This window comes from Xenopus laevis, chromosome 2L, assembly GCF_017654675.1.
Source record: "Xenopus laevis strain J_2021 chromosome 2L, Xenopus_laevis_v10.1, whole genome shotgun sequence".
NCBI lineage: Eukaryota > Metazoa > Chordata > Amphibia > Anura > Pipidae > Xenopus > Xenopus laevis.
Genome location: NC_054373.1, coordinates 52,344,015 through 52,472,392, shown reverse-complemented (window position 1 = coordinate 52,472,392; position 128,378 = coordinate 52,344,015). Strand labels below are relative to the sequence as shown.

General features: G+C 39.1%; 1 protein-coding gene and 1 pseudogene across 2 annotated transcripts; one reads left to right on the top strand and one right to left on the bottom strand.

Moving 5' to 3' along the window:
- Nucleotides 1-13,584: 13,584 nt before the first annotated feature.
- Nucleotides 13,585-68,478, top strand: camk1g.L (calcium/calmodulin-dependent protein kinase IG L homeolog). Of its 2 annotated transcripts, none has more exons than XM_041581874.1 (15): nucleotides 13,585-13,603; nucleotides 27,959-28,032; nucleotides 33,045-33,103; nucleotides 35,130-35,247; nucleotides 46,489-46,617; nucleotides 47,495-47,569; nucleotides 48,140-48,278; nucleotides 50,113-50,236; nucleotides 50,643-50,718; nucleotides 53,655-53,767; nucleotides 54,280-54,358; nucleotides 55,308-55,395; nucleotides 57,778-58,940; nucleotides 61,704-61,832; nucleotides 66,023-68,478. In XM_041581874.1, exons 3-14 carry the CDS (start codon nucleotides 33,067-33,069, stop codon nucleotides 61,792-61,794), a joined length of 2,232 nt encoding a protein of 743 aa, XP_041437808.1. In that variant the 5' UTR covers nucleotides 13,585-13,603; nucleotides 27,959-28,032; nucleotides 33,045-33,066; the 3' UTR covers nucleotides 61,795-61,832; nucleotides 66,023-68,478. The 2 variants fall into 2 exon arrangements, with proteins under 2 accessions (XP_041437808.1, XP_018101824.1); XM_018246335.2 differs by lacking the exon at nucleotides 13,585-13,603 and adding an exon at nucleotides 17,522-17,645.
- Nucleotides 68,479-70,948: 2,470 nt separating this feature from the next.
- On the bottom strand, nucleotides 70,949-127,201 carry LOC108707460 (annotated as a pseudogene).
- Nucleotides 127,202-128,378: the final 1,177 nt, after the last annotated feature.

The following is a 128,378-nucleotide window of genomic DNA, read 5'->3' as shown; positions in this document are numbered from 1 at the left end:
GTTGCAGAAAGCTACTGTTTGAAACAATGAGGAAATTCCATCCTTATTATTATTATAAAGCACCAATAGAAGGTGTGTATTGATAACTAGACAAATATTACAGGTAACAAAATGCAAGAGATGTTAACTGTGTCACAAAATTAACTTTAACATATATGCTCAATATTCTTGATGATCGTAGAAAACCACAAATACACACTGATTAACAGATCTGCTCATTTGGCAAAGTCGGCAAATGAGCAGATCTTTTGCAATACGGAGGGCCCCTGACCACCAGGTTTTTTTTAACTTGTAGGGGTCCCTGGCCACCAGTGGGTTTTTAGCATTAATGTTTTAATGCCCATGTTTGTTTAGCCTTTTAACTGTGGTATAGGGATGTGTGGGGTCAGGGGCAGAGCCTGTGGTGGGCAGTGCCCATAAAATGTTGTATGGGGCCACGTGATTTCTGATGGTGTCTCTGCTTGACTTATTGTTCTGCTGTCTCTATTAATCTACCCTTTTAGGGACACTGGAGAATGCAGTGTTGAGCTTCCTATTGACAAAGCAAATAATCAGGAATAGGACCTATAATCTGGAATGCTTGGGACCTGGGATTTTCTAGATAAGGGATCTTTCTATAATTTGGATCAGCATACCTTAATAATCATTTACACATTAAATCAGGAGTGCCCATACTTTACTACTGTGGGGTCTACTTTTAGTGATGTTGTCCCATTATCAATTACATCCCTAATAGCAATTTATATTGTGTAAATATTATATTGATTTCTGGGAAAAGTTATATTAAGAATATTTAAGAAGTTTGTTTTTTATTATGTATTATAATATTATGATATTATTGTATTGTTATTATTATAATAATCATTTATTATTTTTAACTATATATTATGTAACCTTAACAGAATAAATATCTGAATTAAACAGAAGGGTGATTTAAGATGGCCATAGATGTTGAGATTTTTAAAAGATCAGATACTGATCGTGAGACCACGATCTTCTCAGAACGATCGTACGATCCTACGAATTGACCATCAACTAAAAAGACCAATTTGCCAGGAAAACAAAGGGGAGCTGCCTGCTTGGCCCTGCAAACATAGATAGATTGCACTGGGACCGACAAAGATTTTTTGACCTGGCCGATCAATTTCCCAACAGATGTCGGCCGAAAAATCGTAAGATGTACGATCGTTCAAATATCACTAACCGCACGATAATTTCGAAGGATTGGTCGGGCTTCCCTAAAATCGGTCGTTTGGCAAGAAGAATCGTCGCGTCTATGGGGAGCTTTAGACAAGCTGTAGATGTCAAGACTAGACAGTGCCTTGAGATCTACTGATCATCAGCTAAAGGTCTGCTGGTAGATCCTGATCTACCTTTTGGGCACCCCTGCATTAAATAAACAAATAGGATTGTTTTGCCACCAATATGGATTCATGCAGCTTAGTTACCATCAAGTACAAGGTACTCTTTATTATTACTAGGATAAAGGCAATCATTATTACAAATTAGAATTATTGGATTAAAATAGACTCTATGGAAGATGGCCTTTCTGTAATTGGGAGTCTTCTGGACAACAGGTTTCTGGATAAGGGACTCCATATCTGTATTTCCTTTCTATCGCTTTAGTTTACTCCAAGGCAAATCATAGCAACCATATGGTTTACATTAATTTTATTCTTATTGGCACCTGATTAATATGCAGCTGTATGTGGAATGCATATATAATTTATGTTGTAGTATTAGAGGCCATACGCCTCTCTAACAGCTTTAGCTGTCTAATCAGAATCTTTGCGCTGCTGTGACTGCATTGTACATATCCCAACTGTGCATAGAAATACCCCCGACTCAAACAAATTTACAGTACATTAGTCTCTCCTTTGTAAACCCACTTTGTAAACTCATCTTAAAGGGGTCCTTGGTCCAAAAAATGTTTTTGACAAAATAAGAAAATGTAATTCTAAGCAACTTTGTGTGTACATTCAAACATCCTAATGGTTTTAAAGCTATTTGTAAATGTATCTGCAGGTGAAAAATAGTGATGAGTGAATTTTTTCGGCAGGCATGGATTTGCTGAAAAATTGCTGCAATTTTTTTCGCCTGTTGACTTTAATGCATTTCTCTAATTTTTCTGCAGTTGCACACATTTATCAAGTGAAGCAAAACGGGACAGATTCGCTCATCGCTAGTTGAAAACAATGCCTGTATATCTCTTTCTGTTCTTTTGGGTCAAACTCTTAAAACAATGAAACAGGAGTCAGGTCTCCTCTAGTTCTTTTACTAAGCTGACTTCAACATTGTTTCAGGATTGGAGCCAGGAGTGCTGAGAAGGGAAACAGAGACAGACACTGCTTTAAAACAACTTAAATGTTGGCAAGTTACTCAGAATATTATTTCCTTTTCTATGCAAAAAAATATTTTTGGTGGAAGACTCCTTTAAGGCTAGGGCCACGCCGTATGATTCTCAGCCTGTGGGGAAATGCAGGCCAAGAATCCGTTGCCATGCTACTCCTCTTCTGCTGCACTGCCTGCACCCAGAATCATTATCTCCGCTTGGGTGCAAACAGAAGCGGGAGTTTCCGGAGCTAAAATGCAAGATTTTGCATTTTGTTCTGAAATCTGCTGCACCTGCCTGCACCTGAGCGGAGGCAAGGATTCTTGGCCTGTGTTTCTCTTTTGGTGCCCAGACATCACCCACCAAGTTTTGTATAGACGGTGATAAAGCAGATTGGAATGTATGAGATACTTTAAATCACTTGGATAATTCTTCAAGCTTTTAGAGCAATTATGTCTCTTTCCCCAGGCATTAACACAAATAGGAAACTAGGTAACCAGGAAATCTATTGAATACATTTGATAATAGCAATTGATGTGCTAATTTAACACCTCAAATGAATGCGCATAGTCTGCACACTACAAAAAGCTGAGGCAGAAAGTAGACAAACTGGATATTTGTCATTGTATGTACAGCATTTACATTTTCATAAAACACATATAGATTGACCTGTCCAGTCTTTTGAATGTACCTCTCCCAGTCTCCCAGAAAATAAAAGAAGAGCTTGTATTTAACTACATTCTTATTGTCTGTGCCTGTGATAGGCACCTGCCCTTACATACTTGCTGTAGTCAACATCAGTCAACATCCAGGTCTCACCTTTCAGAATGATCACATCACATCTGTGATCTTTGATAGATAGATAGATAGATAGATAGAAATCTAACTCCCAACTCCTGCATAAAAAGAGACTGAAGAAAGATGCTGAGAGAGACATATTGAAGAGTAAATACTGCTCCTAGGCTACATTCTTATTGTCTGTGCCTGTGATAGGCACCCTGCCCTTACATACTTGCTGTAGTCAACATCAGTCAACATCCAGGTCTCACCTTTCAGAATGATCACATCTGTGATCTTTGATCACATAGACAGACAGACAGACAGACAGACAGACAGACAGATAGATAGATAGATAGATATAAATCTAACTCCCAACTCCTGCATAAAAAGAGACTGAAGAAAGATGCTGAGAGAGACATATTGAAGAGTAATTACTGCTCCTAGGCAAACTTAGCACCTTTTATTACATATGGGGATAGTGTCTTATTTCAGTTTTGATGAAGCTTATATTAAATTTTCATTTTTGTGATAGTTCCCCTTTAAATAGTCTTGAAAGTAGCAGAAGCCACCCAGATTAGCCCTCACAATTTGAAAAACCCCTGCTATAAAGGAAATAGAACCTTTTTTATAAACACACAGAAAGGTACTACTGTATATTTAAAGAGCAAAAAATAATCACACAAGATTTGCTTTAGTGTAAAGATGTAAGCAGGTGTTAACTTGCTTATTTTTAACTAAGCACTATAGTGGCCTCTTCTAGCTTTAATGCTTTCACAAATCCTTAAACCTCTTCTTGCTAGTGATGTGGGTTGAGCAGAAATACATTGGAATATATTGGAATTTGAAGATATTCAATCCTATGATTAAGCCAGAAATAAAGTATAAACATACAAATTAATATCCATAAAAAGAGTATAATGGAATAATAATAGGACAATGCAGAGTATCACATGCAGGGGAGCACATGACCAGAGGTAAGTGGGGTGATTTCTACAATCTCTGTGCATAATTTCACTAAAGTTTTCCTTGTATTGGTTGCTTCATCATCTGTTATGGATTATTTCTACTTTTGTGAACTACTCATACCTTCTGTCCAATAACAGCAAGAGAGAGATTACTGGTGATATTACTGGAATGAGATGTGTTGTCTTAAAACCAATTTATAGGGAATTTTGACGTGTGTATTTTTTGTACAAGCAATTCTTATTTTTTTCTGTTAGGAATGGGCAGCTAGGCCTTGATAAATAACCATTAAGTTAATACATTACAGTGGTTTATGCTTACTTAATGTATCCAGGGCCAGATGCCCTAGGCAACCCGGATGGCCACTTTTTCCCCCAGCGGGCGTGCCCGACCACAAGAAAGGGGAGAATGAGGGAGAAGATTGTGACGGGGGAGGGGCGAGTAACAGAGGGGAGGCAAAGGAGAGCAACAGAGGGGAGGGTGACAGGAGGGAAGGCAGAATGATAGAGGGGAGAGGAAGGAGGGGGTGGAGAGAGATGGAGGGGAGAGAGACAGAGGGGAGGAGAGAGGAAAGGAGAGCGATGGAGGGGAGGGTGACAGGAGGGAGGGGAGAGTGACAGAGGGGATGGTAACAGGAGGGAGGGGAAAGCGATGTAGGGTAGAGGAAGGAGGGAGGGGAGAGTGATGGAGGGGAGGGTGGCAGGAGGGAGGGGAGAGCGTTGAAGGGGATGGTGACAGGAGGAAGGGGAGAGTGACGGAGGGGATGGTGACAGGAGGGAGGGGAAAGCGATGGAGGGGAGAGGAAGGAGGGAGGGGAGAGGGATGGAGGGGAGAGGAGGGAGGGGAGAGGAGGGATGGGAGAGCAACAAAGGTTTGGGTGAGAGAGGGAAGGAAGACTGAGGGGTGTGAACATGGACTAGGGGTAGGCAGAAGGCAATTTTAGAGGTAGTTGCACAGCGCCCCCTATCATTGCTGACAAGATGACACAAGGTGATGGAAATTAGAACATAGCATAAGAGCGTAGAAGTCAGCAGTTGATTGCGAGATAATTGCTAATAAAAGGAGAAGTTGGCAAAAGTAAGCAAGACCAGGGCCGGATTTCTAAAATGTGCGCCCCTAGGCCGCACACCTCCCCGCCCGGTCCGGATTGGGCTCACCCCCCACCTGCTCATCCTCCCGCCGCTCATCCGCCCACTGCCAGCCAGCTCACCCTGACCCGCTCACCTGCTTTGGAATTTTTCCAATAGCCGACACTGGGAGGGCGAGTTGACATGCGGCGGCAAGTGGGTTCAGTACAGGTGGGGACAGGTTCTGTTGCGGCCAGCGGGCGGCATGCCGCCCCCAGCATTTTGCCGCCCTAGGCCCGGGCCTATGCGGCCTGCCCACAAATCCGGGCCTGAGCAAGACTCCAACAAACACAAATATAAAGCAGAGGTAAACCCTCAATAATAAGTCCTCTTTCCACAACTGGGTCTTCAACTTGCAACACAATATTGATCAGCGCCCAAGACTAAGGGGACACCAACAAAAAAAAGGAATCTTGCACAAAAAGTTAATACATTTGTTTATCACTAATGTGTTTAAACCAAACTTTCTTTTAGTGTAACCAGAACCTCTGATGAAGCTGACATCAGGGAAAAGCATTAGGTAAACATCATTTTTGGGAGCTGAGACCTTTGAAACACAATGGTGGAATGCAAAAAGCGAGAGAAATGCCAGCAGAAGCCTCACCTTGTAGAGTTACCAATGTGCAGCTCAAGACATCCCATTAAAGCACCAGATGACAAACTATTCTTAAAGGGGTGGTTCACCTTAAAGTTAACTTTAAGTATGTTATAGAATGACCAGTTCTAAGCAACTTTTGAATTGGCCTTCATTATTATTTTTATAGTTTTTGAATTATTTGCCTTCTTTCCAGTTTTCAAATGGGGGTCACTGACCCCATCTAAAAAAAACAAATGCTCTGTAAGGCTACAAATGTATTGTTATTGCTTTTATGTATTACTCATCTTTCTCTTCTTTAAATCAATGCATGGTTGCTAGGGTAACTTGGGGACTAGCAACCATATTGCTGAAATTGCAAACGGGAGAGCTGCTGAATAAAAAGCTAAACTCAAAAACCACAAATAAAAAATTAGACCCAATTGCAAATTGACTCGGATTATCACGCTTTACATATAGTAAAATTTTACGCAAAGATCAAAAACCCCATTAATATGTGCATTGACGCCAGTGGCAGAGCATCCGTAGAGGCTGCGCGTGGTAAATATAGGAACTGTTGAGCAGGGACATTTGGCGGAAGGTGGATCTAGAGCGACCTCATCTGTAACCACTTCTCCACCTGCTCCATGGTGTCCCTCTTCTCTACCCTCTCTCTGTCCCACATCAGTCTGTTCCACTTCTTTCCCTACTCTGTCCTATTCCAGTCTGCCCCACTTCTCTGCCAGCTCCAGACCCCTTCTCTGACCCTCTCTATTCTGTCACGCTTCTCCCTTTGCTCTGTTACCCTCCAGTCTGTTTCTCTCAATGTCAAAAAAAGTTGTGGGGCATATCCAAAAGTGTATAATCTCACCAGTTTAGACGTGGGGTCTGGGTGCATAGACCCCAGACCTACAGCTCAAGGTGGAGGCATTAAACCATGTAACAGATGGCAGGCTCTCACAGATGCCACGAACAGGCACAAAATGCCTGTGTTTGTCTACTTTTTGCCTAAAATAAAGGCTACAGTTCATTTACATGTCCTGCTTCAAGTACTTTATAGCTCCTGAAGGGCTCACTTACCCCTTTTCATGTGCTGGTAATTTCGCAATAAGTAATCCTTATATGTAAATCTTAAAGCATAAGTACACCCGACCACAATGCAAAAGACTATATTTATTGCCGGACGCTTATGGTAAGAGAAAAGAGGTACAATAGTTTCATTTTCATAAATGGCAAAGACATTTCTGCACCAGGGCACAGACACATAATTCCCAAGCTAACGGTTTCCTGAGTACAATGGAGCAAACATTGTGGTCTATATCTGCCAATGGCAGGCAGGGAGTACATTCTGTTTTTTTTACAGTTCAGTCTCGTATTTCAGTTTAAAATAACCCCTTTCCTCTGGTAGCAGGGCCTTGAGTTATATGAACACAATTATATTACTAGACCACCATTTACTCTCTCCTGCCACCTGGCCTTAGATTTACCTTTTCTTGTGGAACTGGGAGCTCAGTTATTATTTTATATTATATTATATTGTATGTCCCTTTATGCAGACAGAACCGTCAACAGTGGGTGTTCTCCATCAATATATATATATATATAGGATTTTGTTTATACTGAGGGGTCCCCAGGTTATATATAATCCAAGGCATTATATATAAATCAAGTCTAAATTCCTATATCGGAGGTGCTTATAATAAAGTTTCAGTACTTAATAAAAGCTGTTTATAACGGTGCCATCCACAGTAAGACATATTTTAATACAATGATTGTTGAACATCGTGATCTTTAACTGCTTTTTGCAATTTTTTGCATGTTTTAAAAGAGGAATCCCTTCTGCAGTCAGAACTTTCAACATCTTATGAATTATTTCAATTAGATCATTTGTTTTGTGGAAAATATTATTATTAATTGTATATTTATGAATCCATGCAGATTCATATACTGTTGGATACCATGGTTACCATAGATAAAATACAAATAACTTTATATGAGAATCATTTTAATAATAGTTCCTTCCTGTGCATGACATTTGGTTATATATTTTAGGTATGGTATTCCAGATTTCAGCAAGACACTTTATCCATAAAACTCCTGGTTCCAAGCATTACGGATAAGAAGGCCCATAGAATTGTACAAATCTGATGTAAATGCAACATAGTGTGCCATTAAACGGCACTATTCAGTGTTACAGGCATGAGATCCATTATTGGAAACCTGTTGTCCAGAAAGTTCCGAATTATAGGAAGGCTGTCTCCCATAGAATCCAGTTTAATCAAATAATCCAATTTTTAAAAATAATTTCCTTTTTTTCTGTAAAAATAAAACAGCAGCTTGTACATCCCAAACTGAGATATAATTAATCCTTATTGGAAGCAAAACAATCCTATTGGGTATATTTAGGGGCCGATTCACTAACTTCGAGTGAAGGATTCGAAGTAAAAAAACTTTGAATTTCGAAGTGTTTTTTGGGCTACTTCGACCATCCAATGGGCTACTACGACCTTCGACTACGACTTCGAATCGAACTATTCAAACTATTCAAAGTACTGTCTCTTTAAGAAAAAACTTCGACCCCCTAGTTCGCCATCTAAAAGCTACCGAACTCAATGTTAGCCTATGGGGAAGGTCCCCATAGGCTTTCCTACGTTTTTTTGATCGAAGGATATTCCTTCGATCGTTAATTAACCCTCGATATTCGACCCTTTGTGAATCGGCCCCATAATGTTTAAATTATTTTCTAATAGACTCAAGATATGAAAACCCAAATTACAAAAAGATTCGGAATCCAGAAAAACCCCAAGTTCCGAACATTCTGGATAACAGGTCCCATGTCAGTATTCTTATGAGACACAGATAGCAGCAAGCATCAGAGCAGAGGCGGCATGACCCAAGCTCAGCATCATAGCAGCCAAAGGTCACTTTGATTTCCGCACATGCAAATATTTAAATAGACTATTGCTTTTTCTACATCCTGGTATGGGAATCATGCAAAGCAGTATATCTGCAGATTCCTGTTTGTTTACAGATATATTTGCTACTATCTGCATGCTCCGGTAGTTAAATTAGGTATAAAAAAACACTGATGCTGGAGTGAGGTAATATATTATTTATAAAAGCCATTTTCAGCATTTGAGATACTTGTAAAGCTTTTGATGTTATCTAGCCTGGAGATTTGTTCATCTCATTTGATATCAAGGAAGATGTGTTCTATTATTAATGTTTTGCCATTTGATTTAAACATCTTGATGAAGACACTCACTGATGATGGGTAAGATCTATTGGAGTTACCTCCCCAATAGTTGCCCCTGTTTTTGTGTTCTCTAATAAAGACAGCTTAGGGTTGGGGCAAACGGGCAGATCCGGAGAGATTTAGTCGCCTGGAGACTAATCGCCTCTTCTGAGGGACGACAATCTCCCCAAATTGCCTTCCGTCTACCTGCTTGAATGAAGAATCACCTGCACTAATGCACTCGCGGCACTTCAATTTCAGAAGTGGCCCAAAGTTGCCTCACGAGGAAACTTCGGCCAACTTCGGAAATCTAAGCACCGCGAGTGTATTAGCGCAGGTGATTTTCACGCAGAAGAGGCGATTAGTCGCCAGGCATCTAAATCTCCCTGAATCTGCCCGTCTGCCCCAACCCTTAAGCAGGTGAGGAATGAGGTCACAGGGACATGCTAGAAGGCCAGTAGTTATCTTACATATCCCTGTAGAAGGAGACAGGACTGTACAGCGCCAAACCATCTCCCCCCTTCACTTGTAGCAAGTGTGATAAGACCATATGCTAGCTCAACAATACACAAGAAGCTATTTATTTAAGCAATTAAAACAAGTGTGACTAAGCAAAATTCAGGTATGGGATCAATTATACAGAAACCCGTTATTCAGAAAACTCCAAATTAAGGGAATGCCATCTCCCATAGATTTAATTTTATCCAAATAATTCACATCTTCAAAAATGATTTCCTTTTTCTCTGTAATAATAAAACAGTACCTTGTACTTGATCCAAACTAAGATATAATTCATTTATTCCTTATTGGATTCAAAATAATCCATTGGATTTATTACATTTTTAAATGAGTTTTTTTAGTAGACTTAAACAGTGTCGGACTGGCCCACCAGGATACCATGAAAACTCCCGGTGGGCCTTCCTGCTTCTAAGAAAAGACACATGAAGAATAGAGGTTGAGTGAGGTGAGGAAGAGGAGAAATAGTTTGAAGAATGGGCCCATGGACTAAGATTTTCTGGTGGGCCCTTGGCATCCCAGTCCGACACTGGGTATAAATATCTAAACTTTTCCTGATCCGGATAACCCCAGGTCCTAAGCATTCTGGATAACAAGTCTCATACCTGTATTACTATATGTCTGCATAAGAAAATATTTTTGCCTCTTATCAGCTTTGTTTCAAAGTTGTCACAACCTTTGGTCATAATCACCATAACCTCCGAGTCTTGTTCTATAATAAAGTTGTGGAAGGTAAAATGACCAACATGCTATAGTAAAAAAAAGTCCCCAGAATGCTGTTTTGAACTGGATTTGACATATAAATTAGTTTTTCTCTAATGGGGTGATGAATTAATAAGAGAATTTAAATATATCTATCTATATTTAAATAGCATTCGTTAGACCACAAAGCTTGCAAACTGTTGGACACAGGAAACATTTATTAGTGCAATTTTTTTGTTGTAATGCTTGCACCTACTGAGATGTAAGTACTTGGTACCTGACGTGGGGGGGGCAGGGACATAGAGAAGGGGCAGTGGGAGGGCCGGAGTGGGAATGGTATGGGAAGCGGAAGATCAGCAGACAGCAGCAATGGCGGAACTACCAGGGGAGCAGGGGGTGCGAGAGGGCCAGGGGCCGCACCCCTCAGGGCCCCCCCGGCAGCTTGCGTGCACTAAAATCCAGTGTGTACTGAGGGGGGAAGGGGCCCGGCTGCGTGTCACGCACCAGGGCCCCGCCCCCCTCTAGTTACGGCACTGGACAGCAGAGAGAAGTGACTACAAACTAGGGGTAGGCAGAAAAGGTACCTGTGCAGCTCCCCCCCCAATTCTGTGCCATAGTCAGGTGCCTCTTCTGCCTACCCCTAGTTCCAGCCCTGGATAGTCTGGTGATGGTATCACATTGGGTGCATGATCTGTGTATTATAAAATGACTCTCTCATTTGATTTTTTACATTGACACTCTCATGGACTGCACTCTAGCATCATGCCTCAGTCACAAACATTTTCAGGGTAAACACCTGAGGAGTGCCTAGTAATATGCCACAAGGTAGTTTAACTACGTCACAGAGATGCAAATACAGCGATTAGCATGTGTCTGTGTTTTCGGCGTGTGGTGCATTTCACACAGCTAGGACAGCAGTTAAACCCTGCCAATGCAGTTGTATTTTCTGATGCATAGACTTTGTACTCTAATCAGAGATAGTCAAGCCAACGGGACATCCTAGGCAACCCAGACCGGCCACCTTGCTCCCTTTCATATGATTGTGCTCTTTCATGTGGTGATGTCACGCATGCACCCGCTCAGTTGCCCAGTGATGTCACATGGGGGCTCCACAGATTGCAAATTCTATTTTGAATGTGAGGAAGAGGGCCTGGGCTAGGGGTAAGTAGGTGAAAGAGGTACGTGCCTGGTTCCCTCTCTACTTTTGTGCCCTAGGCACATACCTCTTTAGCCTACCCCTAGTTCTGGCCCTGACTCTAATAGAGAAAATCTAGAGCCTATTAGCTCATGGGGGTCACGTATCTGAGTTCTTATATATTAATCATTCTGATAACTCAGGCCTTTGTACAATCTATTTTGTTCATTTGAGCTGCAAAATGCACTCATTGTTATCATATGGGTCAAATCCAAAATTGGGTCCCCATGCTGTTCCCCATGATCCCTTTTGATACAGTGGTATTTCCTTCTGCAATAAACTATAGCAATAAAATGAAGAAATTAAAGGGGTGGATCACCTATAAGTGAGCTTTACGTATGTCATGAATGGGAAATTCTAAGCAACTTTGCATTTGGGCCCATGACTAAGTGCCCTTAGTGGTGCAAAATGCGTAGGGTAGATGGAGATGCTGATATACTTTTCATTTTTCTACAAATAAAATTATTTTTAAACTGAATTTCTTTGGTCCTGTGGATCCGATTGAGTGCCGGTCAGCTGTGTTTCCATATTCGTTGATGTACCGCTCCATAAAGCTGGGGGTCTGGGGCTGGTGCACCCGGACCACTTTCACTGTTCTCTGAGTCACTTTACATCTCATTCTGGAGCACCTTGTTCTCTTCTAACTATTTAAAAAAATGTGAACACTGTCATAAGCTTAGATAAGGTATTAAATTGATATGCAATTTGGAATTCTACCACTAGATGTTGCTCTCCAGTTATTTAAGAACTAGTACTAGAGATCTAGTGCTACATCATATATAAAAACATAATACATTTACTATGCCGAATTTAACAAGCTTTTCAAAATATATACATATATCTACCTGCAGAATGGGCCAATATTTTCTTAGCACTTTTTCTATTCACTTATTATGTTTAACATATTTTGAAATGAAAGGTATCCGATTATTTTTATTTAATTTTTCTCGTCCAAGTAATTTTGTCCCCCAAATTGAAAATAGTGCACTTAGTACTTCTGAGAAGGTAGTGCATATGGAAACAAAGAAAATATGGGATAAACAAATACACTCCAAATATAAATATAGACACGGTAGAAGTGTCAGAAAATAAGTTTAACTTTTTGTATGTGAATTTGATGATTAATAATGGGAGAATTATTACCAATTTATACAGGAAAGAAACAGAGAAAAATAGTTTATTGCATGCGAATAGTTTTCATAATCCAAGTACAATTAGAGCCATTCCAAAAGGACAATTTTTACGTGCCAAACGCATAACTTCATTGGACACGGATTATGAAAATTCTAGTCAAATTCTGTTTTTAGAACAAGGTTATTCGCCGTTAGAATTGTCTAAAACGAAGGAAGTTGCTAAGGTTAAAAGGGAGAACTTGCTAGATCAAAGGTCACCTGTAAAGAATAAAAATAATCGGATACCTTTCATTTCTAAATACGTTAAACATAATAAGAAAATAGAAAAAGTGCTAAGGAAATATTGGCCGATTCTGCAGGGAGATAGTCAGTATGGCAAATTGCTTTCAGAACCTATTATGTTCTGCTATAAGAAAGGCAAAAGTATTAGAGATCAATTATGTCCAGCAGTTAATATGAAGAGAAATCAATAAAGGTTTTTAGGGGCTCCTAAAAAAGGTACTTTTCCCTGCTTAAAACTGTGTGTGCTGTGCTTCAATTATAAATGGAGACAATATTGACCATCCAACTCAGGGAACTAAAGTCAAACTTAATGATTATGTCACCTATGATTCTAAAGGTGTTATCTATATGCTCAAATGTCCATGTGGGTTAATATATGTGGACCAAACTAGAAGGGATGTTAAAACTAGAATTAAAGAATACAAGAATGATATACGTAATTTTAAACCAGGTACATATACAGATATATCTGTGGCCCATCATTTTAATGCTGCTAAACATACACATGGTCAACTAAGGTGGGCAGTTTTGGAAATAGTACAACCATTAAATAGAGGGGGTGACTTTAAACATAAAATGCTCCAGAGAGAAGTTAACTGGATTTTGAAATTAAATGCGCTAACCCCCAAAGGTTTAAATGAAGCTTGGAGTGTGAAGTGTTTTTTATAATCATTTATAACCTTTATTAATGTATACAATTTTCCTCCCTTCAGACTCCTTTGATTTCGACTCCCTTTACTAGAAAGTACTGATCTAATGTTTGGGTACGGTAAGACATTTATTTACTGACTCTAATATACTTGCCTTGATAGAATATACTTGACCATATGATAGAACTGTATTGTTAAGTAAATGAATATTGTCAAAAGTTGACAAAAGTGAATGTAAATGTTCCTGTAAGTGACGCAGTTTTGGATTGAATGGTATGTAGACTCCAGAGAGAGTAGAACCTACGTTTTGAAGTATTTAATAAGCTATTTTGCTACTGTTTTTAAATTTTGCAACATATGTTACAACCAGATTATGTATGTGTATATTTAATTGTTGCAATCTTTTTAATGTTACAGTGTTTAATGTTGGGAATATTACATCGCTACTAAAAAGATAAAACACTTAGCGAATTGGTGGATACGTTTATGGAATTAGGGGTTCATTGCACCTTTGCACTTGGACTAAGGAAATACTTTCCTAATATTTCAGGACCAGTTGAAGAGTCTGTGATGTCACTTAAGAAGGAGTTTCTTGGTTGTGCTCTGTGTTAAAACGTTTCTGTGGTTATTTGTATTTTATACTTGAAAAAGGATCCATGTAGATCCAAAACATGTCGTGTTATTAAATATTTTGCAGCAAAGTCTGCTGAATTGCGTGCTCCATCCTATCCTTTCTCTACATATTATGTGGAAAACCCCAGGTCCCGAGTATTCTGGATAACAGGTCCTCTACATGTACTATGTAGTAATTATATGCAACAAACTAATAGAACTCATCACAGATGATAAAGACCTTTCTGGGAAAAAATGTCCATGTTGATGGTTTATGTCAATCAATGGAAAAAGACAGAAGATGGGAATTCTAATTGCGGATACAGTGTGATGGGCAGTATTTATGCATAAGTCCCAAGCGCATGTAAATTATATAGTTAAACATAGGAACAAACAGAGTGAGTTTGTTTAGTATTAGCCTCTCTGTAAGTAAGTATTAAGAAACAGAGAGGGCAGAAAATGTGTTTAATGAAAGCATACATAGTTAAATCTGGTTAAAAAAAAAAAAAGTCCATCAAGTTTAACCCCTCCAAATGAAAACCCAGCATCCATACACACTCCCCTCCATACCTTCACATAAATTCTATATACTCATACCTATACTAACTATAGAGTTTAGTATCATAATAGCCTTTGATATTATGTCTGCCAAAAAATCTTCCAAGCCATTCTTAAAGGCATTAACTGAATCAGCCATCACAACATCACCCGGCAGTGCATTCCACAACCTCACTGTCCTGACTGTGAAGAACCCCCTACGTTGCTTCAAATGAAAGTTCTTTTCTTCTAGTCTGAAGGGGTGACCTCTGGTACGGTGATCCACTTTATGGGTAAAAAGGTCCCCTGCTATTTGTCTATAAAGTCCTCTAATGTACTTGTAAAGAAGCAAGTTGACCAAGCTGTGATTATATGTGTGAGACACGGCTAAATATGCCCCACACAGATTAATAGCACAAATTGGGTTTGTTTAAAAGATATTCAAACGGTATCTAATTATTAGAACAGAATTTACTATATTTTTCTATATTGCGTATGCAGGTGTAACCATAGTGATGTTTGAATGCCATACATGATCAGCTTGAAAACAATACTGACCCTGCTGTCAAATGATATCTCAGAGGAAGGCAAGTGGCATTGACTGAATTATATCTATAGTGACAGCAAGACTGGATAACACAAATACCATGTCTGAATGCATAAATATCAGTAAACAACACTGAATGTGATAACTAGTGATGGGCGAATTTTGACTCCGGCAACAATTTCCGACACTGGCAACAATTCTGACGCCCATTAAAGTCAATGGGCGCCTAGAATTGTCGCCGGCGCCAACAATATTTGGGGCGATTTTTTGCCAGTGAATTTCCACTAATAATTTGCGAATTTATCCGCCGGTGGCGAAACGTGGAAATTCGCCGCTAATTCATGCCTGACCAATAAATTCGCCCATCACTAGAGATAACAAAGAAGCAAACTAACTAAACTATGATTTTTAGTATTGTGCTATTGTAAAAGGGTTGCCTCATTAAAAGTCGATGGATCTTAAAAGACATCTTCTATAAAAAAAATGTTTTACTACTTTCCTACAATCCCCTGCAACCTTTACATAAACTGTAAATAAAATACCAAATCTTTTCCTATCACAATATTCAATCCCAAATTCCCTTTCTAGTCTCATTCTCAAGATCCCGTCCAATCATAGTACCTAGTCCCAAGGTCCCTTCCTATCATAGAATAGTGATCAGACCCAAGCTCCAGTCCTAGCAATTAACTCAATCTCAAGGTTCCTTCCTATCCTTGTACCTAGTCCCAAGGACCCTTCCCATCACAGAACTCATTTCTACATTCCCTTCCTATCAAAGAACTCTTTGTCAAGGTCCCTTCCTATCACAGTACTCAGTCCCAAGTTCTCTTCTTAGTATAGAACTAAATCTTGAGGTTCCTTCCTAGTAAGGAACTCAATCTCAAGGTTCCTTCCAGTCATAGTACATTTTCTCAAGCACTGTTCCTATCATAGACCTCAATCCCAAGGTTCCTTCCTATCATAGAACTCAATCACAAGTCCCTTTCTATGATAGTACTCAGCCCCCAGGTAACAACCTTTCATCTTACTCATAGAACATTACCATTCAAGGGATTCATTCTGCATCTGGATTTTTTCTATTTTTACACATATTTCTTTATTATCTAGCATCACATGGAAAAGGAAACATGGCATGTCTGTAGTATGACCCTGACAATAACAGGACTATTACAGTTTATCCTTGGATATTAATTATTAAAATTCTTTTACATGACCGTGAAGGATATAACAAGCAATAGACCTATCTGTCCCAAGGCCATTCTGTTTAGGGTAAAGGAACAGGATCATGTTTTTATGTCGGACTGGGCAGGTGACGTCCTGGGGGTGTGACATTAGGGGCAGGGTTATAATGTGACAATCACCAACTGGATTATCGCGTGCCTTTCATTTTAAAGACCTCTGCAGACTTCCTAATTTGGAAATCTAGGCAGACAGTTTTCACCCGGACAGCCTTCCCACAAACCAGGCTGTTGGGTTAAAAACCAGGCAGGTGGCAACCCTATGTCATATCTACATTCTGCATGTAGATTTAGTATGTATTCCCGTGTTTAAATAATAAGATGTCAACCACAAAAGGATAAAGAATTATTTTTGAGAATATTTTAGCAGGAACAACCTATAGGATTGATTCCTAAATGTGGTAGCTCAGGTGTATTGTTGCAGACAGTTTCTGTTACATACTGTATATTGCAGGGGGACTAATTGATATTGACAAGTAAGAGGGAAAATGTCAGTTCAGTTTCTGTTCGAATTCCTTTGGTGGTCTAAATATTAGTCTGAATTAATAGCAGCTTATGGAAAGTTTAAATTCTAGGATACAACCATTGCATGGAATTCATCAAAGCTGGTTTTAACAGTGCATTAATGCCAGGGGCAATTTTCAAAGAGTGAGTGCAGGAGTGTAAGTGTTTTTCTCCTTGCTATTTCATTCATAAATGAGCCCTATAGTGTACATCAATAGATGCAGAAATAAATCAGACAGTTATTACAGCTGTGTTGCACTAGCTGCAGACATACACATATACAGCAATCAACACTAATGCACAGTATAAAATGCTTCATTCACACAGAGAGGTATACAAAGGGCTGTATAATGAAAATGAAGCATGCACTGGGACCCAAATTTGCAGAGATTTAATCTGTATGATGTTTTAGCATTGCTAGCAGTGGCCATCTGAATTCTTCCCCTTTTTCCAATTGATCCCTCCTTTGAATGCAAATAGAGATGGCTACAGCAACTAGTGAATCAGTAGTGTATGGTATGTGTCACTGCGTCCTCCTCTCTAAGGCTGCTTAGTTACCATCCACTAGGAAGAAATCATTTCTCCTCCCCTCTAATTTCTGATTCTTGGAAGCAGAGCACCAGCTTTACTGGCATAGGTTCTTCTCAAAGCAAACGTTTCAGCAGTTCCCCCTGATCTTCCTAAAACCAAGAGGCTGAACTCCGCATCTGATCTCTTGGTAAGTATATTTACAGCAGCATTGCGTTCTGATACTATATCTCTATGCACTGTTGTAACGAGTCTGCATGTGTATCACCCTGACATATTCTGTGTGGCTTTGGTGCATGCTTGTAATTGTATCTCATGCTCAAATGTGTATGAAACCTCATTTTGTGTAAGTTTAGTGCGGGATTATTGAAAACTGGAGCTGCGTGTTTGTGTTTCTCTGCAGTAATCTGCCTCACGTGTGCATTCTCATTCATAGAATCACATTCTTGCCTTGTATTATTGACAGCTATAGCAATTGTTATATTATAACCAGGAGTTGTTTCCAAGTTCTCTGTATAATTAGGCTATTATTCTGTATTTGCTATAGTGATCCTCTGTTTCAGAAAAACTACAGTATAAGGCATTGCAGAACTCAGTTTGCAATGTGAAAATGGATCCTGCGTCCACTTATATTAGCTACAAAAGAATTGCATTTGTCTTACTCAAGATGCAGCATCTACTCTTTGGGTGGTATTATCTGAGACTCTTGAGTAAACTATACACATGCACACACAGTCACTATACACACACATATATACAGTACTGTATATACATACAATGAAATGAGGCATAAGTCATCTGTGCTTTTTTTTATGAGCACAATGATCACTGAAATGCAGATCATATGCTGAGCGCCTGTAATTTTAAATGCTTTGAATATTAGAGCAAGTGAGCTGTAACCGTACCATGTACAAATACTGGTGTGTTGCTTCATACCCCAAGGCCAAATTAATTTGGTTGTGAAATGGCCAACCTTGGAAAAGTATCTTGATATAAAAAAAGTGTTCTTCATTATAATACATTGATATGCTGTTTTTCAGTGATTCATTTCAATGAAAGCTGTATTTTTTTTTGGATTGCTCAAGGCAAAAGAAACGAACGTGCTTAGTTACACCAGCTCAGACAGATGAGCCATCACTTACACATTACACTAAATGTTGGCTAATAGCATTTAGGAGCTACATATATTTATATATGTAGCTAATATATTTATATATATATATATATATATATATATATTTATATATATATATTTATATATATATATATATATATATATATATATATATATATATATATATATACATATATATATATATATATATATATATTGACCTTGTGACCTTTTGTTCTTTTTTCCATTATGAGTATTTTTCTCAATTTTCATATTCTTATTGTGGTTTCAGTTGGTTTGGTAGTGTTATGGGACCTGTTATCCAGAATGCTCGGGACCTGGGGTTTTCCAGATAACAGATCTTTCCATAATTTGAATCTTCATAGGCCTAATAGGCTGGATTTGCTTCCAACAAGGATTAATTATATTTTAGTTTGGATCGAATACAAGGTATTGTTTTATTATTACACATAAAAAGCAAATCATTTTTAAAAGTTTGGCTTATTTGGATAAAATGGAGTTTAGGATATGACCTTTCCATAATTCAGAGCTTTCTGTATAATGGATTTCCAGATGACACCATTCCCAAACTAACCTAATTTTTATACCCCAAATACATTTTAAACCACTTATTCTCATATATTACTATTTAGAGGGAGTGGACAATTTCAAAATAAAACATATCAAGGAGAAATACCAGCCTTCCTTAATTATAAGGCTTTTCCTTATTAATAACATTGGCATCAAGCATAATTTTTTAAATACTGACCAGGTAGCAAATCCACTAATTTCCACCCATGTTAAATCCAAACGTTCAATCAACAGCAGAAAAAAGGTTAAGCAACCCCACCCTACGTTCAGAAATTCCACCACAAAGCAGATGTGTCAAATCAAAAAATATTACATTGCTGTGTTTTTTCTAGGTTTTTATTTTTGTTCTTCTGTTTGACAAACAATGTATCTGCAATTTGGATTTTTCATTGGATTTTTTGTTGAAATAAGCCAAGGTCAGGAGGGCCTCCCCTTTTCTTTAATTGTGACTCATGCTATCTTCAAATTGAAATAGCCTTGTCCTTTGTAAACCATGTTACAACAGCAGACAAGGGCCTTTCTTCATCCTCTGCTATTACAGATGGTCCCTATTGAAAAGAAGAGAATTTCAACTTACAGTTAAACTTAGTTTCAATTGAGTTATAGAGAATACCACTCAAACCCTTGTCCTTGATTATTCAGTTGTGATCAATGTAAGCAAAGAGGACTATTTCTGACAAACTCGTGGTGGTGGGATTTTGATTGTGGGCGCATTTCTACAGGCAAGAGTCTAATGTCAGGATTTTTATAGTGTCGTTTATTTCTAAATTACACTGTTTACTTTGCAAATAATTCACTCTACCATATAAAATTTTATTCCTGAGCCAATAAGTATATATTTTTTAAGTTGTAATATTGGTGTGTGGGCAGCCAGCTCAGATCATTTTGCCTGGCATGTGCTTTTTTAGAAAAAGTCAGCATTTCATGATGGAACTACTTTCAGACAGCCTATTGTTTCTCCTACTCAATATAAGTTTACGAGTTGTCGTAGGACTTGGATTGGGCATCTTGTTCCCATTGTTCTGCTGATGGGCTGCTGGGGGGAAAGGGAGATGGGTGACATCAGTCCAACTTGCAATGCAGCAGTAAAGAGGGACTGAAGTTTATCAGAGCATAGGTCACATGTCTGGGCGCACCTGGGAAACTAACATTTCTAGACTGGAACTATTAACTGATGCATTTTGAAAAAAACATGTTTTCCCATGACAGAATTTATAAGCAAGGGAAAATGTATTCAATGGTTAGTTTATCTTGAAAACACAAAAGTAATAAATTATCCATTTTTTCTATGAATTCAAACTTCCATTATTCCTATTTTTATATATTTTTTCTAGTTATTAAACACCCTTACACTATACAACCACCTGTTCCAGCATCTTACCCATAAGTCTAGCCTATGCCCAACACACTCAGCAGTAACTGCATTCACCAAAGTAACCAATGATCTTCTCATGGCAAAGTCTAAAGGTCACTTTTCCATACTTAACCTTCTAGTTCTCTCCGCAGACTTGACCCAGGTAACCACCCACTCTGAGATTTGTGACTCTGCTCTTTCTTGGTTTAAATCTTGTCTTGTTCTTTAAAGTGGCTTTTTATAACTCTACTTCCATTCCATTTCTGTTGAAGTTCCTCAAGGCTTTGCCTCTATTCTACATCTCTAGGAAAGCATATTCAGCCATTTGAACTTCAGCACCACCTTTATACTGATGACACCCAAGTCTACTTGTCTACTTCTGACCTCTCTCCTTCTGTCCTATCCTAAGTTACAGATTGCCTTTCTCCTCCTGGGTTTCGCTGTCCAACTTAAACTGAATCTCTCTGAATTCATTATATTTCCCCCAACATCTCCCCCTGTTCCTCAGATGTCACTCATAGTCATTAACATCACCTTTCAATCAACCACACCACTGCCTAGCAATTATCTTAGTCTCTTATCTGTCTAAACATTTTGAGTGACAGTTTGTCGCTATATTTACACATAGGGTTTTAAAAAATGTTAGCATTGCCTTGTTGTTGATTTGAAATAGTTTATACATTGATAATAAATAAATTAATTCATAGGTATAAGCCCAGAATAATCTTTATTGTGATTTTGTTGGTTCTTTAACAGGGTTTTACATGTTCATTTTTATAAATGTACTGGTTAATGCACTGCTAGGCACCATTTCAACTCAGTCTTGTAGATCATCTCAGTTCCACTTTGAAGGCCCTGATTCCCATAAAAACCTTAAATATTAATATTTCACACAGGCTGCCAGAGATAAATTTTGCCACTCTTTATTCACTTGTACAGACATTTTAGGGGCATATTTATAAAAATGTTAGCTTCTTCTTTTATTTTTCACCCTTTGGTAATTATGTCTTGAATAGAGAGTGGCAGAGTTTCCTTCTGTAGACCTGTGAGGAGGTCTGTGTCATCTTTTTAATCAATGTGTTCCCACATGTGTCTGATTAAAGCGACAGCTAGGTAAGATCAAAGCAGTGGTTCAAAAACCTATGCATTTCATCTCACTACACCGCATTTTACAGAGAATAAAGGTTTTCGACCTTAACTAATGGATTACTTATACCATGGAATAAGTACTTTAAAAAATGGCTTTTTAGATTCCATTTGAGGTTTGAGTTTCCGAGTTTTTTCCCCAATTACTTTCAGTTGAGTTTTTTTTACATTCAGATTTTTTCATAAGTAAGCAAACATTCAAGTTGTGAGTTAATTCGAGTTAGAAAAACCTCACGAACTTGACGTTATATAAATAAGCTAAATAAATAACCCCTTAAAAGTTAATACTGCATGAACAATAAATGACGAATGCTGCATTTCATGCTTAATTAGAGCTAGCAAATCACAGCTGGGCAGATCATTTACAATTTGATGCTTAAGCTCTACCTAATAAAACAATGTTAACATGTTTAACTCAATTTGAAGTGAAAAATCTATTTTCGGCACAAAAATGTTTCTTGCAGGGATCGTGCAATTAACTGGGACTGGGCTTGCTAAATTGAAAAATGAAAAAAGCTTCTTAGGAGTTGTATTGTAAAGAAAAGGGTAATTAAAAATTAATTAGTATGGTAGTTAGCGGGCTGTAAATGGGCCTGATATACAGAGAACGATGTGGCCAGATCAGACATGCGCTGGTGAGTCTGAAATCATACAGGTTGCAGAAGTAAGTGGGAGGAAATTCTAATTTAGTTCCTGGTTATATTGTGTGTGAACAATAAATATAAATTAAATCAAAAACATTTTTCTGCATAAAGTAGCCGTAAACCTCTAAATATCAGTATTTTTTTTATATATTAAATGACTTTACATTCTACAACTGTGTATGCTTCAATCTGATTCACTTAACCTGGCCGATTGCAATTGCCCATTGTCTCCCACAGACTCATTTTATCCAAGTCAATCAAGATTTTTAAAAATGATTTCCTTGTGTATTGGAAGCTCATCCATGATCCTGCCCCTGCTCGCATGCTTCTGCTCAACGATTGCTGACATGGAGACATGGAGACTGTGACAGGACAATATGTGGTCAAATATCATAGCCTCAAACCCCACTGTACAGAATTATTTGTCAAAAGGTATAAGGGCCCAGTTTATTATTTGGCAGTTGGGGTGATAAAGTTAGGGAGAAGGCAATGACGACTGTGTAGAAAACAGTAAAAAGCCAATGGTAGATTCATTCCCCTTTAATGTTTGATAACAATATGTGTCCATCTGAATAGCTTCATTTGTAGTTGTTCCATATTTCGTTTAACTGATCTTTCTTTTCCATATTGCAGAAATGGGATAAGGGCTTAATTTACCAAGATAGCTGTAAACAAATGTTTGCAGACATTTAAATAACTATACACTAAGGAACTCAACAGTACCCACCTTGTTCAGGACTTATGGAGTTTCTAGGGTAGTAGCAGGCCGAACTGGCAATCTATGAGTTCTGGCAAATGCCAGAAGGGCTGCTGTAAGATGCCATAGGGGACTGGTTGGGCCTCTTGTGCATTTGAAATGCCAGGGCCTATTTTGAGTCCCAGTCCAGACCTGGGTTTCAAAATACCTTTATTGTTGTGAGATCAGGAGTTAATTTATAGCCATAACATGTACTCATTTGTGGATCCTTGTCCAATTTTCCCACCCTCACCACATGCCGGGACAAATCTTGCTTATCCGATTGTTTGGTTTCCTGACCAAAGATTTGATTAAAAATAGTTGCAGAGTCGTTAGGGATATTTAAACCTGCTTGACTAATATCTGGCCAACAATTGGTCAAATATTGGGTGGTTAGACCTTCAGTTTGTTTTTTCATGATCTAGTATATAACTGGCTGAGAGCAGGTGTAGTTTCATCCAGGAGTATTCAGCTACTTTGGATGAATAACATGTTCCAATTGTGATTTTCAGATTCTTGGGGCATATTTATTAATAGTGAAAGAAAGAGTGAAAGAAATAAGGAAAGAAAAGCCATATTTCCCTAAAGGAAAAGTCTGTTTACTTTTATAGAATTTCTTGAGGTTGTATTGGGGAATATTAATTTATATTACACAATTGTTATAACAATCTAAGATTACAGCTATATTTTTTGTTAATAATGGATAATCTTCCCATTAAAAACAAACAGTGCTATGCAGTAAAGGGTAAAAAAAAATATTTTCTAACTGCTCTGTTTTTTATTGTTTGTTCATTTATAAAATGTTAGCCAGACGATTCCTTAAAAAATGAAGAAATTAAATATACTGTATTAAATCCTGTAAGGGCAGGAGTTAAAGCCAATGATGGACTGGCCCAATAGGATACCAGGAAAACTCCCGGTGGGCCCAGGTGTCAGTGGGCCCTCATGCTGCTAAACATTTGCCCTATTTAATAACCATTCCCTATTTCAATGAGAACTAAGAGCTTAAATACATTAAATAATAGATTATAGTATGTAAACAAAAGAGAGTAAGAGAACAGAGGTTGAGTGAGGAGAGGAAGAATAATAGTACTGAGAGTGGGCCCCTGGTCTAAGGTATTTTGGTGGGCCCCTGGTGTCCCAGTCCGACGCTGGTAAAGGCTACCAGCAGGCTTTTATTTTACAGTCCAAGCAAGTTAAAATAATACTTTGTGCTAATGTTAACTGGGAAGTAAGATAAAAGGAAAAGGTCTGGTATTGGATTCCCTTAATTCATATTTTGATTCATATTTCTAAAGGGGCCAGATTTACATAGTGGGCGCCACTAGGCCCCTCGCCTATCATTGCCCCTGTCCCCTCCCCTTTATTTGAACAAATTTTCATCATTGGGACCAAAGCGTTGGGGATTTTTGCATGGAAATCATATCTCCTGCATATCCCTAGTGATTCTGAACCAATGTGGGTGTGGTTGGGCAGCATGCTGCCCCTATAATCCTGCCACCTTAGGCCCGGGGCCTTGGTGGCCTTTCCACAAATCCGGGCCAGATCGCAAAATAAATAGTAGATGGGGAATTTTGACTAATAGACTAATAGAAACAAGCAGAGGAAAGTAATGGAAGTATTAAGAGTAGTTTGCTGGTTTCACTGTTGATCTATAGTAGAAAGTTGAATCCTTTAATCCTTTATTCAGTAGTAGTTTTGGTTTTGGTTATTCATACTGTACCTCTAAAATTCTGGCACAAACTTTTGTACCAGTGGGTAAATGGCAAACAATTTGCACCAACAACTAAATGGGTACCATGCAGATGAGCCATGGCAGTATATTTTGACAACAATACATTGCATGTGATTTTGTGTGCACTTGGGTACAATAATCAAACAGAGAACTGTATTCAGTAATATGGAAACATACCCAGAGTTTTCTGTACTCTGATTGGTGGAGTGTCTGTTTTCTCTCCTCTTCTGTGATCGTGGACTTATACATAGGTTTGTTTGCTTTTCTAAGCAATGGATTAATCTTGCACCCTGAGTCAGCACAAAAACAGCTTTTATTATCTCTTTGTGAGTTTATTTAAGCAGCTTTCCATTTCCTCTTCAGTGCACGTGTACAAACAAGATGCTGAGAGTGAGATCAGACACATGATGCGCAGATCATAATAGTATATTTATATTGGCAGCTCTGCTGGGATTTCATAGTTCTGAGTATACTGTGTCATCTCTAATTTCAGCATATTGATGCTGTAATGACTACAATACAAGTTTCTTCTTTTTATTCCGATACATTGAAACAGCAAACAGCAAGACATACATTTGCATTTCTGTTTCTTATACATACATTTGTCTGAGCACAACTTTTATTATTTATACAGGACCATTGAACCATCAGTTCTTTAAAATCCCCCTGGTGTGTTCTCTTGTGTCTACAGCATAATGAAAATTTTTGGTCAGTAGAATCTTCATTGTTCAATTTTCATATACATGTTATTGTAAACTTCTATAGAGAACTAGGGGTGCAGTTTGAAAGCTTTATGGTTGTGGTTTAACCTTCCAAACATTTTTTTCAGTTCAGTTGTTTTCAGATTGTTCAGCAGAAATAAAGACTTTTTTCCAATAGCTTTCCATTTTTTATCTTTTTCCCGTTTTTTCAAACTTAAAGTTTAAAGTGTCTCTGGTGTTTCAGTCTGGCAGCTCAGTAATTCAGGTGCAGATTCTAAATTATTTCAATTTGCTCCATTAATTGATACATTTCTCAGCAGCATCTCTGGGTTTTAGCAACTATTATATCAATTCTAACAGCTGCCTTTCAAGGAGTTGTTCATCTTTGAGTTAACATTAAGGGGTTTATTTACTAAAATCTGAATTTATCTCATATTTTATTTTAAAAAAACCATGGCCAAACTCCCATGTCCAATTATGGTGAGATCTCACCATAAATAAAAGAAACAAACTTGGAGTTTTTGCAGAAGCATTGAAGTGAGTGTGCCTTTGTTCCTATTTTTGCATGTCCGATTTTAGCTTATTTATTAATAAAAAGCCTGATTGAATTGGATTGCGGAAAAGCTACATAAAACCGAGCAAAAACCCAAATTTCTTTAATTTTTCAGGCTGAATTGCTTAATTCCTCGAGTTTATGTCCAAAAACCCTGAAAAACTCGGATTTTCGGGCTAAAACCAATGCAGACAATGAAAACTTCAAATTGAGATAGGTGCCTCTCCCATTAACTTATACAGTAGCTCGACGGGTTTCAGATGGCAGATTTTCGGATTCAGGCTTTTTGCAGCATCGAGGTATAATAAATCAAAAAATTCAAGTTTTATAGTGAAAAAAACTCTAATTTTTTTGAGATTTTACAACTCAGACTTTAATAAATAACCCCCTTAGTGCAATGTAGAGAGTGATATTCTGAGACAATTTCCAATTTGTTTTAATTTTATTATTTGTGGTTTTCGTGTTATTAGCTTTTTATTCATCAGCTGTTCAGTTTGCAATTTCAGCAATCTGGATTCTAGGGTCCAAATTACCCTAGCAACCATGCATTGATTTGAATAAGTGACTGGAATATGAATAGGAGAGGGTCTTAATAGTAATACAGGTGTTGGACCTGTTAGTCATGCTTGGGACCTGGGGTTTTCCTGGATCTTTTTGTAATTTGGACCTTCATACCTTAAGTCTAATGAAAAATCCTTTTAACATTAAATAAACCCAATAGGCTGGTTTTGCTTCCAATAAGGATTAATTATTAGGGATGCACTGAATCCAGGATCGGTTCTGGTTTCGGCCAGGATTCAGCCTTTTTCAGCAGGATTCGGATTCGGCCGAATCCTTCTGCCTGGCCGAACCGAATCTGAATCTTAATTTGCATATGCAAATTAGGGGCGGGAGGGGAATGGTGTGACTTTTTGTCACAAAACAAGGAAGTAAAAATATTTTCCCCTTCCCACCCCTAATTTACATATGTAAATTAGGATTTGAAATTGGTTCGGTCTTCGGCCGAATCTTTGGCAAAGGATTTGGGGGTTCGGCCGAATCCAAAATAGTGGATTCCGTGCATCCCTATTAATTATATCTTAGTTGGGATCAAGTACAAGGTACTGTTTTTTTATTACAGAGAGAAAGAAAATCATTTTAAAAAATGTAAGTCTATGGAGTCTATGGGAGACGGCCTTTCTGAGCTTTTTGGATCATAGGTTTCTGTATAACGGATCCCATACCTGTATAAGTAATAAAAAGTAACAATTACAATAAATTTGTAGCCTTACAGAGCATTTGTTGTCTAGATGGGGTTAATGACCCCCATTTGAAAGCTGGAAAGAGTCAGAAGAAGGCAAATAATTCAAAAAGTACATAAAAAAAGTTAACAAGCAGGTAGACTTATAGCTCAGCAGGGACAAACATAAGAAATGTATCAACTTATGTATCAATTTAGATACAACAAGTCAGTAACCCCCTCTTTCCAGAGCTCCTGACATTAGTAAAGTAATAAATGAAACCTTACACTTCAATATTAGAAAAAAACAACCTGAAAACAAATCAACTGGAAAAAAGTGTTAGAAGGTGAACAACCACTTTAAGCCATATATTGTCACCCATGTTAAATCTCGTCCAGAGCAAGCAACAAACATTTATTACCTAGAGCATTTGCTTTAAAGGGACCTCATTCCTTCCTACAATTTTCTTTCTTTCTTTGTTTTATTTTTTAAAACTATGCTTTGCTTTCTATCGTAAGTAAAGTAATAGGTTAATATTTCAGACCTGCAATGGGGACTGACCTTCTCCAGTGTCCCTTACACCTTTAATAGTCACATGTAAGGAGATTTGAAGTGTGCAGCTTTGTATCTTAAGATCACATGCTTGTCTCTTGTCCTGTGCTCATCTAGCTAATCTGACAACACTCTCTCCCCTCCTCTTTTCTAATAGGAAACTTTGCCCAAGCTTTGCCAAGCCAGGAACTGATCTGCAACCACAGACGAGCAGTTTGTCCCAGACGCCAGGTAAGCAAATGCCTGAGCTCCCATCATCTTTAAAACACGTATCTATTCTGTAGTGTGGATGAAGGCAACACATGTAGAAATAATACTGTTTTATAAAAGAAATGTTATTGCTGCAGAGAAGCTGCACTGTTGTTTATATCCTATTGTGCCGTGACATGTTTATAACCAGTGCTGCTGTTGTATATTTGTAATTTCTTACTGTAATACAAACCATAATATGAAGTAGTGATAGTAGAATTTATTCGGCAGGTGCAGATTCACGCGAATCTCTGCGTTTCGGCGAATAAATTTCCTGCAAAAATTTGTCTGCGTCAAAAAAATAACTTTTACGCCGGCGACGGTTCAGACGCTGCTGACAATTTTGACGCTGGCAACGATTAATGGACGCCCATTGATTTTAATGGGCATCCAATGTCACGTCGTCGAAGTTTGACGCTGGCAAATTTTTCACCCATTTTGTGAATTTCACGTGAAATTTCGGGACAAATTCGCCCATCACTAATATGAAGCATTGTACTACAGCAGCCATTCTTAACCATTTTCAGAGGGGACCAAGCTTTACTCTAGAGATATTGATGTGCCTCCTCCAAGGACTTGTCTGAAATGTTTTTGTGAGCCATAAAGTTAGATATATGGCAGGGGGAGTATAGGTTTGTGTTTGTAAAAAAAGAGAACTCAGTCTGTACATTTGCAGTGTTTAGAAGTATGCCTATATTCTCTCCTATAAATAACGCGATTAAAATCACCTTTAGTTAGAATACATTGTTTCACATAGAACAGCCTATGGTAAAATCAATTCTCCATGTTTTCATTTTCCCCTTACAAATACAGAAAACTTGTTTCAGTTGTACTGTGGTTCAGTTAGATTATTAATGTTCCAAGTCGTCTCCTCAGCACCTAATTTGAATATGTTCAGTGAGAATAATACATTACGTAGGAAATGTAATTTCAAATTAATTGCAGGGGGTTTTTTTCAGGGATGCACCCAATCCAGGATTTGGTTTTCAGATAAGTTTTGGCTTTTTTTTCAGCAGGGTTCAGATTTGGCTGAATCCAAATGCTTTGCCAAACCGAATCCGAAAAATCACGTGACTTTTTGTCAAATAAACAAGGAACTCAAATTTTTTTAGCCATGTGATGTACAGGCGGTTCTCTTTCCCCCTTTCCCACTTATTTACATATGCAATTAAGTGTTCAGATTTAGACGATTCTTTCACAAAGGAATCTTAAAATAGCACAGTCGCTGCATCCCTAGTTTTTTTTTGAAAGATGCAGGACTTATGTAGACAGACTGTTGATAAAAGTGAGAGAAATGGTTTAAGTTGATAATTTCTGCTATTATGGTGCACCACAGAATATTTACACTATTCCCAGCACAGGTGCACTGAAAGCCTTATGTTTAGATCTTCTAAAGAATTTACAACATAGCGCTACTTCTGAAGTGGAGGAGATGTCTTCACAGTGCATGGTATAATCTAGGTGGTCAAAGAGCATTCATAAATGTGTTAAAGGGACTGTTTACATTTAAATTAACTTTAAGGGGCAGATTAATCAAGGGTCGAATTTAAAACTCAAAGTAAAAACATTCGAATTTCAAGCTATTTTCTATTTCTGTTCGACTAGGGAATAGTCCAAATTCGATTTGAATTTGAAAAAAATTTGAAAATTCAAATATATTAATTTATGTACTGTTTCTTTAAAAGTTCGATGTCAACCATTTGCTATCTAAAACTTGCTGAATTTCTGGTTTAACCTATGGGGGACCTTCTAGAACCTAATTGGAGTCAATTGGTGGACTTTCATCTTACTTCGATTCGAACAATCAAATGCAGCCTATTCATCTGCAAAAAAAACGTCGATTTTTTTAATACATTTCGGTTGTTGTTTTTTTATTCGAATTTCGAAGTTATGGGAGTTCAAAATAAACTCCCATTACATCGAAATTCGACCCCTGATAAATCTGCCCGTTTTCCAGTATTTGTGGTTTTTGAGTTATTTAGCTTTTTATTCAGCAGCTCTCCAGTTTGCAATTTCGGCAATCTGGTTGCTAGGGTCCAAATTACCCTAGCAACCATGCATTGATTTGAATAAGAGATTAGCATTTGTATAAGAGATGGCCTGAATAGAAAGATTATCGACTATTTAAAAAGAACCAGCAATCTATATCTAGCTGTATTGATGGAATAACTACATGTTACAGGATCCTCTCCAAAGTCTCAAGAAACTTGGGCTTAAGACTGGTCTGTCTATATCTCCTGACCCCCCATTAAGCAGTTGAAGGGTCTGCTTCCTCTAGACATATTCCCTTTCTCTCTATATAATTATCTGCAACGTGCAGTAACTTTATTATGTGCTGAATTAGCACTAGTTTGTGTCAATAACCCACCCAATTCATCTATATATTCTTCTCAAAAAGTAAACTGTTGGCATTGCTTTTTATTTGGGAGGACTATTTAACAACAGTAATTACCCTTATTTATGATTACGGTTGCACATTTATGTTAACTAATAGTATATGACAAAAATCAATGACTTCAATGCAAGTTCTAACTTCAAAGAAAAGTATAAATAAAAATCAAAAGTTGACAATATACTAATATACTAATATCTATTCATTAATAATTTATTGATAAAATGCAGAGATTCATTTTGCCTAGTTCATTTGTTTTTTTGTCTGTACTAAAATACAAGGGTCAAGGCACGCAGGCAGATTTGGGGAGATTAGTCGCCAGGCGACAAATCTCCTCTTCTTCGGAGCGACTAATCTCCCCAAATAGCCGGTGGGATGGCACTCAGACCGATTCGTTTACCAAAGTCCCCGAAGTTTCCTCGTAAGACAATTTCAGACGACTTAGGAAAACAAATCACTTCGGGAAGATTAGTCGCCCTGCAGAAGAGGAGATTTGTCGCCGGGCAACTAATCTTCCCAAATCTGCCTGTGTGCCCTGACCCTTACTGTGAAACTGATGGAGTGAATGAGCCTTTAATGGCGTTATTTACATTTTAATGTCCCCCTGCCCTTCAGCTCTCACCCCATATGGTAGCTTTGTTACAGAAACATTTAATGACCGTTGTTTTGCATATAATTGCCTTGTAGCACAGTATGATGTTCTTTCTAGAGAGAGTTCTGCTAAACAGAATTTAAGGAAATCAATGTCATTTATTTCTCTCATGCATTGTGAAAATAACTTCTGCCTACACAGTCTTACGCTTTCTCATTCTACTGGAATAGATGAATGATTTGGTATAATACAAATTGCCTGTAATTTTCTCTGAATAAACACATGGGCATTAACGTGAAGTACAGAGAATTGCCAAACAGTTGACTAGGACTGGTCACTGCAGGATAAGTGAAGGCTTTGGGCAGTAAATCTCTTCTGGTCCCTAAAGGTTAAATTTGCTCATTGCTAAAGAGGATTATGGTCCTCTGTTGATTTCCTGTCTTGAAGGATAAGTGGAGCACAAATTAGCCATGTGCAGGATGGATACGTTTACAGATTAAGAGGGGTATTTTATATAATAAAGAGCTTTTCTGGTGATTTGCTGTATACTGAGCTGTTGATAACACTCTATAAGTGGTAAATAAATAGACCCAGTTTAGGGGTCTTCTCTATTTAAAGGCGCATGCGAGCTGGCGTCATGACGTTAGCACGAAATTGTGCGAAATTCAAATGTTTAAAAGGGATCTCTATGTGTAAAATCGTTGCCCGTTATAGGTTCCATTTTAGTGAGTTCCTGGGTGCTATTTTTGCCTTGATACCTGTTGTGACCCCAGCCTGTTTCTGACCATCCTGACTTCTGTAATTCTGACCCTGCCTGATAACCGACTCTTCTATATCTGTATCCCTCCTGATTGATCTCCTGGTTTGACCCTTGCCTGCCTGACTCCGCTTGTACTCTGTCTGCCCGGCCTGATTTGACTACACTTTCTGTCTACGCCTAGTACTGCGACCTTCTGCCCAAAAGACTTTTGCTTTAACGTTGTGCCCCTTTGCTCGTCCAGAACCCTTCGCTTTGCACCTCTCTTAATAAGACCTGATGGCATCCGATTAGCCGAGGGCTCCTCCCGAAGTGAAAGGCGGCTGTTAAAGGCAGAAGCAAGAGCCCAGAACAGGGTGCTTAGCATAGGTTCTGGATTTAGGGTGCTGACCATGACAGGATGCATGGTATTAACAGAAGAATTGGTAATTACACAATAGTATACTTCCGGAGAATGTTAGGGTATTACTGAAGAAATATGTGCAATGTACATAGTTAGTGTATGTTTTGGGTTGGGGAACAACCAGTGGCATAACTAGATGTTATTGGGCTCCACAGCAAATTCAGTGGCCCAAACATATCCAGAGGTTGTCCTGTTCTACCAATAAATGTTGAGATTGCTCATTTTTTAGGGGCCCCCTATACCTCCTGGGCCCCCTGCAACTGCAGAGTCTGCTTCCTCTGTAGTTAGGCCCCTGGGAGCAACACAGGCATGAAAAAAGTTCCTAGAGGTGACAGACATGGGCTGTGATTGGCTATTTGTTAGCCCTATGTGGACTGGCAACCTATAGGAGGCTCTCTTTGGCAGTACATCTGCAACTAAAACTTTCCTCCAAGCCATTAATTCAATAAAAAGCTCCTGCTATAAGGCCACTGAGTGCAACATCCAATGGGCTGGTGAGTAATGTGTTACTGGAGCCACTGGTTGGGGCTTACTGTTCTAAAGCAAATTGAATTATCACTCATGGAGAGAACCCTGATAATCTAGAAAAACGGATGCATGAGCAATCTACATCTTATCCTAATTTGCTTTCAAGCTGCCCCACCACCCACCCACCTCTTTAGCCCGCCTTGGAAGCAAGTCTCCCAATTTTGAGCCTATAAGGAATCTGTGAAAATGTTCAGAAATCACATTCATGCAGTGCTGTAAATGTACCTGTTTTTCTTCTTTCTCTATCATTAACCCAAACAGCTGTTCAAAATATATCATATAAATATAAGAACGTTTTCAATGTGGATTATGTTTCTTTCAGGTTGGCTCTGTCAGAAGCTGAAATGCCAAGTGCCAAGCTGACTGCATTTTCCCCAGTTGGTGAGTTCATTTTGTAAATAAAAATGCAGAAGAGCTAAAAGCACCGGCACATCTTGTGTTTAGTATGACTCATCTTAACTTAAGTGCTGACCCTGTAGAGTTAGGCCTTGAATGCATCATCTGCTCCAAGCCTTTTTTTAACTGATTCATTTCTTACGTTTGCTGGTTCAGTAACAGGCAGACTCATTTGCTCCATCTTCCCACTCAGTAATTGACACGAGAGACTGTTTTGCACTTCATTAAACCCCAATTGCTTCATGCTGATTTGCAACAACATACAGATGAATGAAATAGAAAAGCAGCCGTGCAGAACTGATGAAGGCATAAATATGACATACTTCTGTAGACAATCATTCTCTCCATAAATGAACAATTTCTAATAATGTTAGAAATTCAAATAAAGAAATTAGCAATCTACAAAATCCATCATTTTTGAATCAGGATGAATACTGAATAATGATGTGGATAAATAAAGAACTGAATTAAATTTCATTTGTACAATTAGAGGTCACATTTTAGTGGTTTTAGAGCTTTTTGAAACCACGAATAAACTCTATGGGTTTTATATAATAAAAGGCTCTAATTTTGTTCAGGTGCGATAAACTTTGGGTATCCTGGGCAAAGATTGTGCCTTTTATTACATTTGGGGGTGTTTCTCTTAATTCAAATGGTTAGAGGACGACAAGGTGCTCCAGAATTAGTTGTAAAGTTACTCCCAAACAGTAAAAGTGGTCCGGGTGCACCAGCCCCAGACCCCCAGCTTTAGGGAGCGTACAGCAGAAGATAAAGAATCAGGGCTGACTGGCACTCAAACGGATCCACAAGACCAGAGATATTCAGTTAAAAGATAAATTTATTGGTAGAAAAATTTAAAATTATAGCTTCATCTCTATCCACCCTACGCGTTTCACATGCGTTGAAAGATATTAAAAGTTCTGCATATAAAACGTCTCTAAAACCTCTAAAAATTCAAGTGTTTCAGACAATTAGAGGCCTATTTATCAAAGGTCGAATTTTTGTGTTTTTTTAAACTACGACTAAACTCACTTTTTATGAAACCTTGAATGAATTATTAAAAGATCCAAATAAAAAAAAGTATGAACAGAAAATAACCATCCAAAAAAAATCAGAATACCTCTAAAACCTCTAAAAATTCCGAGAGAAATAAAAATCTGAAAACCTCCAGTCCAAATTGATTTAAAAAGGTCCAATAGGATCAGCGCATCTCCCATTGACTTCTATAGGACCTTGACAACTTTTTTACCTGGAGAAGTTTTGTATTAAAGGTGTTTTGTGTATTTTACATCTTGAATTTTTAAAGCTTAAAAAGAAAATAGGAAAACCACAAATTTTTTAGATCTATGGAAAACAAACTAAATTCGATTACTAAATCAGCCCGAACTAGAAAAAAAAATCTGAAAACCTCTAAACGTCTGAATGGTTTAAACAAAAAAAAAAGGTCCAATAGGAGCAGCACATTTCCCATTGACTCCTATGGGATCTTGGGATCTTTATGGTTTTTTTTAGAGGTTTAGAGATATAAAAAAACAAGCATTTAGAGAAAAAATACGATTTGTAAAAAAAAAAAAAGGAAATCGCCCTATTTGTTTTGAGCATTTAAAAAAAAATCACCTGAATAAGAATTCGTTCTTACAGGTCTCATAATAATCACTGAAAATTTGTTTCTGCTGAATACTAAAAATGTTGAACACATTTTGCAAGCATGCATAAGCATGCGTAGACTTTAAACAACATCACTTGGCTGTAGAACTGTGGACTCACACTAACTTCTGATTTCTGGTCATGTCAGAATCCCAAAATCTTGATCCCATGTAGATGTCATCTCTATTGAAGAGAAGAACACTGTGCTGCAGAGATGGAGCACTAGATAAAAACACTAGCGTAGATGCAGGTTTCAAATAATTGGATAGAATGGAAAGGCCACCAGGCACATCACAATTATTTAGAAATTTATGAGTGTATGATGGGATGGTGCAAGCGACACATTTTAATTTCTCAACTGCAGAATTTACAGTATCCGCCCTGGATAAATCGGGACACAAAAAGGAGGAAGATGGAAGCATTTGGAAAAAGCAAACAAACAACATTCGTGAAACCTTTGTGTTCATGGAGGTATTAGGATCGTAAGTACAGTGATCTCTTTTTCTTATCTCTTATCTCTGGGTGTTTTCCCTGTGTCCTGCCGGGCCAGTTCGACCCTGTGTGGAGGCCAGTAATATCTAGTTACTCCACTGACCCACTGATGACAAATGTTGCTATCAGAAACACAAAATATTCAAAAGACAGGAAAGAATGACCCACAATTTGCACCACCCCATTAATCATTCAGTTAATCCCATGTCAGAAAGTGAAGCATAAAACTTAACCTTTATTAAATTACTTAAAAACGACCAAGGTTGAGAAATTCACAAACAATTAAAAATACAAAAAGGAGGAGCACATCCAATGCTTCATGTAGTCTCATATCACCAAGGCTCTAAGATGTGATCTCATCTAACCAATGGGGATCATATAGAGCAAATTATCAATGGGATAGACTAAATTAAATCCTGTGTGTAATAGGTAATGGCAACTACATTGGTATGAGATATCCAGAGGGTGACTACACTTATATGTGCAGAAATCGTTACGTGAGCAGAGATAGTGGGCAATGTTGCTATTGAACCCACATCATAGCCGCAACCACTCTATATGACAGAGATATAATAACATGAAATCTGTCTTTGAGGGTTATGTACTCGGCATTGCACCAGTCTAACCGCTGTAGTGTCTTAAGACTATACTTTCATCATGCACCCACAGAGTTCCTGGTGGGTCTGTGAAAGATTAATTAAATTGCGGCGCAAGTATCATTAGGCTATCTTTACTCGGTATACCCCCAGCATTCCTGGCGGGTCCGAGATAAGGTTGATTACGGCGCAAGTGTCATAAAGCTATCCCTACTTAGTGTACCCCCAGCATTACTGGCGGGTCCAAAGTAAGGTAAATTACGGCGCAAAAGGATTGTTGTTAAAGCTGATGTGCTACCTGCCTAATTGAACTAAAATAACAGATAGGCGCCTGACGCGCGTTTCACTCGCATTAGCGAGCTTTGTCAAAGGCAATCTGTGGCGCGAAGAGGAGTGCATCTACATATAGGTACGGACAGAGCCGTTACAATTCAAATTAGCCAATGCGCATTGGTCCAAGATACATCAGCCAATGCGTACGCTTACCGAGGCCATGGGGAGGAGCAAATACTGCTCGTTCTGTGTTCCTAATGTACCGCCTACTCGAAGCTACTGTGCTGCTGCGATACAAAGTATCTACTAGTATCCGCCAACTCAAGGCTACTATGCTGATACAATATAAAGTATCTGCTTACTTTGTCAGTATTTGAGGGAGATAAGCATTACAGACTTGACATATTATTTGTCACATTTGCTGTAGACACGATAACTAGTATCAGATGATGAGAGAATGATAACTAGTATCAAATAATGAGGGAATGGATATTTAAGAGAATAGGAATTTGGTTTATGGCTAGTCACAACCCATATTACATTATATCCACAATATCCCATGTCACATCATTATGGGGAACAGGAGACCATCATGGGTTATACGCTAGAGATAATGGCGATATCCTGAGTATTTTAAATAAAAATGTTCATAGTAATACTCTCATTCATACCATCGGGGCCCATGGCATGCATATTAAAAATCCATTCACTTTCTTTTGCCAAGAGTGATGACTCCAAATCACCTCCCCTAATTCCAAGGGATATTTTGGATAGACCAGTCACTTGAAGACCCTTGCTATTATGATTGTGACATTCCAAAAAATGTCTACTCACTGGTGGTAATTTCTTTTCTAATTTGATCCATTCCGGTGCCTTGTCAATGCTTGTCACATGTTCTAGTACTCTTTTCTTGAGAGCACGATTCGTTTTACCAATATATATTTTCTCACATGGACAGGTCAGCATATAAATCACGCAGTCAGTATTGCATGTAAAAAATTGAGTGATATTATGTTTTTTGCCGAACAGAGCTTGCAGAGCTTGCCAATATATGCATAACAAATCTTCGATTTTGGATAGGTTCGGCAAAAAACATAATATCACTCAATTTTTTACATGCAATACTGACTGCGTGATTTATATGCTGACCTGTCCATGTGAGAAAATATATATTGGTAAAACGAATCGTGCTCTCAAGAAAAGAGTACTAGAACATGTGACAAGCATTGACAAGGCACCGGAATGGATCAAATTAGAAAAGAAATTACCACCAGTGAGTAGACATTTTTTGGAATGTCACAATCATAATAGCAAGGGTCTTCAAGTGACTGGTCTATCCAAAATATCCCTTGGAATTAGGGGAGGTGATTTGGAGTCATCACTCTTGGCAAAAGAAAGTGAATGGATTTTTAATATGCATGCCATGGGCCCCGATGGTATGAATGAGAGTATTACTATGAACATTTTTATTTAAAATACTCAGGATATCGCCATTATCTCTAGCGTATAACCCATGATGGTCTCCTGTTCCCCATAATGATGTGACATGGGATATTGTGGATATAATGTAATATGGGTTGTGACTAGCCATAAACCAAATTCCTATTCTCTTAAATATCCATTCCCTCATTATTTGATACTAGTTATCATTCTCTCATCATCTGATACTAGTTATCGTGTCTACAGCAAATGTGACAAATAATATGTCAAGTCTGTAATGCTTATCTCCCTCAAATACTGACAAAGTAAGCAGATACTTTATATTGTATCAGCATAGTAGCCTTGAGTTGGCGGATACTAGTAGATACTTTGTATCGCAGCAGCACAGTAGCTTCGAGTAGGCGGTACATTAGGAACACAGAACGAGCAGTATTTGCTCCTCCCCATGGCCTCGGTAAGCGTACGCATTGGCTGATGTATCTTGGACCAATGCGCATTGGCTAATTTGAATTGTAACGGCTCTGTCCGTACCTATATGTAGATGCACTCCTCTTCGCGCCGCAGATTGCCTTTGACAAAGCTCGCTAATGCGAGTGAAACGCGCGTCAGGCGCCTATCTGTTATTTTAGTTCAATTAGGCAGGTAGCACATCAACTTTATCAACAATCCTTTTGCGCCGTAATTTACCTTACTTTGGACCCACCAGTAATGCTGGGGGTACACTAAGTAGGGATAGCTTTATGACACTTGCGCCGTAATCAACCTTATCTCGGACCCGCCAGGAATGCTGGGGGTATACCGAGTAAAGATAGCCTAATGATACTTGCGCCGCAATTTAATTAATCTTTCACAGACCCACCAGGAACTCTGTGGGTGCATGATGAAAGTATAGTCTTTAGACACTACAGCGGTTAGACTGGTGCAATGCCGAGTACATAACCCTCAAAGACAGATTTCATGTTATTATATCTCTGTCATATAGAGTGGTTGCGGCTATGATGTGGGTTCAATAGCAACATTGCCCACTATCTCTGCTCACGTAACGATTTCTGCACATATAAGTGTAGTCACCCTCTGGATATCTCATACCAATGTAGTTGCCATTACCTATTACACACAGGATTTAATTTAGTCTATCCCATTGATAATTTGCTCTATATGATCCCCATTGGTTAGATGAGATCACATCTTAGAGCCTTGGTGATATGAGACTACATGAAGCATTGGATGTGCTCCTCCTTTTTGTATTTTTAATTGTTTGTGAATTTCTCAACCTTGGTCGTTTTTAAGTAATTTAATAAAGGTTAAGTTTTATGCTTCACTTTCTGACATGGGATTAACTGAATGATTAATGGGGTGGTGCAAATTGTGGGTCATTCTTTCCTGTCTTTTGAATATTTACTATTAACCCTTGACCCTGCACACCATTTTCGTGCCCTTTTGTTTGGTGGAAGGTGCTATATACTCCAATCTTTGTATATTATCAGAAACACAATACGGCCATTTTATTTGACATTCTAAGTACCGCAGGTCACAGAATGGTGCAGTCCAATCGAATGACTAATAATTAATCAAGCTTTACCTTATCTAGAAGTTCATTGTCAGCACAATTGATAACAGGTGCACATTGGAGGTGAATAACAAGCATTTTCTTGCCATTGATTTTCTGTTTCTTGCGCTGTCTGAACAATTCAAGGAAATCTGTTTATGCTTCAGGATTATAATGAAATCACTTAGCCTTTAATGTGCTGTATGGCTGAACTCAGCTGGCATCTCCTTGCTGCCATCTTCTTGATAAGAATGCTAACAATCCCATTAGGCACTACAAAGTCATTTTATAACACAAACCTGCAGAAGATTCCTTGAAACATCGATAATGAAACAATAGCAATAACAGCTCAATTTTGTATATTAAAGAATTCTATTTATTTCAGTTAACCATGTATTTATGACGCCGGCGTCAGTTTTTTTGGATGCCGGCTCACATTCGCTGGCATTTTGCGAATTTATTCAATCACGCAAATTCGCTGTGAATTCGCGCCTGGCGAATAAATTCGTCCATCACTAGCCACCCCCTATGTGCTGTACAGGTTATAGCTACCCCTAAAAGCCAATTCATACTCTAGTGTCATACTCTTAGAGCAGTCATCCCCAACCAGTGGCTTGTGATCTACATGTTGCTCACCAAAACAAATGCTTATTTTTGAATTCCAGGCTTAGTGCCAAGTTTTGGTTGCAAAAAAAACAGATGTACTGCCAAACAGAGCCTCTTATAGGCTGCCAGCCCACATAGGGACTACCAAATAGTAAATCATAGACCTTATTTGTCACCCCCTAGACTCAAAGTTGGGGACCCCTGCCCTAGAGGTTCAAGGAAAACTATGCTTAGGAGTGTCAACGGCCTGCACCAACATAGTCAAAAATAGGGATCCTATGGGATAAAGCTGAAGTGCAGCTGTCTATTATGCCTACAAGTGGTGTGTGGGCCAGCCCTAAACCCAAGGATCGGGCAGGTTTGGGCAGGCTACTGCAAAAAATCTTTGGGTCACAGGCGGGTTTGGGTTGAGTGTAGCCTTCTGCTCTCCCCGCCCACGACCCACACTGGCACATCACTTTAAAGAATTGCACCTGCCCCAACCATGTCTAAAAATAGAGGGGACGGAGCGGCCCAGGTGCAGGTTGGGAGTGTACAGGTGTGGGGCGGGTGAGGGTCGAGGAAAACTCTACCGACTCATCACTAATGCCTACCCTTTATCACATCCCTGCTCTTACAACTTTATCTCAAACATCTTTATGAGTTGTTATGCTTACAATGTACAGCCTGGAATAAAATAATACTGTGGCTCTGAAGATGGGTTGCCTCAAATCAGTAAAAATGACTGACCCCTGTATCTAGTAACACAGCGAACCAATTTATTTCATTCACAGGGATATTAAGACTCATTGACTTACGATGACAATATGACAATATGTCATTAAAAAATGCTGCTGGTGACAATTCGGCCTTTAGTGAATCTGCCCCTTGGTCTTTCACCTTAGTAATAAGGCACAGAAAAAAACCTATGGGAGTAAATGACTATATACTTCATTCTGCTGCTGGACAGTAACACAGATGGTGATATAAAGAGTTCTGAATGCCTCATAAGTACTGTATATATTCACATTTATACTCCTGCTACAACCCAAGTACAGCCATTACATGCTAGGTTAGTCTCCAGGCCCAATGAGGAAATAGCTCTATCTATGCTAAATTCAGTGATCTGTTCAGTTAAATATAGGGGCACTGCAGGGAAAATCCAGTTTCTAAATACTATTCATGTGGTCCTCTTGCATAACCCTGCAGGTATAATTAGGATTCCAGCTTTGCCTTCAGAAACAGAAAAGTCACTGACTGTGGATTACTAAGAAATCTGGGGTTTAGCAGGTACATAAAATAGCACATGCCCTGTTAGGATAATCTGTGACCTTTGCTGATGTTAGATAACAATGCATCAACCTAGGCGGCCCCATACACTATTCAAAGCCATTCCCCCCCCACGCTAATAACATGTTGGAGCTGGAACATGAAAAATATTCCGTTTCCATGGTGAATCAGAGACCCATTCATCCATTCATGTTATTTACAGCAGAATAATATTTCATTTAAATTTTTTGCTGTCACTCCAATGTTTTTTATAAATACTTCACATTTGATAATTATTGTTTATGTGGCAATTTCTGTTTTACCTTAGGAATAAAAATATTCTGCCACCCAGAATCAGGGGACTAATAGGATACAGTTCGTCCATGTGTCACCAGTTGTAGAGTAACTGCTGCATAACCACAAAAAGATCATTCCAGATTGACAGCATATTTGCACCCATGTTAGTTTAAGAAAGCCATTCCTTATGGAAACAGAAAAACATTTTGTAGATTTTTTAAAAAAAATCAAGTTAACTCCTAGGATGTGGATATTTGTTACTCCACTCGACCTAACTTCAATTCTTTAAGCCTTTATTGCATCTGTTTTTTGGTACAGGAGACTTATGACCAATATTTTTATACTGTGTTGATCAGTTTGATGATTGGACCGGTTTGTACCATGTTGGTCAGTGTACGGTGCATTGGTGGATAAGCAAGATACAGATAAAAGAGGCCATAGCGGTTGTTCTCCTCAGTTAGGCTGTAGGGCTGAACAAACAGAACAATATAAAAAGCGAGTTTGCCATAAAGCGAGTTGAAAAACTTGGGCTCAGAACAGTAAATGCTGGGTGCAAGGTGAGGCTGCATTAGAAAGGGGGCCAGGACCCCTGGGACATTGTTGAGGAGGTAATACTGCATATGACTACATTTATAATATCTATATTAGATATCTTTACCCTTTTAATTAACCAGTAACCCTTCAGAAAAAGTCTGACGCCCTTTGGGAAAAGCTTAAACCAAAAGGGACTGTGGAACATTCTCATTGTATTGCACAAACAAAGCAAGAGTTTGTCATAGCCTTTAAACCCAGAAAAACAAATCACATTTTAGCTTTCAGTCTTCTGACAACTGTAGTCCATTAAGCACTAACTGCTTACTGAGGGTTTTATAGGTTACAGGAACAGGACAACCTTTGACTATATTCATGTATAATCTTCGTGCGCAGAACAAGGAGACAGCGCAGTCATTCTGCTTTTTTTAAAGCTTGTGTCATTTGTCCAACAAAGATATTGATTAATAAATGGAATTTAGAACTGAAATGTAAAGATGAGCTAATATGAGGAATGAGAAAAAAATTTATTTATAGCAAACATTCACTTAACAAGGAAAACTAAAATAAATAGGGGTGTGTTTCCATTTAGAAAAGGCTATTTGGAAACACCTAAAAAATTATATTGAGGACATTTAGGGGGTTATTTATCAAAGGTGGAGTGTTAGAGTTTTTTTTTTACCTCAAATGAATTTGAATAAACTGGTTTCTTATTTAAGAAAAAACTAGAATGTGAAACACCCGATTCTACCAGTTCGAGTCCCGTAACACGAAAACTCTAACTGATCAAGTTTTTGGTGAAAAAAAAAAATTGAATCGCTCGTATCATAGAGTTTTTGGGCAAAACCATCCGAAAAAATAACTTGAACATCAAGGAGGCTGTTAAACTCTTCCAATGGTTCACAGCACATCTGCCATTGACTTCTACATGGCCACAACTGGTTTTAGGAGGTGTATTTTCGGATTCAAGCTATTTCAAGGGATGGGGTATAATATATCTTAAATATTTCAAGTTTTTTTATCTTTAAAAAATACAACTCGAAAACTAGAATTTTTGTGGAAAAAACAACTCGAACCTTAATAAATCTGCCCCTAATCAGACTTCTTCAGTTCTTTAAATCTGACACTGTAAATGAAATTTTCCATAGTCTGTATAAAGAGATGTATTAACAGTATATGTATTAACTGCCCTGATTTTTGGAAAGTAGTCAATTGCCATTGTGCTGGAGGAGTCCAGGAAGGACAAAATTAGAGTTTTTTCCAGTTTATATCACACTTACATGGTCAAATATGTGGACAAATATGTTAGTGGTCTTGATTTATAGATGCTAGTGATTATAACATTATGCACTGTTGATGGTAAAGACATAGTTTAAGCCATAAATTAATTGAGGCTCATGCTTTAACCAATTTTACTATGCGTAAACTAAGTTTTTTTTTAATAATGTCTTTATTTGCACCAATTAAACATATCAACAAATAAACAAAATTCAATGAACAAACAAACAAAATTCAATGCCATATAGTATTGTCATTTTACATAGGGTTACAAATAAAAAGGAAGAAGACCTACACACAAGGGTTTCCCCCGGCCTACTCCCACATTCCTCAATATATGTTACAAAGTAAACCACCCTATCTCTGTTGATCAATATCATTTTTTCATTTTCCCCACAAGGTTAACTTTAAATGCATTTAAGATCCTATTAGGTATAAGGCCACCTGATCTGTCACCAATTCTGTCACCAATTCCATTACATTTAAGTTGTCATTATCGGGTTTCTCCCTGCCAATTCTTCGGACATGTACCATGTGGTGAAGCGAAAAACATAGGAAATTTCCTGTTGAAGTGTGGAGGGTAGTGTTTGTATATATTTTGACTAAGTGGTAAAAAAAGGCTGTAAATTGAGTTCCCTATTTATGGAGGCTAATCCATGCGGTAAACAAGGTCTAGCTTCGTAATAATCATCTCAAGTGGTGGGGTATGGTTTGCTATCCAACAATGTAATATTGCCTTTCTGCTAACTGCAGAGATTATGTTTGCTAATTTCTTGTCTGCCTTTGGGATATTAGTTGTGTCTCCAAAAATCGCCCATAAAGGTGTAAGGCGGACCTGAATGTGTAAGATCTGGATTTTGTTGTAGCCATTTTCCTATACATTTATCAAAGTCCTTGTCCGATACTGAAGGTTTTATAATTCTATATATAGGTGAGATGAAGGGCTGTATTGTAGAGGATCGAAACAAACAATCAATTGGGTTGTCAATATCTTGTGTAACTGTAAGTTTTTAATAACAGCTGATTGTGTATATAAATATGTGGCAGTATTTTTTGTAGCATACTTTATATAGCCTGGGCATAACAGACTTTTTGATATTATAGTATGATCATTTGTTCATTTAGTAGATACAAGGTCAAAGCCATCCTCAAGGAAATTTAAAGAAGCATAACTTGACCTGCCTGTCCATCATTAATGGGCTTCTGAAGGCAATGTCCTAATTTTAAAAAAAGCAGTTAAGTCACTTAAGGTCTTAAGGAGGATTAGTTGATGCTAATTGGGGAATTCAAGCAATGACACCAATAAATGGATCATGATTAACCAGTAAAGAGCTGGTATGAGCTTCAAATACATATATTTTAGTGTTTTTAGTTCTATTTAGGTTTCCATTTAGTATTTTAGGTTTCTATGAACCTAAAACAACAGTTCCCAACTGAGGGTTGAATGATTGAATCATAATGAAGGCCAATGCTGCAGGCTCATCAGGAGAGGGTTGGATGTGGTCCTAATCCCAAAGGGATTTTCAAACCTGCCCAATAGATATTTGGGTGATATTTGTAGCCAGATATCTGTAAGGGAGGAAGTCAAACCTTAAGTTATGAAGAGACAAACATTATTGGTTTATACCAACCAGAGGAGTCTGTAAATATTGAAAGCTGCACATTTTTGTTAAAGTGGTGTTCAGTAAGCCGTAATTCCATCATTTATTTGTTATTAGTCATTTGTTAGTCGTTTGTTAGTAGTTTGTTAGTCATTTGTTAGGTTTTGGATACGTTATCCAGAAACCCATTATCCAGCAATCTCCAAATTATGGAAAGGCCATCTCCCATAGACTTCATTTTCTCCAAATAATCCACATTTTTAAAAATGATTTCCTTTTTCTCTGTAAAAAAACAGTACCTTGTACTTAATCCAAACTAAGATATAATTAATCCTTATTGGAAGCAAAGCCAGCCTATTGCAGATTTAGGGGGTTATTTATCAAAGGTCGAGTTTGTGAGATTTGTGAGGTTTTTTCTACATAGAATTAACTCACAAATTGAATGTTTGCTTATTTATGAAAAAAACCTGAATGTTAAAAACTTGTTTGAATCAGGGGAAAAACTCAATACCTCGAACTGATTGAATTTTTTAGCACAAACCACTGAAAAAACCCATGAAGGCTAAAAACATCTTCAAATGGTTCAAGGGACCTTTGCTATTGACTTCTACTTGACCTCAACAGGTTTTAGCTGGATTATTTTCAGATTCTGGCTTTTTGCAGCCTCAGGGCATAATAAATGTCGAAAAATTTGAGTTTTTACTGAAATTACCCTCAAAAAATTGAATTTTTCAGGAAAAACAGAACTCAAACTTTAAAGGGGTTGTTCACCTTCCAAACACTTTTTCCAATTCAGTTGTTTTTAGATTGTTCCCCAGAAAATAAGACTTTTTTCAAATACTTTCCATTATTTATTGTTTACGTTTTTTCCAAAATCTAAATTTAAAGTTGAATGTCCCTGTCTCTGGTGTTTCAGTCTGGCAGCTCAGTAATTCAGGTGAAGACTCTAAACTGTTATTATTTTGCAACATTGGGTTGATACATTTCTCAGCAGCATCTCTGGAGTATTAGCAACAATTGTATCAATTCTAACAGCTGCCTTTAATGAAACCCAGAGATTCTGCTCAGCAGGGGACAAAGATAATAAATGTATCAACTAAATGTATCCATTTAGAACAGTTTACAGGATCGGCGACCCCCCCTCCCAGAGCTGCTTCAGAAGGAGAGAAATGACACTTTACCCTTCAATATTAGAAAAACCGTCACATATAGAAAATAGAAAGTCATTGGAAAAAGTTGTTATTTCTGGTGATCTATCTGAAACCAACTAGTTGTTTCAAGGTGGACAACCCCTTTAATAAATAACCTCCTTAATGTATGAAGATCCAAATCATGGAAAGTTCCAGGTCTCTAGCATTCTGGATAACAGGTCCGATACCAGTATTGTGGTCTTTTAGTAAATGAAAAGTTAAAGATTTATTTATTATTAGTCGTGACATTTGGTGGGTTTACACCAAAAAATTAAATATGACGTACAGTATGTTTCCTTAATAGTATTTGAAATCTGCTACATATATTTTTCATATTTCTATAATATTATTCATCCTGTACGTTAATACATTTTATGCAGCCCTTATTCCTCTTATGTTCCTATACCAGACTTCCACACAAACACACTTACCAGGGCCAGTTCCATTAGCCAATTAACCTACCAATATGTTCTTGAAATATCGGATGAATCAAGCCCATGAGCCCAGCTACAAAAGGCAACAATCATGATGTCTCAACGCCAAACTACTGCAATGCCCTTAAACTAAGGAGTTGCATAGACATTATTATAAGGTTGTGTGTTTCTTTTTTTCTCTTTTGCAGAGGGGCCTTTTCAGAGGTCTACCTTGTGAAGCATAGATCTACTGGTCAGCACTTTGCTTTGAAGTGTATTAAGAAAGTCAACAGTTCGCGAGACAAGAGCCTGGAGAATGAGATAGCAGTGCTGAAAAAGTGAGCAATACCAACACTAATATGTAAACAAGACACAGCAGCTAAAGGACAAGTTATCCTTAACATGGTGTATTGTACATATGCTCAAATAAATGTATCTAATATTTAGCAGTTTTAACTCAACATCACAGAATGCATCAGGCCACGGGGGAATCTGGACCATAGTAATCTGCCTTTCCTGCACTTTCTGCAGTTTAAACTGAATGGGCAGGGACTGAGGAAGGGCGCACACCAAACCCCCAAAGAATTTTTTTATTTGCAGAGGAGCTTGGCCTGTTATGTCTATTTTTTTTAAAAAATAAATAATTTTCTTTTACCCCTCTTTACCTTGTACTTGATCCTAATTAACATATCATTAATCCTTAGTGGAGGCAAAATAATCCCATTGGGGCTAATTAATGCTTAAATTATTTTTCATTAGACATACGGGGATGTAATAAAAGTCGGTAACGGAAAAACTATGTCCGACAATGGAGGACCGTTTGCGAATTTTAGAGTTTGCGTCAATGCGCAGTCAATGTAATAAAACTTCTTACTGAAAAAGTCGTTAATTATATTTGCTCCAAAAGATTACAACACCTTCAAGCACTTCTTAAGAGTGCGCAATTAAAATTCGCAATGCGCAATTACAATTTGCAATGCAATAACAGTTTAAGGAACAATATTACATTGCGAGATGTGGATTTTTAGTCTTATTGGTGTGGATTGTTTGACTCTTTGCGACTTTAATTACATTTCCCCCATAAAGTATAAATCCAAATAACGGAATTACCCCTGGAAAAATCCAGCATTCTGGAGAACAGATGCCATACCTATAGTTATCTTTGGGCTCATTGTAACGTAACTCATATTCCTATTCTGTTTCTTTAATCTTTAGGATTAAACATGAAAACATTGTGACACTTGAGGATATCTACGAGAGTTCTTCACATTTCTACCTTGTAATGCAGCTGTAAGTTTAACAGGTGTATACACACAAACACAGAACAATTGGGTCGTTAAATGGGTCTGTATAGGAAAAAGTTCCTAAAGGAAGACTGTAAAGCATACTAGGATAGGCAGCAATATTTGAGATGGAAGAGTTTATAAGTAAAGGCTCTCCATAAAATAGCAAAGCCATTATTTTAATCAGCAAGAAGCACTCAAAAACAGGAGCCTCTCAATTGTAGCATATAAAAAGAAAATCAGCATTTAGTAAAAAAAAATACCTCAAATTTAGTTTATTTTGGTATCAATAAAAAAAAATGACGGTTTACAAAAGAGGATGTAAATGAATTGTTTCCTGCAAGGTCAATTGTCTGATCGGGCATTTCTGCATTCAGGTGTCTATACAGGGAAGACATGAACCAATTATATAGTGCTGTGAAGTAGCTTAAAGAATTTGTTCTCGGTACCTGCCCTTAGAAATCTATAAGACCCTGTATAATGTTTCAGGCCACTGATTCCCACTTATTTCAGTCTCTATAAGTGAGTTATTTATGGCAGTCAGTTTTGTTTTTATACAAATACAACTTTTTTTTAGGGTCTCCGGGGGTGAATTGTTTGACCGTATTTTAGAACGAGGAGTTTACACTGAGAAAGATGCCAGCAATGTGATACGCCAAGTCCTTTCTGCTGTGAAATATCTTCATGACAATGGAATTGTACACAGAGATTTAAAAGTAAGAGGAAAACCTTTTATGATGTAGAAATTGCTGCTGAAAAATAGATTTCTTTTAGAGGGGAATATAAATAGAAAATATGCTCACAGTCATAAGCCACAGAACTATGTTTTTATTTGTCATAGAAGATTTATGTTCTGGAAATAATTGTAGTTTAGTGCTACTGTTAGTGAGACAAAGAACGCCCCCGCATGCAACAATTTCCATAGCCATTCTCTTTCATTGTTCAATGATTGCAAATTACTAGCTGCATTTGATGGCGAGGAGAGCTAAACAATAGATAAGTGTTTTTCCCCTACAAATATTGTGTTTACCTTTGGTTGACCATGTTGCTGAAAGCATTATAGAAGAGTGCCTGATAAGCTTTAAGGAAAACAAATCCATAAATGATCAGTGACACCAAAAACACATTTGATCCGACATATCAGTTATGTTCTGTAAATAGAAACTGTTTTATTTGCAGCAGAAGTGAAGTTTTTATTGTATCATTTCTGATCAACCATGTTTTTTTTCTCTTGTCTGAACAAATACATAAAAATATCACAATTTGTAGAAAAAGGTACAGAAATTGTCAACTGTACAGACCAACTGACCAATCAGTGTACATTTAGAACATTTTCCTGGTGTTATTGGACCTTTAGGTTGAAACCATCACTGTGACAATCAATAAAGAGGGGTTTGGATGATTTCTTGGACAAGCATAATATGCAACTCTATTGTGATACTATTATATACAATTAATATAGATACTGGTATATATATATATTATACATGAGTTTATAGATAGGTTGGTATATATAGAAGTATGTGTATATAACAGCACTGGGGTTTGTTTTTCAACACAAATCCATACCTGGCAAAATATTTCCCTCGTCACTACTAATATCAAGCAAATAGCACAGCTTGTTATTAACATGAAGGACATTAATTAAAATATAATCAAGTAATTAATCAAATAGGTGACAACAAAGATTTCCATTGTCAATTAAGCCCTTGATGAAGTTTTAGATGTATAAAGTTTATATCACTTATTGTTAGTGATGAGCGAATTTATTCGCCAGGCGCGAATTCCCGCGATTCTCCACCGGCGAATAAATTCATGAAACTGCCACAAAAAAAGGACACCGGCATCTGGCGAAGCGAAACGGCCCAAATTCGGCCATTTGCCCATAGTCATCTTGTAACTCTTCTGATTTCAGACTTTAACTGCATTGGAGATGAGTAACATAATGGGGGATATTTATTAAATCCAAATGTTGAAAACTCCAAAAAATCTAGTTTGTTTACTATAAAATCCAAATTTTTAGTGTGAAAAAACCCCTCAAACTTTTGAGGATTTATTAAAGCCCAATGGTGCAAAAAGTCAGAATCCGAAAATCCGGCATCTCAGACCTGCCGAGATTGTATAAGTAAGTGGGAGAGGTCTCCATTCTGTGGTCTGCAATGGAATTAGCCCGAAAATCCGTCTATTTCGGACTTTTCGGGCAAAAATACAAAAAATTCAGGCTTTTCAAGGAAAAAGCCCGGAAAAATCGTACAATTCGGGTTTAAGTTTGATTTTATAGAGTTTGTCCCCAATCCGTTTTTAATAACAAATAAGGTCCAATTGTGGATTCAATTTCTTGGTCAGACTTTTTTAATTTAAATTCTGATTTCTGTCTCTATTGCCAAGGAAATGTGACGTGTGTCTTAAACTGTTAGTGATTGTAATGCCAAATATAGATCTACTGCTTTGTCATCTTCACTGCCCCTGTAATAGTGACTTATTTTATATATTGAAAATAGTTTGCACCCTGTTTGAACCGGTGAAATAAGTCAACAATGTCATTTACAGCCTGAAAACCTACTGTATCTAACGCCTGATGACAATTCCAAGATAATGATAACAGATTTTGGCCTTTCTAAAATGGAAGAAAGTGGCATCATGTCTACCGCATGCGGCACTCCGGGATATGTGGGTGAGCCAAACCTAATGATGTGATTAACTTCAAACTGTGTTTTAAAAGACAGTAAATTGATTAGAAAACAGACACAAATGGCAATAACAGACATGCCAAGCTGAATGTTGCCAATGCAATCCTTTCAACTGTGAATTTAGTAGAAAGTGTTCTCCAAAGATACTTGCAAATCACTGTTGGGGGAGCAGAATAAAAATGGATAAATGAAAACATAGGATCAGTGCAAATTGTTGTATTTATTTCATTTTACAGCCCACAAATGTATTCATTCGTCCATTCTATATATATTTATTTGCATAATTTATAATCTGCACCAGTGCATGCAATAAAGAAGAATTCATTAGTCCCATTACTGTATGATTCCTGTGTATGATATATTCTGTTGTTTCTTTTGTGTGTTCCCCAGCACCGGAGGTTCTTGCTCAAAAGCCGTACAGTAAAGCAGTGGACTGCTGGTCTATTGGAGTTATTACCTATATTTTGTAAGTCCTTTTCTATCAGTTGCATTACCAAAGTTTATTATCAGAACAAGCATAGATTTTGCATAGATGTGTGTTTTCTTCATTGTTTACATTGAAGTAGTGAACTAAATTAGCAAAGAACAGAGGAACCAACACAGAGACACAGCAGCTATCTTGGTTGAATTTAAGTAATTGCTGAAGACGCCTCGCAGCTTTCATGCTCTTAAAGGAGACATATTAATTAAAAAAACAAGAATGTGCCACTGCATTAAACTCTATTAGATATAGAAGGAATGTGTTTTAGAAAGTCATATTTTTGGTTACTTTATTGAAAATTTCTGCAAAACTACTAGTCCCGCCCATCTGCTGCCTCCTTTCCCAGGCTGTGCAGGGGAGCCAGTGGCACCCAGCTCACTGCACTGCAGGATAGGAACCAATCAACAGCTAGGCTGATCTGATAGGGAACTGAAGCCTTTCTTTGCTTTTGTGACTGCAGGGCTGTGATTGGCTGTTCCCCTCTTACTGTGCTTCTGGCAGGAACAGCTAGGACATGACCACCCCTCATTTGAAACATTTACAGGGACTGTAGCAGATCTATAGGAAGCTCCTATAACGGGGCTTTTTTAAAGATAATATTAATGTTTGGCCACAAGTAAAACCAGCACCTTGCAGAATACATTATTGCCCAGAAAATAAGGGGGGTTTCATTTATCCAGGGCTGGTCCTATCAAATGTGGGGCCCAATTGGGACCATGTTGGCGGGGCCCCTAGACAAAGTGTTGCTGGCTACTGACACACCAAGTATTTAGGAAAATAAGGGCATACAGGCACAAAATAGTAAGGAAAGGGGCAGACAAGGTAAGAGAGTGAGAGGGATGAAATAGGGGCACATAATAGGGGCACACAGGGTAAGAGAGAGAGGGAGGAAATAGGAGAGTGGACTGGGCCAATTAGTTTGGGGCAGGCTGGGCCGATTCAGCTTGGGAGCAGGCTTGGTTGGATTGAGGGTAGGCAGGGCCTATCAAGGTTGGAGGAAAGATGGGCTTATGAGAGTTGGGGGCAGGCTAGACCTATGGAGTTGGGGGATAGGTTGGCTTATCAGAGTTGGGGGTGGGCTGGACCTATGGATTTGGGGATGGGCTGGACTCTCAAAGTTGGGGGCAGGCCAGGCAGCATCATGTGCTGGGGGAAATATTATCTGTGCTGCCCTCTGGTGCGGGGCCCCCAGAGGTGCGGGGCCCTATTGGGCCCAATTGGTCCAATAGGCCTAAGGCCGGCCCTGCATTTATCCTATATGTCTCCTTAAAAAAAGACACTCTTTTGGATAATGAATTCACAATGTGACCATCTGAACTTGATAAATGCATTTCCTATTAAAGGGGACATACTGTGTAAAAAGCAAGAATGTGCCATTGCTTTATACCACCCTAAATATAGAAGGAATGAGCTTAGAAAAGTTGTGTTTGTGCTGCTGTATTGAAAATATCCACAAAAATCCCATCTGCTCCACTTCTCGCTAGCTGCTTTTCCAGGTAGTGAACAGGAGCAGGCAGCGCTCAGGATTTTAGACTGTAGGATGCCAGCCAATCAACAATCAGGTGGACCTGGCAGGGAACTGCAGTCTATATTTGCCTTTGTTAATGCAGGGCTTTGATTGGCTATCCTCTTTCTTCTGTATTTTGGTAAGGGCTGTTTCATTTAAAAGTGTCTGGGGCCAGAGAGGATCTATAGGGAGCTCCAATAAATTCATTTTTAAAGATAATGATAGATAATGATAATTTTTAGCCCAGACTGAAACCAGCACCATTTATTATACCTTATTGCCTAAAGATAAGGGGATATTGACTTACACTACATGCCTCTGTTAATGAGATGGCCATTTTTGCTAAAACATTTAAAAATCAATCAAACTTTCTCAGATCCACACATTATGTATGTATATATATATATATATATATATATATATATATATATATATATATATATATATATATATATATATATATATATATATATATTTTTATATATATATATATATATATATATATATATATATATATATATATATATATATATATATATATATATATATATATATATATATATATATATTGGAGACAGAAACGTTGGCAGATTTTTTAAAATATGACAATAAAAATTTGAAATTGTATATTTATAACCAAATCCCAGTGTGCACCTATTCCTTGGACAAAGATATATATATATATATATATATATATATATATATATATATATATATATATATATATATATATATATATATATATATATATATATAGGACCAGAGAGTAGCACCCACACTGTATCTTCTTTGCTCCAAAGGATTTATTAGAATACAAAAAGCATTTTCATCGGATTTACATCGACTTTCCGGTTGTGCTCTACAACCTTTATCAAGATGTGTTACTTAATCAAGTAACACATCTTGATTAAGTAACACATCTTGATAAAGGTTGTAGAGCACAACCGAAACGTCGATGTAAATCCGATGTAAATGCTTTTTGTATTCTAATAAATCCTTTGGAGCAAAGAAGATACGGTGTGCGTACAACGTTCAACTACAGCACATCACCCGATACTTATTCAATACCAGATAGCGTGTGCGGATATTGGAGTCTTTTATCTTTTATTTATATATATATATATATATATATATATATATATATATATATATATATATATATATATATATATATATATATATATAGACACATGACATAGCAGTGTCTAGCAAAAATGGTGTAAAACCTCATTCCTTGAATGTTCCTTGGAATGTAAAAGCTTTATTGTGCCACATGATAGTTAAACTGCTTATATAGATCAGAACTTTTGATTTGATACATAACTCTGATATTAAATCTGTTGTGATCAGTTGTTCTACACCGCAGTCCCATGTCTTGTTGTATGATTCTCTGTGTGATATACTTCTTATATAGGCTATGTGGATACCCTCCATTTTATGAAGAAACAGAATCCAGACTTTTTGAGAAAATTAGAGAAGGAGCATATGAGTTTGAATCTCCATTTTGGGATGATATTTCCAGATCTGGTATGTATGAATGAAAAGAGACCTAACTATTGAGTCTATTTATCTTTACCAAGTTAAAAAAACAGGGGGAAGGAAATTGCATAAAAAATTGCTTTAAAATAGGGTGTCTCGGCTTATTTAATATCAATTGTACAGGCTGATACATTAGATAGCTTTAAAAAGGAGTTGGATGGCTTTTTAGCAAGTGAGGGAATACAGGGTTATGGAAGATAGCTCAGCATAATTTACTATTTTACTATACTGTATATAGAGACAAGTTCTTTTAAGGAGTAAGGAATAAGCATCCTTTAGCAATGTTCATAAGTTCTGGTGTTGGCTGCCCATGTTTATTTCCTTCCCCAATTTCATATACTGCTTTACCTTCACGTTCTATTTAATTGCCTGTCTACTCATAATAAGTGGCTTGTTCTGCCTGGCCATCGAACCTGAATGAAATATATTCTGCTCTGGACTGAAAAATGAGTAAGTAACACACACTGCCTGCCACTTACGTTATCTTTTATTTTCTTCAGCAAAAGACTTCATTAGCTGCCTCCTAGAAAAAGATACAAAGAAGAGGTATAACTGTGAGAAAGCCCTTAAGCACCCATGGTAAGAAACGTATGGGATCTCTAACAACAAGTAAACCATGCTGTGGGGAGGTTTGTTTTACTGCAAAGACTGAGAATTACATTAGTATGTAATCTGCAAAGCAAGAGGCACTTCACAAATCACTGCTGCACACCTCCCTGGTGCTATAAAATGTATTCTCAAAATAACAGGTGCATTTGTGTTTTTGGCTGCCCTGTTGATGCAAATAAGAACATTATAAGATCTGCTATTAACATAGTGTAGGTTGTATAATATTGTGGATAAATGCAAAGATAATATTACCGTTCTGCGCTTCACTAAAAAGTAATTGTATAACTCTTAATGGCTTCCCTTAACTGACATTTACACTGACCACAAATGGTTTAAAGGGAGAAGTAAAGTCTAAAATAGAATAAGGCTAGAAATGCTGTATTTTGTATACTAAACATAAACATGAACTTACTGCACCACAAGCCTAATCAAACAAATAATTTATACTTTCAAAGTTGGCTACAGCGGGTCACCATCTTGTAACTTTGTTAAACATCTTTGCAAGACTAAGACTGTGCACATGCTCAGTGTGGTCTGAGCTGCTTGAGTGTGGTCATAAACAAAGCTGCTTGAGTTCTGCATGGCTGGAAAGTAAGGCGAGGGCTCCCCCTGCTGTTCATAAGTAGGATTGTTTCCCTGCTCAGCAGTTAGGGACCATCTGACAATTCCTATCCACAGCAGTAAATGTACGGAGAATTGCACTGCATACAGGTTTTTAAAAAAAACTGTACACATTTTTTAATTGAAGTATATTGGAGATAGGTTTCTTTTTCATTAAAGAAAGTAAAAATTGGATTTAATTTTTTTGCCTTTACATGCCCTTTAATGCTATCTTAAATAGGAATGGGTTCTATGATCATCATATTATTTTTGCTAAGTATAATTTTCAGTTGATAAGAAAAACCCTTTTCTTCTGCAGGATTGCTGGGAACACTGCCCTCCACCGAGATATCTATCGCTCAGTGAGCATTCAAATCAAAAAGAACTTTGCTAAAAGCAAGTGGAAAGTAAGTTCTTTTTATGTTAATCCCTTACATTTACCTTGGAGGAGTTACCAAATCCACTGGTGGTTAACGGAGAAACAGTGATGAGCGAATCTGTCCCGTTTCGCTGAAAAATGTTCTAAATAGTGAAAAATTTGTAACCCACATTGAAGTCAATGGGCATCAATTTTTTTTCCATGTGACTTTTTTTCACACGCAAAATTTTTCTCACTCCAAATGCATTAAAAGCAATGGGAGTTTTTTCTTGCGGGAACTTATTTTGTCTCTGCAAATTTTGTTCAAATGCATTAAAGTTAATGGGCGTTTTTTTTCTTATGGCGAACTTTTTCTGCAGTTTTGTGAAAAAAATTGCAGATGGCGAAATTTGGAATTTCGCTGCAAATCCATGGCTGGCAAAAAACTTTGCTCATTACTACAGAGACATAAAGAATGCTGTTCTGCATGCAGTGTACTTACAGTGACAGCCCAAAGGCCCAGCAGGTCCATGACCAGTTTCAGAATTATCCATAAGAACACATGATTAGCACCCTATGGGGCAAATTTACCAAAGGGTGAAGTGACTAATGATGGCAAAAATTCGTCGTCATTTCGGTACTTTGCCGATTTACTGCGAAAGAGACTGACACTGGTGCTCATTTGCACTCAATTGGCAGGCGAAGTTGCACTCTGCGAAGGGACGTAACTGTGCAAATTCACTAAGATACTTTAATGAGCGTTACTTCTTGCGCCAGACTTGCCTTCGCCACCTCAGACCAGGAGAAGTGCATAGAGTAGATAGGACTTCCTAAAAATTTAGTCCCAAAAACGCTGGCGTCTTTTCCTTTTTTCAGGGTGATAGGCTTCAAAAGAGTGTACATTTTTTTTCGGATAACCGGCTTCCCCCCTATACTTACTTACATATGGCACATACTGTAAACTATACACTGGGCTCATGTGTAGGGCATTATAACCAGGGGCGATTCTTGCTACAATGCCGCCTGAGGCGGCCTTCTTTCGCCGCCCCCTTCCCTCCCCACGGCACTAACCTTTATAGCGCCGGAGAGGGCAGGGGCGGTCCGTGACGCTTAGTGCAGAGAGCGCAATAGCGCTCTCTGCACTAGAAGAGCCGAATTTCCGGTTTGAAAACCGGAAATTCGGCTCTTAGTTACCAGGAGCGGCATTTTTGCCGCCCCTGGCAACCAGGGGGGCGCTGCCGCCTGAGGCGAGTGTCTCAACTCGCCTCATTGGTGGAGCACCCCTGATTATAACAACTCTATTTTCTTTTATTAAGGTTCCCTGGGCTTGTGTAATGTAATGTATTTGCTGCAATATATAAGTCCATTCAACCTTAACTTCCCACAGTATGCAAATTAGCCAATGTTATCGCAACTTTGCTCTGCTTGCCGAATTAACACTAACGCAACTTCGCCAGCGTTCGACGCCCTGGACGCAACTTCGCATGTTAGTGAATTAGCGTTGTCTGAGCAAATATTCGCCTGGTGAAGTGTTGCGCTGCCAGCGAAGCCATCAATGGCGAATTTTCGCACTTAGTAAGTTTGTCCCTTTGTGGTTAGTATCTGAATTAAAGGAGAAGGAAACCTAGTCAGCGCAAAAACCCTCCCCTCCTCCCGTGTGTTGCCCACCCTCCCTCCTCCCCCCTGGCCTACCCGTCCCGCTGGACAAATGCCCCTTACTTGTTACTTACCCTTCTGCGCAGGTCCAGTCTACGGAGTTCACCGACACCATCTTCTTCCAAGCGATCTTCTTCCTGCTTTGACCGGCGCATGCGCAGTAGGAGCATTTCGCCGGTACGGATCACAAAGTGAAATCAGAAAACTTCGTGAATTTTGGTGCATGCACAGTAGATCCGTACCGGCGAAATGCTCCTACTGCGCATGCGCCAAAACGCCGGCTGGAAGAAGATCGCGTGGAAGAAGATGGTGCCTGTGAACTCCCTGGACTGGACCTGCACAGAAGGGTAAGTAACAAGTTAGGGGCATTTGCCCAGCGGGACGGGTAGGCCAGGGGGGAGGAGGGAGGGTGGGCAACACACTGGAGGGGGGAGGGTTTTTGCGCCGACTAGGTTTCCTTTTCCTTTAAGGTTAAGTTGAGTAGCAAAGCATCAAACTATCAACAGAAAGTGAGGTTATATCTGTCAAATAAATCTAAATGTAAACCCAAGTAAATAAAGGATCAATGTTTGATCAATTAATAATCTCAGATTAGCTTTACATTGGCTGTCAAGTTGTTCTTTAAAGACGTCACTTTCTTTGAATTGATATGACACTATAAATGTCATGGAATGTAAATAATCTGTACTGTACCAAAGAGTAAATATTAACATTTATTTAATATTAATAATGGTAATAATTGCTTCTAACTATTTATCCTTTTCCCTATTTCCAGCAAGCATTTAATGCTGCGACTGTGGTATATCACATGAAAAAACTTCACATGAATAACAGCCAGACTAGCACCGGCTTTCCTTCTGATTCCAAGAATCAGGTTCCCTCTATAAAAGTGTGTGACGACACAAGAGCAAACACTCCTAATGTCAACAGCACAGAGGAAAGGAACACGTCTGAATTATTAAAGCTGCATCCAGATGTATCATCAAGTGAAATGCCTGTAAGATCAGGTACAGCAATGTCTTGTGGTACCATCAATGTTGAAAAGAACTCCTGCCTGAGAACAGTATCAGTCCATGAACCATGTACTAGCAAGTCAAAAGATGCCATGCCTTCACATTGTGGGCAGCCTCAATCAGAGGAAAGCAAGAAAGCCTACAAGAATCAATCCCAGAATCATCCAACTGACTTGAATTCGTCCCACATGTTAAGTAGGGGGGTCCAAAGTAATAACCCAGGTTCTAGAAAAATGCTCAGTAAGAGTGCCACACAAAATTGTGCAACCCAAACCAGCCCAGATCACCGCATGCCTGCAGAAAAAAGTTCTGCGATGAAAGACGACCATTTGCAAAGAAAATCATCTTCTTCGACAAAGGGAAGTCAGGCGTCCGTGACTGTCGATGTAAATAAACCACAGCAAAAAGACAACAGTGCAAAGGAGCATAAGCAAAATATTATAAATACCAAGAATCTTTCTCACTCACTAGATCTCCCTTCACCCCCTGTCCATTACAGTGAATCTCCTAAAAGCTCATTCCGTAAAACTCCTTCAACAAATTCTCCTTCTAAGAAGTCAACGGTTCCTAAAAGTATTTTAATTAGTAGCTCCCAAAAACCTCCTCCTTCCCAAAAATCTCCTGTGCAAGTTCCTATTTCTCCAAAAATCCCTTCTGAAAGGTTCACCCCCCAAACCTCTGTTCAAGACCATTCAGACAGAAGGAACACGTCTCCAAAGAAATCTACTTTGGACTATAAGACGTTATGTGCAGATCTGCCTCAGTGCAGACCCCTGGACTTATCTAATGGACCCTTTAAGACTGATAAGATTTCAGCTTCTGCTAACGTATATGTAACAAATGGAATGTCAAGCGAGACCTACGAGAAAGGCAAGCCCATTTCTTGCACTGAATCAGGCCTGGTAAAGAAATCACACAAGAAGCAGTAAGTTCCCTTAAAAATAGTAACATGTTTGGAAATGTTACTCTAATTATCCTCCAGGTATCTTGTATTATAAATAATCATCTGTCTTATCATTACATCATAACTAACTAGATAGGCACATATGAGCAACATTTTGTATACACTCAGGCATGGAGCTAACATTGGTGCAGGAGACTCTCCAGGAAATTATAAGGACTGTGGTTGAGCAATGGATTGATGCAGACAAGTGAAATCAGGAACTCATTTGTAAATTAATCAATCCATTACTTGACCACAGATAGCTGAAGGTAAATAAATCCATCCTGGCACTGAGGAGTTGTCTGGCTGCTCTGACACTGAAAGAAGTGGGGAATGGCTTGATGAATAAAGACAAGTGAGAGAAAAAATAATAAGAGAAAGGTTTCAGAATTTATTTGAGGAGAGCAAGATAGTCAAGGGAAGAGCTGCTACAAATTTCCACCTTTGAATCCTAAGTATCTGTTCTCTAATGCTGCCAAATGTGTGAGTAAATGTTCTAAGAGTCCATAACCCCCTAGGTCAGTGATTTTTGTTAGACTTTTTGGGTCATGAATTTAAAAAAACCCTTCCCTCCGTTGCTTCACCCTGGGTATCTATCATAGAAAAATTACTTCTCATTAGGGATGCACCGAATCCACTATTTTTGATTCGGCCGAACCCCCGAATCCTTTGCGAAAGATTCGGCATAATACTGAACCGAATCTGAATTCTAATTTGCATATGCAAATTAGGGGAGGGAAGAGGAAACCATTTTTTACTTCCTTATTTTGTGGCAAAAAGTCACGTGATTTCCCTCACTGCCCCTAATTTGCATATGCAAATTAGTATTCGGATTCAGTTCGGCCAGGCAGAAAGATTGGGCCGAATCCGAATCCTGCTGAAAAAGTCCGAATCCTGGCCGAATCCCAAACCAAATCCTGGATTCGGTGCATCCCTACTTCTCATTAAACCTCACCCTAACTTTAGGCTGGGTGCCTAACTCTACACATTCTGGAGTGTCCAATAATTGAGGCACCACCCCCAAATTTGGGAACCACTGTGACTGCCCTAGGTTTTTAATTTGTCACAAACAACAACTGACAAAGTGAATGCTGTTTCTTATACCATCCTTCTCTTACAATGTTTGTCACAACACTTACACTAGATTTTTTTGTCCCTAGAACAAAATCAAGTTCAGAAACAAGAACATTATTATTATTAATAACATATATTTATAATTAAGGATGCTTCGAATCCAGGATTCGGTTCAGGATTTGGCCAAGATTCTGCCTTTTTCAGCAGGATTCGGATTTGGCCGAATCCAAGTGCCTGGCTGAACTGAATCCAAAATGAAAAAATCACGTGACTTTCGTCAAACCTTTTTTACTCTCTTTTGCCATTGTTTCCATCATTTACATATTCAAATAAGGGTTCTGATTTGGTTCAGTATTCATCAGAATCTTTCACAAAGAATCCTAAAATTGTGGATTTGGTGCATCCCTATTTATAATGTGCCAACATATCATGAGTGAATCTTGGTACTTTAATATGTAAAAAATCTGAATTATGGGGAAAAGGTATTGGTACTGGCCTCTCCCACCTCCAGTTGTAAATGCCTTGAAAAAATCAAATGCCAATACCTTAATCAAGTGAAGAAGGGCAGTTGATGTCCTGAAAAGTTTGATTGTGATCTGCGTGTCCTGAGCACTACAATAAATTTGTGAAGACCCCACTTTTGATTAAGTTATTGGCATTTCATTTTTTCAAAGCCTTGGTACTTTAAACCTTATTTATTTAATGTCTATTGATGTAACCTGTGGATGAAACCCTACAAGCTGGCAGTAATTCTGCAGTTTCTTTACATCAATACATTCACTTGCACTTAATTCAACAGAACAGATGGGGTGGGTACATTAGCAATGCTGCAAGTTGTACGGGCACAAGAATCTTTATGTGTAGTGTCAATGTGGCTGAATTGTGCATAGACTTTAAGGGGACCTGTTACCCTAAGGAATAATTCCAAATTCTTATCTATTGTTTTTGTAAAGCAAAATAAAGTTTTCTTACATTATATAAATAATTCAAATCTTTGTTGCCACTAGGGTTGCCACCTTTAAAAAAAAAATTATTGGGGGCGGAAAAGAAAGGGGCGGACGTGATGCAAAAAATGGGGCGGAGCTGATGAGGGGCACTGCAAAGGGGGCGTAGCCATGGGGAGTAGCATCACAAAAGGGACGGGCCACCGCCCGAAGCCGACGAAAATGTAAGTTTTCATCGTCGGGCAGGGGATTTTGTAAATGGTATTACAAATTACCGGCAGCTACATTGCCGGTAAATTTGTTATCCCGGCCCTAGGCCGGTAAAATACCGGCCGGGTGGCAACCATAGTGTCCACCTGCTTTGGAATTCACAACCACAACAAGCAGGCAGCAGTTTATTAAGATAAGCTTTGTAAAACCTTTAAAATCTTGTTTGTGTGCAAGAATGGGAAACTTGATGCTCATGCCTACTAGCTACACAATTATAGACTGTGAGCAGGGAGGGGCAATGTGAGGAGGGCAGTGATATGTAAGAAATGCAAAATGGAAAGTGAAAGTAATTGCCTGCCCCCGCCTCTATTCCCAAAAAAAAGAATTTGGTTTCATGTTTAATTTAAAAAGCCTGATACAAAAAAAACTTCTAAGGTAGATTTTGTGCAGTATTCTTCATGTGAGAAAATCATCTGTAAACGTACAACATTTTGATTTCCTTTGTATCTTGTATCAGGAATTTCATGAATGCTGTTACGGCTCCGATGAAAGGGACAAATTACACCCACTGTGGCAGCGGACAGACAGGTGTCTGTTCCGTTATGTGACCTGCATGGTTGTCACTGAAGTTGACGCATTTTTCATGGTAAGTAGAACGTTTGCAGATCCAAATGACTTTGCTGACCTGGCACACAGGCATATACAGCTGATGGGCCCAATGGCAGAATGAATTGATTTATGCAAAGTTTCTAAACCATTGGTTAAATGAGTGTATAACTATCTGGCCATGTCCAGCCTTCTCAGCAGTGACTAAAGGTTGCCATACACAGAGAGATCCGCTCGTTTGGCGATGTCGCCAAACGAGCGGATCTCTCCCCGATATGCCCACCTTGAGGTGGGCAATATCGGGCTGATCCGATTGTGGGCCCTAGGGCCCAACGGCCCAACGATCGGATCCTAACGAATAGTAATGGGCGGTCGGATCGCAGAACCTCATCAACTAGTAGATGCGGCTGCGATCCGACGGGATTTCTAGTCCCATCCGATCAAGATCTGGCCGACTTTCGGCCAAATCTCAATCGGGGAAGCCTGTCGGGGGGCCCCATACACGGGCCAATAAGCTGCTGACACGGTCTGTCGGCAGCTTTTATTGGCCCGTGTATGGCCACCTTAATGTAATGACTGACCAACCAGCTTTCAGCCAGTCTCAACACGGTTCCAACACATTTTAATAGGAATTAAAAGTGTAAATGTGGCCTGATACAGAGTGACTATAAGAGTCTTTGGGTGTTATGTAATAAAAGGCATTAAGTTTGCCATGGGGCAGTAACCCATAGCAACCAATCAGCAGGTAGAATTCACTGGCCATCTGTTTAAATGCAAACACCTTATTGGTTACTATGGGTTACTGTTCCTGGGCAAACCTAGTGCCTTATATTACATATGGGGGTTGTACTCTACACAAATCACTGTACTGATGGTGAGTTTCATTTAATTGAAAACATCTACTGTGTAAGGGATAATAGCTGTCAAAAAGGCAAAAATATGGAACACAGTCTCGTTGTATCTGTTACCCATCCCACGTAAAATAGTATACTGCCTCATATAGGAGGCCCTGCCAAAGATTCTATAAAATCCTGCTGCGCACTATCCAAGCTAATTTGATATTTGTATGATTAGTGCTGCTTTGCACATTCTCTCCTTTCACTTGTTTTATACTCCCTCAGTTATATGGCATAAATACCAATACTCTATAATATCATTAGTCTTCTTTTCAGACTTGTATGAGTCACTCTGCCTATGACAAAAGAAGATTATAAATAGGCTTTGCCTTGTTATAGACAAACAAATACTAAACAATATGTTTTAGTATTTCTCAATGAATGATTGTTTGTTACCAATGGCTGCAGTCATCTCAAACCATACTTTTGCTACCCCATTGCTACAAAATCTTACATTTTGCCACTCTTTATTTCTACTTTAAATATTAAAAAGTATTGTGTTGTAAGATCAAAGATTTCAGTACTCGCTCCCATGTATCTCATAATCAAGCATAATTGCAATAGTAAAGGACATAAACACATGGTTTTACCCAAAAATATGATTGGTATTTTAAAGGAGAACTAAACCCTACACCCCTTCCCTACATAGACCCCCTCCCTCCTCCCCCCAGCCTAGCTGCCCCCCGGGCAAATGCCCCTAAGTCGTTACATACCCCTCTGTGCATATTCGCGGAGTTCACGGCAGCCATCTTCTTCTCTTCGGTAATCTTCAGAATGAGACCGGCGTATTGGCGCATGCACAGTTGGAGCATTTTTCTGTTTTGCGACAACTGCGCACGCACTGAAACTCACGAAAATTGCCGAAGTGCCAATCTCATTCCGAAGATTACAGAAGCGGCTGAAGATGGTGCCTGTGAACTCCGCTAAAGACTTAGGGGCATTAGCTCGTGGTAGCAGCAAGGCTTGGGGGGAGGAGGGAAGGAGGTCTATATAGGGTAGGGGGGTAGGTTTTTTTTAACTTTAGGGTTTAGTTCTCCTTTAAGGAAAAAACCCAAAAGGAGTCCAAGAAAGTCTAAGGGGCCCATTAACTGACAATTGAATTTCTATTTTTTTCCACAAATATCTAAAAATGTGTCGTTTTTTTTTGAAAAAATCTAAAAATGTGATAAGAAAAAAGAAAAATGTGTAAAAACCACGAAAACCAATAATACAAAACTTTGCCAGGTAAAAATTATCGAGGTCCTATAGAGGTCAATGGGCACTGCGCTGATCTTATTGGACCATTTTAAATAGATTTGGACTTTTAGAGGCTTTTGGATTTTTTCCCACTAGAAATTGTCTGAAAAACTTGAATTTTCAGAGGTATTTGTATTTTTGAGCGCATCCTAATTTTCAGTTTTTGCTATATTTATTCAGAACGTTTAATACATTTCATGACATTCATAATTTTAGAGAAAGTGAGATTAGTTGTGATTTCAAAAACCTCTAAAACCACTTAAATCCGACCATAGATGATGAACAGGCCTCCACGGGTCCAAAGCAATTCCATTTTGTCGTTCGTGTGTTCTTGTCATTTAGCACTTGAATTTTCTTCAACTTGAAGACAGCTGTGAACATTTTTAAAGAATAGAGTTACATTGATTTAATGGAAAATCAAACTGAAGATGCTTGATAATGTGGAGTGAAAGAAAATAGTCATTCAAACATTCATTGATGTCGTGTCTGATTAAATGGGTCTCTGCTTAAATGGATGTTGGATCGATGGGGTGGGAAAATGTATCTGTGATAATATGCTATTTCTACACATACAGTACATTACAAAAAACACTTATATGGGGATGGAGGTATTGGTGCTGGCCTCTTCCCTTGCCAGTTAAGTATCCTATGAATAAAAATGATACCAATACCTGTAGTTGAAAAGTGGGGTGTTCAAGTGAAGAATGGCATATTATTGTCTCTAAACATTTGATCCTATCCTGTGTGTCCAGAGCACTATAATAAAACCAGGAACAACCCACTTTTGATCTACAGATATTAGTATCATTTTTATTCATAGGACACAACAGTATATACATTTATCACAGTTTTGTCGAAGTATGGGAATCACACGCTGTAGGCAGAATAACTGCATTTAAGTTTTATTAAATTTCCACACAACATGTTTCGGGCACCAAGGCCCTTTATCAAGTATATACATTTATACCTCTACAAATAATTCTATATATATGGTCAATATAGTTTTATTTTTGGACTATATAATACAAGGGATGCACCGAATCCCTATTTTTGGATTCGGCCAAACCCCCGAATACCGGGGGTTCAGCCAAATACCGAACTGAATCCTAATTTACATATGCGAGGGAGGGGAAACATTTTTTACTTCCTTGTTTTGTGACAAAAAGGCATGCGATTTCCCTCCCCACCCCTAATTTGCATATGCAAATTAGTATTCTGCTTCGATTTCGGCCGGGCAGAAGGAGTCATTCGAATCCTGCTGAAAAAGGCCAAATCCTGGCCGAATCCCGAACCGAATCCTGGATGACACCTGTTATCCAGAATTCTCAGGACCTGCGGCTTTCCATATACGGGATCTTTCTGTAGTTTGGATCTTCATACTTCCTTGTTTTGTGACAAAAAGTCATGTGATTTCCCTCCCCACCCCTAATTTGCATATGCAAATTAGGTTTCGAGTTCGATTCGGCCGGGCAAAAGGAGTCATCCGAATCCTGCTGAAAAAGGCCAAATCCTGGCCGAATCCCGAAAACCGAATCCTGGATGACACCTGTTATCCAGAATTCTCAGGACCTGTGGCTTTCCAGATAAGGGATTTTTCTGTAGTTTGGATCTTAAAGGTGGCCATACATGGAGAGATCCGATCCTTGAGGTGGGCAATATCGGGCTGATCCGATCGTGGGCCCTAGGGCCCAACGATCGGATCCTAGCGAACGCGAACGGGCGGTCGGATCGCGGGACCGCATCAACGAACAGATGCGGCCGCGATCCACGGGCCAATAAGCTGCCGACTCGGTCTGTCGGCAGCTTTTATCGGCCCGTGTATGGCCACCTTTAGTCTACTAAAAATAATTTAAACATTAAATAAACCCAATAGGATTGTTTGGCCTTCAATAAGGATGCATTATATCTTAATTGGGCTCAAGGTACTGTTTTATTATTACAGAGAAATACTACCAATTTTTAAAATTTGATTTACTTCAATGGGAGATGGCCTTCCTGTAATTTGGAGCTTTCTGGATAATGGATCCAATACCTGTATGTCTAGATCTCTAGAGCATTCCAGCTTCAAACCCATGTTATCTCTGCTTTGTTACTACAGAAGGGCAGCACTGGAACTGTGCATTGAAGCCTAACATTGATCACGCTTCAGAAGGGAGCAGAAGATATTCCTCTTCATTTCCTCTTTGGGAACATCGCCGGATTCATGTGGGAGAATTCTGAGGGACAAGGCAGTGATTTTTGTCAGACGATGGGCTGGACTGCTGAGCATATCATGCTCCATTGCTCCAGCACTTGTGGACATGTAATGGAAGACAAGTTTAGTTGCATATTAACCAACTGCACTGTAACTGGTGTTATGACTTTTATTTTACCTGTGTGTGAAGGTGTAGCATTGTGTAACTCTTATCTATACATCTGTAGTCTTTATAAAAATGTAAATATTGTGAATAAGTGAGAATGGACACTGTTTCGAAATGATATAATTATAAAAATGTATATTGACTGAGAAGCAGGAGTTATTAGGAGAAGTCTCACGCAGCTACTGAACTGAGGCGCGTTGATTTAGGATGCCGCCATGGTGTAAATAATTTAACAGTTTTTGCACAATTAGATGTTGAGCTTTCATTAAATGGATTGTTTATGTATCCTTAGAAAATGGCTTCGCTCTCTGCTGTTTAACCAGACAGCTGCTTTTAACATGGGTTTTGTTCATGCATGTAACTCTATTCAGTCTATATTCTTAAAGGAACTGTAACACCAAAAAAATAAAATGTTTTAAAGGAATGGCAATATAATAACTATTGCTCTACACTGGTAATATTGGTGGATTTGCTTCAGAAATACAACTATCGTTTATGTAAAGAAGCTGCTGTGTAGCCATGGGGGCAGCCATTCAATCACAGGATACACAATAGATAACAGATAAGTTCTGATGAATCCCATTATATACTGCAATGCTTATCTGCTGCATAATCCTTTTTCAGCTTTGAATGGCCGCCCTTTGTGGCTACACAGCAGCTTGTTTATATGAACTATATAAAACACTTTCATTATTTGGTATTACTGTTCCTTTAATGCTGATTAACAATCTCCCCTTTATATAAGACAGCAAAGACCAGACATACAAGGTATTTTACATGTCCATGGTTGTATGCAAGATAGTGATTAGCCACTGTGCATCTCTTGGCTGCTCCTGTTGGGATAAAACCCATATGCAATCACTATGTAATATTATTGTTTATGTTAGTGCTAGAAACTTCTGGCTGCAGTGGGTGGCACTTAGCTATCTATCCAGGAAACATTTTTAGGTATACATACTACCATCCCAAAAATTCCCTTATTTAAATATTTTCTATCATTTTTACAACTTCTAAGTAATTTGTGCTGTTTTTCTCTTTGTAAAATGAATGTAGTTTTAGAAAAAAAAATAACTATTATTATTAAAAATGGAAATATGCTGTTTGTCTTGCTGCTAATTGATACAGTTAAGGGCTCAAAATCCCACAATAAATGGGTAATTATAAATATAATATAGTATATAATAATATAGTATAAATATTAAATCCTTATATCAGTTCCTGTGCTGAATAAAAAAGTTCAGTACAAGGTGCAAAGCTCAGTTAGATGTGTCCTTATTGCCTGCCATAGGGGAAAGTATAGGGTGCCATTGCAACTGGCTTGTCTAAATGACACCCATGTAAAGGAATGGGTCCCTACATTGGGAACTAGGGTTGCCACCTTTTCCAGTGGGGAATTCTGGGCAGGGGATGCTACGAATGATGTCAGGGGCAGGGCGGGAGATGATTCAGGGCAGGTCTATTGCACCAAGGGGCAGGGTTATGACATGGCAGTTAGCAATTGGCTGATCTCCATGTTATTAATGTCAATGTCCTGCATGTAGTAAATGGCCACTTAGATTTCAGATAGGATCTCTGACCATTATGGGTGCAATACTCTCTTACAAAAACAGCTAGGAACTTAACCATAGAGCATGACAGCGCTTCTGCTCTGTAAGAGAAAGATGGTGACCATTTGATGATTCTCTTTCCCCAAAGATACTTTACCAAACATGACATATTGTATTCAAAGCACAATCCAATCTTTATTTTTGATGATAACGGCCTTCCAGTTACGTTCTGTTGCCTGTGGGCATTTTATAAACCGGACGCCAGCTGCTTCAGGTACTCATGGGATGCACAGTCCTATTTCATTTGCTGGAGACATTTTGAAAAAGAGAGCGATGGTTCTTTTTTTTAACTAATTACCAGGCTGTGTGTCTTTGATGCCAATTGTTGTTCTATGTGTTCCAATATGCTCAGGATTTAATATTTTACAAAATAGCGTGGGTTGATCTATAGCTTGGCGTGAATCAAACTCAGATGAACTCACCATGTTCCAAAGCCTGGTGTATTTATAGCGGCATATTATAAGATTTATTCAGCAGTGTTCCATATGCCTATGGAAATAATGTGCTGAACAGATGCAGCTTGTGTAATATGGCATTATGAAGTAACTAATAAATATCTATCTTTCTTTTTTTTTTAATTAAAAAGACTTCAGAAGTTTGAATCCAATTTCTTCACTTCCGAGGGGCGCGCAGATAATATTCGGCCTGAGCTGAAATGCTTTGGGCGTACAGAAATAAAATAGACACTCAGATTCGCTTCCATTAAACATTTACATTTTTAAGTGTTATTTTATGGTGAATAGAAAGTCGGTTTTATAAACGTATTTAGTATATATACCAAATAGCAGGAGGCATAGCAACCAGCAGTTTTCTGTTCATATGTGAGTGAGCTACAGAGGATTTCTTTGTGTGGCAGCCGCAGCTTCATTACAAGACTGTGTTGAAGGTTGTGTGCGTGGGAGACTAATGGCAGCAAATTGCCCCTAAGGTACATATAAGCTGCATATCAAACCAGCAGGAGGACATGGAAGCCAACACCGCTGAAAAGGTTTACATTTTAAGGTTCTTTTACTAACACAGGCCCAACAGCAAAGTGCTATAATGGAAAAACAGAGCTCTGCTTTAGTGAATAGTATCCGAATGTTTCCCAAATTGCCCTGCGGGGCTGACAGCAGTCTTTTGAACATTGTTAAAACGTTTTTTTGCGCAATTATTATAAAGCATTATAAAAACTTTTGTGGAGTTGGCAAACCACTAAAATGACTGAGCGGGATAATGTAATTCTGTAATCAAGAGACTAGTAATGTCAAAACTTTTTTATTTGGGCTTTTTGTGCCGGAGGAAAGTAGAGTGGGGATCATTTAAAGGGATACTGTCATGGTAAAAATTGTTTTTTTTTTTTTTTCAAAACACATCAGTTAATAGTGCTGCTCCAGCAGAATTCGGCACTGAAATCCATTTTTCAAAAGAGCAAACAGATTTTGTTATATTCAATTTTGAAATCTGACATGGGGCTAGACATATTGTCAATTTCCCAGCTGCCCCCAGTCATGTGACTTGTGCTCTGATAAACTTCAGTCACTCTTTACTGCTGTACTGTACCCCACCCCAGCAGTCTAATAACAGAACAATGGGAAGGTAACCAGATAGCAGCTCCCTAACACAAGATAACAGCTGCCTGGTAGATCTAAGATCAACACTCAATAGTAAAAGCCAAGTCCCACTGAGATAAGTCGTACAAGAAATATATATTTTATTATAATAACTTTCAGGGTTAAATAATAATGACATTTTGACTGATGGCAGTTTTGACTTGTTACTCAGTGCACTAATGGAAAGTTATGTAAATTCTTGCAAAGCACCCTAACTTGTTTCAAATTTGTCCCATCAGTATGTGATGCACACACTATTTACACAGGGCACTGATGCAGACCAGCTGCATCCATCTTGAAGTGCATGGCATAGCACTCATGTTTGCAAGGGAACAAAAGTATTTAGCCCCTGCCTTAAACATTCTTTATGTCCAGGACTAGAGAGTGTCTTGTGTTCCCTGGTTGTCCTTCCTTGTATCCTTTTAAGGAAGGAGCATGGAAGGGGAACACATGCAACAATTGGGTGAGCAGGTATATTTTGGACAAACAAAATTACAACTTTGCACCTTGGTTACTCCCTACCCATTATATTTTATTATGATAAATGGGCTTTAAAGAAGAACTAAAGCCTTACTAAAGAAGTAGCTAGAAATGTTGCACATTATGTTTTGGGCTTCTGTAACAGCTCAAGGCAACCACAGCCCTTTAGTAGTAAAGATCTGTGTCTCCAAAGATGCCCCAGTCGCTCCCCATCTTCTTTTCTGCTGATTCACTGCACATGCTCTGTGCTGCTGTCACTTACTGAGCTTAGGGACCCACTCACAATATACAGTATACATAGAATAGAAATGTCACAATATAAGGCTGATTAGTAATTAATACAGATAATTACTACATGGCAGCACAGAAAACAGTGCAACTAGCATCAGAATTTAATAATCAGCCTTGTAGCATCAGCTTAAATTACAGAAAAATCAAATTTTCTGCTTGATAATTTGCACAAACCCTAAGTTTAGCTTCTCAATAGCTGCTCAGAGCCCACTGAGCATGCGAGTGTCGCAGACACTTTCCAAGATGGTGACCCCCTGTGACAAGTTTAAAGTCCTGGATCATTGCTGCTATTGAGAAGTTGAAACTTTAGGCTGGTGCAATAAGTTCAGTATATAAAATATGGCAGTTTAAGCCATATTCATTTTTAGGGTTTAGTCTTCCTTTAATGTGCAAAGCTTTAATACAAAATTGGATTTATACATGTTTATACACATTTATATATTATAAATGTGTACAGCATTAATTGAACAAAACCTGTTAAAAATCTAGATTATTTGTTTGGAATCCAATAGTTATGATCTGGGTCTGGGAATAGTATCAATATATGATTTCTGTCTCTTCCCACTTATGGTTGCGGTGCAGATATATATATATATATATATATATATATATATATATATATATATATATATATATATATATATATATATGTAGTTCTTCCATAGGACACACATTAGAGAGTGGATGATGGAAAAGTACTTGCTGCTTGTGATGCTAGTCACATCTTGTAGCCGTGCAGCACTGATGTTGCTTTATTTGCAGGTTGCATAGAAGAGGGCCCTTTCACTGATGATATCTGGGATGAACCTGGCCTCTTCTTCCAAGCCCTCCAGTTGGGAGAATTTTATCAGCAGTGTTTGCCTTCCTTCTTGCAGCTCAGTCTTGATTCCTAAAGGGAAGAAATACAAGTCCTTAGAAAGAGCCGTGGGGCCATAGGCTAGCTGCTTCTATCAAAATTAGATAATCAGTGGAATTTATGCTAAACTGTTCTGGCAGATCAGTTAATATCATGAACACACACATCAGTCCTCATCTTACTGGAGTTTACAATCTAATTACCAACTAAAGAAACAAGCAGACAATAGGGCTGTCTACACTAATGCAAATTAACAGACAATAAATACCTTAAAGCAGAATTCAACCCTAAACTTAAAAAAAAAAACATACCCTCCTACCCTACATAGACCCCCTTCCCCCAGCCTAAGTGTTACCCCAGGCAAATGCCCCTAATGTTTTACAAACCTCTCAGTGCAGATTCAGGCAATGGAGTTCACGGGGGACATCTTCTTCTCTTCGGAAATCTTTGGAATGAGACCGGCATGTTGGCGCATGTGCAGTTGGAGCAATTTTCTGCTTTGCGACAACTGCGCATGCACTGAAATTCACGAAAATTGCCGAAGCACCAGTCACATTCCGAAGACTCCGAAGCGGCTGAAGATGGCGTCCGTGAACTCCGATGCCTGAATCTGCACCGAGTGGTAAGTAAAACGTTAGGGGCATTTGCCGGAGGTAACATTTAGGCTTGGGGGAGAGGGGGGGGTCTATGTAGGGTAGGGGTTTTTTAAGTTTAGGGTTGAATTCTCCTTTAAAGGGGTTGTTTTAACTTTCAATTAACGTTAAGTGTGATCTAGAGTGATATTCTGAGACAATCTGCAATTGGTTTTCATTTTTTTGTATTTTATTTTAAGATGGGTTCAGTGACCCCCATTTGAAAGCTGGAAAGAGTAAAAAAAATTAAAAAACTATAAACAACATAGTAACATAGTAAGTTAGGCTGAAAAAAGACACACCTCTATCAAGTTCAACCTTTGAAAGGGATACTATCATGGGAAAACATGGTTTTTTCAAAACACATCAGTTAATAGTGCTGCTCCAGCAGAATTCTGCACTGAAATCCATTTCTCAAAAGAGCAAACAGATTTTTTTATATTCAGTTTTGAAATCTGACATGGGGCTTGACATATTGGCAGTTTCCCAGCTGCCCCAGTCATGTGATTTGTGCCTGCACTTTAGGATGGAACTACTTTGTGGCAGGCTGTTTGTTGGGATCCAGAAGATCTGGCTCAAGCTGAGCCGACATCTCCCCAGGCCTGTGCTTCCACTCCGGCACTTGTTGCGGGGTCGAGCGCGTGTCCTGATGCGCGTGTGTTTAGACGCGGGCGCGCATTTACGTGATCGCGGGCGCGCATTTACGTTCGCGCGGGCGCGCATTTACGTGCGCGCGCGCGTTCTGACGCAGGCGCGCGTTCTGAGGTCACTCCGACCTAGGCCCAGTGCGAGTTGATCGTCTTACTGACACTAAGCGTATACTACTGATGTTTATTCTGATTTCGACCACGGCTTGTTCCTGACTACTCTTCTGATTATCCCTGGATTCCTGTATTTGCTCGTCTGATCTCGACCTTGGCTTTTCCGACTACTCTTCTGGATTTCCCTCAACTGGTACCTGCTTCTTGATCATTTCCTGTGTATGACCCGGCCTGTTCCAGACTTCGCTTCGTCTCCTGCAGATAAGTGCTGGCCCTTGTTACAAACTGTTATTTCTGTGGGCTCATCTAGCACTCCTGCTATTCCTTATCTGGGAACGTCCTGTCTCAACCCCCAGGGCGCAACTCAGTGGGAAGCGTGGGGGAGGCTCATACCTTCGGACTCGCCTCGACTCCTGACAGTATCACCTCGCCATGGAGTCCGAAGAACCGGCCCTTTCCCCTTTAGAAATTGTTGCTAAGCAATTAGCTGGCCTTACTCGGGCTGTTCGAGATTTACAAGGGGGCTATCAACAATTACAGACCCAGATGCAAGACATGACTGTTGCTGCCGCTCCTCCTCCTGGACCCCCAGTTTCGGTTGCTTTCCCGGGAGTAGCTTCTTCTTCCACACATCCGACGCCCGAGCCCAAGATACCACTTCCTGAACGCTTTTCGGGAGATCGAGCTAAATTCAGGGCTTTTGAAAATGACTGTCGACTCATGTTTTCCTTGAAAAGTCAATCTTATGCTACAGAACAAATCAGGGTGGGAGTGATTATGTCCCTATTGTCCGGAGAACCAAAGACTTGGGCTCATCGTCTGTTTGAAACCCAAAGTCCCCTATTGGCTAGTGTGGATATATTTTTTTCAGCTATGGCTCAGATCTATGACGATCCTAAGAGGTCCGACACTGCTGAAACTATGATCCGGACTCTATGTCAGGGCAAACGCCCAGTAGAAGATTATGTGACGGATTTCCGCACCTATGCCACTGACACCGAGTGGAATGACAAGGCCCTCAGACATCAATTCCGCTTGGGTTTGAGTCCTACTCTGAAGGATGAGTTAGCCAGAGTAGGAGTACCTAATTCATTGGAGTCTTTGATCGACCTTTGTGTACAGATTGATCGTCGTCTAAGGGAGAGACGTGCAGAGAGAGCTGCAACACCTTCTTTTGGAGCATCCTGGGTACTACCTAAAGCCCCTCTGTCTTCATACGTCTCTGCAACTTCGTCATCTATCTCCTCCCCTGCTTCTATAACAACTGCTCCTGAACCTATGCAGATTGGACTTATGAGAACAGCTATCTCTGCCCAGGAGAGGTCTTGCAGAAGAGAGAACAATTTATGCCTCTACTGCGGTCTGTCTGGTCATTTTTTGAGGAACTGTCCTACCCGACCAGGGGGTAAGCATATTCATCCGACTTATTTTCCATCCTCATCCTCCTCCTCTCGTGAATTACCTATGCTCATTATTCCTATTTCTCTACAGTGGCCCCAAGGGTTCCTAGAGAGTAAAGTCGTCATAGACTCGGGAGCCTGTGGTTGTTTTGTCGATAAAGAATTTATTAAAGCTCACAATATTCCGACCCGACCCAAGACTCAACCATTTCTGGTGAGGACAGCAGATGGCTCCCAACTTTCCTCTGGACCAGTGATGTTAGAGACCGCACCACTTATTGTTATCACTGACTATAATCATATTGAGACTTTATCTTTTCCCGTTAATTTTTGGGTTCCCATGGTTGAAATTACACAATCCTTCAATAAATTGGAGCACTGGGGTATTACAATTTTCGTCTGTGGCTTGTATTTCTCATTTCTTCATGCCCAAGACCACTTCTAAAGTATTTGCTTTGTGTTCACCTCAAGATCCTCGTTTACAGGCTATTCCTTCATTTCTTCAGGACTACATGGATGTTTTTGATCAAAAGGGAGCTGACACACTACCTCCTCATCGAATTTATGATTGTCCTATAGATTTGCTTCCTGGGGCTCCAATTCCTTTCGGACGTATCTACCCTCTGTCTGAGCCTGAACTGTTGGTCCTGAAAGATTATATCAACGAGAATTTGGAGAAAGGGTTTATTCGTCCTTCCACCTCACCTGCAGGGGTGGGTATTTTCTTTGTGGAGAAAAAGGACCATTCCTTACGGCCTTGCATTGATTACAGACACTTGAATCAGATCACTGTAAAAAATCGTTACCCGTTACCCCTAATTCCTGAATTATTCCAAAACCTTCGTGGGGCCAAGATTTTTTCTAAATTAGACTTGCGAGGGGCGTATAATTTGGTAAGGATTCGTCAAGGAGATGAGTGGAAGATGGCTTTTCGAACCCATTTTGGACATTATGAGTACCTCGTTATGCCATTTGGTTTGTGCAACGCTCCTGCTACTTTTCAGCATTTTGTTAATGATATTTTCAGAGATTTTTTGGATCAATTTTTGATTGTCTATCTAGACGATATCTTAATTTTTTCTTCCTCCGAACAGGACCATGAGGTGCAACTAAGGAAGGTTTGTAACCGTCTGCGAACTCATCGTTTGTATGCCAAACTGGAGAAGTGCGAATTTTGCAAATCTTCAGTGGAGTTCCTGGGGTTTGTGATCTCTTCTGACGGAGTTTGCATGGACAAGAAGAAGGTGTCCGCTATTCTAGATTGGCCTGTTCCTTCTTCTCGGAAAGCAGTACAAAGTTTCGTCGGGTTTGCGAATTTTTATAGAAAGTTTATTAAGAACTTTTCTAAGATCATCGCTCCTATCACAGATTTAACCAGTTCCACTAAACACTTTCAGTGGACTACACAAGCACAAGAAGCATTCGACCAATTAAAACATCTGTTTACGTCTGCTGCTGTCTTAAAGCATCCTAACCCTGTTCTGCCTTACATTCTAGAGGTTGACGCATCTGAAACTGCTATTGGTGCTATTTTATCCCAGAGGACCGGCGATAACAACGCTCTTCATCCTGTGGCTTTCTTTTCTAAGAAACTCTCCATTTCAGAGAAGAATTATGATGTTTCTGACCGAGAACTCTTGGCCATTAAAGCAGCATTTGAAGAATGGCGTCATTTGTTGGAAGGAGCATCACACCCGATCATTATTTTTTCAGACCATAAAAATCTTGAGTATTTACGAACCGCCAAACGTCTCAAACCAAGACAAGCCAGGTGGGCATTGTTTTTTTCTCGTTTTAATTTCCATATAACCTATAGGCCTGGCTCTAAGAACAAGAAAGCTGATGTTCTTTCACGGTTACACAGTCAGGAAGAGGATCCTTTTCCCCCGGATACGATACTTCATCCTCAGAATTTCTTTCTTCTTCAGAGTGAACTTTTTTCAAAGATCAAGGAGGCATCCTCTTCTTTATCTCCACACGGGAAGTTGCAAGCTTGTGATGGGTTATTTTTTTTGAAAGACAAAGTCTTCATTCCAGAAACACTTCGTTTAGAGACCCTAAAATTACTTCATGATCACCCATTGGCGGGTCATATGGGATATGTTAAGACTTTAGATCTTGCTCAAAGGTTTTTCTTCTGGCCTCACATGGCTAAGGACTGCAAGGATTATGTATCTTCTTGTGAGACTTGTGCTCGGTTTAAGGATTCACATGTTAAACCCCTGGGGTTGCTACGTCCCTTACCAGTGCCTACTCGATTGTGGGGTTCCATTTCCGTTGATTTCATTGTAGAGCTTCCTCCCTCGCAAGGATACAATACAATTTTTGTAATTGTGGATCGACTCTCCAAGATGGCACATTTTGTTCCCCTCTCCGGAGTACCTTCTGCACCTTCTACGGCTGAGGTGTTTATTAAAGAAGTCGTCAGACTCCATGGAGTTCCAGACGAGATTGTGTCGGATCGGGGAGTACAGTTTACATCTAAGTTCTGGAGGGCATTATGCAAAGCTCTGAAAATTGAGCTGGCTCTTTCCACGGCTTTTCATCCACAATCCAATGGGCAGACAGAGAGGACTAACCAAACGTTGGAGCAATATCTACGTTGTTTTTCGCCCTTCCTTCAGGACAATTGGAGTGAGCTGTTACCATTGGCTGAGTTCTCCTACAATAATGCTCTTCATTCCTCCATCAAGCAAACTCCTTTTTTCGCTAACTATGGTTTCCATCCGCACGTGCTTCCTAATCTTCCTAAAGGTATAGAGGTGCCCGCGGTTCAAGAAAGACTTTCTTTTCTTCTTGATAATACCCTAAGAATTCAACAAGCAATGGCCCAAGCACAGAACAATTTTAAGGATTTTGCTGATCGTAAGAGAAGGAAGGGTTCTGAGTTTCGAGTTGGAGACCTGGTGTGGTTGTCTACCCGGCACATCAAACTTCCGTGTCCTGTCTAAGAAGCTGGGTCAACGATTTTTGGGTCCCTTCCCCATTATTCGACGCGTGAACGAGGTAACTTTCAAACTTAAATTGCCTGAATTAATCCTGTTTTTCATGTAGCTTTATTGAAACCCGTGGTGAAGAACACTTTTTCGGGAAGAGACCACAGTCCCCCAGCTCCAGTAACTATTGAAGTTGTCGAGGAATTCGAAGTGGAGGCCGTCTTGGATTCTAGGTACCGGCGAGGTCGGCTTCAATATTTAATCCAGTGGAAAGGTTTTCCTCCAGAAGAGAATTCATGGGAACCCGTGAGTAATTTACATGCTCCTCAACTTATTGAGTTGTTTCATAGATCTCATCCTGACAGACCGGCTTCCACATGCACCCGGAGGTTGCATATTGAGGGGGGGCAATGTCGGGATCCAGAAGATCTGGCTCAAGCTGAGCCGACATCTCCCCAGGCCTGTGCTTCCACTCCGGCGCTTGTTGCGGGGTCGAGCGCGTGTCCTGATGTGCGCGTGTGTTTAGACGCGGGCGCGCATTTACGTGCACGCGCGCGTTCTGACACGGGCGCGCATTTACGGGCGCGCGCGCGTTCTGACGCAGGCGCGCGTTCTGACGCCAACATGCGTCCTGGGGTTAAAAGGTCACTCTGACCTAGGCCCAGTGCGAGGTGATCGTCTTACTGACACTAAGCGTATACTACTGATGTTTATTCTGATTTCGACCACGGCTTGTTCCTGACTACTCTTCTGATTATCCCTGGATTCCTGTATTTGCTCGTCTGATCTCGACCTTGGCTTTTCCGACTACTCTTCTGGATTTCCCTCAACTGGTACCTGCTTCTTGATCATTTCCTGTGTATGACCCGGCCTGTTCCAGACTTCGCTTCGTCTCCTGCAGATAAGTGCTGGCCCTTGTTACAAACTGTTATTTCTGTGGGCTCATCTAGCACTCCTGCTATTCCTTATCTGGGAACGTCCTGTCTCAACCCCCAGGGCGCAACTCAGTGGGAAGCGTGGGGGAGGCTCATACCTTCGGACTCGCCTCGACTCCTGACACTGTTATTTCTCCTACTTAATGTAACGGAATCAGTCTCAGTGTGACTTGGCTTTTACTATTGAGTGTTGTTTTTAGATCTACCAGGGAGCTGTTATATTGTCTTAGGGAGCTGCTATCTGGTTACCTTCCCATTGTTCTTTTGTTTGGCTGCTGAGGGGGGAGGGAGGGGGTGATATCACTCCAACTTGCAGTACAGCAATAAAGAGTGACTGAAGTTTATCAGACCACAAGTCACATATGTATAGCCCATGTCAGATTTCAAAATTTAATACAAAAAATCTGTTTGCTCGTTTGAAAAATGCCATGACAGTATCCATTTTACTCTATTTTTGAATCAGAGGAAGACAAACAACCCCACTTCAAGCCTCTCCAATTTGCCTCAGAGGGGGAAAAATTCCTTCCTGACTCCAAAATGGCAATCAGACCAGTCACTGGATCACTTGAAAAATGGAAATTAGCCATTCTAATATAACTAAAGTTAACTTAATTAACCACCTATTTTCATTTTCAGTTGGTATTCATTATTTAGAATTACAATTTTTGAATTATTTGCTTTCTTTGTCTGCCTCTTTCAAGCTTCCAAACGGGGGTCACCGACCCTGGCAACCAAAAAATCTGTTGCTGTGTGAGGCTACAGTTTTGATGCTATTGTTACTTTTTATTGCTTATTTTTCTAATCAGGCCTTCTTCTACTCATTCCTGTCTCTCATTTATACCACTTTCGGGTTGCTAGAGAACTTTAGACCACTATATTGCAGCTGAAATTCCAAACAGTGTTGTTGTTTGGACAGTTGCTAAACAAAAAAACAAATTAAAAAAAGACAAAAAACATTAAAAATGTAGACACTGTGCAAATTGTCTCAGAAAGGGGAACTTCAGTTTGGCTGAGTGTTTAGGATTTAATTGAATCTGACACCTGGAAAAAGAGTTTGCCAAACTGCTGCATCCCTCCATATTATCATTAACCCTGTAATGTGCTATTTCCACTGTCTAATCCAATGAATAAATACATCAGGACCCAGACCTGATGAAACCTCTCTCAAAGGTATACGATATTCTTCTCAATTCAGGTGAATATAAATTACCATCGTTTTGTCGCTCCTGGGAAAAAGAACTGGGAGTCAATATACCAGAACAAATGTGGGAGAATATTTTTAAGAAAGGAAACAAAAAAGCCAGGGCGTCAAAAATGAAAGAAGCAATCTATAAAATAATTACAAGGTGGCATCTAACCCCAGCAAGGCTAAATAAAATATACCCACAAAAGCATCACGGGTGCTGGAGATGCAACGATAAAGTTGGAAATCATTTACATATGTGGTTAACCTGCCCTAAACTGAAGGATTACTGGGAACAAATATTAGAAAGCGTAAAAAATATCACATCAGTCAAGGTACAGATGGAAGACCAAGTAACAATGTTACTAAATGTTAATTTGGAGAATCACAAGATACTAGATGATACACTTACCTTTTATCTAATTCAAGTAGCTAAATCCCTAATTCCAAAACATTGGAAATCCAAGGAACCGCCCTCATTTAACGAATGGATGAGATCAGTAGAAGAAATAAGACAGTTAGAGGAGTTAACGTATTTATATCATAATAACAGTGTAACTTATTGGAAGATTTGGACCCCGTGGTACAGATTTAGGGAATCATTAGATCAAAATTGAAAAACAAGAGGAGAATAAAGCAGCAGATAGCAAAAGAAAATATGTATGGAGAACATATACGGAACAAACGTCGAAGTGGTTATGAACAGTGGGATATATGACTAATACACCACCTCCCCAACGCCCCCTTGAATTTATTTTTTGTACCCTTTCCCCCCCTTATTTTGTGTATTGTTTAATTTGTTCTTCTTTTCTTTTTGTATGAAAAAAATAAAGAAAGAAATTTTAAAAAGGAAAATGTTTCCAGATGAGTATGAGATGTTTCCAACAGCTTTCAATCAAGACTAGTATCCATCTATTTAAGTCACTGGAGAATAACATTAATTTCTTAATTTAGTTAGGACTGTCCTATTGAATGGCCATATTATTATAATTCCCCCTTTACTGAAACTGTTTCACCTTCATAACTTTCCTGACAAGAACAGATATGGGACCTGTTATCCAGAATGCTTGGGAACTGTGGGTTTCTGTATAAGGGGTCTTTATGTCATTTGGATCTCTATACTTTGTCTGTTATAAATAAATTTGAATTAAATAAACCCAATAAATTGTTTTGCCTCCAACAAAGAGTAGTTATATTTTAGTTGGCATCCAGTACTGTTTTATTATTACAGAGGGAAAAAAATGTAATCATTTGGATAATAACAAATAAGCTAATGAATAGAAGAAGTAACTCATAGGAGCTTGTGACTGTTTCGGAAGGAACATACTGCTTATCTTCATATTGAAAAATTATGTGGGCATCTGGATAGTGATTAATATAAATCAATGTGTTTTCCTGTGAAAGACCGAGTGAGTGACCAAAATATACAAATAAAAGTAAAATACAAAATAGATTTTGCTAAATGGAGATTTGGGGATCTTAAGCCATAGACAACTTCATCTACATAGAGACTAATTATACTGTTGTTCTTAGTTTGTACATTGGGGAGTTTCAGATCCCAGCAGCCTTTAGAAACGTATATATTGTGGCTAGTTCATTTACATTCATGAAGGAAGGTTGGCTACATCTAGAATGACATACTCCTCAGAATTGGACCCAACAAGAATTATGCCTGTAAATGGCAAGATGCATCATGGGCAAAAAACATGGATAATAAACAAGCCCTTTGATTTTGAACGGGCTTTTCACCTTTGAATTCACTTTTAAGTATGATGTAGAGAGTGACATTCTGAGACAAATTGCAGTTGAGTTTAATGTTTTATTATTTGTGGGTTTTAAGTTATTTAGCTTTTCATTCGGCAGCAATTTCAGCAATCTGGTTGCTAGGGTCCAAATTCCCCTAGCAACATCCATTGATATGAATAAGAGCCTGGAATATGAATAGGAGAGGGCTTAAATAGAAAGATGAGTAATAAAAAGTAGCAACAATTATACATTTGTACCCGTAAGAAGCATTTGTTTTTAGATGGGGTCAGTGACCCCAATTTGAAAGCTGGCAAGAGTCAGAAGAAGAAGGGAAATTATTAAAAAAACTATAAAAAAAAAAAAAGAAAATGAGGGCCAATTGAAAAGTTGCTTAGAATTAGCCATTCTATAACATACTAAAAGTTAACTTAAAGGTAATCCACCCCTTTAACAGTCAGATTTCATGATCCATCTGCTCCACTATTAACTATTTAATGCTAATGCTGCTTTTGTAGAACAGAAACCCTACAACAAATCACCTAATTCATCCACCTGAATTTTGTAAGACGTCATTTACATGAGTATTTCTGTGCTACAAAGCCATATAAGAACCAGTTATACTAAATCTAGACCTGTTGGTTATATTTATACTGGAATAATGCCCTTATACTGAATCATTGTGCTTGGTCTTCATCTATTCCACACACAGGACTAGAATACATGCAGTAGTGTAACTACTATTACCTTTCATTTTATTCATCATTTGTATAGTCTCTTGGATGAAGCAATTTGCTTCCATCTTAATACAGGCTGTCTTCTCTCCTTGTTCTCCCAGGTTGGAGGATTGACCTAAGCGGCTCTTTAGCAGAGTGTATTTCATTTTCACCGTTTCTAGACCCTGCAGAAAATAAAAATATATTTACTTTATGGTACAGCCATCCTTTGATGGTTTGTTAAGAAGCAGAGGTGTTATCACCTGAAAGCGAATGCCCAATAACAATAAACTCCCCTGAAAGCTTCTCAGCTTGTCTATTTCTGCTTAAAGCTAGATACTGAAATGCATTTAGGTGTACATGGATAATGTAGAAGCACTGTGCAAGACATATTGTAGATGAAAGTGAATGGATACCTGTTGTGCTTCAAGAGCCTTCCCATTAGCTCCCTGGGTAGCCTGGTGGGCTTCATTTGCCAAACGCTGGTTCTCTGCTGTTTTTTCATGCAGTTTCTCCCCTTGTGCTGTGAACTGCTGAACCTGATCATGAACGTCTGTCAGTCCTCTCTCAGCAGGGCCTAAAATATCCTCAATCTGAATGAACAAAGAACCATGCATTTTATGATAGGCAGTATACAAGGAATACATTATTTATTTTTCCTGAATCCAATCTGAACCCTAATATGCACATGTAATTGAAAGCATAAAGTTGCTAAAAAGAACTGCATGCACAGGGGGTAGAAAAAAAATCAGCGATTTCCATTTTAGCACGACCATAAGTCACATGATTTAAAGGGTTCGGATCAAGTTCAGCCAGAAATTGAAATTTGTCTGAATCCAAGTCCTTCTTTAAAAGGCTCGTATTTGGTTGAATCCCAAACTGAATCCTTAATTCAGTGCATCCCTGGTTACCACACAAGGATAAAACAATGAATTAAATTATACTTTATTCATGTTGGCACCAAAGACAAATAAAACAATCAAACAAGGCAATGAACTTGGACGGGCCCCTCTGCCAGTTTGAATATATGTAACTTATACACTTGCCAAAAAACATCAAAGGAGTAGAAGTAATATGTACACATTGGGGCAGATTTACTAAAGGGCGAAGTGGCTGTTGCTAGCGAAAATTTGCCAGAAATCCAATAGGCAGAGACATCTGCAATTTACTAACAGGCATAGCGGGCAATTCGTTAGCAAAAGAGTACTTCGCTAACGAAGTTTCTCGCCCTATTGCCAGGCGGATTTTCGATCAAGGGGGACGATCATTACACCGCAAATTACCCCCTTTTACCAGAGTTTCTTTTCACCAGTTTAGACCTGGTAAACTGATAATATGAAGCTACATCCTCCTCAATCTTATGTCAGTGACATCATATCCTGTATGCCGAAAAGTTATAAAAATGAAAAAAAAAAAAAAAAAGCTGGTGTTTTTTCATATTTTAAAGTGGGATTGTATTGAAAAGTTGTACATTTTTGTTTTAACTTTGTTTTTAACCATCTCAGGGCCATGCCACATTTGTTTTAGGGTTGGCTCATGTCTAGGGCGATAGAGGATCTTTATTTTGCTTCCTTGAACATTTTTAATAAAATCACCTCAAGCAATTTCACCAACATCACTGATAAAGACATATAAATACAACCTATATGTACCCGCTCTATTCAAACTGACCTAAGAGTAAGTATGTAGGAATGAACGTTAGCGACAGTTCGCTATGAAATGCTCACACTGACGAATTTACTCTAGCGAAACATTCGCCAGCGTTCGGAGCAAAGATGCAACTTCGCGTTTCAGTGAATAGTGGTAGCGAATTTGCTCCTAGTAAAGTGCTCGAAGTGTGGAGAAGCCATCGCAGGTGAAAATTTGCCCTTTAGTGAATTGGCCCCATGACTAAATAAAAGGAAAAGAGAGCAGCTTGTATGAGGAACACTTATCTCACCTCTTGTATGCGGTTCTGGATCTGTTGTAAGGATGAACTAGACCCATGAATCTTGTCCTCAGCTTCCTGAAGTGCTGTCTTTGCTTGACTAAGGTTCATGATAGCCCCATCCACCCCATCTTCTACATCTTTGGCTTTGTTCCTATGCACATACAGATATTTACATGTTACATTAGTACATTGAACTGTAAGAACATTTTTTTATGTGTGCTGTGATAACATTCCTTTACTAGACACAGAAACTGAAATATACAACATGAAGGTTTATTTTGACCTGCGATAGACAATTACCACTAGGGATGTAGCGAACTGTTCGCCGGCGAACTAGTTCGCGCGAACTTCGACTGTTCGCGTCCGCCGAATGTTCGCGAACGTCGCGCGACGTTCGCCAATAGGCGTTCGCGTCAAAAATTGTTCGACCATTCGACCATTCGATCGAAGGATTTTCGTTCGAATCGAACGATCGAAGCCATTGGATTGAATGAAATCATTCGATCGAATGGCTTCGATCGTTCGATTCGAACGAAAATCGTTCGATCGAACGATTAAAATCCTTCGATCGTTCGAATCGAACGATTTTCGGATGTTCGAAGTTCGCGAACAGTTCGCGAACTGTTCGCATTTTTTGCCGGTGTTCGCGAACGGCGTTCGCGAACACATAAACGGCAGTTCGCTACATCCCTAATTACCACATATTCTTTACAAACATATCAGTAAACTACATATCACCTTCTTTCATCCTGCAGAATTTCACTGATATTTAATTATTAATTGTTTAAGGCACAGCACCTTCTGTGACATTGACAATGCATATAAAACAGTTAATGGTGCTCTTTATATGTGGCCCATTCATTGCCAGTTACCACTAAATGATGTGCCATTTGTGGAGCACTTTATGCAACTGTGAATGCATACACTAGTGTTTTTCCTGAATAGCAGTGGGCCCTATAGTCTGAGACTCCTGCATGCCAAAAAATAAGAACCCAAACTAAATTCACTACACTAAAGGGGTGGTTCACCTTTCAGTTACTTTTACTATGATGCAGGAAGTGATATTCTGAAAAAATGCGCAGTTTGTTTTCATATTTATGGTTTTTGACTTATTTAGCTTTTTATTTAGCAGCCCTCCAGTTTGCAATTTCTGCAATTTGTCTGCTAGGGTCCAAATTACCCTAGCAACCATGCATTGCTTTGAATATGTGAATGTAATATTAATAGGAGAGGGTCTGAATAAATGATGAGGAAGAAAACGTAGAATAACAATACATGTGTAGTCTTACAGAGCATTTGTTTTTTTAGATGGGGCCAGTGACCCCTACTGAAAAGCTGAGAAGCAGAAGGTAAAAGAATAAAAAAAAAAACAACAATGTTGCATAGAATTAACCATTCTATAACATTCTTAAAGTTAACTCAGATGAGAAGCCCCCCTTTAACACAAGGACTTTGAGATTATTTAATAACCCACTGGCAAGCTCAGCCTCACTCTGAAGTTGCTTGGCTTTGGCTATATCGCCTTTGGTATTTTAACTTATACCTTGCTCTTTCTGTACATACATACATACATACATACATACATACATACATACATATATAATTACATACATACATACATACATGCATGTTGATATCTTTGAGACACTTGTGTCACTTGTCATTTGAAAAGACTGTAGGTCTCTACATATTTTTATGGAATGTGGCAGAAATATAAAAGAGAATAAAATCCGGATATAGCCTAAATTTTTGATAAACATTTTAAAGGAGAACCAAACCCCTTATTCATTAAAAACCCCTACCCTACTTAGTCCCTCCCCCCCCTCCACCCCAGCCCAGGTTTAAACTCCAGTAATCGCCCTAAGTATTTACATACCTCTCTTTGCAGTTTAAGTGCAGCGGAGCTCACGGGGCCATCGTAAGCGCTTCGGTAATCTGCATGCGCCAAAGGGTAGTAAATCAGTCATCACTACATACATTTTAGTTTATTTAGCAATGAATTACATTGGAGTATTTGAAAATGTCCTGGATAACAGGTTTCTGTATAATAGATCCCATACATGTAAGGTTATTTGCAATGTTCTATTCCCTATAAAGCCTACATAAATATTAAATATTATTCTACACTTAGAATGCTATAAAGCTATAAAGCCTATAATAAACCTCTAAATAAAATCTCTAAATCCAGTCCATTTTATTATTAAGTGGTGATTGCTACAATGCATTTTCTTTTTATATGACTGCCATTTTGGTATAGTATTTATACAACAGTTTTGGAAGGCTAATCTGTCTTTTTTCACCTTCAGGCTAATGCTCTGTAGGGTCACAGGACACACATGGGGGAGGATGTGTGTGATGCACAATGAATAATGATGTCTGGTCACCTTCAGCTTGTCTGAGGCTTACATGATTTGACATAATACTTATTATAGCCTTCTCACACCTCTTTGTCTGTGAAACTCTCCGCTACCTTTTTCATGAGGTGAACGAACCTGAATAAACACCATTTATATTGGAATGAATAAGGCCTTCTTTTTATCAGTTATGTTTGCTTACACAAACTAGATGGACCCTTTGCTAAATTAGAAAAATGATAGAAAAAATGATAGAAAAAATGTAAATGACCTTTCATTTAGGCCCAGATAATAATACTTTGTATTTTTTTCCCATATTCCCACTTCACACAGTTCTCCTCCTATTTGCTTATATATTTATAATCTGGAGCAGTATTGAGGCGCAATATCTAAGGCCACCTTCTGTCACATGTAGTTCTGTCAACTATCTTAGCACCTCGTTCCTTCTCTATAATGGTTACAAATGTAGTGCAGGTGCTGAGTGTTCTGGGCTCTCTGCCAAGAGCCTCTTTTTTAATTACATTTCAGAAACTATGTACTGGCTGTTCAGTGCAGGAGATCAAAGTAAAAGTCTAGACATTTCACTAACAATCCAGGACTGCAGCCTGAGCTGTCAAAATCGGGACTGCTTCGCAAAAAACTGGACAGTTGGGAGTTATGCTATAAATTACTTGGCCCCACACCAAATATGTCAGGGTCCCAATCCCATCAAAGTTTTGTAAGATCATTTATTTTAGAAACATGTACAGAAACAGGAGTGGGCCCCCAATACCTCCTTTACAGTCCTGTGTTCCTGTCTTTCATTGCATTTTCTATGCCTAGAGCACAGCTTTGTGGAGGAGAAAAGGGTATAGTTCAATGTGTCTATTTTGTTCCCCCTAAAAATGTTTGAATAGAAAGGGATTATTTATCAGCATGTGACAAGCCCTTCTAGCATGTGCTAATCTAAATGGTGGTCTATACCTCAGTAAATCCTAGCCACAACAATGACTACAATGTAGTAGTGGGGGAATTCTGTAGTTTGGAACCACAGATCTACAGCGATTGGGCTCATTGGACCTAAAAAAATAAATAAATCATAATGTATTTAGTAGCACTATAAAAGAATAAAAAGACAGCGGCTATCTTTATTAAAAGATTTGAGTTATGAGTTCTACTTCTCATTTTTCCATTCACTAGATGATTTTACCACAGTAATCCTTCAAGGCTCTTCTATTATAAAGAGATATGCTGACATTGCTAAAACTCAGGAGCCCAGCTTAGTGTATAACCATGTGCTCTGCTAATGCTCTGTACAGGTAACGCCTGACTGTGCTACATGTGCCCATTTGGGGCTCCTCGTTGTCTATTCTAATCTATTTACAGTGAAAGCGTTGTTGCTTTTGTCCTGAGCACCAGTCTCATGTCATGTCGGAGGATTCATGTGTTGTGCAGTTCAGTGCTCATTGTTGTAAGGCACAAGGGAGCCCTGGATTTGAAGTATGTGTAAACCCCCCCGCAAAAAATTTAATCAGTGACCAAATTTTTTTGCATACAGTTTTAAAAAAATCTGTAAAGGAGTAAAATTTGCTATAGGTAACACCAGCAACCTGACCCACCAACCCGGCCGGCCACCCCCTCCCCACATGAAGGGGAGAGCAATGGAGGGAAGGGAGGAGAGAAGGGGAGGGAGGGGTGAGCGACAGAGGAGAGGGAGGGGTGATCAACAGAGGGAGACAAGGGAGGAGAGATCAACAGAGGGAGACAAGGGAGGAAGGGGAGAGAAGGGGAGAGAGATGGAGGGGAAGGTGACAGGAGGGAGGGTAGAGACGGAGGTGACAGGAGGGAGGAGATTGTGACGGAAGGGAGGAGATCGTGATGGGGGGAAGGAGGAGAGCGTGACAGAGGGGGAGGGAGGGGTGAGCGATGGAGGGAAGGGTGACAGGAGGGAGGGGAGATGGAAGAAAGGGGAGTAAGAGTGAGTGGTGCGAACACAGACTAGGGGTAGGCAGAAGACAATTTTAGAGGTAACTGCACAGCGCCCCCCTATCATTGTGCCCTAAGCAGCTGCCTCTTCTGCCTAACCCTAGTTCTTGCCCTGCCACCAACGCGCATCTACACCGGCATCCAAAATTTCTACCCACAACAGGTTACCTGCTTTTTTTTGCGGATACCTGACCTGTGCTGCAGGACTCCACTCTGCATCCTCCAGCCTTATGGTGGCTCCCATGTGCTTTCCACCTCATGTATGCAGCACTGCCAAAGCAAGCAGAACCACATACAGAGAGATACCCAATTTGTTGCACTCCTCTCAGGGAGCAAGAAGAATTGCACCTCCGAGCTAGGCTCAAATTTAATAGGGGCAGTTAATACAAAAATACACCATTTTTTTTGGATTTGTAGCTTGACCCAATTTGCCAAATGAGCCCTATAGTGCAAATGCTCTAGCAGCAGCCTCAAACTTATCTTTACTGTTTTCAAAGATTTTGTGCATACTGTTAAATGAATAAAGAAGGTAATTAGTACATAAGAGGTCCTCTCTGTTCTTTTAGCACCACGTTCAGGATAACCTAAGCACACAGTCAGTTCAGAGTTTCATGTTATACAGAGAATTAATGAGTGAGGTGATATGACTGCAGAGTATTGTGTATGCAAAGGCAAAAGCACTGCAGTATATGGGATCTGCAAAACACTGTTGAGTATTGTGTATAGATCTCCAGTCTAAGCACGTTGTATAATATATGCCAATAGGATTTCACTGCAGTGCTCTTATGTTTAAGAATGGAGAGAAAATATAGAGCAAGTCAGTTTTTGCAGTTTAGCAATCCTGCTGTAGTGGAAACCTATTAACACACTGAATGACATTCTAGTGTATTTTTTACAAGAAATATAGGATTCTCCTTAGTTCATGTAAACTGTACTGCACTGCGCCAATTGTGTAAAGCTAACGAAAGGATCAACTGATCATACTGGGATCCTTTCTATATATGTGTGGACCAAAAACACCCCCTCCTGACTGACTTCTACAAGGGGCTCAGTCAGATATATACTGGATAGTGTGAAATATTGGAACAATTATAAACCGAGGAGGGCCACCAGCCATGGATTTGTGGCAAAATTTGGAATTTCACCATGTGTGAATTTTTTCGTGAAAATTTGCAGTGAAAAAAAACCCATAAGAAAAAATGTTCATTGGCTTTTCTGTATTAGGACAAAAAAGTCGCCATAAGAAAAAACGACCAATTGACTTTAATGCATTTGGAGCGAGAGGAATTGTCACGCACGTAAAAATGCCCATTGACTTCTACGTCTATGGCCACCTTAAGGATAATAAATAGTTCAATAATGGGTCTAAAAGGCCAGATAAAGGACAGTTCACCCTCACAAAACATATCACATTCAACCTTCTTTTTACAGTTAAATAACTTTTTTTTCTTTTTCCGCTTCTAATGTTTCCCTGTGAAGTTCATTAAGCCAGACTGATGAGTTTACAAACTGTTACAGTTTGAGACATTAATTGATAAATTGCTTGATAACAGCAGACAATTCTCCTTCTACTGAGCATTCTTCCCCCAGCTTTACTAAAGCCTGTTACGGAGCAGTTACACTTGATACTTTGGTTGCTCCTGAATAATGGATTGCACATATGTGCGAAGGTGGAACATAAAACACCCTAAAAAATCGAATTTTCAACAAAAATATATAAAAAAAATAGACTGAGAAAGTCTTAATTTGTGCTGAATAATTGCAGGAAGTTTTGCAGAGGTAAACGTTTTAGTATGTGTGCCAATGTAACTGCTCCTTTACAAATTCTGTTTACTGTTCCGCTGTCTGCATGGTTGCCTGATAGTGAGTAGTAGAGACATGCACTGGAAATTCTGAATTTAAGTTAAACCCAGTGCTGACTACTACTATGCGTTCAACAATATTAATATATTGTTAATTACAACTAAGGAAAGATTGCTGTATTTCATGTGTATAAAAAATAAGGTTGTTGATGACCCCATTGCTTACCACTCACGAAATCTTTGACTTGCTGTATGACGTCCCATATCCTCTTCCATGTGAGTTCTGGCCCTGCTGACCTGTTCTGTCAGTTGCTGGGCATTATCTTAAATCTGGCTGGCTTTATGTATGTGCCTAAATCAATATTCAAATCATTTTTATGTGTATCAGATTATTATATTCTGTCAACCCTTAACTGATTAAAGGGGAAGTTCAAATTAAGTTTTAGTATGATATAGGCAGTGGTATTCTAAGATACTTAGCAATTAATCTTAAAGCTTTTGAGTTTTGTGTGTGTGTTTTTTATTATTTAGCTTTTCTTTGCAGTTTTTCAGTTTATTGTTTCTGCAACTTTTGCGAGGGTCCAATTTACTCTAACAGCCCAGTATTAGTTTGAACGAGAGACTGAAAGGTAACAAGAGAGGGCCTGAATAGAATAAATAATCTGAACCATGTGCTGAACTACTCTACCATTAATGCATTTTTCTGTAGCTTGCTGCTAATGTCCTAAAGATCTTGAGCAGTTTTCTCTGTGTTCCTCAAGGCATTGCTGGAGAGAGGGAAAGCCCCGCAGCAGAGAGACCCCACATTACACAGAGAGTCATTGTTTCTTTGACATACAGGTCCAGGGCATTCTTCAGGGGTGCAGGGATTTATCCGCAGACCTTCACAGATCTGAAAAAGTACAACTATCAGTATGAATGTAGAATAGCAGCTTTTCTTCATTTATATGTCTGTAAACACAACAAAAGAAGATGGGAGTGTGAGTTCTAGATGGGGCGGATGTCTCTAAAAGCCGGGAGAGCAGTTAGTGGTGGGGAGGAGAGCAGAGCTTGGTCAAAACAGATTGTGGTTATAGGGGATTCATGTATAAAAAAAGTGGCTAGGGTAATTTGTCATCCTGATCAGTTTGCTGTCTTCCTGGTGCCAGGGTTCGGCATGTGGTTGGTCGAGTAGACAAATTATTGGGTGGGGCTCGGCATGACCCAATTGTCTTAGTACATATTGGTACTAATGACAAAATGAGTGATGGATGGAGGACATTAAAGAGTGAGTTTAGGGATCTAGGCTCTAACATTAAGGGGAATCTTGTGCCACGTGCAGATTTAGGAAGACAGCAGAAGATTTGGGAGTTGAATACATGGCTAAAGTCTCGGTGTAGTAAGGAATGGTTTGGGTTCCTAAAGCACTGGGCTGATTTTAACTTGAGGTACAACCTATATAGTTGCGATGGATTGCACCTCAATGGAAGGGGGGCCACTGTGCTAGGGGAAAGGATGGCTAAGAGGTTGGATGAGTGTTAAACTAGGCAAGGGGGGGCAGAGCATTATGGGAATTGTGTTGTGAGGGCTGATTTTGTTAACTCCTTTAAGAAGGACTTGGATGATTTCTTGGACAACCATAATATCCAAGGCTATAGTGATACTAAAATCTACAATTAACATAAATATTGGTATATATATGTAGTTTGAGTGGGTGTGTGTGTAGGCATGTGCACTTGATAGACTTTGGTCTTCTTTCAACCTAACTTAACTATATAACTATAACTATGTTACAGCAAAGAGCAAAATTGTGTATTATTGTGTGTTAATCACCCAAAGTTGCATGCACCAATACATACTCCACTATGCTTGCTCCATGTGCCAAAACACAGGGTAAATGCATTTTGCTACATAAGGTGCAAGGTTGAAATTATAGAGCAAACAGACTCAAGGGAGAGCACTTAGTGGGTGCCTGTTATTTTGCTGAAATTTTGGTGAAAGCACAATATTGTGGTTAGAAAACAACAGGCACTTGCATTATAACAGCCATCTAGAAACAGAAAAGTGTTTCTATCACTTGAAAATAACTTAAATGTCCATATTAATGTACCCATAAAGCTTTTGGTGTAGCTCAAGATTGGCAAAGCAATTTTTAATATTAGCTGACCCTGAGTAAAATTAACAGGGATAGTGCTAGACATACTTTTTTTATTGTTTGAATCACAAAATAATCTAGGTTTTTTTGTTATTTTATTTTATTTTATAACAGGGCAAACAGGGAATTGAAGCCCAGTGCACAGATAATCTCCTTGCAGTAAAGGGTGAAGGGATTTGGTTGTTTATACAGAGCTTTTTATCTCTAGTTAAAGGAACAGTAACTTCAAAAAATAAAAGTGTTTTAATGTAATGAAAATATAATGCAGTGTTGCCCTGCACTGGTAAAACTGCTGTGTTTGCTTAAGAAACACTACTATTGTTTATATAAATAAGCTGCTGTGTAGCCATGGGGGCAGCCATTTAAAGGAGAAAGGCTCAGGTTACACATCAGATAACAAATAAGCTAATGGTGTTATCTTTTATCCATTAGTTATCCTGTACCATATAGCCGTTTTTCAATTTCCGCCATTGCGCCCCAGCAGCTTGTTTATATGAACTATAGTAGTGTTTCTGAAGCAAACAGATATTTTTTACCAGTGCAGGGCAACAGTACATGTTATTTTCATTACTTTAAAACACTTACATTTTTTGGTGTTACTGTTCCTTTAAACTAATAAACAGTAAGAAAGTGTAAGCAGGAAACCATGCTTCATTATTGCGTTATAATCTACAGTCTGGTCATTTCCCTATGGGACCAGACTGTAAATTATATCCTTATAAACAGCGCGTTCTGGCGTCAGAACGCGCCGTTTATAAACTTAAAGAGACAGCACTTGTAGCTGCTGCTCTATCCTGTACCCTTGTTTCCAGCCAGCTTGGCTTTCAAGCGCCAGACTTCCTTGTTCCGCCCACTCGTAACACGCTCCACCTGTTTCACTGCCTCCCATCTATCGGCTGCACTTTCCTTCCTCTCACGTCTCCTGCAGCTGCCTCCCTGATGTCGCTTCCTTCCTCACACGATTCCGCTCCACTCTCGCTCCCCCTCCCGTCCACTATGGCAAGTCTCGCTCCACCCTCCCATCAATCATCTCAAATCACGCTCCCCTCCCATCCACAATCACAAGTCTCACTCGCCCCTCCCATCACTATATCAAGTCTCACTCCCTCTTCTTCCCTTGCCCCCACCCCCATCTCTGATGCAGCAGAATGTCATCACACAGAGCAGGCACCTGCAAAATAATCTACAGAAAGCAAAAGAAATACAGGTACTTAAATCAACAAGGAGGGACTACAGCAAAAAAAAAGTAATACATTTTGTAAAAAGCAAAGACAGGATATAAAAATTGAACTTTGAAACTGTAGATTATAATAAATAATGTACCCCCTACTTAAAATTTATAAATATATTATAAGCACCTCGGAGTTATGTGACCTGTATAAAAGCACTCGGCCTGCGGCCTCGTGCTTTTATATGGTCACATAACTCCTCGGTGACTAATAATATCTTTATAAATTACAGTAGGGGGTACATTATTCACTATATAATAAACATTTAAAAAAAATCAAAGATGTAGTTATCTGCAGAATTGAACTACAGCTTTATGTGCCCTTTCCAATTACCCTGTTGATGGTTGGAGTAAGGTTTGGGTAGGACAGCTCTTCCTTGAGTGTCTCAAGTTCAGCCAGTAATTCTGTGGATTTTCCTTCTAGTCCCAGTGCCACTCTCCTGCTGTCTTTGGACTGAGACACAACACCTTCTGCTTCGGCAATGCTCTTAGCAGACTCCAATGATGATTGGTAGGCACTGTTAACAGCTCTGAATATACCTAGAATTTAAACAAATGATAAGTTTCATTACACATGTACAATGTAATGCAAGTAAATATGTTTAGGACACAAAGAGGTCAGGGCAGGTAACATAGGGACTCTGCTCTACCTGAGGCATCACTGCTGATAGAACTGCTATGCTGCTGCTTTTTGCTCTGGTAAAGTACATTTATTCTGTTAAACTGGGTCCGTAGTGAATGTAAATTGTTTGAAAGAGATGAAAAGCTCTCGGGATCTGGGAGGTCAGTATTCAGTTGCTGTTCATCACCTCTGTATCAGGTCAGAAAAAAACAAGAGTTAATTAGTAGACTTCCTCCATTCCATTGTACATATATAGACATTACAAAAGGGAAAGCAGAGGTCAAATGAAAACTCTTCGAAAAAAATGTGAGGGGACGTGAGCAGAAAAGATATCTTACCTCACCCTGGAAAGCTGGATTTCAGCATGAGACAGCTCATTATCAGAGATGGGTGTTCCAGTGGAAATCCTCTGAATGCGCTGAAGTGCAGCCTCAACTCCTGCCATGGGTGGTCCCATCCCCAGATCAGAGTCTTGTCCTTGCCCAGCAATAATATTATGCAATGATTTTGTTTCAGAACTCAGTACATTCATTTCATGGTCGTAGAAGTGGAAATATTGGTGGCAGGCTCTGCAAGTAGGGAAGGGGTCAGAATACCCACGCTGGCATGAATCACAACGAGCTCCATTTATGCCTGCCTGGCACAGACACCTGCCAGTTGCCTTGTCACAGCCTTGCTCAAGTGTTCTTTGGAAGTCACAGTTGCATGCTGAATATCGAGAGACAAAATGATTGTGAACAATAGTTTTTAGATGTTTCCTACCATCTCCATTTGATGGAAGTCAAATATCCCTTCCCTATAATCCACCATATATTAAGTGGCGGTTATTCAATACACAAACCAAAAACAAAGGAAAAAAACCTCCCTGTTACAGCATTCTGGAGCCTCAGCTATAATGCCTAAGGTAAGACAATAAATCTGTGTATACTCCACTCCAAGAAGTACCTCACCCAATAGCTCCAGAATGTTATAATGCTACAAGTCTTTTTCTTAATTCTAAAGCCACTATTCAAAATATACACACTATTATTTGAAATAATGCGCCATATATTTAAAAACATGGATACTATAAAATACATTTTAAATTAAAGTAATTTAAAGGGGATGTTCACCATCCAAACACTTTTTCAGTGCATTTGTTTTCAGATTGTTCCCCAGAAATAAAGACTTTTTTCATTTGCTTTCCATTTTTTACTTTTTACTGTTGTTCCAAAATCTAAGTTTAAAGTGAAATGTTCTTGTCTCTGTTGTTTCAGTTTGACAGCTCGGTAATTCAGGCGCAGACTCTGAACTGTTACAATTTTGCAACATTTTGTTGATACATTTCTCAGGAGCTTCTCTGGAGTATTAGCAACTATTGTTGCCTTTAAAGGGGAACTCCATAAAAACATAACTTAAAGGAAAACTATAACCCCAAAATTAATACTTAAGCAACAGATAGTTTATATCATATTAAGTGGCAAAGTAAGAGAAGTGTTGAAACAAAAGAAACAACTCTGTCTGTTAATTGGCTAATGTGACCTAAGAAGTATAGTTTGTTTGATTTGTTTGTGTGCATCGTGAATTGTACGATCCTACGGGGTGGCCCTTATTTTTAAAAAATTTAAGATAACCCAATGGAACATACTACTAGAAAAGTATATTATTATGAAAATGGTTTATTTACATGAAGCAGGGCTTTACATATAAGCTGTTTTATGCTATATCTTTCTATAGAGACCTACACTGTTTGGGGCGTATAGTTTTGCTTTAAGCTTTATGAAAAGTACATATAATTTCAAGCAACTTTGCAATATACATCATTAAAAAAATATGCAGACTTTTCATGTTTTTAAGGGTTTCTGACAGTTCCCTAAGCCTAGCCCCCTGCTCTCCTGCTGGTCTTTCTGACTATTTTGCTGAGCTGGCTGACTACTGTTACTTTGTATCAACAGCCAGCTGTCCTCAGCCTGCATCCTCCAAACCCCACAATTCCCTGCACACGTGATTTTAATAAGGAAAGGAACATCACAGTGCAATGCATTGTGGGTTGTGTAGTTCTTGCATGCTGTCTGTAAGCTGTGGAGAAGTTGTTACAATCTGTAACATCAGTGTTTAGTCCCTCCTTCCCTGCCAGGATTTCAAATGATGCAGAAAGAGAAGAACTGTTAACCAGCTGGATTTCAGCATAGAAAATTGAATTTATTCATAGTTTTTGAAGAAACAGGTAACTGTGATGTACAGTATATATTAGGGCAGGAGTGCCCATAATTTACTAATGCGGGGTCTACTTTTAGTGCTGTTGTCCCATTATGATCTACATCTAAAAAAGCATTGTTAGCATTCTGTTTCATAGAAAATATTACTTAAATATTGATTCATGAGAAAACGTATATTGTTATGTTTAAAAATCCATTTTTTATGTAACATAAATATCTGAATAAAAAGCATGAAACAGGAGGGTGATTTAGACAAACTGTGTGTTGACAGTTTCTTGAGATCTACTGCTGACCAGGTCAAAAGGTAGATCCCGACCCCTGTATTAGGGGTTCCTGTATTATGTGGGCCTCTTTTAGTGTCGGACTGGCCCACCAGGATACCAGGAAAAGTCCTGGTGGGCCCAAGTGTCAGTGGGCCCTCATGCTGCTAAACATTTGGCCTATTTAATGGCCATTCCTTATTTCTATAAGAACAAAGAGGCTAAATAGATGGAAAATTGAGTATAGTATGTAAAGAAAAGAGACTAGGAGAATAGAGGTTGAGTGAGGAGAGGAAGAAAAATAGTACTAATAGAGGGCCCCTGGTCTAAGATTAATTGGTGGGCCCCTGGTCAAAGGTTTTTGGGTGGGCCCCTGGTGTCCCAGTCCGACACTGGCCTCTTTATCAAATTTTGTTTTGGAAGCCAGACTTCCCCTTTAATGAAACTCAGGGATTCTGCTCAGCAGGGACAAACAGAAGAAATGTATCAACTAAATGTATCAATTTAGAATAGTTTAAAGCAGCCATGTCCAAAGTGTGGCCCGGGGGCCAATTGCGGCCCTTTTTCAAATTAACACCGGCCCTCAGCATCCATCATGAAATGAATAATAAGCCCCCAGCACAGTGCAATCAGGAATCCCATAGCGATAATATTAAGGTAAATTAGTGAAATGATCTGCCACTTGGTCTATACTGCTGCCTGTGTGCTGAAGGTGTTAGCAATAGACACATACTGGCACATAGAGATGCGCTGTTTTCGCATACTTCTTTAGGGCTGAAGGTGTCAATAAACGTACTGATGTGCCAGTACAGTAAACTAAAGAAGTATGGTGTCACTAAGTGCCAGTATGTGTCTATTGCTAACACCTTCAGCACACAGGTAGCAGTATAGACCAAGTGGCAGATCATCTCACTAATGTGCCCAAATATTACTGCTACGATTACTCAATTCCTGTAATTTAATGTTAATGGTTCAAAGAATGTCTAGCTGAATGGTTGCAAAAAGTTTGGGCACCCCTGGTTTAGAGAGTCAGCAAGTCCCCCTTCCACAGCTGCTTAAGAAAAGTGAAAAATTAGACTTACACTTCAATATTAGAAAAATGGTCACACATAGAAAATAGAAAGGAACTGGAAAAAGTCTTTATTTCTAGTGAACTATCTGAAACCAACGGAACTGAAAAAAGTGTTGGAAGGCGAACAACCACTTTAAGTAAAGTATATGTTTAAATTAATTTTTAAAGTCTACAAGGAGTACCCACCAATGTTTATATTTTTTCTTTATAGGGTTGTGTAACTACTAATTATCTTCTAATGCTCTTTAAGTTTACAATAGGACTATTTACTGTATTAACCACTGGCCAGCCACTGGTTTCTTTCCGTTATGTGCAGTATTTTTTTTTAAATTCAGTGAGCCTTAGCTTCAATGGCGTGGCTGTCATGAACAACATTATTTCCTTTAAATGTTTTGTGTTTGCACAATTACACACATACATACCTCTGCATCCTGTCTGTAGGTTGCCATTCATCCTGTCAGGGCACTCTGTACAGAACCGTACCCCAAATCCTTCCCGGCAAAGACACTGCCCAGTAGCCTGCACAGAAAAACAGATGGCAAATGTTACCTTTCAGTAAATGACTAACACCATGAAAGGGATACAGGGCATTTAGCAATGAGGGATTTCTCACTTAACGGCAAGGAATAAATCAAATTTCTTAATTTTATTTATTTTTGACTACTGATGAATCCATCTCTAAAAATTACCCGTCAAACCAAAATTCTGTAATAAAAGGGGAAGTCATTTGAAGGAAATTCTAAGTCCTTTTGATCCAGTTAACAAGTTTCAAAAACCACACATACAACACTTTTTAACACAATGACCAGGAGTGTTTAAATGCATGGGGGGTATAACATGTCTGGATTTAATACAAGGTTCTTATTTTATACATCTCGACAGGAAAAAGATGTGCTATCAAACAGAGAATGTCATGCAACACCCCCATGGTAGAATACATTGTCAAGATAATATCTTATTAAAAAAAGAAGCTTTTTGGATACACAAGCTAGATTATGTGGCACCTAAGGGGCTGAATGAACAACAGGTTCTTAGCTGCTTTTTGACATAAAAGGGAATCTTCCCCTGTTTCAATAGGCAGAATTTTAATGTTAAAACCATGTATCAGTTGTCCATGTTTGTTTCATAAGAAATTGAAACATATGTTGCAGTAAATAAAAAAAAAAGCTTTTCTTTTTATCTTTAGATGGTGTTATTGTGTATCTGCCGGGTAAGCAGTTCTTTTGGATTTTTATTTGAATGACGCGTAGTGGTGGGATTGTCAATACATTTTCACATAAGTAATTGTTTGAGATATTTTGCACCAATTGCATAATGGCCATGGAAATGGCATCATGTTGGTGCCTTTTTTTGAAGAGTATGGGTATATTATCACTAGCACTTTATCCTTGCTAGAGGCCCCAATGAGGGCTGAAACGTTGGATGCACATGTGATGGCTTAATAAAGCTTTGTGACACAACATTTTGGTATGCTGGTCCAAACACCCACAAACGGACGACGGAGATAGAGTGCGGGCACTTTCTGAACTTCTCAGATTACTGTCTTAAAATTCCCCTGCTTACCTGGTTACACTGAAGGCTATAAGAGTTCCTAGGGTGACACCCACACTCTCACAGCCTTGTCCACTGGCCAGATTCCAATGGTGTGTAGCACACTGGTCACACTGTTGCCCAACAACATTTGGGAGACACTTGCACTGACCAGTCTCACTGTCCCATGGCTGGTCTCTCTCACTGCCCTGTGGAATACAGGTACATCCTGTAAAGGAAAAACAGAGGGTTCAGCTAGAGCCACCAAAACAAATGTGTGCAAGGTCAGAGGAAATGCTAAAGGCCTTATATCATAAGCACCAATAGAGAAAACATTGACACTAACAGCAGACTAAAAGTTTTAAAAGTGAATTACCCCTTTAAAAAGTGTGGAAAGTAGATATTGCAGAAAAACTGAAGAATTATTTGATGGGTTGTTATATTTTGACAGTCTAAAGAAAACTGCATTTGGAAAGAGAACTAGTTGTTTAAGAACAAAGACACTTACAAACCTGGAAGTGCATAGACAGATTGTAAAAATAAAAGTCCACAGAAGAAGCAGAGAATTTACTTGGCACCTCCAAGAGCCGTTCCATAAAAAAGTATTTTCTCAAATTTACTAAGGAAGGGTTTCAATTTTCAAACTATTTTAAATCCACTGATATTTGTGCGCCATATGTAAAAGCATACACATGAGAATTAACTAATGGTCCAACACTCAAAATCAGTCTATAAAGAGAAAGTCCTTGGTTTCCCCCTAGTGGCTTGGTCAGAACAAAATAGTTTATACATCCACAGGCTGCTAAAAATACTTTTTATTATCCACGTGGAATTAGTGGCTGACAAGTCCAGCTCAGGGTCACACTATCAACATAAGCAAGGTCTCACATATGTGCAATTGCCATAAGACCTGCAATCAAATGGACACAACAGTAGTTGTAAACTGGGAAAACATGCAAGTTATTTATAATACCTGGTATGGCGATGGTCTGAGTTTACTAATCAAGAGTGCTGCACAGCTTGATAATGAAGACAAGTCATTGTACCTTGATGTGATGCTGTTACAGTTCCAGGGCTCAGTGGCAAAGGAGGACACGCGTACCTCATTTTTCCGTGGCAGACTAGGGGTAGGTTGCTTATGAGGTATGTGGCACTTCCAAGCTTTGTGCCCTAGGCTTCTTCTCTTCTGCCCTAGTTCCGGTCCTGCACAGGCTGATTGCACTATTTAGCATGGGGGCAGGATCTTAATATAATTAATACTTTTATTAACGTATATTGGGTATATGAATATAGTTTTGCTTAATAACCTACACTAAAGCTGCTCTGTTCAAGAACATTGTGATAATTAATATAATTATTCTTTTCTTCCGATACTCACTGGTGCAGTCCTGAGGGTTGGAAGCACTCAGGAGGTAGTATCCTGGCTTGCACTGGTCACATCGTTCCCCACCAACATTTTCGTTACAGCCTCCAGTCAGATTGTCACAGCTCCCATCATCAATACTCCCGTCTGAGTAACAGTCACATGCTGCAAGATACAGTTACAGTTGTGGTTTAATGTCAGGGTTACAAAGGCAACTAAGTCATCAAACCTGTTTGAATAAGGAGTGCTGATGCCAGGCCAGAACCTGGGCTATTACTAGTAATATCTATTTTAGTACACACCTACATCCCCAATACTGGCTACTGGCATATACATGAAGGTTGGTATCTGGCTTTTTTCCTAGCAAAACCCAATAAGTCACCGGTAACATTGCAGAACTCACAGCTCCAGTCCCAGCTCACCTTGTCTGGTGCCAGTCATATGAACCAGAGCCATGGGTGCAAACCCTCATGCCATAGCTAAAAAAAAACTATTACATCCACAACAAAATTTACACTGGGGGCCACTTATCAAGGAGGGGCAGAGCAAAGCCTTAGCACAGATTTTGCCTTTATTTAGTATTTAGACAAATTCAAAAAATATGGATTCAGTGCATTCTATGTCTTTTTCTGTGCATGCTATTTATAATGAAAGTGTAGGGCAATGCAGAGCCATCACTAGAAATAAGGGGGCCCGCACAACATCATTTTCCGGGCCCTCTGGGCCCCACCCCACAAGCCCCACCCTAGATCCCACCAACCCCACACCACTGTTAAAAGACCACACAGACATCTGTGCTAAAAACTGCAAAGCCCCATCACACAAGTTATAAAAAGCCATTGATGGTGAGGGCCCCCTTATAAGTTAAAAAAAAGCTGTGGCGCCAGGGCCCCCCATAAAAGTTTTTTTTAAAAAAAACATTAGTGCCAGAGCTCCAAATAAAAGTTTTTTAAAAATCATTGGTTTATCATGGCCCCCCATAAGTTAAAAAAATTTGGCAGCCAGGGCCCCCCATAAAAGTTTTTTAAAAAAAATATTGGTAGCAGGGGCCTATAGAGTAGTAAAATAATACATCGCTGGCCAGGGGTTTAATAAAATAAGAAAACACACATTGATGTTCAGTAGAACTGAACTCGCGGCTTCAGGATTTCAACTTCTGCTCCTTTCGTGGCTTTGGGTCTTTTCGCGGCTTCAGGACTTAAACTTTGGTTCCTTTCGTGGCTTTGGGTCTTTTCGCGGCTTCGGGACTTCAACTTCGGTTCCTTTCGTGGCTTTGGGTCTTTTAGCGGCTTCGGGACTTTGGCTCTTCAGGACTTCGGCGGTTCGGGACTTCGGCAGGGGGGCCGGGCTATTTCAAAAAACGCAGCACAGCCAGGCCCCCCTTTAGGTCTGTGCCTGTTACAGCAGTACCCCCTGTGCCCCCCTGATGGCAACCATGGGGCAATGGCATGTACGGCAATATCATGGCTGATGTACAACTGCACTCCATTGCACCCATTAGAATGCTGTGGTTGTTTTAGGTGAATGTTACATTTCCTTAAAACACAACCATGATTCTACTTTTGTTTTGCAAGTAATTCTATCAGGCAGAGGGGCTCATATTTACCCCAGCACTAGGAAAGTATACAGACTGGGCCCTCTATGTGTATGTTCATTGGCACTGGAATCCCAAATATAAGGCGAGTCAGGCGACTAACAAATACAGGCATCTCTGGGCTCATGTCTCTGTTGGGATTCCTGTAATAATCAGGCTGGCATCTCTCACAGTTCCTTCCTGTGGTGCCGTCTCTGCAATTGTCGCACACTCCACCATTCACTCTGCCACTGGCTTCATACACAGCAGGGTCAAAGTGGCATTTATCAGCATGATTGTTACAGTTGCACCCTGTGATGAGAAAAGGCTAGATTATTTTGGGTAATGACTTATATTGTATCATTATAAGAAGCTGATATATAAGGTGATATATACATGCAACAGAGCTTCAGAAGAGAAAGGTTTGACATATGCCCTCATTAAAGTGGTTGTTCAACTTTGAGTTAACTTTTAGTATGCTGTAGACTAGAGTGTAATACTCACAAAAACAATTTGCAGTTGGGTTTCATTTTTTATTATTCGTGGTTTTTGAGTTATTTAGCTTTTTATTCAGCAGCTCTCCAGTTTGCATTTTCAGCCATCTGATTGCTAGGGTGCAAATTACCTTAGCATGCTCTGGTTTCAATAAGAGACTGGAATATGACTAGGGGTAAAAAAAAGTAGCAATAACAATAGATGTGTAGCTTTACAGAACATTTGTCTATTAGATGGGGTCAGTGACCCCCATTTGAAAGCTAGAAAGAATCAGATGAGGAAGGCTAATAATACAAAAAAATATAAACAAAAATAATGAAGGCAAATTGAAAAGCTGCTTAGAACGGGCTGTTCTATAACATACTAAAAGTTATCTTAAAGGAATAGTTCAGTGTGAAAATAAAAACTGTGTAAATAGGTAGGCTGTGCAAAATAAAAAATATTTCTAATATAGTTAGTTAGCCAAAAATGTAATGTGTAAAGGCTGAAGTGACTTTATGTCTAATATAATAGCCAGAACACTACTTCCTGCTTTTCAGCTGAGTTAGTCAGCGACTTGAAGGGGGGCCACATGGTACATGGTGACTTGGGGTAGCTGGGAAATTGACAATATGTCTAGCCCCATGTCAGATTTCAAAATTGAATATGAAAAAATCTGTTTGCTGTTTTGAGAAATGGATTTAAGTGCAGAATTCTGCTGGAGCAGCACTATTAACTGATTCATTTTGAAAAAAATTTTTTTTTCCATGACAGTATCCCTTTAAAGGTGAATCACCCCTTTAAATGGATTTTGCAGCAACCATTTTACCTGTGTGAAATTTTCTTTGCATCTCTACTGAATAAACTGAAACTGCAATTCTTATTATAGTGTGTTTTGTATTACTGATAAAGAGATCTACTGATTATAAGCTAACCTTGCTATCTAACTGATTGTATATTGGAGATTCAATCTTGTAGAAGAAGGTGTTTGTGTGAGCTTTATCTATATGGATCATTAGGTTGATAGAAAATACTGACTGTGTCGTCTGGGATGCAGTTTTGGATATGCATAAAAGTAAAAAGACCTAGGACAGGTTGAGACTGAGAGCCAGTGCAATGACCTTAATTGCAGCCACACATAGCGGCATAAAGGTTTTCTGTTTAGAAATCCAACGTAAAAAGCAGTAGCTGCTTTTTTGATCTGTGAAATAACACTTGTTTACTTGTTACCTGCATACGCTATAACAGTCGAAAATATCTGCATAAAATACCACTTTTGGAAGGCATAAAAAATACACAGCTTTAAAATAAATCTGCTATTTATTTTACACCATCTTTTTTTTTTTTTTTCAAAAGTAATTTTTATTGGTTTTAAGAAAAGTGAAAAGAAAAATTACAAGGTACATGTATAAACATTGGATACAAGGTACAAATGTTTATAAAAGCTTAAGTAATTGCAAGGTTTCACACAATCTCAGAATCAATTGTAACATACTAATTGCTACACAAAGCATCAGCTATCTAAACAATGTCAACAGGGTTATTACGTATCCTATTCAACCAATATTTCCAATGGCCATACACTTTTGCATAATTCCCCAAATTTTTCTGATACATAATTTCCATCCACGCTTGAGTATCAACTCTGTTTATAACCTCCTGGATCTGTGGATCTTGCACACCTTTCCAGTTCTTGGCTATTGTATATCTTGCGGCTGTTAAGATGTGAGAAACAACCACGTTACTACCATACGGTAGAGACTCCATATTTAAATTAAGCAGCGCCAGATCTGGACTGAGTTCAACCATTTGTGGAAATATTGACCGAATAAGATCCGATACTTTAATCCAGAAGCCGTCTATTTTTGTACACCATCTTTTCAATATCCACAGCATGATAAAGAGACCCCTTTGTGTTTCTGATTGCACTCAGTTCCTGCACATCTCAAAAAAGGCCACTAGATGGAAATAAAATACTGCTTATGCCATAAGGTAGCCGGGATTCTGTGCGATGTGAAAGGATTTCGCTGTCCCAAACATTTGCCCAGGCTTCAGAGCTTTGAAACCCAGAAGAAGTGAAAGCCCAGGGAAAAGTTGGACAGGTGGTATCCCTGCTGTATGATGTGATCTTTGGCTCTGACACATGGGTGGCCAACCATGCCATGAACTTGCCAAAACAGCAGATCTTTGCATTTATGGCCACATTAACCTGATTTAACTCCTGGCACAGATGGCAAAAATGATATTTGATGGCAAAATTATCAGAATGTAATCAGATTGGTATTGTTAGTCATTATATAAAGCAAGCCAAAGGAGAAGCAAGAAGGTATTTGAATACAAGAATGAGACTTTATTACACCTATGTCTGTATAGATTTCATAACATTTTTCACGTCATTTTCTAGATCATTTCTAGATTCGCTTTCTTCCTGCAGCCTGCTAACAGCAATTATTCAGCAAACAGAAGGCCAGAGGTGTGCAGACTTTTGAGTTCAAGCTCAACTCAGTGTAAGTTTAGTTTAAATTTTAGTTTGTAAGAATCACCCTGCTATCCTTCCATGAGTATCTAGGAGAGTGCACAAGGCATTCCAAATCACACATTATATGGTTAGTGAGCCACCCTTTTATATCACTAGGCCCCTCTAAGGGTAGCAACCCATCCAGTCTTGGAACCTAAATCACATATTACAGCAATTGCTCATGAGCACCTAAAACAAATGGTTGGCCCCAGAATGTGAGCCTGCAGCTGGTAAGGTGAACACAAAGAGGTTAAATGGTGGTGTTTTTTCCTTTACATAAAATTACACACAAGCTGAGCCAGAAACTACAAATTACACATAATATTCACTTGAAATGTTATTTTTGCAACCAGCAGAAAGTCCGGAATTGATTTTCACCATTGAAATGCCTGTTGCTAGTCATTAAAGAAGAAGGAAAGCTACTGGAGAAGTTTATTGCCAATAGGCTAGCCACAATAGTGCAAGCTATAACACATATTCTGCAGAATGCTTTACCATACCTGAGTAAACAGATCTAGAAGCTCTCTCTGTTTGTTTAGGATAACAACTGCCATATTAGCTTGTTGTGACATCACTTCTTGCCTGCTTACTTCTTACGCAAATTGAGCATGCGCAAGCCTTAGCCCTGGAGGTTTAAGCTGAAAACAGGAAGTCTGATACAGAAGCCCATGTGTACACAATAGAAGGAAAGAAATATGTTGTTTCTTTTGACAGAGGACTCAGAGCAGCATTACGTTGAGGGTTTAATTACTGGTGTATTTATATAGACCTTTCTGATAGAGCTTACTTAATTTTAACCTTTCCTTCTCCTTCAATCAGCTGCATAGGGAAAGGGGAAAGGAGGTTAGAATAAATCCAAGGATAAAGAACATTTTGGTGTCACTCTAACCAGAGCAAATATAATAAGTTCTGATAAATAAAAAGGCTCTTGTCTGGATAGGAAACTTTATAATAACGCTAACCTTGGTAAATAAGCTCATACAGCCAATTATACACTGTTTGGTCTTAACACTCTACATAGCTGACTATTTTTATTATGTAGTATTTTACATTTGTAATAATTTTTAAAATAATCAACAAACAAACTCAAACATATATATTCATATTACTTAAGTTGCTTCCATGAAGGCAGCTATTATTGAACATTATAGTGCATCAATAGTTAACATTATATACAAGTCTGCACCCAAGGAACTCATGAGATGAATTGCAGCCAGACATTATCATCATTCCTTAGACATTATGTATTGTGTAGATGGAGACATAAATCCACTGGGGTTTAACTTGTAAAACTGCTGCTCACAGAAGTTGGATCCATGTGCCATTTTAATTTTAGCACTGAAATGAAAAAACACCTACTGCTGCTCACAGTTCTGCACAAATTCTAATTATACAAATCGATTCGATTGCATTACCATTTAAATCTAAAGGAAAATGTAGAAAACAGTTTGCCATAGATAATAAGACCACTGCTGGCTACATATTGGGACCCTGGGTACATTTTTGCGTATTGTTGGTGGTTTTGGTGGTACGTGGTTCCAAAGTGTAGGTGTGGATACAAAATAGCGCAGAGATTCTGCTGCAAAGGTGCCTTTATTCACAATCAAGTGTACAAGAGCTTGTAGGCTCGAAAGATGACGTGTTTGTGAATAAAGGCACCTTTGCAGCAGAATGTCTGCACTATTTTGTATCCACACCTATACTTTGAAAGCACATATTGATGGCTTTGGATGGAAGCAAGGTGTCGGGATACCAGAATTAATACACAAGGGTAAAAGTACCAGTTTTATTGCATTTACGTTTTGGTAGTAGTTTGGTGTTAGGGTCAAGAGAAATCAGTTACAGTTTGCCCAGTTTGGTCTAGACCCTTTTTTTGGGAAACTCAACAAAGACTTGTGCATGTTCCATAGAAAATATTGTCAGCAATTTACCAGCTATTGAACAGGATCTTTGTTAGCAAAGATCCGAAGGGCAACTCACCAAACCCAAACATTATTCCACAACATGCTCTGTCTGTTATTTTTTTACCACCTGGTATTTCACCTGGTACTGCAAGAAGAGTGAAATGGACCCCAAACAACCAACCATACTCTTATAATGCAATTATGTGTGCACTTTGAAAAAGTTTATACAAATCAAGAAATAAATGTCCCCCTTTTAAGGAAATGTAGCTGCCCATTTCCAATAAAATGGACAGATTATGTCCAGGTGCAGTAACCTATAGCAACAAAAGATGCTAGCTTTTAAACAGGCGAGGTGAGTAGAAAATGCTACCTGCTAATTGGTTGCTATAGATGACTAGAAATATAGCACATTTTGCACCTTTATGTTAAGAGTCATTCATTATTTAGACCCCCATATAAAAAGCCAAAGTACAAGTACAACCATCCCTTCATATAGATTTCCTCTGAATATTATATTGGTCTTATTTTAAGTTACAAACTGCACTGATGACTAATGATAAACTCATACAGTAGGGCATGCATTGTCCTAATATGAGTAATATTCTTTACATACACATGAATGAATAACACTTACTTCTGCACTCATTTGGATAGTTCTCATCGGCTGGCCTCCAGGGCAAGTCATTAAAAAGGTCAGCACAGCACAGCGCAGAGCTACTGGGGTCACTGAGCTTACATACAGATTAAGCTGCTATTAATAAGAGAGGCAAAGTAACAAACACATGTGATGTTTTACATCAAAGTTCCATTCAAGCGTGGTTTGGTGTGAACCATTAGTTTCCAAACTCAGCCAGATATCTCTCATAGTATAACTAAAACATAGTTTCATGCTAAATAAAGGGAAAGTATATTTGCTCTTAAGTTGTATTCTTTGACTGTGGGATAGCGGAACAGAGAAAGCAAGTTCCATTGGGCTGAACCCTATCTGGAGCAAGACAAGGAGACAATCACTAACAGCCATATAACTGTATGTTTCACATGTACTTAGTTGAAGGGCCCATAGGCTCTGGTGCTATATTAAGGGGAACGTTTACTAAGCTCGAGTGAAGGATTCACAGTAAAAAAAACTTTGTATTTCAAAGTTTTTTTTGTGTACTTCGACCATCGAATAGGCTACTTTGACCTTCGACTACGACTTTGAATTGAACGATTCAAACTAAAAATCGTTCCACTATTCGACTATTCGATAGTCGAAGCACTGTCTCTTTAAAAAAAAATTTGACTACCTACTTTGCCACTTAAAACCTACTGAGCACCAATGTTAGCCTATGGGGACCTTCCCCATAAGCTTTCTAAGCAATTTCTGATCGAAGGAAAATCATTCGATCGAACGACTTTTTCCTTCGATCATTCGATCTAAGATGATCGTTCCATTAACATACTGGCTGGCCGAGGGCTCTAGAATGGTTAAAAGAAGCAACAAATTTATAGCAAGAATAATGAAAGCAATTTAGTACTTTTTAAGAAAACTGACCCTAATTGATTATATATGCTATTTCATGTGCAGGCCTACTTTGAAATAAACACTGAATAGCCCTATTAAATGCTAGTGTTCTCATCTGTTTAATGTGACTTCTATTTCTGAAGCTCCATGCTGATCTTGAGTGTGTGACCGCGGCAAGGACCATGATGAATCATTTTGCTGCAGCTCGGTCTTGCCTGTCACTCCTGGGACATCTATACAGCCCTCGCACCTGCTGGTGGCTTCGTGAGTGTGTGACCTCAGTAAGCTAACCATTAGCGTACCATGGTCGCACAATCAAGAAGCCGCCAGCAGGTGCGAGGGCTGTATAGACGACATGACAGGCAAAGCCTCAAGACTGAGCCACAGCAAGCAGGCTGAAAAACCGCATGAGGCTCCGGAGCCGCATTTTGCCTACCCCTGGTCTGAGCCAACAGGTTAATACATTTATGATTATTAAAGAGAATTGTATTTGAAAAGGAACATTTAGAATAGATAATTCTGCCTATTTGCTTCCTTCTTTACAGATAACAACTTTAAAATGGGCTGAATGGGATGGCAAAAATCACTTGAAGTGGATATAATGTATAAACAGAATATGTCTGTATTTTTGGAAGACCCTGCTCGAAGTGTTCTCTTGCCCTATACACTGTATAAATACGACCACATGCATATTAAGTAATTTTTATGTTGTTTTTATGTATAAATTACACTGCAAATAATTCATTCTACCATGTAAAATGTATTTCCTAACCGAACAAGTGTGTTTTTTAGTTTTAATATTGGTGTGTAGGCAGCCATCTCATTTTGCCTGGTCATGTGCTTTCAGAAAGATCCAGCACTTTAGGATGGAACTGCTTTCTGGCAGGCTTTTATTTCTCCTATTCAATGTAACTGAAGAGTCAGAGTGGAACATAGATTTTTACAATTGAGTGCTGTTCTTAGATCTACCAGGGAGCTGTTACATAGTTACATAGTTAAATTGGGTTGAAAAAAGACAAAGTCCATCAAGTTCAACCCATCCAAATGAAAACCCAGCATCCATACACACACCCTTCCCTACTTTCAACTAAATTATTTTTACCCATATCTATACTAACTATATAGTTTAGTATCACAACAGCCTTTAATATTATGTGTGTCCAAGAAATAATCCAAGCCATTCTTAAAGGCATTAACAGAATCAGCCATCACAACATCACCCGGCAGTGCATTCCACAATCTCACTGTCCTAACTTTGAAGAACCCCCTACGTTGCTTCAAATGAAATTTCTTTTCTTCTAGTCTGAAGTGGTGGCTTCTGGTACAGTGATCCAATTTATGTGTAAAAAGGTCCCCTGCTATTTATCTATAATGTCCTCTAAATGTAAAGTGTAATCATGGCCCCCGCAAGAGCCTTTTTTCAGAGAAAACAACCCCAACCTTGACAGTCTACCCTCATAATTTAAGTCTTCCATCCCTCTAACCAATTTAGTTGCATGTCTCTGCACTCTCTCCAGCTCATTTATATCCCTCTTAAGGACTGGAGCCCAAAACTGCACTGCAGACTCCAGATGAGGCCTTACCAGGGACCTATAAAGAGGCATAATTATGTTTTCATCCCTTGAGTTAATGCCCTTTTTTTTGCAAGACAGAACTTTATTTGCTTTAGTAGCCACAGAATGACACTGCCCAGAATTAGACAACTTGTTATCTACAAAAACCCATGATCCTTCTCATTTAAGGAAACTCCAAACACACTGCCATTTAGTGTATAACTTGCATTTATATTATTTTTGCCAAAGTGCATAACCTTGCATTTATCAACATTGAATCTCATTTTCCAGTTTGCTGCCCAGTTTCCCAACAAATCACTCTGTAAAGTGACAGCATCCTATGTGGAACCTATAGTTCTGCACAATTTAATATCATCTGCAAATATAGAAACAGTACTTTACATGCCCACCTCCAGGTCATTAAAAAACAAGTTGAAAAGCAAGGGACCTAGTACAGAGCCCTGCGGTACTCCACTGGTCCAGTTAGAAAATGTTTCATTTACCACCACTCTTTGTAATCTTTTAGCCAGTTCTCTATCCAGGAATACTATGTTCCAGGCCAACATTCCTTAATTTAACCAGTAACCTTTTGTGTGGCACTGTATCAAATTCTTTAGCAAAGTCTAAGTAAATCACATCCACTACCATCCCAGAATCGAGGTCCCTGCTTACTTTCTCATAAAAAGAAATTAAGTTAGTCTGGCAAGATCTATTACGCATAAAACCATGCTGACACCCACTCACACTACCTGGTTACTTTCCCATTGTTGTGCTGATGGGCTGCTGGGGGAGGGGGGGGGGAGGAAGGGGGGGGTGATATCACTCTAACTTGCAGTGCAGCAGTAAAGAGTGACTGAAGTTTATCAGAGCACAAGTCACATGAGGGGGGCACCTGGGAAATTGACAACATGCCTCATGTCAGATTTCAAAATGAAATATAAAAAAAAATCAGTTTGCTCTTTTGAAAAACAGATTTCAGTGCAGAAGTCTGCTGGAGCAGCATTGAAGTGTTCCCATGACAGTATCCCTTTAACAGCATTTTTCCAAGTGTGGACATTAAAGGGATATGGTCATGGAAAAACATGTTTTTTTCAAAAAAGTTAAAAGTGCTACTCCAGCAGACTTCTGCACTTGACTTGTGCCTGCACTTTAAGATGGAACTACTTTCTGGCAGGCTGTTATTTTTCCTACTTAATGTAACTGAATCAGTCTCAGTGGGACTTAGCTTTTACTATTGAGAACTGTTCCTAGATCTACCAGGCAGCTGTTATCTTGTCGTAGGGAGCTGCTCTCTGGTTACCTTCCCATTGTTCTGTTGTTAGGCTGCTGTTATATGACTGGGGGCAGCTAGAAAACTGACAATATGTCTAGCCCCATGCCAGATTTCAAAATTGAATATAAGAAAATTTGTTTGCTCTTTTGAAAAATGGATTTCAGTTCAGAATTCTGCTGGAGCAGCACTATTAACTGATGTGTTTTGAAAAAAAACATGTTTTCCCATGACAGTATCCCTTTAACCTTAGAACTAGCTTCTTTCCCTGGGTCTTACCATTGGAAGATTGCCAGCAACGAAGATGGCCAGTGGGAGACAGCACATTAGTAATTCGGTGACTGATCTCTGTAAAAGGCTGCCGAGAGTCACAGTGACAGCATTTCATCTGCATCTGAAAGAAACAAAGCAAAGAATTAAATATCTTCACAAAGAATTGAAAATGTGTTCTCAGACATACAGTAGACTGCAGCAACTCCCCATATTAAAAGGGTTGTTCACCTTCCAAACACTTTTTTCAGTTAATTTGTTTTCAGATTGTTAATAGAAATAAAGACTTTTTTTCAATTACTTTCCATTACTTATTTTTTACTGTTTTTCCAAAATCTAAGTTTAAAATTGAATGTTTGTGTCTCTGGTGTTTGAGTCTGGCAGCTCAGTAATTCGGGTGCAGATTATAAACTGTTACAATTTTGCAACATTTAGTTGATACATTTCTCAGCAGCATCTCTGGAGTATTAGCAACTATTGTATCAAGTCTAACAGCTGCCTGTAATGAAACCCAGAGATTCTGCTCAGCAGGGACAAGATAAGAAATGTATCAACTAAATGTATCAGTTTTGAACAGTTTACAGGGTTGGCGACCCCCCCTCCCAGAGCTGCTTCAGAAGGTGAAAAATGACACTTTACACTTCAATATTAGAAACAGTCACACATAGAAAATAGAAAGTCATTGGGAAAGGTCTTTTTTTCTGGTGATCTATCTGAAAACAACTAGTTATTTGAAGGTGAACAACCACCTTAAGGAATTCTTAATAATTCTAGCTGAACTAGCTGCCATGTGAAAATGGCAACCTGTGAAAGTAATAGTAACAACATCTATCTCTGTAACAGGTAATTACAGAATAAATATGTGAATTCTTGGGCTGCACCATTGGGATATACAAACAACATAACTGTTATCAATGTGGAATAAAGTTCACGGCGATTATACTGAGCCTTTCCTGCTCCAAATAAGGCAAACAACTTTCTCACAGATTCATAATGAAGTCTTTTAAATGAATGCTCCATCTGCCACCATTAATCATTTGCACTTAGAGTAAATACTGACTGCAAGTTCATTCAAGAAACTCTTCTGCCCAGCAAACGGCCATGTACATTACATATCACTGGAGGCTCATCCTAAAGAAATAGGTGGCCTATCTACTGCTTCTGTCCTGTCAGATGGTAAGGGAAAAAATCTGGTTATATATGGATAATACATCTGAGCTTGATAATTGTACATTCGATTTTAAGAAAAATATTATGTCACCAGAGCATCCCAAGAACACTTCTTGTAAGTGAGTAAGTGGTGGGAAACGCTGAATACGCTATTTTGGGATACGCTGAATCTCAAACCTTTCATGTAGGATCTGGCTGAATCCTAAACCACTGCAAATTAGGGTAAGGAAGGGTTCAAAGTCGAAAAAAAATTCCTTGCCGAAAAGTCACGTGATTTAAATGGTTTGAATTTGGCCAGGCACATGGATTCGGTTGAATCCTGCTGATAAAAGTCACGGATTCGGCTGAATTCCAAACCAAATCTGGGATTCTGTGAATCCCTAGTAAATGGCAAATTAGGATTCAGATTCGGTTCGATATTTGGCGGATTAGTGGATTCGGTGCATCCCTACTGAAAAACCAGGCAAAGTCCCCCCAACCACGCAGCATGTGAGGTTATAACCCCGACCCCAAAAGCCATAGGTCCACCCCAATGTCATTGGTCTGCCCCAAATGTCACCAAGCAACCCAAATCACCAATCCAGCCACTGACATTATAAACCAGCCTCCTTTGTCCACAGTTTGATTCAGACAAAGGGTAGGGTGGCATCCCTACTTTGCCTGCATGTTGGACAACACTGATACAAACAAACCCCCAAAACATTGTAGAGCACATATTTCCCAAATTCATCGATTTACTTGTATGCAAACATGCACTTAGAGGTCATACATCCAGAAGGTCCACCAGACGTGTGGCCAGTGAATCGGATTCAAGCATCATTTTTAATACATGCTCTTGTTATGCAACCCCACTCTGAAAGTTCTAGACGAATTTGCATCAAAATACAAATGAAATTGCAGCCATTTTAACAAACGGAATTTTCCCTGAGGTACAAAATGCCCCCAACTCTTCGTAAACATCAACTGATACCTCACAATGTTTGTCATCTTAGCAAGCTTCCCCCTTGTTTATATTTTCTTGTAAAAGTTCAACAAAACCCCTTAAGATAGCCCTGACTAAAAATAGACATTCAGCAAAAGGAGAGTAACCCTGGTTTATTTAAACATTCTTTTGTGGTTCCTATCAATGGAAAACACATATAAACATCTCATTAAAAAAAACAAAACCATTGGTGATAATTAGATTGAGAAATGTTCATGATGAAGGGCTTGTAGTAAGAGGGTGAGAGTGAAATGCATGAGACCTCCCTAACAGACCTCTGTGACTGTTGTTTCCCTGCATCTCTCCACATAAAGTAGGTGAGAGGTTACTGGGTAAGAGGCCATTGTGTACAAGGGTCAGTCTTTGTCTGGACACTGTTAGAAGATTCTTGCCCTCCCCTAACATTCCCCACAGACACAGCAGCCTCCCACACTCACTCTATACTATATCCTGTACATGCCGAAATGTCATAAGATTTCTCTCAGCTGAGTCATGACTGAGCATCTGGCTCTAACACATTCCTATAACTCTGCCTGGTAGGGACATGGTTACGGTAACTGGAAGATGTGTAGGGTTTTTTTTTTTTTAAATGAAGAAAGAAAGAAAGAAAGAAAGAAAGAAAGAAAGAAAGAAAGAAAGAAAGAAAAAGAATTGTGCAATCGTTCATATTTTTGGAAAAAAATCTGTTTAACCTTTGTACCACATAAAAAAAATTAATGCATAATAATATAAATATTACTATTAAAATGACAAATATATTGTTTCTCAATTCATGTATGCGATCTGGTATCTGGAAACCCACAATCCAGAAAGCTCTGAGTCCAATTTAAGCGAATACACAAAGGGGACCTGTTATTTAGAATGATCAGAACTTGGGGTTTTCCAGACATGGGATCTTTCCTGTTATTTGAACCTCCACACCTTAAGTCTATTAAAAAATTATTTTAAGGTTAATTAAACCCAATGGAATTTTTTTTAATCTCCAATAAGGACTAAGTATATCTTTGCCAGGATTACATTCAAGGTGCAGTTTTATTATTATTAAAGAGAAAAAAGGAAATCATTGTTAAAATTTTGAGTTATTTGATTAAGATGGAGTCTATGGGAGATGGCATTTTCGTAATTCAGAACACAGATCCAATAACTGTAATTCTTTGACTACTTACATGTATTTTGATGGCAAAAGTTAGTTAAAACATTGTTTTTTAATGTTTAAATACTTTAAATAAAGTTAACTAACAGTGTTAGTAAATATTATAAAGATCCCTTACTGTATATACTGTATAAAAAGAAAGCCCAGGTCACAAGCATTCGGGACTTTAGATATCATACCTCTAATGTGTGCATTCACTTTACTTTTCTATGTACAAGAAAACTGTGGTGTGGCCATACACTGGCAAATTTATAGTTTCCGATTCAGGTCCTTAAGACTGATTTGGCAGCTTATCTGCACATGTATGGGCCTCCCCGATCAATATCTGGCCAGAAACAGCGCCGGATTTGCTGGGCGGGCACCCTAGGTGGCACGATCCGTGCGGTCCTATCGCCCGCCCGCACAAACTCATGTAGTCGCATGCTGGGCGGCATGCTGCCCCGAAAAATGTGCCGCCCTAGGCCTGGGCCTATGTGGCCTCACCACAAATCAGGGCCTGGCCAGAAATCAGGCAGATCTCAACCGGGGAGGCCTGATCTTTCTGTCTGATTGAGGACCGCATCGGCTCATTGATGCAGTCCTCGCACTGACTTTTTGTTTCCCCTCCATTGTAATGCGATCATTTGACCCTAGGGCCAATCAATCGCATTACCTATCGCCCACCCAAGGTGGGCCTGTTGGAGGTAAGATTCGCTCTTTGGCAACCTAGCCAAACTAGCGCGTCTTCCAGTGTATATCTGCCTAAAGAAGAAGCTGGGATTCATTTAATTAATAGGTGATAATTATTTTAGGCTGATAAAGCTCTATAAGGCCTGGACTTCAGTGCATACCAATGTCTAAATAATATAAGTAACAGGCAATAGAATAACTTGCATTCCAGTAAGCCATTCCATTCGTCTGTCTCATTTACTATTGTGCCATCACTTCTGCAACAGCTGTAGGGGAAGCCATCAGCATGTCTCGGAAGCTCCCTGTTCTGAGATGCTATCAGGACTGGTACTGTTTGTATTCCCAGTACTGAATGCAGGAACATTAATCAGACAACCAGTACATTATGTTGTAATAATTGGTATAGTTGTTTCTCCCTTCTATACAGCTTGTGCTCAGCTAGGACAAGATGAAACTAGAATAATTAGTAATGCCTATTATGGGTTTTTTTCCTCAGATCAGATGATTTCCCCCTGATATTCACTTAGGAAAAAGCCGTTCCAATTACTTGAACCTAAGTTAAAGGTAAAGTTAAAATTTAAGGGCCACTAATTAATCTGTTTAAATTGTAATTAGTTTTGCTCATGCCCAGTTTGCAACCCCACGGCTCTGCGTCACATTGTAGGGGAAAAAGACAGTGGGTTGTGCTAAATGGCACTTGCCACTTATGAAAAGCTCTTCTCGCACTCCCTGGCCTTCGTGGTGATTGCCCGGTGCACGGAGACGGGGGGGGGGGGTCGGCATCCTCTGGCACTCAAAGGGCAGGTGCAAGCAGGGACAAGCCCTTGCGTTTATTCACAGAAAAAGCAACGTTTCGGGGTCAGACCCCTTTATCAAGCATAACTTGATAACTTGATAAAGGGGTCTGACCCCGAAACGTTGCTTTTTCTGTGAATAAACGCAAGGGCCTGTCCCTGCTTGCACCTGCCCTTTGAGTGCCAGTGATTTCTTACCCACTTGCCACTTATACCACTTTAGTGAATGATTCCTATAGATCTGCCTTTTTAATGTACATGTTAGACTTGATTTTATAAAAAGAGAAGTAGTACTGGGGTCCCTTGAGCCTCTGTACTCTATTCCTTGCTCCTAATTCATATACAGTAAATATGTGCAACCATTCATAGGCATAGGGCAAGGCAATATAAACCCTACCTATCTACTGCTCTCACACTGTTCTGCACTGTCATTGCTTAATATGTAAGTTTCTATGTACTGTAAGTTACATATCTAGACAAGTCAATGAAGTCTTTTACGGAAGTTGTTATGTAAATTAATTTTTAACATAGGTTATTTTTAACTTACCAGGCTCAGGACAACAGACCCACTCTCAACCCCCCACAATGGCAGCCCTGATGTTATGCACCATTAAAGGAGAAGGAAAGGCTAAAGTTTAGTAAGCTTTAGTAGAAAGGTCTATATAAATACACCAGTAAACTTCACAAACTCATGCTGCTCTGAGTCCTCTGTCAAAAGAAACAACACATTTCTTATTGTGTTCTGTATCAGGCTTCCTGTTTTCAGCATAAACCTCCAGGGCTAGGGCTTGAGTATTCTCAGTTTGCTCCTCTCTCTCTCTCCCTCCTTCCCTCCCTCCCTGCTGTAATATGAGCCCAGAGCTGTGAGTGAGCAGGGAGAGACTCAGGCAGGAAGTGATGTCACACCAAGCTAATGTGGCAGCTGCTAGCCTAAACAAACAGAGATAGCTTCTAGAGCTGTTTACTCAGGTATGGTAAAGCATTCTGCGAATTGATATAGTGTTATATCTTGCACTACTGTGTCTAATCTATTGGCAATAAACTGCTTCAGTAGCTTTCCTTCTCCTTTAAGGGTAGGGGCAGACGGGCAGATTCATGGAGATATAGTCGCCCTGGCGACTAATCGCCTCTTCTGCGAGGTGACAATCTCCCCGAACTGCCTTTTTCCTGCCTTCCGCCTGCTTGAATGAGAAAATGCCAGCGCAATGCACTCGCGGCGCTTCGATTTCCGAAATCACCAGTTCAAGCGATTGTCGCCCTGCAGAAGAGGCGATTAGTCGCCAGGCGACTAAATCTTCCTGAATCTGCCCGTCTGCCCTTAGCCTAAAGGAGAAGGAAAGTCCCAATGACTTGCACCCCTAAGTTATTGTAATCGTTTATAACCTAATACCCTGGGGCCGATGTTCCTGTCCCCACCCATTGTTCTTCTCAGAAACACCATGGAGCAATACTCATTTAAAATCTTGGGGCCAACACATGTGCAGCAGAATGAATAGCCGGCTTTTCTGTTACATAGTTACATAGTTAAATTGGGTTGAAAAAGACAAAGTCCATCAAGTTCAACCCCTCTAAATGAAAACCCAGGATGCATACACACGCCCCTGCATACCTTCAAATAAATTATTCACTAAGCAGCGAAAATACGATAGCCACGCCTTCGCCGCACTTCGCCAGGGCACCGCTAAGTCACTAAAATCCAAAGTTGCGCTCAGGGAGGCGAAAGGTAGCGAAGTTGCACTAGCGTCAAGCAAAGAGAAGTTACGCCAGCGATGCCTAATTTGCATACGGCGCCAAGTTAAAGTACAATGGACGTATATGTAGCAGCAAATACATTACACTATACAAGGCTGGGAAAGCTTTATAAAATAAAATAGAGTTGTTATTTTGCCCTATACATGTGCCCACTGTATAATTTAGGTGCCATATGTTAGGAAAGTAGGGTGCCCCCAAAAAATGTTACAATCTTTTTCAGCCTATCACCCTTAAAAAAGTAAAAGACGCCAGCGTTTTTTTGAAGCAAGCCCTATCTACTCTATTGCACTTCGCCTGGTCTGACGTGGCGAAGGCAAGTCTGGCGCAAGAGGTAAAGTTCAGTAAAATGCACAAGTTAGTGAATTAGTGTAGTTACGTCACTTCGCCTGGCATAAGGGTGCGAAGTAGCGCTAGAGTAGGTCCACTACGCTACCAAATTTACACCAGCGCCCGTTAGTAAATTGGTGAAGTAACGAAATGACGTCACGCTGCCGAATTTGTGCTCGCATTAGCTGCTTTGGGCTTTAGTAAATTTGCCCCTATGCCTGTCCAAGAAATCATCCAGAATCAGCCATCACATCACCCATCAGTGCATTCGACAACAAAGGATGTTGTATGTGTGTTCTTAATGTGGTATGATGTGTTCTATGTGCACCTTGTTCTATACCCTTCATTGCCCACACACACTGCTTTACTATCACATTTGCCTTTAGGTTTGGTGCTGCCCAGTGCCCATAGGCTGGTGTGCAGTACCCAAGCACTTGTGTCAGTTGTGTATCTTGCAAATGGATTCAGCTTAATCTTGGGAGAGAGAAGCACAAGAGAAGTTTAAACGTGACACAACCCGGTAGTCAGATTTTTTAGTTCAACCCCACTCTTTGAGGTCCAACATTTGGGCAGGTGCCCTTTAGCCCACAACAAGTTAAAAGATGTATCAAAACTTTGCAACTTCAGCTAGTTTCTTGAATATCTAGAGAAGAAAATAAATGTTCACCCAATATTTTACTGTAACTATTAAATTAGGCCCCCTTCCAGGAGTTGGTAAAAGAACAAAGAGCATTCTCCCCAAAGCTCACCCTAATTGGCCTTAGGTGCTGACCCCACTTGGAGGGCTTTCCCAGAATTTAGGAACACTACAGAGGATCACTCCTAGCTGTGCTTTAAGGCCCAGTGGATGAGATTCAGTCTCTAGGGCTTTAAAGGAGAACTAAAGCTTAAGTAGTAGGCTAGAAATGTTGTACATTATGTTTTGAGCTTCTGTACCAGCCCAAGGCAAACACAGCCCTTTAGCAGGGAAGATCTATGTCTCCAAAGATGCCCCATCTTCTTTTCTGCTGATTCACTGCTGATGCTCAGTGCTGCTGTCAGTTATTGAGCTTAGGGACCAACTCACAATATACAGTACACATAGAATATAAATGTCACAATATAAGGCTGGTTAGTAATTAATACAGATAATTACTACATGGCAGCACAGAAACCAGTGCAATTAGCATCAGAATTTAATATTTAGCCCTGTAGCATCAATTTATATTACAGACCAACCTCATTTTCTGCTTGATAATTTGCAACAACCCCTAAATTTAACTTTTCAACAGCTGCTCAGAGCCCACTAAGCATGTGAGTGTCATCTATGAGCAGATTAGCAAAGTAGCATTGCAGGGAAGACATTTCATAGAAAGCAGACAAACAGAATTGTGATTGGTTATCTTGTATACATGAGTGATAGTAATCAGACAGTGGCTACAGTATCTGGAATGCTCAGGACCTGGAGTTTTCCAGATACGGGATCCTTCTGTATTTTGTCTACTAAAAATAATTTAAATATTATTAAATTATTATAGGTACTGTTTTTATTATTACAAAGAAAAAGGTAATTATTTTTAAAATATAGAATGATCTTGTTAAAATGGACTATCTGTATAAAGACATTTTAATTACCATAGCCAGAGCCGGGCCACACTGCGCAGGCGCCCTAGGCAACCTGGGCCAACGCTGCGCCTGCTGAATGTGCGCATGCGCAAGTTGAAGCCAGCGCGCATGCGCAAGTTGACGCTGGCGCGCATGCGCGTGTTAACACCAACGCGCATGCGCAGAAGCGGTAATCGGCGTGCGCACATGCGCAGAAGCATCAATCGCGTGCAAGAAGACGGGGAATGAGAGGACCGGACATGGGGTAGGCGACAGAGCAGGTACGTGCCTGGCGCCCCCCCAGCTTTGTGCCCTAGGCACGTGCCTACTCTGCCTACCCCTAGTTCCGGCCCTGACCATAGCATAGTCACCAAAACAAATAAATAATGATTGATAATAATGCATTAGAAAGATTTTCAAATCTGGCTAACCCTTTTGCAAAAGATAAAAAAAAGTTTCCCCTTACTGCTTTTTTTAATATTTTATTCCCTAAAATCTAGAATACACTCTGCCCCTGTATTAACAGAAGTTCATATTTTAATTCCAGATATTCAGATGCCTGCTCATGAAGTAAATGCACGGGGTCTAAAACATGACAGACCTTTAGAAGTCCTTGAAGCACTGATCAGATGAGCTTTTCTCTTTAATCCATTAACTGCCAAAAAAACACCTGCCCTTGGCAGTTTAATTCGGGATCTTCTCTGTGACAATGACGAGAGGGATGGCAGCTGTGAACTAATCATTCAGAGGTAAAGACCAATGATTTATGTGCACACCAAACTGCAAGAGCAACATGTTCAGCCTTGTACCACCAGGGAGGATTCAGTTAATATACAGTTTTTGTGATTTACCAAAATGTGCATGGTTGGTAACTATTTGTTTTTTTTACTAAGATTGTTTCACTGGTGCAGTAAAATGTAGCAGGCTAAAGACTGGCATTTTCTTATATTACAGAGTAGTTTACAATTTGTAGGTCCTTATTATTATTATTATTATTATTGTTATTAACACAAGCACCAAGTTATACATCAAACATACAATTACATAAAAACTGAGGTAAAGTGGGTACTCATTAGTGCCTCTTAGATTAGATCTTTATGATTTTCATAACACATTATAAAGAAAATGGAATCAATAATCAAACACAGCATGGCTAAAGATCATTCATACATAATACTGTATATGATGATTTTAACTTATACATGAAAGATTCTGAAAGCAACAATACTAGCCTCAAAAAAAATAGGTTTGTGAGGTTTATTTTTATACCTCAAATGAACTCACAACTCAAATGTTTAAAATTTATGTAAAAAACTTGAATCAGTGTAGTCAGGGTGAAAAACTAGGATACTTGAATTGATCAAGTTTTTGGCGGAAAAAAACTCAAATTGCAAAACGTACCGAAAAAAAATTGATCATGAAGGCTACAAACATCTTTAAATGGTTCAAGGGAGTATCTGGAGTATTTTCGGATTCAAGCTACTTTCAACTTTGGGGTATAATAACTCTTAAAAAATTCAAGGTTTTTTTAACCCAAAAAATTCAAGTTTTAACTGAAAAATACCCTGAAAAACTCGCCTTTGATAAATAACACTTTTGGTGTCAGACTACAGCCTGCTAAGCATAGTTAAACATTGCATAAAACAAATATTGCAGCATGTCTGAAATCAGCAGCACAGGATCATGATAAAGCCCATGCAAACAAGAATCCCAAGGACATGGCAATCAATATACAGTACATGTGGATTCTAGACAGTGAAGAACAATAGGAATCAACTAAAATTATTTTATATCCATAGTACCTCTGACAATTTTAATGAAACCTCCAGTGATTCCTTTTCTGGCCCAGCCAATTAAAACCCCAGTGAGAACATTCTCTACACAACGGCTGAGAAAATGACCATAAAAACTCTAGATCAAATACATATTCCCAGCCAGAGCCAATTAGGAGCAGATTTATCAAAATGTAAGTTTAGAGCTTTATAAATAAAAACTCACCCACATTCTATTTATTCCTATGGGGTTTTTAGAACTGTATCTATCAAATGGTGAGTTCTAACTCTCAACCAGTGATAAATACAATTCTTAAATTGTATTGTTGCCACCTGTCTGGATTTTAACAATTCAGGTTCTGTTCATTGCGTTTATCCATATATCATTTATACAGTATCTACCAATAAAATATAATAGACAGAGGCACAAAATTAAAGCAGAAAAAAAGTGTGTAGGGGTAGAAATATTTTACCTAAGCCCCAACAGTCATGTTCTAAAGCTGGCCATAGACACACAGATCCAATTGTACGAATCCAGGATTCGTACGATTTTCGGATCGTGTGTGGAGTGTGCCGACATCTTTCGATCCAGCGGAGATTGGTCGTTTGGTGAATCGGTCAGGGTTGATTTTGACCCGACCGATCCCGCCGGAGCCCATTGCGCATCGTAATCGGATCGTCCGGCCATATGGCCGAAGAATCAGATTACACCCGATATAGCCATGCTCGTTAATGGCATATCGGGGAAAGATCCGCTCATTTGGCGATGTTGTCAAACGAGCGGATCTTTGCGTTTATGGCCACCTTAACTCTACCTGCTACCCTCCAGCTGTTGAACTGTGCCAATACATGGCCCATTGAAAGCTGCTGACAGGTGATGATCAAGGGCCCATGTACGGGGCCCTTGATTGGCTTCACTGTTTTGAGTTTTTATATTCAATTGGACAGGTTTAAAAATCCCATTGGAGCGAGGTCCTTGCTCTGACTTCCTGTATTCCCATTATTGTGATCATTGGGCCCTCAAGGTGGGCATAATGAGAAAGATCTGCTTGTTTAATGACCTTGCCAAATGAGGGGAACTTCAAGTGTAGGGACAGCTCATGAAAGCTGGCATTGTAAGAATTCATCCAAGTGAAAATTTAACTTTAAATTGCAGTAGCTGACCCACTAAGACCAAATAGCTTGAATACATAAACTAACCAACAGAACCTGCTCAAGCAGGACTTTTTTTATGTAAGGGGATGATAAAAGGTTACCCTCTCGCCTATCATACTCACAGAGAACTCTAATTTAATCTGCCTGTGTCAGTCCAGGGTCAGCTGTGCTTTGGGCCCCAGCCATCAATCTGTGGAGCAAGCTGCTCAGCACGTACCACTCGGACTTGAAGATGCCTTGGGTCACAGAGAGAGAGATTGTGAAACTCCCCTCCAAATAACATGATACGATTAACACATTTTGCCCACACTGGGCATAACACAGTATATAAACTGCCAGCAATAGGTCATATCAAACAACCAAGGTCCCTAGACTGGAATAAGAGGAGGAATCTAGGGAAAAAGCAGATGCATGTGGAACAAAGCACATTCTAAAATTATTTTATTTTATCATGGGATTCTTGTGGCTGTACATTTAACAAAACTCTGGTTTAAAATATTTAAAGGGGTAGTTTACTTGGTGGTCATATCTTACTCTTAAACCTTAAACTTACAGAATCATTTTTATTATGCTGTTGCCATTTAGACATGGATGTAGTACAATTAGGCATGTGCATTAGGCCAATAAAATGTAGCGTTATGTAGCACTGAGCCTCCTGCTAAAAAAATCTTTGGAGGGCATCCTAACCTGCATCCCCTGCTCCCCAACCACACACCCCACTCCCTGCACCCAGCCTGTTGCACATGTTGCCCCAGGGAATACTTAGCAGTCACCTGCTATATTTTGGCTGAAAAACATGGAGATTTGCATTCTAATATTGACCTTTGCACACCACACTTTCTTCTTTAATGAGCCCTCTCATATCCTACACATGCATAAAGGAATTGCATTAAAACAGTATGTTTAGAAAAGAGAGCATGTGTATTTTTCCTTGGGCAAAAGGGGGAGTACATCTTATAGGGTTATATAAATAAGTGGCACTAAGTTTGCCCAGGAGCAGTAACCCAAGACTCGTTTCGCTTGAAAAACAGCGAAAATTCGCCAAATTCATAAAATTTTTGATGTGCAACAAATTTGGAGGTATTTTAGTGCCAAAACTTGGGGGAAAATTTCGCTCATCGCTAATAGCAACCAATCATCAGGTAGAAAAGGGGTACTAGGATAGAATACAAGCCTGAAAGCACCTTTAAATATGGAAATTGAAAATGCAATGTGCACAGATACTGTATGTTGAAATCTATGGTTCACACATATTTCACAAGTTTCCAGTTTTAACAGATTTCTTGCCACAGAAATTACAGGTACTTGACTGCCAACCGCCGTAATTCTACATTTCCAGATCCCTCTGTGGCCTATGGGAAAACAAGATGTGGCTAGAACTAAATGGGTAAACGGCAGTACATTTAAGTAAAAGCTTTTAAAATGTTATTTTATTTAATGAATTACATGGAAATGTTTGTCAGTATTATTAGTATTAAATGTCCATCTATCATTTCTCCTTCAGCAATATTTTATTACCTACCAGGACAGTTCACATGATAAAACTTTGATGTTAGCAGAAAACAGTTTCAAGTTTCTGTTACTAAGCTGGTAATAGTCTAACCTGAATGATGTGAACACAAAATCATATCAAGTCATTTTGCAACAGTTATATAACCTGTAATTAATCCTGCACCATCAATTGCTGAGCTCTCGGCATTTGGAGACGTGTCAAAAATGGTTGGAGGCCTTCTAGAATTTGTCACGGTCACCTTGATCTTAGAGTCTGCTGCCAAACTTGATTTATATAGAAAAAGAGATCAGCTCCTTGTCAAGGGGAAAAGATACAAGTTGTTTTTAGGTGTGCATTGGGCCTGAAGGTGATAGTTGGGCCCTTGCTTCTTTTATTTGTTGGCACAGCTTGTCATTTTGGGCAAATCTACTATAAAGTGAATAAATCCTTTGGTTATGCCACACAGGGGAGATTAGCAGCTGTTTCTTGCAACTGGTAAAAGTTGGTTTCACAGTTTTCACTCACAATGGTATTTGTATTTGTCACGCAGGAAACAATGATAGATATGTCTAGCTAGTTACAACCAATAATCAGGCTATGGATCATGCAGCATTAAGTACCTGCTACCTTCTATGTGTGGTTCGTTGGTACCAACCTGGTACCAGGAACCATGGGGTCCAAAAACTTCTTCCAGGTGACTCATGGAACTCACAAAAGCGGAGAGAGCCCATTTTTGGAGTAAAAGTGGTGGTAAACTGGAGTAAAATACTTTCTCTATATTCACAAACAGAAATCCACCTAAATTCCAACTCAACCGGCACTTTTCATATTTTAGTGGAAGAAAGACAGTTTACAGACACTTTTATGAATTTGTCTTTCAAACTATATAAAAATGGCGCAAAAACGACATTTTAAATTACATTTTCATTGTATAACTCTCCCCTATGTGTCAGATCAATTGTAATTTGTTCTGCTTTGGTTCAGCCAATCTTCGTTTCACCCCTCTTGTAGGTGCCTCATTGGGAAAGAATTAGCATATTAATAGGGATTAGTCCCTATAGTCAGGGCTCAAGTTTGTATGTGTCCATCATAGGCCAATGTTCAGGGGGAGAAGGAACCAAAAGGCTACACATCTCCCCCCTAGACAAGTGTATACCCGGAGGCATTGCACCAATCCAAAATAAGTGCTTAAAAGTAATAAGTGCCTTAAAAAAAAAAATAAGGGTGAGGGGAATTAATAAAAGTGTGGTTGTGTGCAGCCCGACCTATCGGCCGGATTTTAAAAATTTAAATAGCTCCTAGCCAAAAGGCACCGGGGCATATGAGCAATAAGATGCGATTAGAAAGTGCTGAGTGAGCTATAGTACCAGTGCTTACATGATGTCCTGTTTCACCAGTGGTACTCTGGCACCCCAGGTTTGCAAGGCCTGGGGCACATAGCTTGAGCTCAATCTGTATGCCCAAGCCTTTGGCCAGAGGATCAAGCTTTTCTCTGCTTTACCAATGAGGGGCAACTCTATGGACATCCCTTAGCTAGGATGCCTCCCCCCATGATTAGGCAAGATACTACACTTGATCTTAGCCAAAAGGTTTTAGCAGCACTTAGACACTTGACCTAAGATAAACATATTTAGAAAGCCCAGGTTCCCCATCCTTTCTCTAAGGATAGGGACACAAATATAACAAGATCCCCCATCATAGCCCTATGTAATATGCTAAAAGATCACAGAACACAGCTGGTGTTGCTTTATAGGTTACTTTAATGCTTAAGACAATGACAACACTACTCACATGAAGTAATGTAATGGAATGCATACAGTTTGCCCAGAAATAGTAACTCATAGCAATGAATAACATGTTTGCATCCTTCCCTCTACTAGGTATGTATAGAGTATGAGAGTAGCCTACCACCCCTAACAAGATGCCATTCAGTTTCAGGCTCGGTCTCCTAGGGATCACCAGAGAATGTGACACTCTTGGTCCACTCTCACAGCAAGCAGATATAGACAGTGATAAATGTATTTGATTTTCATATAGGTCCACATTGGAAAGGAAATAAGGATGGGCTGATGTAAATCATCTCAGGTTGGGGTCCGGGTAGTTGCCATAAATTGGAGTAAGAGATCAAATGAGTAGGAGAATCCAAGGAGGCTAGTAATTATATAGGGCTGGGAGGGCCTGGTTGCTAATGATTGGTAGGCCTTTCATTGGTTCTCTGGTGGGGCCCTGGCATCCCAGGCTGATATTGGGGGCTAGTTAGGGTAACTTGGAGTCCCTGATGAAACCTTGGCCCCTAATGATAGGTTGAACCTGAAAAGGAGGCTCAAACTGAAAAAGCCCAGCAACACCTGTAATAATCCGTCCTGATAAGCATTGATCTCTTAGAAATAAAAGAGTTCTAATTTTACAATGACATAGTAAAGCAAAGCGAGCCATATCAGACTGAAGGACTGAAATAGGCTTATGAGATTTTCAAGTCAGGCCAACAATAGCTGGTTTTGCTAATAATAATAATAACAATTGTGTTATGAAATAATAAAACACCTATGTGAGATTATTATTACTTTATTACCATGTATTTATAGAGCGCCACCATCTTGCGCAGTGCTTATTATTGTTAATTATTGTTAATACTAACCATCATTTTGTGTAATAAATTGATAAAACAGGAATGGGTTCTTTTTGTGGTGCATCATGTCTCAAAGGGACAGTTTAACTTTCAATTAAAAATCTAGTGTAAGCCACATCATCTGGTCTTCATTGTTATTCTTTTCATGCATTTAAACAGCCTGTGTTCAAAGGTTTCGATCAATATTGAGAAAATATTAACAGCTACTTACGTCCCAGGCATCTCTTTGCTTGAGCTTGGGCTTGCACATGCATGGTAGAGTTCATTTTCCAATTTTAGGGAAAGGTAAGTAGAGTGTAGTGCGCTATTTGTTTTCTCCTTGGTCAGTGTATTTTTAGATCTGTCCCAAAATGTTGCCATGCATCTACTAAAGCTGTTGCTCAATTCTGTAATGTTATACCTGATCAGAAAGAGTCTGTTGTACCTACATCCAACATTCAGTCTATCTAGATGATTAACAGAATCCCTTGTGATAGCCGTGCTTTAACAGGTGGCAAATCTTTCATGCAGTCCACAGATCAGATTTTAATATTTGTTACATTATTTTTAGACATTTATAACCACAGCACTACCATCAGTGATCATGTGTCCCCATACTATTAACTACTAAATTAATTATGAACCCACTGGTTACGCTGCCAACAAGGAGTATGAAGCCCAATGGAAGAAAATGTTCTGTGTATGCATTGCCATGCCCTCACCATCCCATTACACATGAATCCTGCCCACATTCCGCAAAGCCCTGCCCATAATTCTCACAAGCCCTGCCCACAATCCTCACAAGCTCCACCCACTTCGTGACCTGTAAATCGCACTATCCTGTCCATTGCAGTCTCCCTCTGCCCTGGGGTTCCTGATTGAATAGCGGCTATTATTTTATATCCTCAGTCAATTTTAGATGAAATATTCATGTAAACAGAACAGATTTGTTTGCTATTTATATTACAGAAACAGTTTTCCTATGTACATATGTGCTAATTTCACATTTGCCATTCATAATTCCCAATGGTGTGTTTGATGGAATTCAGTATGTATTGTTGTACTGGTATAGGATCTATTATCTGGTATGCTTGAGGCCTGGGGTTTTCTGGATACAGGATCTTTCTGTAATTTGGATCAACATACCGTAAGTCTGCTAATAATCATTTGAACATTAAATAACGGCAATAAGATTTTGCCACCATTGTGGATTCATGAAGCCTAGTTACCATCAAGTACAAAGCACTTTTTTCTTATTACAGAGAAAAGGGAAGTCTTTATTAAAAATTAGAATTATTTGCTTATAATGGAGTCTATGGGAGATGATTATCCCATAATTTGGAGCTTTCTGGATAATAGGTTTCCAGATAAGGGATCCTATGGGACCTGTTATCCAGAATGCTCGGGACCTGGGGTTTTCTGGATAATGGATCTTTTTGTAATTTGGATCTTCATATCTTGTCTACAATAAAATCATGTAAACATTAAATAAACCCGATAGGCTGGTTTTGCTTCCAATAAGGATTAATTATATCTTAGTTGGATCAAGCAAGGTACTGTTTTATTATTACAGAGAAAAAGGAAATAATTTTTACAAATTTTAAAAATGTGATTATAATGGAGTCAATGAGAGATGGCCTTTCCGTAATTCAGAGCTTTCTGGATAATGGGTTTCCAGATAATGGATCCCATATCTGTACTATAACTTATACCATGTGGGCCTGCTATGGTGGGCATTGTGGGAAAAGTAGAAGGCGAACCACAAATTTGCGTGCAATGGTCCATCCATACAAATGCTAGACACAAAAGGCATTTAAGGTTTTTTATCTGAGGAAGAGTTATCTGAAAAGCAAAAGCCTCAAGGAATAAATCAATAAAATATGTAATTTAAAAAATATGTGTCAAATATTACAATTGGTCGTGGTGTGATCAGTAATATGGAGACATGGTCCTGTTCCAAAAACCCACAAAGGTAACCAA

What these genes read in the sequence shown, in the direction of transcription:
- camk1g.L (XM_041581874.1), top strand. Translation starts at nt 33,067, where the DNA reads ATGCCAAGTGCCAAGCTGACTGCATTTTCCCCAGTTG. An exon ending in TTCATGGAGGTATTAGGATC is followed by an intron (nt 35,248 to 46,488) that starts GTAAGTACAGTG and finishes TCTCTTTTGCAG; the next exon opens with AGGGGCCTTTTCAGAGGTCT. An exon ending in GGAGTTATTACCTATATTTT is followed by an intron (nt 50,719 to 53,654) that starts GTAAGTCCTTTT and finishes CTTCTTATATAG; the next exon opens with GCTATGTGGATACCCTCCAT.